Consider the following 144,179-nt stretch of genomic DNA (forward strand, 5'->3'; position numbering starts at 1 on the left):
ATGACGATCTTGACTCCCTCAAGATGGACCACCTTTCTTGATTGCGTTGGCTCGATGAAGTCTAGATGATTGCTCCCCCATAGTCCACTATGGGTGAGCCACTCTTCGGCACATCTTCACAAGTCCATTGACACCATAATGGATGGAAAGATTCAATCACTTGATCTCTTCGTGATGCTCCACTTGAACTTGCACACGGCAATCTTGATGACGATCACCACTTGATGTCATCCTTTCCATGGGTTGTATGATATCTTCCTCTTGACGCAAGCCCATGGACGCGTACCTAACCCCACATATAACTCTCACATAGACCATGGGTTAGTACACAAAGTGCAATGGACAAAGCTTACCATACCATGGGATCACTTGATCCCTCTAGGTACATCTTTTATGCATTGTGAGTTGATCAACTTGATTCACTCTTGACTTAGTCTTGATCAACTTGATTCACTCTTGACTTAGTCTTGATGAACCTTGAATCTTTCCAACTCTCTTCATTTGGATGATGTCTTGAAGTTAAACATGAATGATCACACAATCTTCTTCTTCAAGACATGCTTGCAATAAGCTCAACACTCACATGACCAATATTTGGATAATTCCTTAATAGCACCTTGGTCAACTCATAAACTCGTTGAAACCAACACATGGACTTCAAGAAAAGCCTATGGACAAATCCTTCAAATATAACTCAAGACAACCATTAGTCCATAGAGATTGTCATCAATTACCAAAACCAAACATGGGGGCACCGCATGTTCTTTTAGAAGTGATGTCGAGGGTAATGGTCATCTTGCCTGAGATCCGGCAAGGAAGAAGAACGAGTCCATGAAGAAGACAAATGAATGTAGTCGAACGAATCCTCACAACTCCGGAACGAAACCCAAGCTAACAAGAGAAGCAAACCGGAAAGAAGCAAACAACATGGTAAATGCACAAGCATAAACATGGCATGATGCACAAACAAGTATGATGCATGTCCGGTTTAAAGAGGCATGGCATGGCCAAGTGCAACAAACAATACTACAAGTTAAGTGGAGCTCAATATGCAGCGAGTTGCATATTGACGAAACACCACATCCAATTATTTAGTTCGCTCTCGTTTATGCTACTCATCAATATCAAATGTTGTTAAAAATGGCAAGGGGTGAAGCATAATGAAACTACCTATCTAGGCAAGTTTAAATGAGGCCGGAACACCAAACAATAATTCCGGAAAATCCTCATATGCGTATTTTGGAATTGGTACTGTTCTGCCCTAAACCATATTTTAGAGTTGTTAAACATGCAAAGTAATGCCACCATGTTAAACTATGCATTTTTCCACCCCATTTACATATAAAGTTTATTAATATAGGAGCTATGGTTATTTAGTTATGAAATAAATCATTTTAACATGGCATTTACACAAATTTGAAAAAACAACATTTTAAACATTTCAAACGTGGTTAAAAGTGGCAAATTATTAAACTAAATGAAATTCTAAGCATTTTACATGTTTGAATCATTTTAATCCAATGCACCATTTGTGAGTTATTATATGCATGATGTGCAAGGACTTTTCTGCAAATCTGTAATTCCCTTGTTAATTAACAAATTCGTAGATCTCGGAAAAAAACATACGCGGGCCGAATCTGGCTAGCCCGATAGTGCACAGGAGAGGCTGGGGGCTGCTCACCCTGGGCCAAGGCCCGGCTGGAGAGGAGGAGGCACACGCGGCGCAGATCTGGGCTTCGGGCGTGCTTGCGGCCCAGGAGGCTGGCCACGCTGGCACGATCGAGGGCGGGGTCAACACGGGCGAGGCGCTTGTCTCCTCGTTCATGAAACAGGGGATCGAGCAGCAGGAGGAAGGAAGCGGCAGCGCTGGAGGGTTCGTGGCGATGGCAGGACGCGAAGGAAGGCGCGAGGCTAGACCGGGGGCCCTTGGGCAAGGAAGCAGCGGTCAGCTCCTGGTGGTGGTGGTCGACGCCTTGGTTCTTGCAGGTTGTCGCGCGAGCCGGCGAGGAACTCCGGCGATGGGTGGCTGACAGTGACGCGAGCGCCAGCAACGGGCAGAGGGAGGTGGATCCGATGGAGCTCAACTCCGGCGAGCTACTGCTCTTTGTCGACCGGATGGAGAAGGGTCGAGGGCGGCGACGCTCCTGCTAGAATGAGGTGAGAGAGATAAAGGGGTGAGACGATGGAGAAGCGCGGGAGAAAAGGAAGGCACGGAGCGACAGGACTGGCCTGGTCGCTGCTGCTGGTTGGAACATCCGGCGGGGAATCACCGGCAAGGAGGAGGTCGTTGGGTGGCTCGGGGTCGAGCTCCTCTCGATCTGGATCGAGGAGGGAGCAGGAGGTGCAGCTGCGGTGGTGAAATCGAGGGAGAGTGGGTGGCGAGCATTGCTTGGCCCGGCGCTGAAGATGAGGGGCGTGGTCAGGTCGGCTTGGTGGAATGGATGGATTGGATTGGGGAATCCCGAGGAAGAGGGTGGCGGCGGTAGGGAATAGGTGGATGGGACAAGTTAGGACTAGAGTTAGGCTATTTATATAGCAGGTGGGATTAGGTTAGGGAAAAACGGGTCCCTTGATCAAGATCGAACGGTCGAGAAAAATAGACTAAGAGAGTCCAAATAAGAAAGAGGAGATGTTTTATAGATGTTTGGGGATGATCTGAACCCATCGGTAACGAAAGCCCGGGTCGGGTTCGGGGAAGTTTTCGGACGCACGGAAGAGGGGGTCGGTGGTTGTAGAGAGGTTAAGTGGTTTGACAAGAGGGAAACGGAAACACGATTGGACTCAGATCGGTCAATGAAGGCAAGGGGGGAACGCAACAACTACAAACGGATGCAAGCTTTATGAAAACATGCAGATGCAATGCACATGATGCTATGAGATGAGATGCATGACATGAACAAAATGCAAAACGAAAACAAAAACCCAACCACGGAGAAAATAATATATCACATCGCTGGAAATGGCAAGAGATGGAGTTGCAAATATGGAAAGTTACATCTGGGGCGTTACAACTCTCCACCACTATAAGAGGATCTCGTCCCGAGATCTAGGATGGAACTGGAGAGAAACAGAAGAGGAAGAGAAGAGGTAAAACTAAGTTGCTTCTTCGACCAATGAGTGAAACCACGAACCTTGGGAGGTTGAGCAATTTAAAAGAAAGAGCACAATAGAGATGAACGAGATTGCAAACAATCCATTAGAAAAGAGGAACAAGGAACATTACGAGAACTTGAAGGTTGCAAAGACATGAATCAAGAGTTTAATGGACAAGATAGAATTCGGAACCACTCCGGTTAAAACAAGATGAGAGAGGAAGAATTCGGGCAACACTCCGGTTGAACATGGAAGGAATAGAACATGAACTTGAGAAGATGGGATGATACTTGATGAAATCAAAAACACACTGCCTCCAGAACTATTGAAGGAATGGCACAATGGGTAAGAAGGATTTCAGATAGCACTCGGGTTGAAAAGAGAGGCAAAACTTGGTAAGATGAAAGAACTTGAATGAGAACACAACACTCCGGTTAAATGGATAAGCAAGAAAAGAACATGATCCTCACAATTCGAGATGATGAGTGAAAAGAGCAACATCACAATGCCTCCGTAAGAAAGAATAGAAGATAGATCATTGGAATAACAGAATGAAGAAGAAAATGCCAACTTCTGCCACAAATGAGCTTGGAAAGCACCCTTCCAAGAAGGTTACAACGGGGTTGTTGGGAAAAACCAACAACGAAATGAATAAGCTTGTAGTGGGCTTATGGAAAACATCTCAAAATTATGAGGTGACAACCGGCCACTAACGGAAACAATTGCTTGCTTGAGATCAACGAAGAGATGAAAACTGCTTTCGCCAAGAGGATAGGAGAAAACTTGGATCATTGATAAGCACCACAAATAGCAACATTCCTTAGGGAGGCTTTAGGTGAAATCTATACCAAGATGACTCCAATGAAGAGATTGATGGATTGAGAAGAACTCATGCTCGAAGGAGTTGATGGGTTTAACTATCTCATTCTTGACAACTGTTTAATCATGACACACGAAGGGAAATTGTCAAGAGTGACATAACACCACCTCAAAAGATAAGGTAGAAAGAATTGCACTTTGGAATGCAAGATGAAGAATGCTTGAACTTTTTTGAAAAGAATCTCGATGAACACTTCGAGAAGGAATTAAATCCTTGATGAACCATCATGTAGAGCCTCCATGGAGAACTCCGGTAATCAAAGGATGATAGGAGAAAGAGAAGTTGAAAACAGAAGGTGAAGCCTTGTAATGATTTAGATGGAACTTCGCAGCGATATAACCGAGAAAACTTGGAACTCCGGAAAAGGAAAAGATGAAACACTAGAACCGAGAATTACTTCATCATGAGCAATATCCAGAAGAAAATAATTGAATCACCTCGAGGAAATAAGAATAATAATTATTGTATGCTTATCCTTCATCAAATTAAATTGATGACAAGCAATGGATTTTGCATACTACTTATTCCCGTAGAAAGGATTAAAACAGATATAGCGCAAGCTTGAGAAGGTATAGATGGAACCACCGGTAGGATTGAAACGACGAATAAATTAATATGAGAACATAGGAAGAGGAATCTTGAACAAACCACCGTAAGAATTGAAAATGAAAGTAGCAAAGGCACAATTCACTGGGAAGAATTGGAAAATGAATGAAGATACTTGAGGGGATTTAGATACATGAGAACAAAGAGATCATGAGCTGACTGAAGAGTATACTTGGACGATCCACCGGTAAGATTTGGATAACAAGAGCTGAAGGCTGAGAATGAGTAATATTCAGAAATGATGGCCTTCGGATGATCGAGAAAGGATGCAACTCCTGAAATGCGTCGGATGGTTGAAAACAATTCTCACAATCGAAAATAATTATGAGAGGATGGCATGAAGCTAGAACCATGAATCTTCAAGAGAATGGACCAAGATTTTTGGAGATATCTCTTCCTCGGTCTTCAAATGTTGAGAACGATGATGAGAACCACCATGAATTGTTGAGGCACTCCATAATGAAGAATAGAAAGTTTGAACCAACGATCAAAAGAATTTGAAAGTGATCTTGAAGAAGACACTGACTGATGGAAATTCATTCTTACGTCAAACTTGGAAATGAATTTGAGAATCGCTCCTGATACTTAGAAGAGTCAGGTAAGATCTTGGGAAAAGGCCTGTGGGTTAGGGCCCACTCCAAAGAAAACACCGTTGAACGATTTTGAATAAAGATTGCACCAGTTGAATTAAATGACTTGAATGAGATAATAATCTCCAAATAGCTTGAACAGATTAAGAATGGAAAGCACGAATCTTCTGAGATATCTTGAGCACTCCAGGACAAATCAATAGCGAGAAGTGAATGATTGAGAGGTGCAATAGCATGGGAAACATTTGAAACGAGGAAAGGATATGATCGACAAAGCTTGAATTGAATCCACCGGAGAAGAAAAGAGAACAAAGAATAATAAACTTGAAGCTCCGTTAGTATCTTCCTGAGAATCACCGGATACGAACATTGACGAAAAAGAATGGATAGACTTCTCATCAATAAAAGGATACTTGATTAAGAAATCTGAGTCTTTGAAGAAAAGGGTGGGAGGGCGGGAAAACAAAGACAACTTGGGACGGATGAAACAAACACCGTTGAGAAAACTTAGAATTGAACTTGCAAATGTTGAAATGATCGGAACCACTTGAAGAGAAGCACGTTGGTTGGAAAAGGATTAACATGACGACCTCGATGATCAAGAAGGATTAGCACTCCCATAGAAATATGAGAACACCATTTAGGGAAGGTATGGATCAACACTTGACATCAAAGCAACTCGAATACCATAAATCAAAACAAAATAAAGGATTTGGCTTGCAGAATAAGCCGGAACAAACATATGACAGAGATTTCGTCCGAAGTTTTCGTGGTGGGGCCCACACGGGCTAGATCGTACAGCACGATCATGTACAAGGCAGTGCACATGACATACGAAGCGTCCCCGAATCGGCATAGCCAAGGATTCTTTAAGACACAACGATACCACTGTAAAAACGACCGTGGATAGGCGGACCACTAGACGTCGAACCCCAATCTCATATCATGCATGTGTCGGAAAGATATTCTAGGAGCTACTTGAATTCCCACATATAAAACTCCCGAAACTTTCTGGTTATGCAATCTGATGTTGGGAATACAGGGGAAGCAATATATATATATATCACCCAAAACTAACAATCCCTACATCCAAGCTGTATCCATCCGTCAACACATAACCAAGAAACCTTCGGAAATCGTGTACCTCAACCTTCGAAAAGCATCTGTTATACAAGCTATGGCAATACTCCCGAACTCCCGCCCCAGTACTGGGTGGCGTCGAGGATATCTCACCAACAACTGCATAAAAGAGATTTTCGATGTCGGCAAAACTCAGGTATTCCAGAACTGCAACGATAAAATTGTGACGACAACACCTCGAAGCTCAACTCCCTTGGACACTGCCACAACCCCTAAATGTCAGGAGGCACCAAGAACAAGTATCTCGTCACAAGAATATCAGAATGATCCCAAGATACCCGCGTGAACCTAATTTTTTTTAGTGAAATCTAGGGCGAGGAAAGACAAAACATCTACGCCAGGAGGCCTCACCAGAGCGACGAAGGGACTGAGGAGTAAAAAGAATCCTACTCTCCGATATATATAATCCTAAGACTGGATTTTTTTTGTTCTAGACTCAACAACACCAGCGATTCGATCAAGCAGGGGGCTCCTAAGTCGGGGATGGCTCTGATTACCAACTTGTAACACCCACGATGCGGCTATATCTCCCACGTGTCGAGGCACGGCTTAGAGGCATAACTGCATGGTGGTTTTGTTGCAAGAAGGGTCATCTTCACACAATCCCATGTAATGAACAAGAATGGGATAAAGAGTTGGCTTACAATCGCCACTTCACACAATGAACATATAATTCATACATCATTCAAAGCACACACATAGTATGACCACGGACGAAGCTAAAAGAAAAGAAGATAACCCAACTGCTAGATCCCCAATCGTCCCAACTGGGCTCCACTACTGATCAACATGAAACGAAACATAGAAACGACCAAGTTCTTCGTTGAGCTCCCATCTGAGCTCGGTTGCATCACCTGCACTGGTATCATTGGCACCTGCAACTGTTGTGATAGTATCTGGTGAGTCACGAGGACTCAGCAATCTCAAAACCCGCGAGATCAAGACTATTTAAGCTTATGGGTAGGAAGTGGTAATGAGGTGGGGTTGCAGCAAGCACTAAGCAAATATGGTGGCTAACATACGCAAATAAGAGCGAGAAGAGAAGCAACGAAACGGTCGAGAAGCTAGAAGTGATCAAGAAGTGACCCTGAAACTACTTACGCATAATCATAACACAAAGGCCGTGTTCACTTCCCGGACTCCGCCGAAAAGAGACCATCACGGCTACGCACGCGGTTGATGCGTTTTAATTAAGTCAAGTGTCAAGTTCTCTACAACCGGATGTTAACAAATTCCCGTCTGCCACATAACCGCGGGAACGGCTTTCGAAAGATAATACCCTGCAGGGGTGTCCCAACATATCCCATCACAAGCTCTCACGGTCAACGAAGGATATTCCTTCTCCCAGGAAGACCCGATCAGTCTCGGAATCCCGGTTTACAAGACATTTCGACAATGGTAAAACAAGACCAGCAAGACCACCGGACTGTGCCGACAAATACCGATAGGAGCTGCACACATCTCATTCTCAGGGCACACCGGATAAGCGATGCGTACATGTACCAACGTAACCCAAGTCACCAAGGGACGGTCCCGCACGGTGCTCTAGTTTGGACCAACACTCGGAGGAGCACTGGCCCGGGGGGTAAATAAAGATGACCCTTGAGTCAGCAGAACCCAAGGGAAAAGGCTTAGGTGGCAAATGTTAAAACCAAGGATGGGCCTTGCTGGAGGAGTTTTATTCAAAGCAAACTGTCAAGGGGGTCCCATAAATCACCCAACCGCGCCAGGAACGCAAAATCAAGGAACACAACACCGGTATGACGGAAACTAGGGCGGCAAGATTGGAACAATACACCAGGCATAAGGCCGAGCCTTCCACCCTTTACCAAGTATATAGATGCATTAATTTAATAAGAGATATTGTGATATCCAAGAAATATCCATGTTCAAACATGGAACCAACTTCATCTTCACCTGCAACTAGCAACGCAATAAGAGGGGCTGAGCAAAAGGGGTGACATAAGCAAACAACGGTTTGCTAGGAAAGGATGGTTAGAGGCTTGACATGGCAATATGGGAGGCATGATAAACAAGTGGTTGGTAGAGCAAACATAGCGATAGAGCAAACAACTAGCAAAGCAAAGATAGAAGTGATGTCGATGGTAATGGTCATCTTGCCTGAGATCTCGCAAGGAAGAATAACGAGTCCATGAAGAAGACAAACGAATGTAGTCGAAGAATCCTCACAACTCCGGAACGAAACCGAAGCTAACGAGAGAAGCAAACCAGAAAGAAGCAAACAACATGGTAAATGCACAAGCATAAACATGGCATGATGCACAAACAAGTATGATGCATGTCCGGTTTAAAGAGGCATGGCATGGCAAAGTGCAACAAACAATACTACAAGTTAAGTGGAGCTCAATATGCAATGAGTTGCATATTGACGAAACACCACATCCAATTATTTAGTTCGCTCTCCTTTATGCTACTCATCAATATCAAATGTTTTTAAACATGGCAAGGGGTGAAGCATAATGAAACTACCTATCTAGGCAAGTTTAAATGAGGCCGGAACACCAAACAATAATTCCGGAAAATCCTCATATGCATATTTTGGAATTGGTACTCTTCTGCCCTAAACCATATTTTAGATTTGTTAAACATGCAAAGTAATGCCACCATGTTAAACTATGCATTTTTCCACCCCATTTACATATAAAGTTTATTAAAATTGGAGCTACGGTTATTTAGTTATGAAACAAATCATTTTAACATGGCATTTACGCAAATTTAAAAAAACGACATTTTAAACATTTCAAACATGGTTGAAAGTGGCAAATTATGAAACTAGATGAAATTCTAAGCATTTTACATGTTTGAATCATTTTAATCCGATGCACCATTTGTGAGTTATTATATGAATGATGTGCAAGGACTTATCTGCAAATCTGTAATTCCCTGGTTAATTAACAAATTCGTAGATCTCGGAAAAAAATGTACGCAGGCCGAATCTGGCTAGCCCGATAGTGCACAGGAGAGGGTGGGGGCTGCTCACCCTAGGCCAAGGCCCGGCTGGAGAGGAGGAGGCCCAAGCGGCGCAGATCTGGGCTTCGGGCGTGCTTGCAGCCCAGGAGGCTGGCCACGCTGGCGCGGTCGAGGACGGGGTCAACGCGGGTGAGGCGCTCGTCTCCTCATTCGTGAAATAGGGGATCGAGCAGCAGGAGGAAGGAAGCAATGGCGCTGGAGGGTTCGTGGCGAAGGCAGGACGCGAAGGAAGGCACGAGGCAGGACCGGGGGCCCTTGGGCAAGGAAGCAGCGGCCAGCTCCTGGTGGTGGTGATCGACGCCTTGGTTCTTGCAGGTTGTCGCGCGAGTCGGTGAGGAAGTCCGGCAACGGGTGACTGACAGTGACACGAGCGCCAGCAACTGGCAGACGGAGGCGGATCCGGTGGAGCTCAACTCCGGCGAGCTACTACTCGTTGTCGGCCGGACGGAGACAGGTCGAGGGCGGCGGCGCTCCTGCTAGAACGAGGTGAGAGAGACAGAGGGGTGAGACGATGGAGAAGCGCGGGAGAAAAGGAAGGCACGGAGTGACGGGACTGGCCTGGTCGCTGCTGCTGCTGGTTGGAATCTCCGGCGGGGAATGACCGGCAAGGAAGAGGTCGTTGGGAGGCTCGGGGTCGAGCTCCTGTCGATCTGGATCGAGGAGGGAGCGGGAGGTGCGACTACAGTGGTGAAATCGAGGGAGAGTGGGTGGCGAGTGCTGCTTGGCCCGGCGCTGAAGACGAGGGGTGTGGTCGGGTCGTCTTCGTGGAATGGATGGATTGGATCGGGGAATCCCGAGGAAGAGGGCGGCGGCAGCAGGGAATAGGTGGAAGGGACAGGTTAGGACTAGGGTTAGGCTATTTATATAGCAGGTGGGATTAGGTTAGGGCAAAATGGATCCCTTGATCAAGATCGAATGGTAGAGAAAAACAGACTAGGAGAGTCCAAATAAGAAAACGGAGATGTTTTATAGATGTTTGGGGATGATCTGAACCCATCGGTAACAAACGCCTGGGTCGGGTTCAGGGAAGTTTTCGGACAGACGGAAGAGGGGGTCAGTGGTTGTAGAGAGGTTAAGTGGTTTGACAAGAGGGAAACAAAAACACGGTTGGACTCGGAACAAAATGAAAAACGAAAACAAAAACCCAACCACGGAGAAAATAATATATCACATAGCCAGAAATGGCAAGAGTTGGAGTTGCAAATATGGAAAGTTACATCCGGGGCGTTACAGATGGCGAGGCCTAGGAAGGGGATGACGCGGAACTGGGGAAGATGCAGCAGTGGATGCCCACGCGAAGAGGAGGACGAGGGTTCACTGGTTTGGCTGTGGTGTGAGGCTGCCATCGCGGTAGAATAATAGGGCTTGTGGTGGTGTAGAGGGATGGCCTGGCCAGCGGTGGGAGTAGTAGGGGGCGGTGAGGCCTCCGCGGCATCACAGCCGGCCACGGGAGGCAGGAGCATGCGGCACGACCGGCGCTGCTTTGGGCGGCTGGAGCACGGAGACCGGAGGTTAAAGAAGCACTACAGCCGTTGGATGGACATCTTACGGTCACTAGAGCTAGAATCGTTCATATTGACTAAGTTGACAAAGGCCTCCGTCCCCGTAAACTTAGTAGGCCCACAAGTCAACCTCCCACCAAGGTGAGTCCCAGCTAGCAGGGGGAGTATTCATTTTTTTGCGCATAATAAGGAGGGTATTTTCGGTGGGTCCGAGCTGACAGCAAGGGGAACGTTTTTTTAGTGAAATACAGAGGCCCTTCCGGTGGGTCCCAGCTATCAGGTGGAGGAATCATTATTTTGCGCGTAATAAGGAGGCATTTCCCTGCGTGGGCCCCTACTGTCAGCCTTTTTCGATGGCTGTTGTTTGTTGACCATGTTGACCTCGCCGCACCGAGAGAACAAACGCGGTGGACGAGGGCGAGGCCCAGGAAGAGAACCACCCGGAGCCGGTGAAGCCACCACAGCGGATGCCCACGCTGAGGGGAGAACGAGCGCTGACTGGTCGGCTGCTGGGTGAGGCTGACGTCGCCGGAAAATAACAGGATGTGTGGGTGGTTAGAGGGATGGCCTGGCGGCAGCACAGCCAGCCACGGCAGGAGGGAGCAGGCAGTCCCGCGGGCGCTAGTTTGGGCGGATGGAGCAGGAAGATCAGAGATTGAAGAGGCACGGCAGCCTCCAAATCTGTGCAAAACAGCATACAGCCCATTAGCCACTATTTTCAATAATTTACAGCCCATTTGCTAATTCTTAAGGATATTTGAAGCCCATATTCTTTTTATTAGCATTACAGACCATATTTTCTGGGCACTGCTAAAAAATTCAACCAAATTTTGCATATTTCGGTCGGATCCAAACTCTTTTAATCACGAAATTTCAAGTCACGTTAAAAATAATTTTCAAAAAATTATATCAAAATAAAATTCAAAAAACAATTCTCTGCAAAAAAATGAATGAAATTTAGAATATTAACTAGCAAGATGCCCATTCGTTGCACGGAACATGAAGATGCATTTGTATGAGTAGTTTATCTTGTGGGAGAAAAGATGATATTTTAATGTAATTGCCAGTTGGCTTTGCTTTTTATAAGAGTAGAGAGTAGAGAAATCCTGAAAAAAAATGATATTTTAATGCAATTGCCGGTTGGCTTTGGTTTAAAAATTTACAGCCCATTTCTTACAACTTATAGCCCGTTTTCTGGGGAAGCCCATTTCTTACTACTTACATCCCTCCTCATCTTGAAAGATTTGCAGCCCAGCAGGGCTGAGAAAAGCAAGTAGGCCTCGGTTTTGGTATTCTCCAAAAAAAGAACTGGGCTAGCCAATTTTAGAAAGAAAAAATATATCAACTGGGCTCGTCATGTGCTTAATAAAAGTGTAAGCGTGGTATAGACGGGCCACAGCCCCCGCACAGCGCGCAGTTGAGCTCCGTCTCTGAAACTGAAAAACAACTGGGCAAGCTGCTGGGTCCTTGGTGTTATCCACTCGTTGTGTAATTTTCTCGTTTACTGACTACATTGACAATGGTGTGGAACCTAGTTGTCAAACAATTAGGAGGAAGTATTTTTTTTGGCTTGTAATAACAAGGCACCTGCTTGCGAAATGTAATGACCCTGGTGGGTCCCTACTGTCACCCTCTCCACGTACAGTCATCTCCTGATTCCTCTTGGTTGTTGACCATGTTGACAACGCCAGACGGCGGCGGGCACAGCGAGCGAACCAAGGCGGAGAACGATGGCAATGCCTCGGACGGGAACGAACAACAGCCATGGAAGATGCGACAGTGTAGTGGCAGGTGGAGGGGAGTACGAGGGCAACAACATGCAATTCAAGCATACAAATGGTACAAAAAGCCCAAGGATTAATTGTTCATCAAATTTTTAGACAAAACCCAGATTGAACATGACAGAAACATCTAACCCAACCACTCTTTTTTGCAGTCACAAACAAATGGATCGGTTTGATCCATAAAATCAACATCCCGTGCAAAAAAAATTATTTCAGGATGTCTACAACTTATTGTAAATAGAAGGAGAGCACGTTAGAAGCTCATTTGTCCACCTAAAACTTCTTTTTTTTTGTTCAACATGTTCGTCCATGAGAATTCTCTTGCTGTAAAAATTAAGCCTCATGGACAATAGTGACCTCGCATTCAACAAGAAGAATGTGACAAAGCTTCTGTTTGCCTTGTTGGATGCATATCGTTCCATCGTTATTGTCCTCAAACGAATGTCATGAGAACTGAGAAAATCCTTGTGCTTATTACGCCAACGATTGGTTATATGTTTTTCTCCATGTGGTTCTGCGTAAGTAGACATGAAGATTGAAAACAGTTAAGGTCTGAAAAAAGAGTATGTCGAAAGAACGACAGCTGAACAGTTAATTCTAGTACAATATATACGGGCTTTCAATATGCATGAAATCATCACCTCTATGTATAAATTTTCTAGAGATCGAAAACATCGCAGCAAGCCAATAATTATGTTCAGATCAAAACTATATATTCTGATATATATGATCTTGATAGAATCCAGCAGCATTGATAGGCTATCAATGGACGAACTCTTCATTGAGCATATAACATAGTATTAGTACCCAAAGTGTACTCCAAGATGATATAAAACTTATGCGCACAAATGAAAAATGCAGCATATGATTACAAATGTGTAGATGATAATATACGGTACCTGAAAAAGTGAGGAGCCAAACACCAACTCCTTGTGATTATTAAACGGGTCACGAATTACACCCATGGCCTCCAGTTTGGGCACAGAGACGACAATTATTTCTGAAGGTGTATAAAAATTATGACGGAGCAACCTTTTAAGTGAAGGGGCATCTTCAATGATGAGCTGATGTCCTTTAAAACAAATTCCAATGCTTTTAAGGTGAGGCGACTTTATTTGGAGACAACTGATACCGATTTCTATTCCCAAAACAATCAGCAAGCGCTCCAGGGCAGGGCAACTTGAGTGGATGATGCTGTGCAGTGAGGCCTCCGACAGATAAACCACCACAAGCGAAAGTTTTTTTAGCAGTGGGAGTTGAAGCATTTGTACCAGATCGTCTGGTAGATGGCACCGGGCGAAGGTGGCGGTGTGGAGAGAGGAGGAAAACCGCGAGATGGACAACGGTGGTGTGGGCATGAATTCTTGGTATGTTCGTGGTATGAAACTTCTATGGTAATGGTAGAACTCAAACTGCTAGAGTTTTCCGAATTCATGGGATGTCAGCCAAGCGTCCACCTTGCCGGGTATGGACAGCAGGTAGCTTGTCAGGATGCAGAGGCATTGAACGGGGCCCTGCTGGTGAGAAGAGACGATGGCTCTGAGGAGATCAAATTCAGGAAGGATAGATATCTGACGACAGTCGAGATTGAAGGGCGTGGTGCGCCATAGAGGGCGCCATCGAGTTGAGAGGACTTGTGTGCGGCAGCAATCCTTGGTGGGGAGAAGCGAGATGATCTCCTCAAGGATCACGCCCGGGAGATCACTGATGCGGTCCACCGGAGATTCTATCGGTTCCTCAGATCAAGGTGGGGGGGGGGGGGCTCGCCGCTTCTCCCCGCGCTACCGCGTGCGGGATCTACAACCGGCGTTGCCACTAGCGGGAGCCTCATCTTCTTGGCGCTGGGGCCAGCCGACTCCATTTTCCTTGTGGGCGTCGCACCGAGCTCACGGATTTGAGCAGACTAGCCAGAGACGAGCGTTGTGGCAGTGCGAGTGGGGAAGAAGGAGGGTTGGGGATTTCTGTAGGAGTGGAAGAAGAGGAGCAGGCATTTTCTGTATGAGTGAGGAAGAAGGTGAGCGGGGTTTTCTGGACGAGTGAGGGAGATTGGGGAGCGGGGGGAATTTGGGGGGGGGGGAGACGGAAGCGGGAGAGCGAGTTGTTCGTGTTTATAAGGCCCGCTGCACTAACTACTCGCTTTTTCCCAAGAACCGCCCTCTTCTTTTGCGTTGCTGCATTAGAGCTGGCGCATGGACTTGGCTGAATGGCCTTGCATGTAGGATGCATGTGCCCGCCGGCCACTGCATGCGCCTGGTTTGTTACTAGGCCTATTTAATAGGGTGCTTATGGAGTAAATTAAGGAGAGTTATTTTCTCTGTGTGCATCCACCAAATTAGAGGATGCGGTACTGGATGCAGACACTCACATTAAACTAACATTCAGAAGAACAAAAGTTCAGCATGTCTATGCATCTCAATGATTCACCATACTATAACCAATACAAAGCTGTGAGAAGGCGTGGAAATAAAGAAAATCGGTTGATGCTTCTCTGAGCAAAGGGCCTCCCCGCGCACGCATTAGTTTCCTGGGCATGCTTGTTTCTTCTCAATGTTGCGAGCACTTTGAGCATGTTGGCAACTCCACAGCTAGCTAGCTGCCTCATCTTGCAATTGATGCTGACACATTTGTAGCAAACACATGAGACAATAGAGATGACTCAACATGGGTCCATATTGTGCAGTTCCCCTGAAATCATATTCATTGTCCTGAATCTGAAAAGATAGGAAAACAGTAGCTATACTTAAACAGTGTTGCAAAACAGTAGCACATATCAATAGCTCTGGCATGACAAAACACGATCATCTGGACAAAGGGGATACTGACCTGCCTGAGGAAGATTATATATAATTTCAAAAGTCCTTGGTTGATTTCCACCTTCGGCTGCACTGCTTGTTTGCTCCTCCACACATGACAGGATCGTTCCGCACTGCATTCAGCAAGTCAACGTATGAATAAGGTAATTTTATCTTGCGGTGGTCATTGTACCTAGTTACGAATGTAGGAATACCTGGAGCACCATGAGGTTAGCTGACAGCAGGTAGATGCAGCCATATAAATTTTGTGCGGTGCTACCAAAATTGAGGTTTGTATCCCTTCCCGTTATGATAATTCTTCTTGAACTTGGTAGAATGTGATGGCTTGTTCTTTCCATCAAACTTTCCTTTCCCGTGAGATTTGTTCTTGTTGTTTTGGGGCTGGTTGGGCTAGAAGTTCTTCTCGTGTACCATGTGGGCACTAGAAGCTCCCTCAACGACCCGAGCACGTGTGTCTTTTGCTCTCGCCTTCTACTCAAAACCAAGAGTGCTAATGAGATCCAAAACAGAAAACTCGTGTCTCTTGTTTTTCAGAGAAGTAGCAAAATCGTTCCACGAAGGTGGAAGGTTGGCAATGCTGGTCCCAACAACAAATTTGTCCGGCAACACACACTTAAAGTACTCAAGTTCATTAGAGAGTGACTGTATCTCATGAGTCTGCTGAACAGCAGAGTGCTCATCAGTCATCTTGTAGTCACAGAATTGCTCCATGACGTACAACTCGTTGCCAGCGCCCGAGGGCCCAAACGTGGCCTTGAGCGCAGCCCACATGTCTTTGCCGCTGTCAAACGACATATATGAATCCACAATGGAATCGTCAAGAACACTCAACAGGGCGGCTTTGAAGAGGGTATCCATGTTCTGAAAAGCTTGCTACTATGTAGGATTAAGATCGTCCTCAGGCTTACCCTTAGTGGCGTCATAGCAGTACATGATCTGAAACCAATATACTGCTCTTGTGCGCCACCTTTTATATTGCACCCCCTTAAAAGTAGGTGGCTTCAAAAGCGCAGCAAAACCACTCAGATTAAATTGCCTGTAATCAGGTTTTTGGATTGAATTGTTGAATATATGAGCAATTTAGTATGAGATTTAATCCGAATCAGTAGTAAATAGATCATGACAACAATTGCAAACATCAAAGTAATGATGCAGACTAAACCAGGAGGACAGAATCAGATATTGTACAGCAGGAGCAGAACCGATGTGGTTGATGTTGTCACTCATGTCATTGATGAAGAGGTTACCGAGGTCAGGGGAAGAAGGTTGTCGTTGAGGAAGTCGTCGCTGGCAGCATTCACAGGAGTGTGCTCCCCAAAAACCTGATTGCCCCTCTCCCGTACAGGATCACGAAAGGCGGGGTTCGGAGGACTGATGTCCCTTCTCGCGGTGCACGCCGGAAGGAGGGCTGGAGAAGAATTGCGTGGCGGCGCTAAGATCTGGAACGGTGCGAAACCATATGATACAGCGGTGGCTAGGGTAGAGCATGTCAGGTCGGTCATGTGAGTATAAAGGGCTGTTTGGTTCTAGGCCTAGCATTGCCACACTTTGCCACACATTTTTGCCAAGCTTGCCTAAGGTTAGTTCATCAAAATGAAAGCCACAAGTTGGCAAGCCTAAGGGAATCTTGCCACACTTTTTGTGTGTATGCCATGTGGGACCCAAGTGTGGCTTGCCAAAGGTGTGGCTAGAACCAAACACTTGCCTAAGTTGGTCAAACGTGGCTAACCTTAGGTGTGGCAATCTTTGACAAAGTTAGTCACAAACCAAACAACCCCTAATAGTAGGCCTTTGGCCCCCAAACCCCATGTCCAAGTCAATAATAGCTCAAAAAAAGTCAATAATAGCCCCACCAAGGTTTGTCTAAAAAAATGGAGTCATTAAGGCGTCCGTTAGTCCCTTTAGTATAAATACTATATCATTAATAATGGCCCCACCTTTTGTCTCACAAAGTATGTTGGAGTACAACCGGCTACACGTTTACAATCCGCTTCTCTTCTCTCTCCTCTTCTCTCTCCTTCAACTAAGAACAAATACTATATTTAAATCCTTATAGCCTGCTTATGCCATCTAATTGTAGTACTTGCTCTAAAGTTACTCTCCACTTTAGAGTCTGAAATGCCGGGCATGCAGCGGGCGGTGTCCTCGGTCAGCGCGCCACTTCAACGGAGGAAGCAGTGAGAGGCCGCGTCGCCCTGACTTGCCATCAATGTGGAGAGGCGGGCTCAGCTGGCGTCGGGCGGGAAGCGCGCGCGGGAGGGGGGAGGGGTTTTTGTTGGGCCAAGAAGGTGAGAAGCCAACTTGGGATCGGTCCGGACGGAGAAATATCATGTGCTCCCATACTCTGCATATGACACTAGTATATGTTACTACTCCCTCCTTTCTGGTTTATAGAGATGTTTAGAGTAACATAGTAATATGTTACAGTATAAGTTACTCCCACTATGACCAGCCTTGGCCTCTCCCAGTGCTCCACCATGTATAGCTGCTAAGCCTGCCACGTAGGCATAAAATATGATGTGGCACCAATAAACTAAGCACCTATGCATTGAAGACTTGAGTTACTAAGCCATTTAATGCACTTAGCACCTCATCTAAAGAGCATGGTTAATAGTATAGCCAGCTGCTGGCTATAAGCCAGTGCCATGTCATCTACAACCCATCTTATAGTCAACATGTACAATAGTAGATCAAATGAGTGTACTACTTTTTTATTATGTGGCCCACCTTTCATTCTCACAAAGTGCCTAGGAGCACGTGCTAGAGCTGGCTCTTCACGAAGAGCACGGCTACCTTCTCTCCCCTCTTCTCTTTCCTCCAACTAAGCAGAAATATACTAGTTTATTCCTTATAGCCCGCTGACTCAACTCTATTGTACTTGCTCTAAGCACATCTAAGCACTTACTGGCACCCCCTTGACCGTGGACCTTTACGGTGTACGTCATCTTGTGTCTCATAATTTTCCTCGTCATCATTTGAGTCCTAGAAGATCTCACCCACATCATCATTAGCATGCAACCGCCTTGATAGACAACGTGCGCAAAAGGAGTAGATGCGACTGGGGACACACCACCACCACTTCGTGGGCACTCCGTATGTGCTCGTGTGCATGCAGCGTGTGTGTTTTCCATCGGTGCTAGCTCTAAGGCCGAAGCTGTGGTCGTCTTCATCTCCGACTAGTAGTTGAGCAACGACGGCAAAGAGGTGATGCAAGAGATGTGTATGTGCCGTTGCGTGCGAGCTTCGCCGTAGCATGACGAACCGGATGTCGGAGTAAATGACCACGTGTAGCCAAGCCGGCTCCCCCTGGCTCTTGAAAAAATAATTGGCCGATCAAGCCTTCAAGCACCCAAGACACGAGGCCGCCTTCCCCTGGCCGGCTACCCCATCAGCCGACTACCGGAAGGCGGCCCGGCCCTAGAATCCTCCTAAAGATAGCCGCAGGAGGGCCGACTCCAGAAAGCCAGCCACCAGATGGCCAACTCCAAGAAGCCGACCACAACATGACCGACTCCAAGAAGCCCGCCCTCAACAAGTAGCCCAGATCGAGCCCTCAAAGTTTGCACCAACGTAATAGCGATGGGACGGGGCGTGGCAACAGTGAAACATGCTGCCCCCGAATCCCGGAATGCGCATGGCTACAGTACGCCGTACGGGGCAACCATGACCCGTCCGGCGTGGCACTGTTGCCATGCTGACCATGACATCACCCACGGCAGGCTGTCGGTACGGCCCGTAGGCGGCGGGCCCCTTCAGTCAGGAGACACCCGAAGGCGGCCCCGCTTCCCCTAGTCGGCCGGGGACGTAGCCGGCTCTCCCCAGCCGGCTCACTTCCTCCCTCGAAGAGTGTGCACCATTAAGGAGACAAGATGAGGTAAGGCTACAGTGAGCGCCCGCAAGGCGGCGACACTGCACGCTTACCTCGACAAAGCCCTCGTCATCAAGAGTGAGGCAATAGTAACCAGCCCCCGACAGGACCCCCAAGTGATGGGGCCTACCTGTCTACCAGGAGGCCGGCAGCCGGCGGGACCCACCAGTCGGCGGGCCCCAACGGTCGGCAGAGAAGCCGGCGAACGTAGACGCTGACGGCTGGCCCCGCGCCCAGCCGAATTACCATTGTACCCCTGGGGGGTAGGCCTATATAAACCCCCCAGGGCACCCATGCAAAGGGTTGGACTTCGATAGTTTTAGACACAACTTTGAGAGGAGAAGAGAGCTAGCCTTGCCCCTTCTTCCTCCTCTTGCCAAACAGCTCAAGGAGCCTCTTGTAGCTACTTGTTGATCTAGTGATCATGCGGAGACCCCGCAGAGCAGGACTAGGGGTGTTATCTCCACGGAGAGCCCCGAACCTGGGTAAGATCTGCCGGCGTGCAGGTCTTCGCCTTATCCCGTTTCCAGGCACCGGCGACGTCTTATTGGCTCCCACAATGATAAGGCACCCGTTGGCATATGTCGTACCCACCACCCGACATTTGGCGCCCACCGTGGGGCCAGGTGCACCGTCGTCCAGAGACCTATTCTTGATGGGAACCCTCTTCCTCCCCCGCGAGCGTAGCCAGCCCGGCATGCCCGATGGCACTTGCCCCGACGCGCTACAAGGCGTCGACGACGCTTGCGCAGCAAGCTGCCTCGCCGATCTTCTTGGCCAGGCTCGCATCTCCGACGAGCCCGCGTCAGACACGGGCACCGGCTGCCTCGAGAGCCGCCTCATCAGCCTCCCCGACCAACTCCACGTCTCCAACGAGCTCGCTGTGGACTTGGAGTCGGTTGGCTCCACCGACCCGATGCTTGTCGACTCCGACACCGCATCGCTCGACGCTTTCCCACCAACATGGTGGTCTTCGACGATCCTCTCCCTCGAGCCGACAGTGGCGGCAGCACCGTCACGAGGTGCTGGTCATCAGCCATGGAGTCGCCTCTGGCGAGAACACCCATGATGCCCTGCAAGCGGCGCTACACCACTTGTCCGCCCCCATCCCGGCCAACGCCGACGCCGAGGCGCTGGAGGCACGACGCCTTGCCCTCATTGCGGAGGGCCAGAAGCTAGCCACCATGAGACGCCTCATCGAGGCTCACCAGCGCGAAGTCGACCACGCCGCCTTTGGCACGCCGCGTCCCGATGGGCCAAGCCGGGTCGGCGTCGTCCAGAAACGGGGCGCAGCCATCGCCGACATGCTAGGAGCAGAACGCCCAGTCTACGCCACGACTCTCGAGAACCTACGCGCCGCCCAGCCAGTCGTAGACGAGCTGAACAGAGTAGGGGCCAACGAGCTCCCCTACATGACCAGGCGAATCCAGCAGCTAATCGACGCGACCACAAAGCGGCACGAAGCCAGCGTCCGCGCCGAAAGCCCTCCCCCACGCCGAAAGCACGGTGCAACATCATGAACGCCGACTGCGGGCGGAGCCCGCACAAGGCAAGAAAAGGAGCCGGCTGCCAGTCGCAGTCGGACTCGATTCACCATCGAGCGCGACACTGAAGGCCGCCCTCGAGCTGTGGAGCGACGAGGCGATCCGCCTCCTCCTCCGCCTCGTGGGGAGAGATATCCCACCCCGCCGCATGTCACGCATCCGACTCTCAGCGGCCGACTAGGTCGCCGCGAAGGAGTTGGCGAAAACGATGCCCGCCATCGAATCGACCGCCTTGCGCGATCCCTGGCGTTGAAAGAAGAAGATGATGTCGGCCCGCCTTGCTTCGGCCCCCGCATCTGTGATGAGCCCTTCCCCAAAGGGTTCTCGCTCCCAAGAGACACGCCCAAGTACAACGGCTCGGTGAAGCCGGAAGATTGGTTGATCGACTACTCCACCGCAGTCCGCATAGCAAACAGCAACAGGGCGGCGCACCTGGCTCAACAGCCTCAAGCCTTACAGCATCAACAGCTGGCTAGACTTCACGGAAGCTTTCATCCACAACTTCACCAGCACCTACAAACAGGGTCCCAAGCCCCGCCAGCTCTCCTTGTGCATTCAAGGGCCCAACGAGTCAACCCGCAATTATCTTACGCGTTGGGCCGAGCTCTGAAACTCCTGCGAAGGGGTGCATGAGGTTCAAGCTATAGAGTACTTCACGGCCGGGTGCCAAGAAGGCACCCTCCTCAAGCACCGACTCCTCTGCAACGAGCCGACTACCCTCAACAAGCTACTGGTCATCATGGACAAGTAAGCCACGGCCGACTCCTCCATGAAGACCAAGCTCTAAGTAGACGCCTCCGGGAAGGTGCTCGTGCTTGCTCCCAAGACGTCGGCGGGAGACTCCAACCGACGCCCGTACCAGAATTACAACAAGCGCAAGGCTCCTATGCCGGCTTCCACCAGTCGGCAAGTGGCCACAGTCGAAGACGAACAACCCGAAGGGCAGCCCGCGGCCAAGAAGCAGAAGGGCGGTAGGCCGGCTTGGCAGCCGGCTTTCTCCTACGAGCAAGCCCTTGAAGCCCCCTGCAAGTTCCACAGCGACGCGAAGGCCTCCAACCACACTACTTGGAAATGCCATTGGCTCACGCTAATCTCCAAGGGCGAAGGGTTGGTGCTGCCTCCACCTGCTGGTCAGCCGCCTTCGTCTCCTCAGTAGCTGGCCGCTCGGCCAGCAGTCAGAGCTGTTCAAGACGAGTTCCCTGATGAGCATGCCGCCTATGTCGTATTCACAAGCCAGCTTGAAGACCGTCGAAGCCGGCACCGACAACACCAAGAAGTCAATGTGGTCGCCTCTAACAAGCCCGAGTTCATGCACTGGTCGGAGAAGCCTATCAGTTGGAGCCGGGCTGATCACCCCAGAGGTGATGCCGTCGCCCGGCTCTTATGCGTTGGTTTTGGATGCCACCCTCGCGACAGACATGCGAGCTGCCCGATTCTCCCATGTGATGATAGACGGCGAAAGCACCATCAACATACAGTATCGTGAGACCATGGAGAAGCTGAATATCAAGACAAAGCAGCTCATGCCGAGTCGGACTTTGTTCCATGGCATCGTACCCGGCCTGTCCTGTGCACCAATCGGCAAGATCAGGATAGATGTTCTCTTTGGAGACAAAGATCATTTCCACCGAGAAGCAATATGGTTTGAGGTAGTGGATCTGGAGAGCCCTTACCACGCACAACTTGGCCGACCTGCTTTGGCCAAGTTCATGGCTGTGCCCCACTACGCCTACCTCAAGATGAAGATGCCGAGTTCCGAGGGCGTTATCACCATATCCGGAGACTACAAGAAGTCCGTTGTGTGTGCGGCTGCCAGCAGCCGGCTGGCCAAGTCCCTCGTGATTGCTGAAGAGAAGAAGATGCTGGACCGAGTCATGGCCATGGCCGGCAAGCAGCCAGCCTTGTCCCCCGACCCCAAGGAATATGAGGCTCAGTGTTCTTTCCAGCCGACCAAAGAAACAAAGAAGATACCTCTGGACCCGGAGCACCCGGAGAGGTACGCTGTCATGGGAACCTGCCTTGACAGCAAATAGGAAAGCAAGCTCGTCGATTTCCTCCGTGAGAATCGGGACATCTTCGCATGGTCTCCCAAAGACATGCCGGGTGTTCCAACTGATTTCGCCGAGCACAAGCTACACGTCCGATTAGATGCCAAGCCGATCAAGCAGCCCTTGCGCCGCCTGTCAGAAGAGAAGAGAAGAGTAGTCGGAGAAGAAATAGCCCGACTTCTGGCAGCCGGCTTCATTATGGAAGTTTTCTTCCCTGAGTGGCTTGCCAACCCGGTCCTGGTGTTGAAGAAGAACAAACAGTGGCGCATGTGCATTGACTACACCAGCCTCAACAAAGCCTGCCCCAAGGATCCTTTTGCCCTGCCAAGGATCGATCAAGTGATAGATTCCACAGCCGGATGCAAGCTGTTGAGTTTTTTGGATGCTTACTCGGGCTACCACCAGATAAAATTGGACCCAGCTGACCGTCTGAAGACCGCCTTCATCACACCATTCAGAGCTTTCTGCTACCTGACTATGACATTCGGCTTGAGAAATGCCGGTGCCACTTTTCAGCATTGCATGCAGAAATGCCTCCTCAAGCAACTCGGCCGAAATGCACACATCTATGTAGACGATATTGTGGTGAAGACGAAGAAGCAAGGCACCTTGTTGGAAGATCTCAAGGAGACATTTGAAAACCTGCACCGATTTTAGATCAAGCTCAATCCTGAGAAATGCGTGTTCGGAGTACTAGACGGCCAGCTCCTAGGCTTCCCGGTCTCCGAACGCGGCATCGAATGCAACCCAGTGAAGATCAAGGCCATAGAGAGAATGGAGATTCCTACCAAGCTGAGAGACGTCCAAAAATTTACTCGATGCTTGGCCTCCCTCAACCACTTCATCAGCCGGATCGGAGAGAAGGCTCTCCCCCTCTACCGACTCATGAAGAAATCCACTCACTTTCAGTGGAATGACCAAGCAGACCAAGCTTACCACGAGTTAAATAAGATGTTATCCACGCCGCCTGTCTTGGCCGCACCGAATGAGTAAGAGCCCATGCTCCTATACATTGTCGCCACTAGCCGGGTGGTCAGCACCGTTATCGTGGTTCAGCGCCCAGAAGAAGGCCGAGCTCAGCTAGTCCAGAGGCCGGTATATTATCTGAGTGAAGTGTTGTCCACCTCGAAGCAGAACTACCCACACTATCAGAAGATGTGCTATGGTGTGTACTTCGCCGCAAAGAAGCTCAAGCCCTATTTTCAAGAGCACCCGATCACGGTCGTATGCACTGCCCCGCTGGCCGAGATTATAGGCAGCCGGGATGCACCCGGCCGGGTGGCAAAATAGGCCATTGCGCTGGCTCCTTACACGATCTTCTACCAACCCCGTGCCGCCATTAAGTCCCAGGCATTGGCTGACTTCCTCGTCGACTGGGCCGAGACCCAGTACCTGCCGCCTGTGCCCGACTCCACTCATTGGCGGATGCACTTCGATGGATCCAAGATGCGCACCGGCTTGGGAGCCGGCATCGTCCTCACCTCTCCCAAAGGCGACAGGCTCAGATACACATTGCAAATTCATTTTTCCATCTCCAACAATGTGGCCGAGTACGAGGCGCTCATACACAGACTCCAGCTAGCCAAAGAACTCGGCATCTGCCGGATCCCGTGCTTTGGCGATTCGTACTTGGTAGTCCCGCAATCATCCGGCGACTGGGACGCCAAGGATGCAAACATGGAGAGCTACCACTTCCTCGTTTAGCAACTCAGCGGATATTTTGAAGGGTGCGAGTTCCTCCATGTGCCACGGGCCGACAACGAGCAAGCAGATGCCCTGGCACGAATAGGCTCCACCCGACAAGCCATACCAACCGGCGTCTCCCTCCAACGCCTCCTCAAGCCGTCTGTCAAGCCGTCTCTAGAGTCTGATTCCATCTTCGTGCCGCCTGACCCCGACGCGGTCGGATCCGGCTTGGGGAGCCAAGCAGGCGGCTCGGGGACTTCGGAAGGCGGCTCGAGGACTGCTGTAGTTGCACCCGGCCCGAGGACTTCAGAACCCAGCCCGGGGACTACTAGAGCCGGCCCGGGGACTACATCGACACAACAGGCGGTGGCCGACTCCAACTATTCACCACCCAGCCCACCCTCCCTGGTCGCAGTAGCCGTTTTGACAACAGAAGAAGTCACAGCTCCATCGTGGGCCCAGCCCATCCTCAATTTCCTGGTTAACAGAGAGCTGCCGACTGACGAGATCTTGGCAAGACAAGTCCAACGCCGAGCCGGAGCATACACAATAGTGAACCAAGATCTTGTTAGGCGCAGTGTCACTTGAGTCTTCCAACGCTGCGTCGAGCCAAAGAAGGGCATAGCAATCCTCAGGGATATACACCAAGGCAAATGCGGCCATGACACAGCCTCAAGATCACTCATCGCCAAAGCTTTCCGCCATGGATTCTTCTGGACGACTGCTTTGGATGACGCCAAGGAATTAGTCAAACACTGCAAAGGGTGCCAAGTCTTCAGCTCCAAGCAACACCTGCCGGCTTCTGCACTCAAGACCATTCCCTCACTTGGCCCTTGGCCGTCTAGGGATTGGACATGGTGGGCCCATTCAAGACAGCATGCGGCGGCATGACACATTTGCTTGTCGCCGTGGACAAGTTTACCAAGTGGACTGAAGCGAAGCCGATCAAGAAGCTGAATGGGCCGACTGCCGTGACATTCATTGCAGATATCACAACCCAGTATGGCATACCACATAGCATCATCACCGACAACGACACGAATTTTGCCAAGGGAGCACTGGCACGTTTCTGCGCGACACAGGGCATCCGACTGGACTTAGCGTCCGTTGCCCACCCGTAGTCAAACAGCCAAGTCGAGCAAGCAAACAGCCTCATCCTCTCTGGCATCAAGCCCGGATTGGTTGTGCCACTGGAGCGTTCGGCCAGTTGTTGGCTCGACGAGCTGTCGGCCGTCCTCTAGAGCATGCGCACTACTCCAAACAAGTCAACCGGCTTCACCCCTTTATTCCTTGTATATGGTGCCGAGGCTGTCATACCAACTGACATTGAGTTCGACTCACCTCGGGTCACCATGTACACGAAGGCGGAGGCAAAGGAAGCACGAGAAGACGGCGTCGATCTGCTGGAAGAGGGTCGACTGTTAGCCCTCAGCCGGTCCGCCATCTACCAGCAGGGTCTACGCCGTTACCACAGCCGGAAGGTCAAGCCAAGATCCTTCCAGGAGGGCGACCTTGTGCTCCGGCTGATCCAGTGAACAGCTGGCCAGGACAAGCTCTCGGCCCCTTGGGAAGGCACATTCATCATCAGCCGAGCTCCAGGCAACGACTCCTACTACCTGATCGACGCACAGAAGCTGAAGGCACGCAAGAGGGATTACTCCGGCAAGGAGTCAGAACGACCATGGAATGCCAATCTAATCCGAAGATTTTACAGTTAAAGTGCAGTATGTACCACGCTACCTTTTGTACTAAGTATGAGACAACGGGCCCCCCGAGGAGTACTCGGGGACTACCCCTTTTAACTATGAATGATGAGTATCATGCCCATGTTTATGTTATCACATTCATTTTCTCGTCCAGCACCGGGTTCGATCAGTCGGCCCGGGGACTTGCCGCCTTGGGTTATATTTAAGTTCTACCTGCAATCAGACAAGTAGTGTGCCGGCACCCAAGCCCTCTCTTGTTGAAAGTCGCAGCTCAAAGAATCGACTGTCTGACTAACAAGAGTCAAAGGCAGGAAAGGATGCCCACATGAAAAACGGCTAAGGACTAAACGAACTTATATAACACAAGCCGGCTTCCCCCCCCCCCCCCCCGCCAACCGGCTGTAAGAGCAGCCGGCTGGCCGGCTTCCCTTCTTACTTTGCTACAATCTAAGAGAGCTCGAGTACTTGCCCTCCCAGATGGCCAAGTCCATACCCGGCCACAGACTGCAGAGCAGCTGTCCGGCTGGGAAGGCGGCGACCAAGGGAGGGCGTCAAAGGAAAACAGCCAAAGATGAAAAGCAATTAGGAGGGGAAGCCAAGCACATGCATAATTATATTTACACAAAAGGCCTTTGAAAGGCCAGCATTCAACAAAGTTTGAATACACCCCCAGTGGGTGGAACTGCGCAAAATTAACAAAAATTGTTCAGGAAGTAATGGGCAGGAAAGCTAGGACGACAAGTCAAGCCAGGGGAGCAACAGGCATGTCGGGAAGGTTGGTGGAGAGGGCAGTGTCGGCTGGAGGAGTGGCCGGCTGGCAAGTCTCGGCTTGATCGCCGCCTACCACAGGCGGCGTGCTCGCACGCGCCTCATTGGTAGAGGCACGATCAGGCTGAGGCTGGCCGGTCGCCCCACTGTCCAGCGCGGCGTCTTCACCATCCTCCTCCTCCTCCTCTTCGCCCTCGTCGCTGGAGTCGATCTCCTCTACCGAGTCTTCTCCTTCTGCCGGGTTCAGCCCGAACCACTCCTCCGGCTAAGCGACGCCGTCTTTGTTCACCTCAGGGACAAAGCCGCTGGTGTCAGTGAAGTCGGCGATCGCCGAGGCGCGCAGGATGATAGCCGGCCGTACCGCCTCCAACTCCTCGTCAGCCTCCTGCCGCCGCGTGCGTAGCTGGTCCAAGCTCAGCCCAGGTACCAGGCCCGGACGAACTCTAGCGCACGCCGAGCCCCGCACCAAGCTGCAGAAGCCTTCCAGGCCTCGAAGCGGCCGACTGCTACCTCCAGCCAGTCGGCAGTCCGACCGGGGGTGCGGGGAATCACCTCGCCGTGCCAGAGGGCGGCCAGCACTTGCGCTCCGGCACGCTGAAGACGGCGGAGCATGCGGTAAGCCGGCTGGAGCCGGGCTTGAATCGCCAGAAGCTGCTCTTCAAGCGTCCGGTTGGCACCCGGTGCAATCTCGGCCCCAGCCTGCCGTCGGGCTTCATGGTGAGCTTCGATGGCTTGGTTGGCGGCAACGAAGTAGCCGGGGAAGTATTCTGCACAAAGAAGAAAGAAGTAGAACAAGTCAGAAGAAAGGTCAGATGACGGGGGCGAGCAAAGGGACGAAGAACAAGGCGGCCTACCGCCGATCAAATCCTCAACCCGGCTGTAGCCCTCGCTCAGCGCCTGCCTCGCCTCGGCCCAGGCCTCGGTCTCGTACTCGGCTTTCAGGGCGGCCTCACTGTCCTTCACCGTCTTCAGGGCCGCCTTGTGGCTCTCCTCCTGGTCGGCCACTTTCTTGGCCAGGCGATCACGTTCCTGGGCCAAGGCGCTGCACTCGGTCTCCTTGGCGCGAAGGGAGGTCTAAGCTATGCCGAGCTGCTCCCTCAAGTCGGCACTGGCCCCTACAGACATGAAGAAGAAGAAAATAAGGAAGGAGTCGTCAGGAAAGATCCGACCCGACTGCTCAGCAGTCAGCCCGAATCTTGGGGACTACACCCAGTGGGTGCGCTAACGCGCCCCCACATGAGATAAAAACTAAAACACTTACTTCGGCTCTCCGTTAGATCGGCGGCCTTCTGGCTCATCTCCCGGGCCTGGGAGTTGAAGGTAGAAGCATGGAGGTTGTGATAGTCCTGCGAATAGGACGAAGGTTCAAACAAGAACAAATCATTAAATCAAAGTCTTTTGAGAAGTTCCAAGCCGCCTGCTTAGCAGCCGACTCGGAACTCGGGGACTACACCCAATGGGTGCGCTGACGCGCCCCCACGGAAGAAATCAAGAGCAAGAAAACTTACTCGAATGGCCGACCGCGTCGCAAGAAACTCTTGGGTGCACTGCTTCAGCGCGGCGGCCTGGGACTGAAGCCGGCTCCGGATGTCCTGCGCTGCCACATTCAGCACAGCCGTCCCACCGCCCAGCGTCCATCCCGGCAAGCTGACGCAGGCCGAATCAAGGTCATGGGACAATGAGCTGGAGCCCGCGGCCCTTTGTGGCTCCAGCTCGGAATTCGCCTGCCCTGCACGCCGACGAGTCGGTGAGAGGACCACGAGATCCGCCCCCACATCTGGCTCGCCTCCAGCCGGATGCACAGGCGGCGCCTCAGGCAGGCCGCCTTGGCCCGTCCCGGCCAACGGCGGCAGTACCCCTCGCCCTCCGGGACGACTATGTCGCCCCCTCCCTCGCCATCGCCGGTTGGTCGCGGTCGGCTTCCTCTGGCGGGGCACCGGGATATCGGGGGCCACAGTGCGGAGGGGGATGATGAGTTGCGGAGGCTGGTTACGCAGGGCCTCCGCTGCTCTCTCTGCGGCCGCGGCCTCCGCCTGAGCCTTGGCCGCCGTGTCGGCCTGCGTCTCCGCCGACTCCGCCGTCATGTCCTGGGCCACCCTGGTGGCGGCCACCCTCTGCTCCTCCGCCTCCCGCTCCTCCCGCGTGTTCCGCTCCGCCGCCGCCTGGAGCTCGGCGCGGGGGTCCACGCGGCGGGAACTCGAAGATCCTCCCGCCCATCCGACTATGGTGGCGGCTGTAGTCCGCTCGAGAGAGAGCGGAGCCCTGTTTAGTAAATCAAGAAAAGGTTTAGAAGGATGCCGGCTGAAGAGAAGAAAGAAAGGCATGCAGAAATTAACACCTACGCCGAAACCGCCTGCGTCTGCTTCACCGCCTTGCGGAAGCAGGCTGCCTTCGCGGCTGCCTCGTCCCGCTTGGTCGCCACCATGGTACCCTTGGGCTTCTTCGGCCGACTTCCGAAGAGGGTCGGCGCTGCCCGGCACTTCCGAGCGCCGCCTCAGGCAGCCGGCCCGGCGGATGAACCCGCGCCTTGATGATCGGACGCCGGCCGGCGGCGCGGAATCGGCTCGGCCTCGTCGTCGTCCGGCTTGTCCTTGAAGGTGGCCAAGAGCCCGGAGCCGCTTGCCTTGCCGCCTCCCCTCACGGCATCGTCGTCCAAGGCGGCCGCCCCCAAGTCGGGGTCGTCAAAGTCATCCGCCGCGCGGTCGGTAGCGAACTCGCGTTCCGCCCCCGCGGTTCCGACCGACGGATGAAGGAGGGGGTTCTGGTTAAAGGAAAAAATAAGCCGACTAGTCGGAAGCCGGCCAGAGAGAACTCGACAACAAGAAAAGAAGGAAAGAAAGAAGGCTTACCACAGGAGGGGGATCGACGCGAGAATACGGCTCCTTGCCGTAACGCCACTCCTCGGTGAGCTTGCAGTTGGCGATGTAGTTCACCATGTAAGATACCTCATCGTGAGGCATCTCCTTCGTGCTCAGCCGGCTTGGGTCGAAGCGGCAGCTCATCTGGTAAATCAGATGAGGCCGGCCTTGGATCTGGAGCACCCGGCGCTCCACGAAGGCGGCAATCAGATCGGGCCTAGTCAGGCCCTCCGACTGGATCAGCACCCGAAGCCGGGCGACGGCGCCGGCCCGAGCCGGCGTCAGCGACCTGGCCCGGTAGGACCACGAAGGCTGCCTCCCCGCCGGTGGGCCGGCTATGTAAGCCGGCAGGTTGACGTAGTCGCCCTACGGGGCGACGTTCTTCACATAGAAGTAGGATTTCTACCAAAGATTCACCGACTGGATCAGCGCGATGGTTGGGAACGGGTTGTCGGCCGTCGTTCCCCGCATGGCGATGAAGGCGCCACATGGAGCCGGCACACCCGCGACGACGGTGCCGAGATTGGACTGGAAGAACTCCCCCTACAGCTCGAGCGTGGGGAGGACGCCGAGGAAGCCTTCGCACAGGGTGACGAAGGCCGACAACAGCACCACCGTGTTTGGAGTGAGGTGGTGCGGCTGGAGATGGTAAAACTCGAGAAACCAGCGGAAGAAGCCGCTCGCGGGAAGGACGACGCCGCGCAGGCAGCGCGAGCGGAAGATTACCCGATCGCCCTCCTCCGGCGCCGGCGAGATCTCCCCCTCCGGCGCGAGCCGGACCTCCACGTAGTCCTTGCCCGGCAGCCACCGCGTCTTGCGGAGGAAATTGATGTGGTCCTCGGGAATGTTGGAGCCGTCCCAGTAGCTCGATGTCGGAGCCATGACGACGGGAAGGCGACAGGGAACATGCGGCGGCGGAGAGCGCTAGATTCGGCGGCAGCAAGGCTGCGGCGCACCAAGAAGAATGGCGGAGCGGTGGCGCGGCGAAGAGCTGCTGCGGCGACAGAGAGAAAGAGGAAGAAGAAAGTGGTGGAGCGAGGGTGAGCGTGCGAGCACTTGCCGCTCTCCCTCCTCCCCCTACTTATAGCCTCACGCGGCAAAGCCGAGGAGGCGAGGCATGGGGGACGTGGGTTAACTGCGCCCACTCCCCCACGTCCCGCGATTATCGCGCCTTAACAGCGTGCGGAAACCGCCGCTCGAAGGCGAGCAGCCAGTTCGGGCCACAAAGGATCCGCGCCTGGGCCGAGGCGTGGTAGTGGCGGGACCCGGCCTATAGCGGCATCCCGTCACGTGCGTGGGCTGGCAGGCCCTCCAGCCGAAGGGTGCCACATGGCGCGTAGGCGGCGGGCGGCCAGCCCGCGTCCTGGCTAGCGCGCCAGCTGGTTCCCGCCTTCAGATTTCGAAGAGACTTCGCCGAGAAGGCAAGCATAAAGTGATGCCGGCTCCTAGCTGCCGGCTCTTCGGCATAGGAAGCTGATTGAGCTTCTAGTTCCCTTCTCAGCCATGAAGCACAACCAGCTTCGGGGACTACTATCGGAGTAAATGACCACGGGTAGCCAAGCTGGCTCCCCCTGGCTCTTCAAAAAATAATGGGCCGATCAAGCCTTCAAGCACCCAAGACACGGGGCCGCCTTCCCCTGGCCGGCTACCCCATCAGCCGACTATCGGAAGGCGGCCCGGCCCTAGAATCCTCCTAAAGAAAGCCGCAGGATGGCCGACTCCAGAAAGCCGGCCACCACATGACCGACTCCAAGAAGCCGGCCACAACATGACCGACTCCAAGAAGCCGGCCCGCAACAAGCGGCCCAGATCGAGCCCTCAAAGTTTGCACCAACATAATAGCGATGGGACGGGGCGTGGCAATAGTGAAACATGCCGCCCCCGAATCATGGAATGTGCATGGCTGCAGTACGTTGTACGGGGCGGCCATGACCCGTCCGGCGTGGCACTATTGCCATGCTGACCATGACATCACCCACGACAGGTTGTCAGTACGCCCGTAGGCGGCGGGCCCCTTCAGTCAGAGAGACACCCAAAGGCAGCCCCGCTTCCCCTAGTCGGCCGGGGACGTAGCCGGCTCTCCCCAGCCGGCTCGCTTCCTCCCTCGAAGAGTGTGCACCATTAAGGAGACAAGATGGGGTAAGGCTACAGTGAGTGCCCGCAAGGCGGCGGCACTGTAGCCACGCTTACCGCGGCAAAGCCCTCGTCATCAAGGGTGAGGCAACAGTAACCAGCCCCCGACAAGACCCCCAAGTGATGGGGCCTACCTGTCTACCAGGAGGCCGGCAGCCGGCGGGACCCACCAGTCAGCGGGCCCCAGCGGTCGGCAGAGAAGCCGGCGAATGTAGACGCTGACGGCTCGGCCCGCGCCCAGTCGGATAACCATTGTACCCCTAGGGGGTATGCCTATATAAACCCTCCAGGGCACCCATGCAAAGGGTTGGACTTTGATAGTTTTAGACGCAACTTTGAGAGGAGAAGAGAGCTAGCCTTGCCCCTTCTTCGTCCTCTCACCAAACAGCTCAAGGAGCCTCTTGTAGCTACTTGTTGATCTAGTGATCATGCGGAGACCGCGCAGAGCAGCACTAGGGGTATTATCTCCATGGAGAGCCCCGAACCTGGGTAAGATCCGGCGGCGTGCATGTCTTCGCCTTATCCCGTTTCCAGGCACCAGCAACGTCTTATTGGCTCCCACAATGATAAGCCACCCGTTGGCATATGTAGTACCCACCACCCGACACCGGACGTCGCCGCGGATGGCGCATGCCTCCATGCAGCCAAGTGTGTGCGCATGCAAGTGTTATTCATGTGCATTCTGCGGCTGAGCGTGTGTGCATGCACGTCTTGTGTACGTGCGTTGTGTGCTCCATGTTTTGCGTGTATGTGCATGAGTTGGATCAGATGGAGTTAGTGCGTTGGCTTGTGTACATGCGTGGCTGCATGCGTCCTGTACATGCGTGGCTTGTTGCGTGGTTATCAATAATTCAATATAAACTACTCCCTCCGTTCCTAAATATAAGTCTTTCTAGCCATTTCAAATAGACTACAACATACGGATGTATGTAGACATATTTTAGAGTATAGATTCACTAATTTTGTTTCGTATGTAGTCCCTTATTGAAATCTCTAAAAAGACTTACATTTGGGAACGGAGGGAGTATAAAACATCTTCAACTTAGCATCCTGATGTACCGTTTCTAGTGGTTAGCGAAAAGTTCATGTCCTTTTATTTGCTTATAGGTGGGAAGGCGGCAAAAAACAGGGGAAAACACGCAAGGTTCCTTGCAGACGCTCCACCGTGAGGTTCCTTGCTCCTTCTCGGTCATCGGAATCTATGCTCTTCAACTCTTTTCTTTTACGTGAGCTTTGTTCATCCTTTTCCCAACATGTGAGACACCTAGCATCAAGGTGCACGTGTCATGCAAGAAAATGGAGATAATCAGATAAGCAGTGCATAAGTGAGTCGTGCGGGGGAAAAGCGGGGGGAAACCCTTTTTCGTAAGTGAGTCGTGCACTTCGATGGCACCTACGCAATATTTTTTTTCTCCTCGATGGCACGTGAATAGTGCACGTACTCAACGACGGAGCACGGGATGGTAGCAATGACATGGTCAGCCCTTTTTTGGAGTACGTACTACTAGTAAATAACTTTGATGTGTCCCGTCAACTCGCAGAATGACGAGAAGCTTGATTACGTCTTCTCCCTCGCCAACGCGTGCGTGGTGGCTCACAGCACGAGGAGAAACTTTTGCTTACAAGCGGTGGACGTGCAGCAGTTCATTTGGTGTCAGATTGCTACAAGCACTACTGTAGAACCATTGACTTTCGGAAGAGGCGAAGAGCCAAGCACAAGGTCACCTACTAACCTTAGGCTAGGCATAGTGGGAGTAACATAAGTAGGGGTACCTCCTTTTTTTATTCTAGAAACAACCACACGTGAATATCAAGGTGCTGGTTACGTAGAGTAAATTTCCTGGAGTCCGTGCTCAGTCCTCTTCTATCTCTCTTCTCAGCCAGCCAGCGGACGCGCGGAGCCCATTGTCTGTTTGCGCACATGCGGTCCCACATGTCAGTGAAAACGCAAGAGGACCCACTGGACCTGCACATCTTTCACCTCGACGTGCTGGTGATGAAAACCAAATCCAATAAACATCTTCGGTGGCCGCTTTTGGAGTTACTCAAGAGTAGTAAGATTCTATTTACAGTTTAACCCAAGATGCACATCACGTGGCTTCAACTACCACTCTAATTTCTTGCATGACACGACCTGGATGCTGGATGTCCCACGTGTCAGCAAAAGGAGGAAGAACCCGACCAAATCTTCGGTTGTGCTCTCGGATTAGACTAGTTGTGCTAACTTAAAAAATTTATTGTGTACTCCCTCCATTCCAAAATACTTGACTTCCATTTGTCCAAAAATGGATGTAGCTATATACTAAAACATGTCTAGATACATATATATTTTGACAAATAGAAGGCATGTATTATGCAATGGAGGGAGTAGAATGGATGCAAGTCTTGGTATTGGGAAGAAGAGTACGTCCATATATTGATACAACGCAATTTAGTAGATGTTCTAGCACTTTGAGCTAGCATAGAGGCTAGAGATGAGACTAGTGCACTTGTTGATACTCCTACTAGAATAGAGGCTGGACATGAGACTAGATGCGAGGAAGCAACCTCTACTTCTTTACACTCGAAGAAGAAAGAAGCACGCAAGATCGAGCCTCCGCAGATCAACAATGAATGCATCAAGAAGGCACTAATCCAACTTACAGGAGTAGTAAAATGTATTCTTGTGGTTCTTGTTTTCTTTGGTCTTGCTTTTCTAGTCAAAATTATCGTTGGAGTTTGTGCAAAACGGAGGTCCGTTTGGGGTCGTGTGTTGGAGTTGTCCTTACAAGTGGGACCGCAGTTGAGGAAACCAATTATCAGCAAACCCCCACCTCGCCCGCCGCGCGATGGCTAAAGTTAGAGAAACGATGAGGTTGAAGAGATTTCTCTAGCACGGAGTCCAAGAAATAATATGGCGTCAGATGGATGTCGTGGTGGTGGTGTGTGCCGTACTCCTGGACGTGAATGCTTGTTCTAGCCCATGCCACCCTACTACTCCTACTACTTACTATATAGTACTAGTATCGAGGATTCGAGGTGCTGGTTACGTACAGCGAACACATATTTACATATGGCTACAGTAAAAACACCCGCCCGACGCGCGAAGCATGTGAAGCTAGTACAAATAGTGTGAAGCATGTGAAGCTAGTAGTACTATTGTTGATTGGCCTCATCCGATAACCTGTTGCAATGCACGTACAATTATGTATTCGGAAAATATTGTTTTGCTTTATCGCACCACTCACTCAGAGAAGCGACTCAAAAGCCATTCATAAATTTAGTAAGTTTATCACAGGCATATCATTTTATTACATACAACAGGTCATCAACCCACATCGACAACAAGGATACATTATACATACTAAAGTTTTCACCACACAACAAATAACAAGCAATGAAATGAACTTCAACTCAACCATTCCTCGGCATTGGAAACGCTTGCTTTGAACCACAAGTGATTCTCTGGGACGGGCCATCTATTGTCGATCTCAATACCAACGCATGACTGATCATCCAGGCTAAAGCGGCCTACTATATTAGTACCAGGATAGGGAACCACCCAAAAGCGAGGTATAGACATAGTTGCTTCTCATAAATGGTACTAGTAACATTGTGTCAATAGCAGTTGGATCGCCTTTCACCATCATCGGATAGGTTTGTCCAAGGAAGAGCGAGTTTTCTCCAAGACTATCAATTCTGTACCAGGGAGAAGGTGTTGGCGCTAGCACACTAGTATCCATCCCGGATACCATGCAACGAGTGTTGGAATAGGTCCGGAGAGTGCGACCATGGGAGACAACACGTGCTCCCTCAGTAGTAACAAACTCAGTGCGCTGTATACAAACAAGAAGAGGTGATCCATCGGAATTAGTTGCCAGGTGCCACTGAGTATATACGTTCTTCTCGTCCTCATGCTCGTGATCATCACCATCGTCATCTCCCCCTTGGTTATAAAAATTTTCAAGTATAGGTGGTGGAATGTTCACAGGACCTTGGAAACACAAGAAGAAGGTTAATTAGTAAAGGGAAACTTGCTAACCAGCATGCTGTGGATGAAACAATTATAATTACGGTGGAAGACAAACGTACAAAAATAGTGCCACGAGTGGTGGTAGAAAACACAAGGCCCTCGTATTGAATTGCATCACAGTACACATCCGTGTATAGAAACTGATTTTTAAGCAATATCCATCCAGTCGAACCACGAAGGACGGCAACAAGCTTGTCGAAGATAGCAACAAATTCATAGTTGTTGTAATTCCAAGAGCGGTTGGGAACTCGACAAATTGCTATCTTCCGTAGAATATAGTCACCATGATCGTATTTGAACGTGCGTACAATACCGGCGTGCTCATCCTCTGGGCAGTCTGCTGAGATTTTTGGAAGTGGAACCCGGTAACGAGTTTAGACATTCACAAGTTCCCACTCGCAGTTGGACCCGATGTAAACAACCCAATATCCATTTGTGCCTACCCAATCCTTGCCCTCAAGCGATGGCATCTTAACATCATATGTATCATTATCAAGCGGCATCAACTTGCACAAGGCGAGGCCTCCGTCGTCCCCGCGCCAGTAGTCATCAGGGTCACGGCGAAGAAGATAGGGGAGATCAAGCCGCTCCTTGACTCTTGGGTTCCTTGTAATGATGTTATTAATTGAGTCAAGAATGGGCTTGAACGAACCTGCCATGCTAGCCGAGGTGATGACATCGCACCGATCAATGAGTTCCTCCACCACGTCATCTTTCAGATTGGGGCAAGAATAACGGGGTCATTTCCAGCCTGTTCCCTCCATGGAGAAGACGATCGAACAATGGCAGAAGAAAGGGTGAAGGGCTAAAGGAAAATGGAGGAGGGAGAGGAAGAGCGTGCGACAGCAGTTCCAAATCGAGAGGGAAAGGCGAAGAGTCGGCGGACGGTTGCCAGTTTGCCACGGTTCATGAAGAGGCGCCCTGGCCTACAGGTCCGTTCGGAAATACTACTAGTAGAAAAGGACTCGTCGTAGTCTCACTGATATGTTGGAACGGGACCACATGTCAATGAAACATGGTGTGTAATTTCTCATGCAAAATGCGATCTGGCCGCGTTGGCCCGAGGTGCCTCATTAGTTTTTTTTGAAAGTTTGCCGCATTAGTTATCGACCTTTACTTTTTTTAACATGCAATCTAAATGGATAGCTCCTATGGCCATCACACATGAGCGGATTCGCCCGAGCAACTTATTACTGTGGGAATATGGGAGTAGCAGCGGATTCAAGGAACAGAGAAATGATGGTTGCTTCGTCCGAGCAACTTACTATGGTGAAGGTGGGGCTCTGTGATTTGACTGCTCACTAGTCATTACTACTGCGGCGCAATGACCAGGATGAATCTTTCCCTAAAGTTGTGTTGTGCACTCAATATTGCTGCATGGCAGGTGGAGCCAGATGAAGGATGTCCAACATGTCGGCGAAACGAAGTTGAATTGTTTCTGGCATTGCTATCAATCCTTCAGGATTTGTATATATGTACGCATAATTTTGATGAAATTGTACTGTGATGCTATGAAGGTTTCAACTTTGGTTCCCGCAGGAAAAAAAAGGTTTCAACTTAGGATTCATGTGTCTTGCCTCGAGATTATCTCGTTACAACATTCCATCAAATACAAATGAAACTACCATGGCTAATGCATCTCAATGGTTCGCAGATCAGCGCCAATATTCACATGACAACTAAAGACAAAGTTGTGAGAGGGTGTACAAATAAAGAAAAAAATATAATTGATCGATGATATTCATAGGCATGGCTCCATTTCCTTGGCACAGTGTTCATTGCATGGAAGCTAGTTTCACCCAGCTCTGTAGCCAAAAGAGAGGTGTATGAAGGACACCACAATCCAATCATTTTGTGCAGCTCCACTAAAATCGAGCGCACCATCCCTGTTTGCAAAGATATCTAGTCAGTGTGATTACAATAATAGTGGAACTAGATGATGAAACATAATACACATAAATAGAAGCCGATCACCTCTATGATCCCTCTTTAGGACTAACTTCTTGTTAGAGAAGATTAGGCACGAAGTTGGATGAGGAGGATAGCAAAACCAATCTCCCTTTCCGCAGTCCCACAGAAATGTAAAAATGTTGCCCATGTGACATTTTGGCAGAACTGCACAAAACACTCTTCAGAAAAGTGATTTGTGCAGTTCACCAAAAGGTCGCAATAGTAACGAGGTGAAAATGGATAGCCCTGTTTGCAAAAGGAGGTCGAAAGGAAACAATTACTGCCCAATAACACGAGTTGAAGACACATACGCCGACAAAAAAGAAGCATGTTCCATGTAATAAGGGAAAGATAGCACATTGTGGTTTATTAAAAATTGTTTGAGGACGAGATTGCAAGATGGAAAGTACGCCTGCCGAGATACGATTTAAGCAAACAACTAAAGAAGATCCACATGCAGCAACGTGGGAAGATGGGAAGTGGAGCAAGACCGGAGGAAGCTATACCTGAGGGTCGTTGGGATGTTACTAGGAGGGCGCCGGCGGCCGGGATCTGCCCATACAGCGGCAGCGAGCAAGTGGCGGAGGCCCTACCGCGCCGGAGCTTGGTCAGAGAGAATGACGGGTACCGCAGATCGGGACGTGTTGCCTCAACGCCGTCGAACGGAGAGATGATGCACATCCTCCCTTTTCACCGACGGATGGGATGCAGTCGGATCACTGACCAACGCTGAGAGAGAGAGGCCATGGCGGCCTTGTGTGAGATGGTGTGACGAGGGACAAACCCATTTTTCCATTTTGCCCATGGCAATCATTTTATATTCTGTACGTGCCATTGAGGAATATATAACTTTATTTAATGCTAACACGTCAAGTCGAACTTTGTTCCGTCTAGGCGTGGTACCAAACCCTCCTTCGAGTAAACAACCACTACACGCTTCAAATTATCACATGGGCTGCCTTTTCATACAGAAACGAACTCCACCATGTACCCGAGCGGGTGTGGCCGGGAACGAGACGTGAGTACGTGCGTCCTGCGTGCACTTCTTCTTTAGGTGGAGGTACGTACATGGGTGGGTGTGAGAGAGATGGTTTGTGCAAAACAGAGGCAATGTGTTGATGATATCTCAGTCAAAAAAACGTAACATATGCAATGTGTGTGAAACGGAGTCATGGACGTGAGATATCGATAGAATTGAAAACAGGGATGAAGTGTGTGGCTGCACGATCAGTAAAGAGTGCCATCGAATTTGTGTTTGCCCATGTCAAAGATACAGGGCGGCTGGCCTACTGGAATTTGAGAGGGCAGAGGTGTAGTTTTTCTCCATGGCATGGATACCTACCTACAACGTTCGACTATCGGTGTGTGGGGGGGGGAGGGGGTGGAGACCGATCAACTAGTATATGTGTGGGGAAGGAGAGAGACCTAGCTATGTATTGAGGGAGATTGATTGACATCCATGGATATGTGTAGCAGAGGAATAAGGTTGGGAAAAAGACAAAGATAGAGCGTCGGGGGGTTGGTGGTGGAGTGGCGTCTCACAAATGGTGGGAGAGGCCTGCTAGACAAACAGAGGGTATGAGTCCAATATCAATAAGAGAGGGCGGGGGATGTCTGTCTGTCTATGCACGTGCGTGTGAGAGACGGGTCAGGGGGTATTCAAGGATGATGAGGGGATAAGATATGGCTGTGGTAAGCATACGTAACTACATAGGAAGATCAACCGTCGTGTGTCCGAGAAAAGAAGAGACATAACTAGCGAGGTAAGTGTATCGGTGCTTGGTGAAAACGAATTATATTCGACCTCGCTATATGTAGGGAGATCAGTTCATATACATGCCTGCATATGTTAGAAGCAAATAAGGTCCGGAGAGGCAGACAGGGGGAGAGGGTGTGGCTAGGAGGTGGTGCGAGAGGCCTACCATGTCGAGGGGGGAGGAGTGTGCGAGTATGTGATCATTGAGAAGAGGGGCGGGAGTGTGCACCTGCGTGGAATCGTATTGGACATAGGGGGCATGGACGGTGAGAAGAGAAGAGGGGAAGTATATATATGTGTTTGTTGTAGGCACACTTGGCTAGAGAGGTATATCGACCGGTGTGTGCCGGAAAGACGGAGCCGGGGGCCTACTCACACCACTGGTGGATGACCTAAAGAGAAATAATGAACGTGCGTGATGGAGGGGACGCTAAGGGTGGGTGAGAGGGGGGCGGACGTGTGCATGGATGATAGAAAGTTAGCGCTAGCTAGCTACAAATAGAAGAGGATCGTGAAGGTGTAAAAGACGAACAAAGATCATAATTCATTATAAAAAAAGTGGATATGGATACTTGAAGAAGATATCATAATGTACAACATTGATTATAATTTGGGCTAATGGGTGGCTTTTGCAGCTCAGGTCTAAATACTTGTCATAATGTAGGGGGCGGGGCACTATACTTTGTCTGATAAACACGGTGTACATATGGAACATGGTTTAGATTATGAATATATAGTTAGTACATCAAATGTACTATTATTTGGAATCAACATCAAGTGTATTCAAAAAATAGAATTCAAGTTCATGTAGTACACATTGTTCATATCTATCTCTATAGTAATCATGTGGTGTGTTATTAAGGTAATACACGAAAGATGATTGAAGTTGGCAACAATCATGATTGTAGATTCTTATTGAAATAGATAAACGAATTCAAATTTAGTTCGAATTGCAGCGGTAGTATAGACATTTGGAATGCACTAAAATGTTGGTATGAGTAGGTTACATGCATTATACAGTAAGCGAAAAATTTTAATCGGACATAACATGGATTCATACTCCCTCCTTCCATCTATATAGGGCGTAATGAGATTTTTAAGACCGCCTTTGACTATTGACAAGATTAATAGTACATGACATGCACAATGTGAAAATTATATCATTGAAAGAACCTTTCACAGACGAATTTAACGGTGTGCTTTGTGTAAGTTGCATCTCATTTATTACTCCCTCCTTTCCGGTTTATAGTGCTCAATTCAAAAATCTCACCAATCAAGGTAGATGGCGAGTGGTGGAATACTTTTTGTAGTTTTGCAAAAGCACCTGATTATTGCTCTTGTTATCCTCAAAAAATATGTTTATCAATGCATTAATTGCAATGCATGCATGCATAAAGTACATGCATTGGTCAACTTTCTGTTAATACTTGCATGCAATGATTTAATGCACCTTGGAATCTGAACATCTGATGGAAAACAACCAAATTGAGCCTTATAAAATGGAAAAACTAAAATTTTGAGATAAGCCCTATAAACCGGAAAGGAGGGAGTATTGCTCTAATATTTGGTCAAAGTTAGCATCGAAAAACGCATTAGGCCCTATATAGATGGAAGGAGGGAGTAGCTTTGAATAGCATTTGTATAGTAAAACGGGGCAAGACTCTCTCTTTGTGTGGTGTGAATATTTTTATTTTTTTGTTTTCTTTTTGGTTGAGGGAAGTGCGAATTTATTTGGTACGTACAAGTACAATATTACTACATGTTAGGCTTGTCCCTAAAATTCCACCCGTGTCTTGTTATATCCCGAAAATTCAGATATCGTGCTCCCAAAACTGGCGCCTTCATAACCCTCGCCTTGCTATCCCGAAATTACAATGCGCACGAAAACTCCCTCCAGCTGCCAAATCCCGACACGCGAAATCCCCCTTCTAACCCTGAGCCGAAAGGGTTAGTAGTTCAAATCGGTGGGGGGTACTTTTGTAACACACCCTACATTTTGGACAAGAGCGTCCCTAAGTCATGCTTCAGCCCCTCCCATCGCCCCCTTTTCGCCATTCGTAATCCCAGGCCGCCATAACCTCTCTGCTCCAGCCACGAAACCCCACCCTCCTCTGTTCGCCACGTCACCGCTGCCCAGCCGGAGCCTCTTCCCCGACGACGTCGTCCACCGCAACAGCTCAACGTCCCTCCTCCACCTCCCCGGATGAGGATCCATCGTCCGTCTCACCGTCCAGCCGGTTCAGCCGCCCCGTCCTCCACCTCCAAGGAGTTGCTCCGATGATCGCCTCGTCTATCGTGGCTGCTCCATCCCCACAGCGCTGCCTTAACCTGCTCCATCGGAACCGCAGCATCCTCACCGACTCCTTGGACGAAGTCGAGGCCTACTCAGCGCCACCAAAGAGGTTGTACACTTATCGCATGGCACCTTCTCCTTAACTCGACCTCCCGGCGCCAATGGTGCTCCATCCCGTACCCCCATGGAGCGGCTACCTAGAAGCCGGCACCGCGGGCGACATCTCCACGGGAGCTCTCCCTAGTGCGAGGCCCCTTCGGGGGCGGCGTCCATACCAGCCGGATTTGCTGCTGTTGCTCTGGCTCTCGCTCGATCGCTCGCTCGCCCAGCTGCTGCTGCTGCTCTCCCCCTCGCTTGTGCTGCTGCTCTACTCTGATTACGCCACACTTCTGTCAACTGAATCGACTTTTGGGTCAGTCGATTTTCAGGGGTGTGGGGGCTCGCCGGAGTTAAGGAAGAACCATCCGCAGCGGGGACGGGGGCTCGCCGGAGAGGTACCCAACTATCTATCTTAGGGTTCAGGGTTGGGGGCGGGGAGCCTAGAGGGCTGGCTGGGACGGTGGTGGGGAGTTGTTTCGAGGCGGCGAGGCGGCGCTTGGCCCGACGGTTCAGCCGGTGGTGGCTGGCGGCTCAGGGGGGTGCAGGTTGAAGATGAACTGCAGGCCCTCCCTAAACTACATGTCAAGTGCCTCTCTGCTACCATTGTGTTCAGTTTCGACAGTAGCATTCAGATTCCACAGTAAATTTCAGTTTCGGTAGTTAAGTTCAGAGTCAACAGTTTTTACCTCATCTGTTGTAGTTAGGTAGTTTTCGGTGATGTAAATTTTCCATCCATTTTACATCATCTATTGGAGATGCTATTATTATCCCACTTGAGATTGAAGACTACCCCAGATCCAAGTTTCTGTATCCCTTTCCGCGCCTAGTCTGGGAATCTCGGGGACGAGATTCTTGTAAGGGGGGTAGGTCTATCACACCCTGATTTTCATGCCACAACACTTAAGTCAATAAATCATGCTAAAATGTGGTTTGGCAAAAACTTTTGAGTGTTTTGTCTTTGCTTTGATTGAATGTTTGTCTGTTGTTTGCAAGTGCTCTAAAAATCAAATAAATCCTCCAACTCCTATACTTCATCTCCTTGCTCCAAACTCTGGAACCAATGATCATGCCATGTGTATAGGACATAAAAATATTTTCTTACAAAAATGATTTGGCCAAATAGTATTTTTAAAAATTAGTTTCTCAAAAACCCCTGAATTGAGGTTTGCACTGCAAGTACTTAATTAAGGGCAGTAAAAATCTTTCCAAAAATATATTTGACTCCTATTAGATATAGGATACCCAGAAACCATAAAAATATAATTTTAAAAGTTATTTTCCTATTTTATTTAAAGACTTTTTCTTAAGGACAGAAATGGTCTTTAATAGGGAAAAATTATTTTAATGCTTTAAAAATATTTGGGAAAAATCTAGGGAAACTCAGTGGACATATATTGTCCATATATAAGAGTTTCAACACATGGTCATGTTCAAAATATTGGTCAAATCCCTCATAAACCCTTTCTGGATATTTCAAGCTTTTGAAATATTTACAAAGGAAATATTCTCCAAAAATTCCAAGCAAATTCTATCATGCCACATATGACATATTTGGTGATCTTGCCAAGTATCATGTCTTGGAGAACAAGATAACATCATCAAATCCCCTCAAAACCATTTCTGTCCATTTTGAAGTTTGAGCAACTTTACATTGCCAAACAATTCCAAATGTTCTCAAACCCTGTTAACTTTCTCAAATGGTCTATTTATTCATCTAGACCAAATGTCACAAGTTGAAGAACAAGTTAACTTTGTCAAAGTGCCCCAAAACCCTTCCTGTCCAGAACCAAATTTGAACAACTCTACATTGGCAACTTTCTCCTTTTGATCTCAACTTTTGTGGACATGTTCAGAATCTCAAATGATGACACTACACCAAGTGGTGCATCAAGGAGAATATATTTGCATGACTAAATCTTGGCAAAGCCATTTCTGCTGATTTCTAGGGTTTACCAAAGTTGCATTGGCTACTTTGCCCAAATGAGCTCAAACTTGGTGGAACACCCTACTTCCATGTGCCATTCCATCCTGTTAATTCTCATGGCAAGTGGAATTAATTTTCTTGCCCAAACCAACAGCAAACACCTTCTGCCATTTTTCCAAAATCATCATTTTGACCACTTCCACTCTTCTCCATGACCTCAACTTCTTACCACAGCCCCTCCTAGACCTCTTCTACCTCCAGTAGCAATGGCTGCATCTCAGATCAATTATTTGGGGGTGAAACCCTCACTTTCTCTCTCTAGACAGCCCATTTCCCTCTCTCTCTCAACCTCTCTCCTCTCCTACTGGCTGTCCAGGGCATCCAAGGCCCTCTTCCCTTTGTTTACTCCTCCCTAAACAACCTAGACACAAGTGGCCACGCCCTAGAAGCCAAAGACATGCTCTGGCATGCAATTGGCGTGCTCTAGAGCGCGCTACAGTGCACACCCGCACTGTAGCCGCCCCCTACCAAGCACCTCCGGCCACCTCGGGCCTCCCCAGCACGCCCGACGAGGTGCCTCGGTGTCTGCGACACGCCACGCCTCTGTCCCCCTCCTTCCTCTCTCCCTCCTGCCCGTGCTCACGCGTGCCCGATAACCGCCCAGCTCCGCCAGTGCGCGCACGCGCTCGGGACCCGCAGGAGCTCGCCCCAGTCCTTCTTCCCTTCCCACTCGACCTGGTCCACGCCCACGAACACCCCGGACACGGCCGTCTGTGCCAATTCGGCCTCTGTCATCGCCTCGGACGTGGTCGTGGACGGCGCCCACGGTGCACCAACGCCCCGCCATATGAGGATCTCCCCAGGCCTCCCCCTCGTCTCCATCCACCCTCTATTCTCCCCAGCTATCTCTTGGACCACTCTCTCCTCCCCGGAGCTGCTCCATCGCCTCCCCATGGCCGGAGCCGAGCCATCGGCCTCCGCTCAAATTACCACGAGCAAGGCCCCCCTCCTCCCCTCCTTTCTCCACTCGGAAACCCCCTGGCCACGAAAAAAAACTTTCCCCCTCTTCTTCCCCTAGACCCATGCCCCGTAGCACCGGTGCCGCCATCGCCGTCCTCCTCGTCCGCCGCGGCTGACGCCCTGCCTGACCCGGCACTCCTCGGCGACGGTGCCACCCACGGATGGATGCGTACAGGTCCCCTGAGCACTCCGGTGGGCCGAGCGCCGCGGGAGGTGGTCGGGGTCGCCGGCAATCGTCGCCGGAGTCGTGAGCCGCGCCAGCCGCTCGAGGTTGAAGATGACCACGGCGGTGTGCGGGCGGGCCCTGCACGTCAGCGAGTCAACGCCCGGGCCCGCGGGGTTTAAGTGGAGACGGATTCTGCGCCTACCGCTTCCCCGCGGTGAAGACGCTCTGGTGCGAGTATGCCTCCGACGTGGCCCCTGCGCGCGTGCCGCCGAGCCGTTTGGTCGGCCCATGGTCTATCTGACGCCCCGTGCGCAGGATAAGGTTAAAGCCTGATTCCCTTTTTCTTTTACCAGTCAACTACAAAAATCCATAAACAATTCAAATGGACATCAAATTTGATGATTCAAATTTCTAGTGACTCTATAAATCAGGATCTATCTGGTGATGCAACATGCACATTTTTCCAGAGACCTTTTCTTCACAAATATTTATCAAATCCCCATTTTCCTATTTCTATGATGAACTTTAGAAAATCACAGAGAGCCCATTTTTTATCCAAATTCCATGATTCAAAATCCTAGATGTTTCTAAGTTCATGACTTAGTTTATGAACATTTTTATTAATACTTTCTGTAGCACATAAAATAATGGTCTATTTCTTCATATATAACCAACTTTGCAAATTCATAGGAAATCCATTTGAACTCGAAATCTAGTGAAACCAATTCCTAGGTGCTTCTAAAATCATCCTTTGTTAAATGGGTGCCTTTGCTCATTTTTCAAAATAATTCTTCTGTACACTTCTTGCAAACCCATTAATCCCTTGATTCCATCATATTGAAATATTCAGAGATGTCCATTGATCAAATCCTAATGAAACCACTTTGGTCATCCCTCATATGACCAGAGGTATCCCAGAAAAGTCCAACTCACATTTTTAGAGCACTTTTATTTCCTGCCTTGTTGTGTTGCTTATTGTGTTTGTTTCCGATGTTAGTTGACGAAGTAGACGGAGTACTTGGAGAAGGACCAGAAGATTTCAAGACTCTGATGAACCAGGCAAGCAGCCCTTTGACCATGTCTATGAAACCCTTTTTATGCATGTCATATAGCACCATATTGTTGTTGCAACGGAATCATGATGAGGTGGTAACCACTTTGATGGTTTGCCACCGTACTTTCTCGTAGATACTTGCATTGTGCATGACCCTACCTTCTTACGAGGGTTATGCCGGTGGGAGTAGATAGGATGCTAAGGTAGTGCTACACAAAAAGGGACGGGTATATGCATGGTGAAGGAGGCAAAGTATTTTCAAAAGACTTTTTCGAAAACCCCGTCGGGTGCCACTTATGCCCGAGGGAGATGATGAAATGGGTAACCACTTGATGACGAAGTGGTGTACCGAGGCAAGTGTGTGTGTTGTTTTCGAAAACGGATTAGATTTAAAATTTGTCGACTGTCCCAACCTTACATGTGCAACCACTCTACCCTTATATGGGAAAGGGCATTATTGATTACGTAGGCCGATACTAGCTTGGAGCCCGCATTACTAGTGACGGGGGAGAGTTGGTGCTCTCTCTCGGGACGGGGTCGTGCCAGGTAGGGCGGCCATGTCTGTTTTCACAGGGCACTAAACACACCGTTGGTACCCCGTGCTTGTGGTATATGATGAATATGGGAGCGAGGCTCCACAACTTTATGATGTGAAATGTTAGGCATGGCGGTTACTACCAATCGAGTGGACTCCATGTTAGTGTCGTCTAGGGAAAGGTAGTGATCGGGTGCTTACCCCGGGTACTTGAGGTACCGCGGGTCGTTGATGACACGGAAGTTCCCCAGATCTTGTGGGTACAGTGTGCAACCTCTGCAGAGTGTAAAACTATTCGAATAGCCGTGTCCACGGTCAAGGACAGTTGGGCGGTGCTTCTTAAACTACGTCCAGAGTTTTCAACCGTGTGTGTGTGTGTTGATAAAACTACTTGGGTCAAGTCAAGGGACTTGACATGATTGAGATGGGTTGGTGCCCACTCTATTTCTGTTGATATCTGTAACCTGTCCTCATGGTTACTTGAATTCTCTTGATGCATGCCTTACAAGTTGTTGAACATGTCAGTGCACTCAAAACTAGCTTTCTGCAAAAATTTACCTATATCATGCATTGTTGTATCTTGAACCAAAAACATGGGTTGCTTGCGAGTACATTCAAAGTACTCATTGGCTTGCCACTGGTTATCTTATTGGCCAGGCATGAAAGAACAGGATATGATGAGGAATACTTCGGTGACGAACATGCGAGCTAGGACGCTTCCCAGTCAGAATGCCTGTAGGGTTAAGGCAGATGGCATGGGTCCAAGTTATCGACGAAGATTTCCGCTGCGATGATATACTCAAGACTTGACCATAATGGTCCTACTTGTGTAATACGGTATGTATGGATGTAAGACTCTTGTTATTCAGCTTCTGTGTGTTCAGTGAGCATTGATCTCTGGGATCACTGTACACATGCATTCGGTGATCACGACTTATGAGTCGGGGTCCCCACAGAGCTGGTATCAGAGCCATCCTGACTGTAGGAAGCCTTAGTTAGCATGGTCGTTAGTTAGGGTAAAACTATTTCCAAAACTACTACTAGTTTTCAAAACTATCTATACTTCTCTTCCCTTCTTAGTTTTTCGAAAACTAAGGTATACTTTCCTTATTGATCTCCTCCCCTTCAAAACCTTTGGTCGCTAGAACCCTTATGCCCCTGACCACTGGATTCCTTGTAATCCTCGTGGATAATCTAGAAGGAAGATGCCTTGCCAGACATTCACCCACATCTCCTGAACACAAGATTGGCGACATCACAATAAGACGATACCAACAGAAGATGCATCCTCGAGGAATGAGGACCTGAAGACCCAGGAGATGGTGACACCCTTGACACTGCCCCAAGACGATGCAACCTTAGCCTTCGATGATCAGGGTATAGGATATGCAAGATCATGATATACATCGCTAATAGGGTAACCCTGTCACTACCGTTGTTGTATCGGCAACCACCGGTGGATGAGAACCTAGCCATTTGGTCCGCCTCACTATAGTGAGCAGGAAAATGGTTCTCTTCATCCCCCGCTCTCGGTGACGATATTGTCAACAATGTGTCTGACAGATTGGGCCTCTATTATGCCTTGTTAATGTCATTGCATAAAGGAGTGCCACCTGGAACCGCCAACACCTTAAAAAGGCAAAAGTGATCGTCATGATTAAGAAGACAACAGAAGATCAAGTCAATGCTAGTTACGAGGAGCCACCTTCACCCCATCACTTCAACAGGCAAGAAGTTGTCGAAGATTATTCAGGCCCAACCCAGATCGTTTCATCAAACAAGAGACGTAGCAACACCTGAGGAAAACTCAGAAGACTGCACGAGGCACAAGGCACGACTACCGAGTCCGAGAACCCATAGGGTAGGATGAGTCGTGTACCCCCTATGCGCAGTCAAGTTCGTATGATGGTTCGAATAGAACCATGATTGTGTGTTGCTTGTTTTTATTTGTTTATGTTTTGATATAGGTCGCAATTTTGCCCTAGGCGACAAGTATGCGACTATATCACCTTCCTTACCTTGCTTCTTCTGTTTGGCCCTTTTTGCACCTGTTTGTTTGCTCTTGCACTATAGAACCCCCTTTAGGCATTCCCATCCTCTATGCTACTTTTCCCTCTCATCTCTTTCCTCAACTGAAGACAAGCAAGACAAGATGCACCAAGAATTCCACCTCGGCAGCCAATTAGCACTGAAGACTTTTTGTTGCAGCCTCCTCGACCAAGTGAAACCCCGTAGAGTTATGTTTAACCCTCCAGACTAGAAACCCATTCCTAGACCCTTCGAGACTTCATGAGATACCCAGCTCGAGTCCTTAACCATGTGCTTAACCCACAGAATTGCAAGACAACCAGTTAAGCCTCTGTAGACCTTGCACAACACTAGGTTCATTATGGAACTAGTGGACATAGTGAATGAGCACACTATCATCCTAAGATAGCACCAAAGCTGACGATGCCATAGGGAAGACCAATTTGAGGATATAGGAATAGAGGGCAAATGACTTGGTGAGTTTGTATCAATGACTTGAGGAATTATATGAGACTACTTGGTGGATTATGAGGCTTTGATGTTGGTAGATGAACTTGGTGGGATCATGAGTATAGATTAGCATAGCTTTCATTACCCCTGAGTAAATTGGATTTAGTAGGATAATTGTAAGGATTTGGATTTAACTTAGCCATGGGATATTGATCGGAGATAGTTTATATTACGAAAATGATTTAGGGGAATATGTAGGAATTCTCGTTGGACAAGAGATTTGGATTTAAGTAGGTGATTCTAGTTGAATATAGATGCTGAGTATGTCTACATGGTTCGGAGTAAATTGGATTTAGACTGATGATCTCGATCATGATACCATGTTTCTCGGTGGACGATAAACTAGGAGATTGGACTAATTGTCGGAGTTTATTTAGGGAATCTGTATGAGCTTGACCTTGGAGTTTACATGACCATGATAATGGAAATTGGTGGACTGACTATAGTAAGGTAGCCTTCCCAGTATTTGTGGATTATAGGGTATTAGAAGATCGTGTGGAACACCATGGACATTGGATTTGCAGAATTAATAGATTAGGTAGTTGGTGATGGAAGATAATGGACTATTGGGGTTGATTCATAGGAAGGAAACAAGATCTTGGAGTGGCTTACGACGTGTTTCCTTAGGATAGAGATGCTTTATCTTAGACCTTGGAAGAATAGGATGAGCACTTGGATTGTCATGTTCAAGATTAGCAACTTATATGCTCTACCCATGGATTTTTAGGGGTAGCCATACATATGAGTTTGGGGATTGTAGACATATATGATTTTGTTAGACCTCCTCTCGGGGGCCATGAGGATATGAATCACATGAGTGATGATTGGAGTTGACCTATACGAAATGATGCTATCAGTGATATGATGTGATTTGTTTAAAGGACTAGATAGAATAATTGGCATCTCAGGAACCGTGCTTAAGGATAAAGATGATAAATGTTCACTCGCACACTAAAATCCTTGAAACCCTTAAGCCCTACCAAGCTACAACATGGTCAATCAGGACCTTAGGGCCTTCACACTAGATCTAGAACCACCTTGGCCCCCACTCAACAAGACCACCACTAATTCCCCAGCCCACTTTACGTACCCCATAGACTTCATGGAGTGCTTAGACAAGATAGTTGTCCTCATCATTTGGTGACCTACCTGTCCACCCGAAGACGGAAGAAGAGCCGTTCAGCTAGTCAAGGAACATTTGCAGACTGCCATGCCAAGGAGGAAGAACTACACCTACCACCATCATCAAGAAGTAAACCTCCGCATCGAAGACCAGGCATATCTGCAAGCCACTTCTCTCAAGGGAACCAAGCATTTCCAAGACAAGGAGACCTGCACCAAGATTCATCGGCCCCCTTCAAGATCACTCCTAGATTTAACAACCCCCTCTGAGATCACTACGAGATGAAGAGAAGAGAGTTACCAGCTGGAGTTGCCACCTGAGTTACCCAGTGTGCACAATGCTTTCCACGCATCACAACCCTGGAAGTGTTTCCAACTTCCTAGCTAGCCCGAGCACTGATAAGGACACTAACCACCAAGCCATCGACCCCTAGCCCAATCTAACCTACCACGAGCTACACATTACCAACCTGGATAAGGAAGAGCGTCAAACATGAAGCCACACCATCAAGTACTTCAATCTCAATGGAGCACTACACGGAAGCAGGAGCAACATGAGGACTTGAAGACTACCCCAGATCCAAGTTTCTGTATCCCTTTCCGCGCCTAGTCTAGGAATCTCGGCGACGAGATTCTTGTAAGGGGGTTAGGTCTGTCACACCCTGATTTTCATGCGACAACACTTAAGTCAATAAATCATGCTAAAATGTGGTTTGACAAAAACTTTTGAGTGTTTTGTCTTTGCTTTGATTGAATGTTTGTCTGCTGTTTGCAAGTGCTCTAAAAATCAAATAAATCCTCCAACTCCTATACTTCATCTCCTTGCTCCAAACTCTTGAACCAATGATCATGCCATGTGTATAGGACACAAAAATATTTTCTTACAAAAATGATTTGGCCAAATAGTATTTTTAAAAATTAGTTTCTCAAAAACCCCTGAATTGAGGTTTGCACTGCAAGTACTTAATTAAGGGCAGTAAAAATCTTTCCAAATATATATTTGACTCCTATTAGATATAGGATACCCAGAAACCATAAAAATTATTTTAATGCTTTAAAAATATTTGGGAAAAATCTAGGGAAACTCAGTGGACATATATTGTCCATATATAAGAGTTTCAACACATGGTCATGTTCAAAATATTGGTCAAATCCCTCATAAACCCTTTCTGGATATTTCAAGCTTTTGAAATATTTACAAAGGAAATATTCTCCAAAAATTCCAAGCAAATTCTATCATGTCACATATGACATATTTGGTGATCTTGCCAAGTATCATGTCTTGGACAACAAGATAACATCATCAAATCCCCTCAAAACCATTTCTGTCCATTTTGAAGTTTGAGCAACTTTACATTGCCAAACATTTCCAAATGTTCTCAAACCTTGTTAACTTTCTCAAATGGTATATTTATTCATCTAGACCAAATGTCACAAGTTGGAGAACAAGTTAACTTGGTCAAAGTGCCCCAAAACCCTTCCTGTCCAGAACCAAATTTGAACAACTCTACATTGGCAACTTTCTCCTTTTGATCTCAACTTTTGTGGACATGTTTAGAACCTCAAATGATGACACTACACCAAGTGGTGCATCAAGGAGAATAGATTTGCATGACTAAATCTTGGCAAAGCCATTTCTGCTGATTTCTAGGGTTTACCAAAGTTGCATTGGCTACTTTGCCCAAATGAGCTCAAACTTGGTGGAACACCCTACTTCCATGTGCCATTCCATCCTGTTAATTCTCATGGTAAGTGGAATTAATTTTCTTGCCCAAACCAATAACAAACACCTTCTGCCATTTTTCCAAAATCAACATTTTGACCACTTCCACTCTTCTCCATGACCTCAACTTCTTACCACAGCCCCTCCTAGACCTCTTCTACCTCCAGTAGCAATGGGTGCATCTCAGATCAATTATTTGGGGGTGAAACCCTCACTTTCTCTCTCTGGACAGCCCATTTCCTTCTCTCTCTCAACCTCTCTCCTCTCCTACTGGCTGTCCAGGGCATCCAAGGCCCTCTCCCCTTTGTTTACTCCTCCCTAAACAACCTAGACACAAGTGGCCACGCCCTACAAGCCAAAGACATGCCCTGGCATGCAATTGGCGTGCTCCAGAGCGCGCTACAGTGCACACCCGCGCTGTAGCCGCCCCCTGCCAAGCACCTCCGGCCACCTCGGGCCTCCCCAGCGCGCCCGACGAGGTGCCTCGGCGTCTGCGACACGCCACGCCTTTGTCCCCCTCCTTCCTCTCTCCCTCCTGCCCGTGCTCACGCGTGCCCAAGCACCGCCCAGCTCCGCCAGTGCGCGCACGCGCTCGGGACCCGCAGGAGCTCGCCCCACTCCTTCTTCCCTTCCCACTTGACCTGGTCCACGCCCACGAACACCCCGGACACGGCCGTCTGTGCCAATTCGGCCTCTGTCATCGCCTCGGACGTGGTCGTGGACGGCGCCCACGGTGCACCAACGCCCCGCCATATGAGGATCTCCCCGGGCCTCCCCCTCGTCTCCATCCACCCTCTATTCTCCCCAGCTATCTCCTTGACCACTCTCTCCTCCCCGGAGCTGCTCCATCGCCTCCCCATGGCTGAAGCCGAGCCATCGGCCTCCGCTCAAATTACCACGAGCAAGGCCCCCCTCCTCCCCTCCTTTCTCCACTCGGAAACCCCTTGGCCACGAAAAAAAAGTTTCCCCCTCTTCTTCCCCTAGACCCATGCCCCGTAGCACCGGTGCCGCCATCGCCGTCCTCCTCGTCCGCCGCAGCTGACGCCCTGCCTGACCCGGCACTCCTCGGCGATGGTGCCACCCACGGATGGATGCGTCCAGGTCCCCTGAGCACTCCGGTGGTCCGAGCGCCGCGGGAGGTGGTCGGGGTCGCCGGCAATCGTCGCCGGAGTCGTCGGCCGCGCCAGCCGCTCGGGGTTGAAGACGACCGCGGCGGTGTGCGGGCGGGCCCTGCACGTCAGCGAGTCAGCGCCCGGGCCCGCGGGGTTTAAGTGGAGACAGATTCTGCGCCTACCGCTTCCCCGCGGTGAAGACGCTCTGGCGTGAGTACGCCTCCGACGTGGCCCCTGCACGCGTGCCGCCGAGCCGTTGGGCCGGCCCATGGTCTATCTGCCGCCCCATGCGCAGGATAAGGTTAAAGCCTTATTCCCTTTTTCTTTTACCAGTCAACTACAAAAATCCATAAACAATTCAAATGGACATCAAATTTGATGATTCAAATTTCTATTGACTCTATAAATCAGGATCTATCTGGTGATGCAACATGCACATTTTTCTAGAGACCTTTTCTTCACAAATATTTATCAAATCCCCATTTTCCTATTTCTGTGATGAACTTTAGAAAATCACAGAGAGCCCATTTTTGATCCAAATTCCATGATTCAAAATCCTAGATGTTTCTAAGTTCATGACTTAGTTTATGAACATTTTTATTAATACTTTCTATAGCACATAAAATAATGGTCTATTTCTTCATATATAACCAACTTTGCAAATTCATAGGAAATCCATTTGAACTCCAAATCCAGTGAAACCAATTCCTAGATGCTTCTAAAATCATCCTTTGTTAAATGGGTGCCTTTGCTCATTTTTCAAAATAATTCTTCTGTACACTTCTTGCAAACCCATTAATCCCTTGATTCCATCATATTGAAATGTTCAGAGATGTCCATTGATCAAATCCTAATGAAACCACTTTGGTCACCCCTCATATGACCAGAGGTATCCCAGAAAAGTCCAACTCACATTTTTAGAGCAATTTTATTTCCTGCCTTGTTGTGTTGCTTATTGTGTTTGTTTCCGACGTTAGTTGACGAAGTAGACGGAGTACTTGGAGAAGGACCAGAAGATTTCAAGACTCTGATGAACCAGCCAAGGAGCGCTTTGACCATGCCTATGAAACCCTTTTTATGCATGTCATATAGCACCATATTGTTGTTGCAACGGAATCATGATGAGGTGGTAACCACTTTGATGGTTTGCCACCGTACTTTCTCGTAGATACTTGCATTGTGCATGACCCTACCTTCTTATGAGGGTTATGCCGGTGGGAGTAGATAGGATGCTAAGGTAGTGCTACGCAAAAAGGGACGGGTATATGCATGGTGAAAGAGGCAAAGTATTTTCAGAAGACTTTTTCGAAAACCCCGTCGGGTGCCACTTATGCCCGAGGGAGATGATGAAATGGGTAACCACTTGATGACGAAGTGGTGTACCGAGGCAAGTGTGCGTGTTGTTTTCGAAAACGGATTAGATTTAAGATTTGTCGACTGTCCCAACCTTACATGCGCAACCACTCTACCCTTATATGGGAAAGGGCATTATTGATTACCTAGGACGATACTAGCTTGGAGCCCGCATTACTAGTGACGGGGGAGAGTTGGTGCTCTCTCTAGGGACGGGGTCGTGCCAGGTAGGGCGGCCATGACTGTTTTCACAGGGCACCGAACACACCGTTGGTACCCTGTGCTTGTGGTATATGATGAATATGGGAGCGAGGCTCCACAACTTTATGATGTGAAATGTTAGGCATGGGGATTACTACCAATCGAGTGGACTCCATGTTAGTGTCGTCTAGGGAAAGGTAGTGATCGGGTGCTTACCCCGGGTACTTGAGGTACCGCGGGTCGTGGATGACACGGAAGTTCCCCGGATCTTGTGGGTACAGTGTGCAACCTCTGCAGAGTGTAAAACTATTCGAATAGCCGTGTCCACGGTCAAGGACAGTTGGGCGGTGCTGCTTAAACTACGTCCAGAGTTTTCAACCGTGTGTGTGTGTGTGTTGATAAAACTACTTGGGTCAAGTCAAGGGACTTGACATGATTGAGATGGGTTGGTGCCCACTCTATTTATGTTGATATTTGTAACCTGTCCTCATGGTTACTTGAATTCTCTTGATGCATGCCTTACAAGTTGTTGAACATGTCATTGCACTCAAAACTAGCTTTCTGCAAAAATTTACCTATATCATGCATTGTTGTATCTTGAACCAAAAACATGGGTTGCTTGCGAGTACATTCAAAGTACTCATTGGCTTGCCACTGGTTATTTTATTGGCCAGGCATGAAAGAACATGATATGATGAGGAATACTTCGGTGACGAACATGCGAGCTAGGACGCTTCCCAGTCAGAATGCCTGTAGGGTTAAGGTAGATGGCATGGGTCCAAGTTATCGACGAAGATTTCCACTGCGATGATATACTCAAGACTTGACCATAATGGTCCTACTTGTGTAATACGGTATGTATGGATGTAAGACTCTTGTTATTCAGCTTCTGTGTGTTCAGTGAGCATTGATCTCTGGGATCACTGTACACATGCATTCGGTGATCACGACTTATGAGTCGGGGTCCCCACACATGAAAACAAGACCAAGTGCATTAGTGCCAAAATAACATTCTAAGTGTACACGCTTTCATATGGTTTCACTTTATTGTGGCCATGTTTCTTTGCATTCCTCTGCTCTTCCAATTCCTGTAAACCAAACACCCAAGTTGATAGAAATCATGTGTTTACAAATGCTCTGTTTACCATGTGCATTTTCCTATCCTATTCCGGTGTTTTTCCTATCCCTGCGTTTTAAGAATCATGCAAGCAAAATGATCCCTTACAGAATTACTTCAGTTACAGGTACGTGTCGAAGGGAACTTTGTGTGGTTTGTCCTGCACCTGCGCGACGTCGGCCACCTCATCTGAGCTGCTCCATCGACAAAAGCATCCACCAAACCAGACATCACGACTCATGACCGTCTTTCGCCGCCTCAGATCTCCTTCCCTGCCGCCGGCACCCACCGCAACGGCATCACCATCATCGACTCAACAGATGAACCTGAGGAGTACACGGGTCCACAAGAGAGGTCGCACTCTTTTGTTTCTGCTTATGTTATGCATTGCTTAAACTTACCTGCTACTTTATCATCTTGTTCAGCTCTTGGACTCCCAAGTCAAGTCCAAATTAATGTTCAAACTTGAGTTCTAAATTAGTTGTGGGGCACATATCGAGGCAGCAATGAATAGTATGTCTGTCTAATATCTGGTTCACCTAGGGTATGCCTATGTTGTTCATGTTGGGTGGGAAACAAATAGTAAAGCAATCATCATCTGTCTTTTTATTAATTTAAAGCAATCATCAGCCTGCTATCATTATTTTTGGATCCATCCACTGGTTGTTACCATCACTCTAAATTTCTGCATGCTCTCCTTACATAATCTCACCATATTTTTTTCGTATGCATGTCAGATATTGTACATAGTCATGCTGAACATGTAGAGAAAAACAGAAGAGTTCTGAGGCGGTGATATCCAGAGGAAGATATCCGTTCTGAGGCGGATTCAGACGCCGCTGACCACTCCTATTTACCCCCCAAGGTGTTTGCTCTACCTTGGCATGATGATGTTAGTCATATCATGCATATGTTGCCTTGCAGTGCCTACTTTTGACACCATATATGTCATCTGCTTAGTTTAGACATGTTCTATAATGCCACCTGTTTAGTTTCTATATCATATATGGGAATTATGTAGTCTCATGTCTTTTAGCCAGCCATAATATATGTGAAATGTGCAATGCCATCCTATTTAACCAGGCATCATATATTTGAATGATATCTTGCCCATCCTTTTCTTCATTACATTTCCATTTGTCGACAATGTTTGTACATTAAACTACTCTTCCTGTGAATCAGCCATTTGGGTGGGAGATGGAAAATCTGGAGTGAAAACAAGGCCTTCAGAGCAGACAGTGCTACCTGTCGAAGCAGATCTCTTGTTGGGTCCTGATAGCTCCTCAGAGATGGATTTAGAGATAGATGACCAGTCCTATTCCCCCACTGAGGTGTATGCTCTAACTTGGCACGGTTATACTGCTCATATCATGCATATGATGTCTTGCATTGCATAGTTTAGACATCATATACACAATATTCAACACCATGTTCTTAGTTCAGACATCATATTGAATGCCCTCTATTTAGCATATAAATCACATATGTGAATTAAATGATGTGATCCTGATTACTTAGATAACATGTAGGTGAATTATGTCATGCGATCCTGTTTAGTTATTCATCATATCTTTGAATTATGTTATGCTATGCTATCCAGTTTAGTTAGACATCATATATGTGAAATTATGTCATGCTATCCATTTTAGTTAAACAATATACATGTCAACTATTTCATGCCCTCTTTTTCCCACACTATCTATTCCATCTGTCTCTCATACAGTGTCTGTACATTCAACTATGTTTCCTGTTTATCAGCCATTTGAATTGGAGCGGGTGATGCCAGTATCTAGCGGACTAGAAACACGGTCTTCAAATAAAATAATGCTACCTCTTGGTGGAGATATGACCTCGGTTTTACATGCACAAGAACCAGCCCTACCACACATAACCCAAACTCTTGCAGTTTGTACCCCTACTGCGATGGACAGAAAACCAGCTTCACCCAATCTAACCCCAACCCTAGCCGATAGTAACCCAGTTCCTATTGACACAATACCATCTCCACCATAGAGCTCCCAAACAAGAGAAGTTAGTAAGGCAGCTCCAGTGCCCAAAGGGACAGTACTATCACGGCGAACCCCAACTCCACCAGTTAGTACGCCTATTCCTGTGGAGGAAGCACAACTAGCTAGTCGTAGTTTAGCATCTATCACATTTGATGTTGTTAAATCGTATGTGCATATCTTCCCATCTTGGAAATATTATACTGAAGATGAAGGAAAATCCCAGTTGCAGGTGTTTGTCCAGGAGTTATGTGTAAGTAATGTTATTCATGGCAATTACTTTGCTTCGTCCCATACATCCTACCTCCATGATGGTTATAATACAGCAAATTTTCCCATTTTTGTCTATAGAGAAGGACCGATTTGGAAACTTAGGATGTGGTAACCTGTGCTAATACCTCTGCTATCTTCAAGAATGCTTGGTGGCAGTATTGGAATTACCTAAAGAAAACGTACTTCACCGGCAAAGAAACTCATCAAATTCCCTTACGTTCTCCTGAGACACATTTACTGGACGATGACTGGGAACGCCTTGTTCTATACTAGTCCCGAACCAAGAATGCGGTAAGGTCTATGAGCTCATTTTCTATTTTTAAGTATTATATTCTTGCATCCTACTGTACTCTGTTCATGTAGAACAAGTGCCTAAACCTGAAGAACAACTGTTCTAATTTAAGATTCCATTGCTATCATAGTTCCAAAAAGCGCTAGGCGTTAATTGTGTGTTTTGCCACCTCCTTGCGCTTTACTGACCAAAGCACATGCTTATGCGCAATTATGCATAGATTAAGCGTAGTTATGCGCAATGCGTTTTGCCAACACCTAGAGCCTAGGAGCGCTTAAGCGCTCGTTTAGGCGCGCCTTTTTTAACTATGATTGCTTTGCTCTTGTATCACTGTATTTACTCATACAAACTTATTTTTAAATTGAAGGATCCAACCGAAACTCCAATGGCACAGCAGGTATGTTCACGCATGTTTCTTTAATAGGTTTGCTCTTATCAATAGCTCTGTTGATTTCAATTTCAATTGTGTATACACATGACTTTCATATCATGCACATTACTAGCATCAAAATAGAGCCAATAGTGTTGTTGTACATGTAGACCTGTGGTACCCATCTGAAATCTTGTTGTGCCGTGTAGTTTCCCACGCTCTGTATTCTTTCACTCCTACTTTGTCTTGAACTGATATGTTTTGAACCGTGTCTCTATTTTGATTTGGCAAGACAATGCAGTGACCATAGGACATAGATATATGTTTGTTTGATGCTTTTATTATGTACTAGTACTTGGCAATAGAAGACTTGGTAGTTTAATCCTGTCCACCTTACTAATGAACTGGTTCACCGAAATGAGTTTCATATACTAGTACATGCTAAACTTGTCATGTGTCTGCTTGTTTCTTCTTTTAGAATGCTGACAGAATATTGGGGAATAGTGCCTTATTTAGCAGGTAAAGGAAGTAATGCAGATAAGGTTCAGGATAGTGACACATCCTTGTTGGTCTCCAACAAAGCTGATAAAATAGCTAAGCAAGACTATCTTGAAGACAGCGAGACAACCCCAAAGTCCTGTCTTGGTTTAGTGTTCGAGTTACTGGCCACTACCACTTACACAAGCTATTCAAACTCACTTTCTGAATCAGTTCGGTTTATTGAGTCTCAACTACAAGCTGAAAGACATCGATCAGCTGTGCTGCGACAAGAAGGGGAGGGACTACGAAAGTCCCTGAAGCATTCAGATGCATACTTTCTGGTGCAACAGCAAGCGTTGGAGGATTTTGGCGCCAAACAGGACAAAGCTAATAAGCTTGCTAAGCTTATTGCCAGCATGGTGGATACCCAGGATAACGTTTCTTGAGCTCTTCCGAAGTTGTTTCAGTTATGCTCTTGTTTTGCTGCCGCGTTTATTTGCACTGGTGGCCAATTTTGATGGCCAGTGTATGTAATTTGCTGCTTTGTTCCCTATATTTGCACTGGTGGCGAACTTTGATGCCCAGTGGATGTAAATTGTGTAATAGCGGTAATAGGCTAGCGTTAATTGCTTGCTTATTTATTTCCTTATTGTCTTGTTTAGTTGTTTTCTTGTAGTCACTACAGTTCTTTTTCTGTGTTTTTCTAGTGGCCACAATAACCTATTTTTGGTAACTAGGCCAAAATAATCATGGCAACACACGGACTGTTGTAACCATGGGCCTCCTGCAGGCCGTATTATCCATGGGCCTTCTTTCGGCCGTAGGATCCATTGGCCTTCTATACGGGCCATAGGATCCATTGGCCTTCTATACGGGTCGTAGGATCCATGGGCCTTCTACGGTTCGTAGGGTCCATGGGCCCTCTACGGGCCGTACGATCCATGGGCCTTCTATGGGCTGTACTATACATGGGCCTCATACGGGCCGTAGGATCCATGGGCCTTCTACGGGGCGTATCATCATTTCGCCAATCATGGGCCGTACTATTCGTGGACTATAACGGGCCGTTAATAGTCCGTATTGGATAACTCTATGAAAACAGCCCAACGGGTTTTTTTGACATGAAAATGGCCAACGTATTAACGGTCCGCAAACGGGCCGACTGTAACGACGGGCTGAGTTTGGCCCACAAGCAGAAAATGACAGTAACGGGCCGTATGTAACCGAATGCTGCAAATGAGCCCAAGAATCAATGGGCCTTGAGATGGCCGAAAGATAACTTGGGTTGGAAACGGCCCAATGGAATAACGGGCCGTTAATGGGTAAAAAGTGATACACTGTTCATTACGGGCCAGTTTCACCACGTGCCGTTAATGGGCCAAGAGTTACAAAGGGCCTCATATGGGCCGAAAGAAGTCATGAGCCACACATGGGCCGGAAGTTAAAACGGGCTGGAATCATATTGGACGGCCTAGATGACGCTACTGGGCCTAATCGGAGAGGTCGTAACGGGCCCTGGGTTAGCGGACTGTAAATGGCTATATGCGAACAGGCCGTTAAGAGGCTTTCCGTGGGCTAGCCCACCACCTTTTGACCAAGTCAAACGGGTTGGCCTTTTCACAGGAATAGGCCTCTGTTGGGTCGTGCCACGTGTCGATGTATCATAGGCGCCTTCGGTCCAATGAGTGGATGATATCTGTCCCAATGGTGAGCAGACACGTGTTTCCTCTAGCCAATGATGATTTTACATGTGGAAAATCCCCATTGGTCGGGGCTGTTAACGGGTTATCGGATCCAAAACCGGACCCGATAGCTAAACAACGTTCCTCTACGATGGATGCCACATGTCAGTCACCCTTGACGAAAGCACTTCTGTGACGCGCGATTTATCGTCATGGAAGTGGACACTTCCATGATGATAATTTTAGTAATGTCATGGAACACTTCTACGACAGCACATGTATGACTATCTTGATTCTATCATAAAATCGTCATGGAAGTGTATTTTTTTGTAGTGTAGTCTTCATGCTTTCACTACATTGCTTACTTGACTATGGCTTGTCTAGTGTAGTCTACCTTCCGCTGCATATCAATAGGTTCATTTCTATTGTTTATATTCAAAGCACCAATGTTTTGAAGACTTTCACAAAAATCACCTATTCACCCCCCCTCTAGTCGAATACTAGCACTTCCAATTGGTACCAGAGCTAGGTGCTCCCTTGTTCTATGTGATTCGGTTTAACCACCTGGAGTTTAGCTATGTCGACTACAGGGCTAATCAAGGTCTCCGCTGCGTGCCCTGTGTTCAATGGCACTGATTACCCCTACTGGAAGAATAAGATGCGCATGCATCTTGAAGCCATTGACATTGATCTCTGGTATGTCGTCAAGAATGGCATTCCCAAGGCCGGCGAAGATGTTACTCCTGCTGATGTCAAGAAGTTCATCCAATTGTACTCAACTGCCAAGAATATCATCTGTGGTCATCTAACCAAAGGGCAGTATGGTCATGTGAGTGCTCTGGACACTGCGAAGCTAGTCTGGGACTGGCTCTCCAAGGTCAACGAAGGTGTCTCAACATAGAGAGATTCAAGGATCAGTATTCTTCGCAATCTCTTCAACCGCTTCAACAGAAATGACAATGAGAATGTCCAGCTCACATTTGATCGCCTCACTAATATCACAAATGAGCTTCATGCACTCAGCGCCACTGAGATCACCAAGCACGAAATCGTCAAGACACTGCTGAGATCACTTGACTGCTCATTTGACACCCTGGCCCTGATGATTCAAGAGCGCCTTGACTTCAAGACTCTCGATCAGTCTGACATACTTGAGAGGCTCAACACACAAGTTCCAGCTATCTGAGAAAAGAGATATATATGGTCCCAATTATGGCCGAACTTGCGCTTTGAAGGCAAAGGTTGTTTCCTCATCTGAAGAAGAATCTGACTGAAGTTCCGGTGATCCTGAAGATATTGGAAAGGAGCTTGCTATGCTTGTGAAGAAGTTCCAGAAGTTCGCCAAGAAGAAAGACTTCAGAAAGTCTTCAAGATCCAGCTCTAGAAATGATGAAGCTTCATCACGTGATCCCAAGAAGAGAACCTGCCACAAGTGCAAGAAACCTGGTCACTACATCACTGAGTGTCCACAGTGGGACAATGAGACAAAGAAGAAGAAGAAGAAGAAGAGCAAGGAATATGATTCTGATGACAAGAAGAAGAAGAAATCCCCAAAGTCTTCTTCCAAGTCTTTGTCGAAGTCTTCATCACACAAGAAGAGCTCATCAAGCAAGGGTCGTGCTTTTGTTGGCAAGGAGATGGATTCAGAGGAGGAGTCTGCATCTGAGGAGGCAGAGGTGGAGTCTGAAGAGGAATCTAATTCTAGAGTACCAAGCCTGACTCTAGCTTCTGCATATGTCACCAAGTCCATCTTCGACACTGAAGACAATGGCCTCGTCAACAATGCTGATGCCAAGAATGAGGATGACTCTGCTCCCACCTTCTGCTTCATGGAACGTGGTGCCAAGGTAAACTCACGTGATGCTTACTTTCAAACATCAAGTGAAGATGAATCTGAATGTGAATCTAAACCTAGCTACAAAACCTTTTCTGAAATTGCAACTGAACAACAGAATGCTATGGAACATATTCAAAATTTGTTAGACAAAAGTGATGACCTGTTGGACATGGAAATGACCCGAACTCAGTCCTTAATTGAAGACATTAAAAATCTTCATGTTAGGTACGAGGAACTTGAAAGTCGTCATGAAACGCTCTCAACTTCTCATGAGCAGCTCTCCTATGATTATCTTCAAAGGAAGCAAGAGCTTGAGAAATTGAGATCGGCTTAGGAAGATCTTCAAAAGGAGAACGAGTCACTCCGCGCTCAACAGATCAGTTCCGCTTAGGAAGGATTTGAACCACCATGTCTAAAATGTCTTGAGAGTGATAATGTTGTCTCTGTTGCTGAATGTTCAACTGATGCTACTGCTGCAATATCTTCAACTGCTAATGTGGTAACTAACCCCTCTACTGAGGATACCACTGCTATTGCTGATGAGAATGCCAGGTTGAAGACATTTCTTGAGACAGGAATGTACAAAAGTCTCAAAGGGCATCAGACACTATGTGATGTCCTCAAAAAGCAGATTCTGAACCGAAACCCTAGGAAAGAGGGTGTTGGGTTTGAGAGAAAAATGAATGTTGATGGTTCTTACTAGATGCCTGAGCAGTACCCCAAAACCACATGGGTTGCTGCTAAGGAAACTTCAGTGGACCGATCTACCTTATCTAGCTTCTCTTGTTCTAACCCAATTGTCATTGATGAATCCTTTGATGCAAACTCTAAACTATTTAGGAATCAGAATGGTGAAGTGTTTGCCAGGTACATTGGTACTAACGGCAGGAATGGACCGCCTCTTAAGAAGATTTGTGTACCAAAAAGCTGTCTTGAAAGTCTTCCCGTGAATGTCATCATGACACCACCCGGGAAGAAGACAAATCCCAGATCAAAGGCTTCATATGGTCCAAAGGCTTCATGCAGATAGAGGACTCACCTGAGTCACCCTAACGCCAATGTTTTGCAGGGAAACCATACTCAGTCTTTTGAATATGAGCATGTTTCGTCAAACCGCTATATTCATAAGACCAAGAACTTTTCTGCTTATTCTTATGGGTATTATTCACCTCCTGCAAGGCTATTTGCTAGGGCTCCAAAGCCGAAGTTCTCAGATGCTGCACTTAGACTCATTGCTTCTAAGCCACCCCTGAAGATGTGGGTGGTTAAGAAAACTTAACTCTCTTTTGCACGGAAAGGTCTCCAGCTGGAAATCAAAGCCGTCTGGTGCTTATGCTGGGGACCTTAAACATCTTGTGGGATGCAAGATAAAATGTCCAAATGGTCTTACTATGTATTTCGCCCCAGGATTCCTTGACAATCATCCTATTTATCCTAACCAAAATCTGAACTTTCATGTTCCACTAGTTCGTCAAATGTTTCTGCTTCACAACTCTTTTGGTGAAGCCTATCCCCCAAACTGTACTGTAGGATATGACACCAAAGGCTTTAGAATGGATTATGGATAGTGGCTGCACCAACCATATGACTGGTGATTGAAGTCTTCTGATGGATTCAACTCTATGCTCGTCTGACAAAAGTCACATCACATTTGCTGACACTGGTAAAAGTAAGTTATTGGGTCTGGGTAGAGTTGCAATCTCAAAATCCCTTGGTTTCAACTTAATGTCTGTCTCAATGCTTTGTGATTTGAACATGATTGTGATTTTTCGAAAAATATCGTTGCCTTGTGCTTATGGAATCTAACAATTCTGTAGTCTTTGAAGGGTATCGAAAAGATGATTTGTATATGGTAGATTTCTCAGCAGGACCACAGTTGGCTATATGTCTTCTAGCAAAAGCTTCAGAGTGTTGGCTCTGGCATCGAAGGCTAGGACATGCTGGCATGAGGAACTTGTACACTCTCGTGAAGAAGAAGCATGTTGTGGGGATCGAGGGCGTCAAGTTCAAGAAGGATCATCTGTGTGGTGCTTGTGAAGCTGGGAAGATGACTAGGGCCAAGCATCCATCGAAGACAATCATGACGACATCACAACCCTTCAAGCTGCTTCACATGGACTTATTCGGCCCTACTCATTAGTCTACACTTACTACCACTGCTTGTCTCTATGGCTTCGTCATTGTTGATGATTACTCAAGATATACATGGGTGCATATAATCCTCTACAAGACTGAAGTGCAAGATGTCTTCAAACGATTCGCCAACCATGCCATGACGAACTATGGCGTCAAGATCAAGCACATCAGAAGTGACAATGGCAAAGAATTCAAGAACACCGGCCTCGACACTTATCTTCATACACTGGGCATCACTCATGAGTTTTCAGCTCCTTACACACCTCAGCAGAATGGCATCATGGAGCGCAAGAACAGAACCCTCATTGAGATGGCTCGGACGATGCTTGATGAGTACAAGACTCCAAGGATGTTCTGGCCTGAAGGTATTGATACTGCATGCCATGTCATCAACCGTGTTTATCGTCACAAGCTTCTAAAGAAGACATCGTATGTGCTGCTAACTGGTAAGATGCGAAACGCCGGTTACTTCAGAGTATTTGGTGCTAGGTGCTAGATCAAGGATCCACATCACACTTCAAAATTTGCACCGAAAGCACATGAAGGTTTCATGCTTGGATACAGAAAGGATTCGCACTCCTACAGAGTCTTCAACCTCTTTCACTATAAAGTGGTTGAAACTGTGGATGTGCGGTTCTATTAGATTAACGGTTTGCAAAGAGAGCACCTACCAAATGTGTTAGATGAAGTCCCTCCTAGTGAATCTATCAAGCTCATGGGTACTGGAGAAATCATACCTTCAGAAGCTCAGGCTGAAGAAGAAATCATCATTGCACCAAATCAACCCAAAGACAATGCTTAGCCTGAAGTCAATGTTGAAAGTGAAGACAATGATCCGCAAGGGCAAAATCTTTGTCCAGTTCATCCCCTTGTTGCAAATGAAGTACAGATTGAGAAGATAATTGATAGCATCAATGCACCTGGTCCACTCACTCGTTCAAGAGCAACACAACTAGAAAATTTCTGTCGGCACTTTGCATTTGTCTCTATATCTGAACCCAATAAAGTTGCTGAAGCCTTTATGGAACCTGAATGGATTCAATCTATGCAAGAAGTGCTTCATCAGTTCGAGCTGAACAATGTATGGGAACTGGTCAAGCGTCCTGATCCTCGCAAGCACAATATCATTGGCACCAAATGGATCTATGGCAACAAACAAGATGAGCATGGGCAAGTTGTCAGAAACAAGGCTCGTCTTGTTTCTCAAGGCTACACTCAAGTAGAAGGAATTGACTTCGATGAAACATTTGCTCCTGTGGCAAGGCTTGAAGGCATTCGCATACTGCTAGCCTACGCCAACCATCACAACATTCTTCTGTACCAAATGGATGTGAAGAGTGCCTTCCTCAATGGCAAAATTGAAGAAGAAGTGTATGTTGCACAACCACCTGGGTTTGAAGATCCAAAACATCCTGATATGGTATACAAGCTCAACAAGGCACTGTATGGCCTCAAACAAGCTCCTGGCGCTTGGTATGACACACTCAAAGACTTCCTGAAGAGCAAAGGCTTCAAACCTGGCTCTCTAGATCCGAAACTCTTCACAAAGACATATGATGGTGAACTGTTTGTGTGTAAAATCTATGTGGATGACATTATCTTCGGCTGCACTGACAAAAGATACAATGATGAGTTTGGGCACATGATGCAAGAGCAATATCAGATGTCCATGATGGGTGAGCTGAAATTTTTCCTTGGTCTTCAAATCCGTCAGCAGAGCAATGGCATCTTCATATCACAAGAGAAATACCTCAAAGATTGCCTGAAGAAGTTTGGAATGCAAGACTGCAAAGGATATACGACACCAATGCCAACCAAAAGTCATCTGAGCTCCGACGACAATGGTAAAGAATTCGATCAAAAGGTATACCACTCCGTGATTGGTTCTTTACTTTACTTATGTGCATCTAGGCCAGATATATTGCTTAGCGTTTGCATGTGTGCCCGATTCCAAGAGGCACCAAAGGAGTCGCATCACCTAGCGGTGAAGCGAATACTTTGATATTTGTCTTACACCCCAATGATAGGATTATGGTATCCAAAGGGCTCAACGTTTGATCCGATTGCATATTCTGATGTTGATTATGATGGTGACAAGGTTGATCACAAGTCCACTTCAGGAACATGTCACTTTCTCGGACAATCTCTTGTCTGTTGGTCTTCAAAGAAGCAGAACTGTGTATCACTCTCCACTGTTGAATCTGAATACATTGTTGTTGGATCATGTTGTGCTCATCTTCTATGGATGAAGCAAACTCTCAAGGACTATGGCATCAACATGAAGAATGTACCACTCTTCTGCGACAATGAAAGCACCATCAAGCTTTCCAAGAATCCAGTTCATCACTCGAAGACAAAGCACATTCAGATCCGTCATCACTTTCTCATAGATCATGTCAAGAAAGAAGATATTGATATCATTCACGTCAACACTGAAGAGCAATTGGCAGATATCTTCACAAAGCCCTTGGATGAGAAAAGGTTTTGCAGGTTGCGGTGTGAGCTAAATATCTTAGAATCCTCAAATGTCCTGTAATTGGACACACATCCTAACGCATATGCATGTTGACGACTTAGATGTGCAACACACGAAGTAACGTATATCTTCAATCAATGAAGACTTACCCTCTGAGTGTGAATACATTAATGTGGAATTTGACTGTGGAGCTCCACGATAAATGTGCGTCGTGTCTGGGTCTAATACTTCCTATACGGTGGGTGACGCAACCACCAAATTCTTATTGAAATGTTTCTCTTGGCGTTATGGTTTCATAGTCTTCGCATTTGGTTTGTCTTCAACATTGATTTGTATTCATGTTTTATCTTCACAATGTTGAGTTGGTCTTCATATATGTGTGTTCTGTCCTCTACAACATTCACTTATAGCTACGTTTTCACTCTTGAATCTTTATTGATCTAAGTGAATGTGATCGGACCCTAACCTATTCTGTGCTTCTGCCTCAACTCTATCTGTCCAAATCATATGCATTCTATTGAAAACTGTCAATTGTCTTCTCTGAGTCCTTGTCGCAGAGGACAAACTGACAAACATTTAAATCTGTTTTAATGTTGTATCCTTATTGCCTAGAAAATGGAGAAGCCAGAACGACCACCCGACAATCCAGGCATGCGTGGGAACATGGAACATCTTTCAATGAGTTGCATGCATGCCACGTGTCTCTCAGATGTGAACCGCCAGTGTGTCGGTGTGGAACGACACCTATGGGATCAAAGGGATCCCTTCTATGGTTGTGGGTGGTGGAAGTGGCGAGGAGAGCAGGATCAACAGTCAGTGCAAAGACGAGGGTCGTTTACCCAGGTTCGGGCCGCAAAAATGCATAATACCCTAGTCCTGCTTTGGTGGTTGTATATCTCTGTCCTTGAGGAGCTCAAACTAGCTACGGGGAGCGTAACTTGTCCAAGGGTCCGAACCCTTCTCCTGGATGCCTTGGGTCTCCTTTTATAGTCAAAGGGATCACCACAGTGTCACCAGGAGGTGGCATCAAAGTATTGTGGCTAAGCTTATCGCTAGCCATTTCGGGACAAAATGCATTAAATGCGGCCCCGACGTGTCCCCCTAGCTTTACTGCCGCTTCGCCTCGTCTTGACACGCGCCTGGGCCAGCGAGGCGGTGGTGCCATGTAGACAGGGAAGTAGCTGAGGTGGTGCGGTGGTGGAGCCTTCAGGAAGATCTGCATGCCTCCACGTAGGCATGTGCTGAGTTAGCAGAGGAACCCCGTGTTGACACGCAGGTGCCTACCCGGCTGGTGGGCTGGCAGCTGCATGGATTTGGTGGTGGAAAGCTTGACGGGTGCGGGCCTGGCTGTGGCCTCGCGGATGCTCCCGGCAAGGGTCTTGCCGTGGCGTTGCGGTCGTCCCTGGCAAGGATCTTGCCGGGGGTCTCGTGGGCTTCCTCGGCAAGGATCTTGCCAAGGCTCGTCGTATCTTACTCTTCTGATCAAGAGTGTGTTTGTTCCTTGTCTTCACAAAGATCTGCATACCACCATGGAGGTGCCTCCCGAGCCCTGGCCCAACGCAGTTGGCGGTGTCGGAAAACGTGGGCTCAAGGGTGGCTCGCTCCGTTGGTGTTGGGGCGGGCTGCCCCGACAAGGGTCTTGCCGGGGCCGCAGAAGCCGCCCCGGCAAGGACCTTGCCGGGGGAACCTGCTTCGTCCCTCTGCTCTCTACGTCTTGGCCTTGGAGTTGCTTTGCTTCGTCTTGTGATTCTGGTTCCACCTTGGTTCACCTCCCTTCACTTGCCAAGTGTGGCTGCGGCGCGCGGCTTCGACTGCACGTGCACAAGTAAAGGGGTAGAAAAGGAGAGCCCCTACTTTTGTACACCGACATAGGGACACCTGCGTAATTGCACTGCGTCGCCCTCCTCCTTATAAATATTCACCCATGCGGTCAATATCTGTTCTTCCAACGCCACCTCGCACTAACCCTAGTGCCTCCGCTGGCTTGCGTCGACGCCTGAGATGAAGCGCTTCGTTGCCGTGACATCTTCGACGCCGTCCTCACACCAGCCGCGGACCTCGTCCTCTCCACCACCACCATAGGTGTCTTCCTCCGCCAAGTTAGGGCGCAGGAGATTGAACTGCTCGGCCTCTTTTCAATATCGTCTAGCAGTTCATCCGTGGTAATTAAATCCTTTTTTATTGCCTTTTTGATCCGTCAAATCCATCCACTTCAACCAAAAGTGGTTTCTTCACTTCCAAATCTGGATTTATTCTCTTTTGCATCTCATATCATGCCAAGTATATTCACTTATGCTTCATAACTAGTTAGATTCCTCACTTGTACTTATTCATGGATTCGTACAAATCTGGAACCAACTCTCTCCAAATAAGTGAATGTCTTCGCACTATGAGGTCAATGTCTTCTAAACTGATTTATCTTCAAAATCTTCTGAGAATGCATATGAACTCTTCCCCTTCCCTCGCATCTCTAATGCTATCACAGGTACATGTCCGTGGGAGAATCCCTTGGTTCTCATAGTCTGCATTCATTTGCAGAATTCCTACAGCGTCACATTGAATCACCTGAAGCCAGTTCTTGTCTGACTAGCAGACGGAAGCCATTCACTGTGTTGAAGCCAATCAATCTGAATATCATGGCTTCAGACAAGTCTGCACGCAAGGGTGGCAGGCAACGTTGTGGCAACACTGCACTCGATCTGCCTCCTGATCTATATGAACAATACAAGTCAGATCGCGAGGAGAGTTACAACCAGCGCAAAAAACGGATTTAGTGGATCCGAAGATATTGGGCTGAGGAATGGTTCAAGTACAGTTTTGTGACGCCTGAATATGCTGAAAAGAACGCCATCAAGCGCCCATGGGGTGACTGTCTGTACCGCGTCTTGGTGCTGAAGACTAAGGCTGAAGCTATTGAACGGGAGTTCTATCCCTGTATGGTCAGAGGACCACAACCTGAAAATGCCGACCCATCTTCTTTGCTATGGTGTCGTGAAGACAATCTCTTCAAGCGCAACTATCAGTTTGCAAAAGATTCAGCTGTCAATAATAAAAATGAGTTTGGCTTCAACTTCAACCCTGGTCCCTCCTCTCCAAGATCTGATGGGACACGTGAAGCTAATGAGAACAAAATTGGACCATTTCCCAATTTTGATGGGCTTCTGTCTCACATTGTGTAACGCCCCAGATGTAACTTTCCATATTTGTATCCAACTCTTGCCGTCTCCGGCGCTAAGTTATATTCATTTCTCGGGTTTGGGTCTTTGTCTCCGTGTGTTGTTTTCTTTTTCGTGCATCTCTTATCATGTCATCACGTGCATTGCATTTGCATACATGTTCATCTCATGCATTCGAGCATTTTCCCCGTGGTCCGTTTTGCATTCCGGCGTTTCGTTCTCCTCCGGTGGTCATTTCTACCTTTCTTTCTTGTGTGGGGTTTAAACATTTCCGGATTGGACCGAGTCTTGCCAAGCGGCCTTGGTTTACTACCGGTAGACCGCCTGTCAAGTTTCGGGTCATTTGGACTTCGTTTGATACTCCAACGGTTAACCGAGGGACCGAAAAGGCCTCGTGTGTGTTGCAGCCCAACACCCCCCAAATTTGGCCCAAAACCCACCAAACTCTGCTCCATGTCCTAGAGCGTTCGATCACGATCGTGTGGGCGAAAACCGCACCTCATTTGGACTCTCCTAGCTCCCTCTATGCCTATATATACACCCCTCCGTTTTCGGATCTCTCCCTCTCCCCGAAACCCTAAAAAAAAACATCCCCGCCAGATCCGCGCCGACGGACGTGTCCGCCCCGGCCGGACATTGTCCGCCCGCCGCCGCCATCCAACCCGCCGCCGCCACGTGTCCCCGCGGGACCGCATCGCCGCCGCCGTCCCGGCCCGGGAGGCCCAGGAGGGGCCCCCGCGAGCCCGCGCCCCCGCGCCTCCTCCTTCCCCGAGCGCCGCCGCCTTCCGCGCCTCCGGCGACCGGCGCCGCCGCGGGACGCCGTCGCCGCCACCGCACCGGCCGCCGCCGTGCCGGACCCCGCCGCCCGTCCGCTCCTCGCCGCGCGCCCGCGCCTCCGGGCCGCGCCCTCGCCCACGGTCCACCTCGCCGGACCACCTCGCCGCCGTCTCGCCGGCCTCCCCCTCCTCCACCGGCTCCGGCGAGCTCGAGCTCCGCCGCCGGCGCCGCCTCGGCTTCCGCGCCGCGATCCCGATCTGGATCCGGTCGCGTGAACAGTAAACCCTAACCCCGATTTTTTTTGCTAAGTCTTAAAAATTTTTGATCCATGTTGCTCTGTTCGAGGTCCCGTAACTTTGCAACCGTAGCTCCGTTTTGGGCGTATGATATATCAAAATGTTCGTCTCGACATGTGCATCATTTCGTTCCATTGCATTTGAGGTCATCTTGATACCCAAAATGCTGCTAGAAGGAGGCTTCGTGAGTTAAATTGCAGATCCGTTAGTTCATCATGCACTTTTGTCATTTTTGCTATATTTAATCCGTGCATGATATGCCTGTGCCCCTTTGGGATGTATTGTGAAGCATTTTGTCTTCTTTCCAGAGGTGCCACCCATGCATTTTTAGGATGTGTGTGTTGTCTTGTGCAAGCTTGCGAAGTAGGGTACCTGAGATTGCAGATTTAGGGACTTAGTGATTTTCGCTAAGTCTGGGATATTTTAGTTCATGATGCTATATGTCCAGCTTGTTTCCTAATGATCCGTGCCTCTTTTGAGGATGATCAGTAAGGGAGTTTTGATATTTATGTTATGCTCTATCCATCCATGTCTTTGTTGGCATTTTTGGAGTGCTCTAGGTTGACTCAATCGAGCTCAACTTTTGCTTCGTTGTTAATCGGGGCAGATCGTCAACTTGTTTGCGATTTCGCCGATGCTACCGTTAGTGTTCCATGCATGCTATGCCTTCGTTCTTGCCATGTGTAGCTAGCACTTTGTGCCTTCTTTCTGGTTATATGCTTTCCTTGCCATGACTTGCACCGTAGTGAGTGCATCGTGCTCGTTTACATGCCTTCGTGAGTTAAATTTCAGCATGTCTCAGTTTTCACTAAGTCTGAAAACTGATTGTGTTCGAGCGATGTTCGTGAGCTCGGTAGAGTGTTTTGCGAACCCTTTTGGCCCCAGGTCACTTTGGGTGTTTTATTAAGCTTGTTGAGTAGCTCCATGCCATGTTCTTACTTGTCATGTTCAGGTTCTCTATCATGTTGTTTTGCTGCTCCGAAGAGAGCTTCGTGATCTGAAATTTCAGACTAGTGTTAATTTCACTAAGTCTGAAATCTGTTTTGCATTTGCATTTTAGCCATGCTTGTTTGAACCTCTTAATGGATGAATTTGCCTATGGCTCAGTGCTAGTGTTTTGTCAACCATCTTGTGTACATCACTTCCATGTATTTTGTTTTCATGTTTGGTGGGTGTAGCATGTTCATTTCGTTGCATTTAGATGCCTACTTGCTGTAAATCGCAGACCGGTGTCATATCTTTAAACGCTCGCCATTTCCAAACCGTAGCTCCGATTCCAATGATCTTTATATCGTTTTCAAGCGATTTCATCCCCTCTATCCAGTGGCACACTTGGTTTTCCAAGTTGAGGCCAGGTTCATGCTTTTCCTGTCATATCTTGCATTTTGCATCCCGCATCGCATCCCGCATAGCATATCGTCATTTCATCATATTGCTTGGACTTGCCCGTGGTTGATTGTATCCTTGTTGCTTGTTTGTCTTGTTGGGTAGAGCCGGGAGACGAGTTCGCTACCGAGGAGCCCGTTGAGTTTGCTTGTGAGGATCCAGTCAACTCTGACAACTGTGCAGGCAAGATGATCATACCCTCGAAATCACTACTATCTTTGCTATGCTAGTTTGCTCGCTCTTTTGCTTTGCCAATGCTACGATGCCTACCATTTGCTTGTCAGCCTCCCAATTGCCATGTTGAACCTCTAACGCCCCTTTGTCCTAGCAAACCGTTGATTGGCTATGTTACCGTTTTGCTCAGCCCTTCTTATAGCGTTGTTAGTTGCAGGTGAAGATTGGAGCCGTTCCTTGTTGGAACATTTATTTACTTGTAGGGATATCATTATATTGCTATGTTATCTTAATGCATCTATATACTTGGTAAAGGGTGGAAGGCTCGGCCTCTCGCCTAGTGTTTTGTTCCACTCTTGCCGCCCTAGTTTCCGTCATATCGGTGTTATGTTCCCGGATTGTTGCGTCCCTTACACGGTTGGGCTATAATGGGAACCCCTTGATAGTTCGCCTTGATTAAAGCTTTTCCAGCAATGCCCAACATTGGTTTTACCTTTTGCTACCTAGCCTCTTTTCCCTTGGGTTTTCCGGAGCCCGAGGGTCATCGTATTTTAGCCCCCCTTGGGCCAGTGCTCCCTCTGAGTGTTGGTCCGAACTGAGCTGCCTGCGGGGCCACCTCGGGGAAACTTGAGGGTTGGTTTTACTCGTAGCTAGTCTCATCTGAGTGTGCCCTGAGAAAGAGATATGTGCAGCTCCTATCGGTATTTGTCGGCACATTCGGGCGGTGTTGCTGGACTTGTTTTAACCTGTCGAATCATCTTGTTGTACCGAGATACCGAGTCTGATCGGTGTGTCTTGGGTGGAGGTCTATTCCTTCGTTGACGTGAGAGCTTGTCATGGGCTAAGTTGGGACTCCCCTGCAGGGATTGATCTTTCGAAAGCCGTGCCCGCGGTCATGGGCAGATGGGAATTTGTTAATGTCCGGTTGTAGATGACTTGAACTAAACTTAATTAAAATGATTCAACCGTGTGTGTTACCGTGATGGCCCCTTCTCGGCGGAGTCCGGGAAGTGGACACGGTGTTGGAGTTATGCTTGCGCAGGATGTTCCTTCAGCTTCTCGCTCGTGCTTCGCCTTCTCTTCTCGCTCTCTATTGCGTATAAGTTAGCCACCACATATGCTAGTCGCTTGCTGCAGCTCCACATATTTTTGCCTTATCCATTCCTATGAGCTTAAATAGTCTTGATCGCGTGGGTGTGAGATTGCTGAGTCCCTGTGACTCACAGATACTACAACTCCAGATGCAGGTTCAGGTGTTTCTGCTCCAGTTGGCGATTATGAGCTTCAGTGGGAGTTCGACGAGGACTCTCAGCGTTACTACGTATCTTTTCCGGATGATCAGTAGTGGTGCCTAGTTGGGGTTATCGATTCAGGACCTTGTCGCATGTTGGGGGTCTTTTCCATTTTGGCGCCGTAGTCGGGCCATGAGTGCTTGTTTGATGGATGTTATTTATGTACTCTGATGTGACGTGGCGAGTGTAAGCCAACTATGTTATCTCCCCCTTTTATTATATATTACATGGGATGTTGTAATGATTGCCTAACTTGCGACATTGCTTTCAATGCGGTTATGCCTCTAAGTCGTGCCTCGACACGTGGGAGTTATAGCCGCATCGAGGGCGTTACACATTGCTTCTCGAAGAGCAGATGTGGAGCAATCTACTGGAGAAGCTGATTCTGATGAAGCTCCCCCACCTCCAAAGGAAAAAAAGAAGAAGAAGACAAAAGATGCCAAGCCATCTTCTTCACCAAATCTTCAACAAGGAAGACTCTGAAGACTGCACCGCCTAAATCTAGTGTGCAGTCTGAAGACTTATCTTGCATGTCCAAGAGGACCAAGAAGCCATTGCCCAAGAAGGCCATTGGCAACCCCTGACTCCATTTGTTGTTCTGCGCAATGAAGATGAAGCCATTGATTTGTCAAGCGATGAATATCTTGGTGATGATGCTCTTGAGATGCTGATCAACAGTAAGCAAGAGGCTGAAATCTTCAATGATCTACCCCTCTTTGATGTTGACATTCTGAATAACTTCATCTATGAGTGGTTCGACAACCAGAGCATCAGTATTGATGATCTTCAGCTTCCTGTGGACATCAGCGTCACATTCCATGGAGCCATTGCATGCGAGTTGGCCTTGGCTTAGAAAATTGTCGAGATAAAGAACAAAATCGATTATGAGAAGGCTCACTTCAAGAAGAACATGGCCAAGCTCAGCGTGGCAGATATTCAAATCTTCAAGAAGATGATGCATGACCTCAAGGAGGAATTTCACAAGAAGCACACTGAAGCTAAAGGATCACAAGTGCGCATGAAGTACCTTGCTGAGAAATGTGTTCAAGCACACAATGAAGCTGAAAAGCGCAAAGCTCTTGGGCGCCCTCGCATTGCTCCCAGGATGGCTGCCAAACCAAAGAAGCCTACTGGGACCCAAACTGAAGCACCAAGGCGGGAAGAACCACGCATTGTCTTCCCTGCCAGCATGACAGGCTCGAAGCCTAAGGTCCCCTCAACAGCCTCAGAGTTGAAGAAAACAAGGGCAGCTGAAGCTGAAGCCAAGAAGCGCAAGCACAAGGACGCATCTGATGATGCCCCTTCTAAGAAGAGGTTGAAGACTAAGGGAACTAAGTCTTCAAAGAAAGAGCATGTTGCGGCCTCTCAGCCTCTCATTGTTGAACCCATATCTTTTGCTCCTCCAGCTTCCACCAACAAAGATCGACGTATTGTGATCCACCAGCCTGCTTCCACAGAGGCTCATGTAGAAGAACAAGTTCCAGATGTTGTACCCAATGCAGCTGAAGACATTGGTCGTGAAGACAATGATGATGATGAAGTCCTTCCTCAACTCGAGAACCACTTGGTATCATCACCTGCTCCAACAAGCAGCGAATACATCAGCATTGGTCGTCCTTTGACGCCAATGGCTCAAGATGATTCATGGGCTGAGCGCCCTCAAGAAGAAACCCCAGTTCATGATGAAACACCTCATACTCCACCAACACCAATTACCAATCAAGTGCTGAATGACGACAACTACATGGAGACCACACCGTCGCCAAAGCCGTCGCCCGTGTTCCAACGGCTTCGCAAAGGTCTCAGGCCATCGGTCTCCATGTCAACCATCCCAGAAGAAGATTCACAACAATCCAGCTCAGTGGCACGTCAAGTGTTCCCTGAAGAGAATCCTTCTGTGACGGTTCTTGTGTCTGAAGCCAAAGCTCCTGAAGACATTCCGGCTGCATCAGCCGATGAAGAAGAAGAAGAGAGAAGAGAGAGTTGCCACACCCCCTGCCCCAGATCAAGTCATTCTCGAGGAGAATGTGATTGTGCAAGACCCTCCAGTTGTTGACCAAATGGAGGTTGAGAACAATGGAGGCTGCCACAAACACTGCTGAGGCCAATGACCCTGTCTTGGCTGAAGATCATGTGGAGCCTGAAGCTAATGTTGTGGCTGAAGCTAATGTGAATCCTGAAGATTCTGTGATGCCGGTCCCCACTGATGGTGCTATTCCTCCCCAAAGGCCTCACACTATGGAAACGGCTTACAATCTTGAGCAGGAGTTTGTCGGATTACGGGTTCCGCAAACCCTTGAGAGGTTCGAACTCTGGGGTGCATGCAGAGATCTCAACCTACCCAGCCTGCCTACTCGCGATCCTCCTAAGCCTAGCGCGTCAAGCTCGAAGAGACAAAGAGACACAACAATTTATATTGGTTTTGGCCACCGTTGTGGTGTAATACCCTAATCCAGTGTGGTGTGGTGGATTGCCTCGGAGGGCTAAGGATGAACTAGTACAGTGGATGAACTAGCCTCAGGAGGTGAGGTGCTCTTGAGCTCGAGGGAGCTGGTGTGGTGTGAGCTAGATCGACCTTCCTTTTTCCTCTATGGCGGTGGCTAGTCCTATTTATAGTGGCATTGGTCCTCTTCCCAAATGTTGGCGGGAAGGGATCCCACAACAGCCGGATTTGAAAGGGGACAAGTAGTACACCTTATCCTGACAAAAGTAGTCTTCACCTACAAAAGCCTCTGGTCGTGACGTTGCGGTGGGCTCGTCGATGACCTCCGTCCTGCCGTCCTGGCGGTCTTGGTCTTGTTGCACCAGAATGGAAACCTTTGGCTAATTCCTCGGGACTCCGCGCCTGTGGCTTGCCTCCTTTGCACCGAAGAGGAAACCTATGCTCTGCGCCCACCTGGCGCCCTCCTGGCCTTGGTCGTCATGGCTCACGTCAGCTGAGCCTCATGAGGTAAACCTTGCATGGAACTCTCTGCCCCTCGGGAGCCAGCCTGAGGATGCCGATCCCTTCGAGGGTCTTGGCGTCGTTCGCCTCGCGAGGATTGGTCCCTAGCGAGGGTCTTGAGTTGTTGATGTTGAAGCTGGGCCGTACCAGGCCGCCGATGGAGCCATGCGGTGTGCCACAAGCAGGCAGGGCTGGATACCCCCATATCCAGGACGCAGACAGTAGCCCCCAAGCCCAATCCATGCTCGGACTTGGCTTCGAGGCGAATCCAAAGGGCAAGGGTGGAGCGCCGAGGGCCCTAACCGCCTGCGGCCTTGATGACGTGTGGCCATTGATGGGACGTGGGCGACTCCGCTTCCCCATGCTGCCTCGGCAACCATTCGACTTGACGGGACAATGCGGCATGCAGATGGCCATGATGGCGCGAGGTCATGGAGGCCCGCGGTTGGCCTCCCTTGGCTATAAATGCGAGGGAGGGGCAGAGCCGCTCGCCCATCTCTCCTTCGTCTTGCTCTCGTCTGCTTCTCTCTTCTACATCTTGCTTCCATGGCGTCGCTGAGGAGGTTTTCAGCGGCCGAGAAGGGGAAGGCTTCCAAGTACGGGTCAGCCTCTCCGCCTCCTAAGAGGGGCCACGGCCATTCCCGCAAGCACCCAGCGGCTCCTGCGGTGGCTTCTAGGGGGCACGGGCTGCTATGTCTTGAGCTTGCGTTGGTTTTCCTTAAAGAGGAAAGGGTGATGCAGCAATAGTAGCGTAAGTATTTCCCTTAGTTTTTGAGAACCAAGGTATCTATCTAGTAGGAGGCTCCTCAAAAGTCCCACGCACCTACACAAACAAGAACTCGCAACCAACGCAATAAAGGGTTGTCAATCCCTTCATGGCCACTTGCGAAAGTGAGATCTGATAGAGATAATATGATAAGATAAATATTTTTGGTATTTTTATGATATAGATTGGAAAAGTAAAGATGCAAATAAATGTAGATTGGAAGCTTATATGATAAAAGATAGACCCGGGGGCTATAGGTTTCACTAGTGGCTTCTCTCAAGATAGCATAACTATTACGGTGGGTGAACAAATTACTGTCGAGCAATTGATAAAAAAGCGAATAATTATGAGATTATCTAGGCATGATCATGTATATAGGCATCACGTCCGTGACAAGTAGACTGATTCCTGCCTGCATCTACTACTATTAGTCTACACATAGATCGCTATCCAGCATGCATCTGGAGTATTAAGTTCATAAAGAACAGAGTAACACATTAAAAAAATATGACATGATGTAGAGGGATAAACTCATGCAATATGATTGTTGACACCAGATTTTGGCACAGTCAAGAACTTATTTAAAATGGCCTCAAATGGAGAAGTGTTCTACATGAAAAAGTTGCGTATTGTCGATACGAACATCTTTGACGTTTGGGCCATCGCCATCTGCTCTCATCTCGAAGGCCGACGTTGTGTTCGAAATACTGAGATTTTGTATTCAGAACACTATTCGGCACATTACGCCCCCAAGACTGCCTCGTATGGAAAAATGATCTATGTGGATTGTCTTCGTCTCGTCGAAATGATCGATTTTGATATAAGAACCGTTCCAATCCGAGTTCGTATGAAAAAGTTAGAGCCATCCGAATACAGAACTATCACGAGCCAAAACTGGCGCGCCCCACCAGACACCATGTCTGATGGGTAGCGCGAATAACAGCCTGTGTTGCATGAGCGATTTGACCCTCAAGATGAACTCTAATCAAAAAACGTTAAACAAAAAAGTTGTTCGTCTCGTCGAAACGGTCAAGATTGCTTTTGGGATCGTTTCCATCTGAGGTCGTTTACCACCTCAAAAGTTACCCGCAAGGTGCAGCCAGTTTAAACCGAACAGTTTTGGAAAGTTCGGACAAAACCAATCCGAATTTGACTAGGGTTTTGGACGTGAATCCAAGCCTTTTCGTTGCATGGGAAGTCCAGCCGCCTCTTATATACCTGAGGGGTGATGGACGATTGAACAACACACAATCAATCAATCAATCTACTACTTTTCCGTGTTCATCTACTTTTATCTCTCCCCTTGTATCTTTCTTCTCGTTCTTCGTCGTTCTTCAAGATTTGAGGCTGCGAATCCACGAGGCTCTAGGGGTGGTAAGACCGACCTCGAGCAGCCAATCATCGCCGCGAGCCCTGACGGGGTCCCTCCCGGGCGAGCGGGGCGTCTGGTCCCAAAAGCGCAGGCTTGCTGTCTTGCGTATCGCGCTGGAAGTCGGCCTCCCGCGGTGTGAGTTGCGGAGCATCTCCCTCGGCGCCGCGGGTACACATCGACGTGTTCGTGTGACGCGTTCCAGCGTCAACACACTTTTTGGTGACTCCGCTGGGGACGAAGCTTCGAACGGTCTCCAGCCCGTTCTTGCTACGAAGAGATCGTCATCAAGTTGCTGCAATCTACAAAGGTAATATGAATACCCAATTCCCCTTTGTAGATGCAAATAATCCATATGTTGTTGCTGGATCACCTATTGAGCATAATGTATCGGCTAGCCCTAGTTTTATCAATCATGCATCTAGTTATGTGCAAGGGCCGATGCAAAACAATCTTCATGTTTCAAATTCTTATAAATTTAGCAACATGCAACATATGTATCCCAACTCCCATGCATCGGCAACCCCACAAATTCATATGCCGATGAGCAACATGATGAGTTCGATTAATCAATTTGAAACACCCCAAGTTAGAATTTCCAATGCCATACAAGAAAGTGTTTCACCCTTTTATTCATCGGTAGCTAATGTGCAATATAGTAATCCAACCATGCCGATGAATGAGAGAATTGGCCATGCTACTAATGGCTATTTGGCTAGTTACTCTCAACTGTCATATGCTACACCTCATGTTAGTAATTCTTCGGCACCATACACAACTGTAGATGCTCATAATTCGGCTTCACACCTTCCTGGTTATAGCCGAATGATTGTAAATTTTACAGGAGCGGTTGTGCCCAACATTGTAGAAGATGAGGTAGTGGTGGCTGCATTGAAGAGTTTAGCCAAAAATAAGAGAATTAGTGCTCTTTGCCTTGAACAACATGAAAAGGGGCTATTTCCTGATTATGCCGCAATAAAAGCTAGAGTTTTGCAAGAAGATGAATCTTTGCCAATTGATAAAATTGGCGAGCAAAAGTATGGTCTTACAACACTGCATATGCCTTCACCTAGCACTACATCATATTATACACCCCCTACACAATTGCAAAATTTCGGCAACACCCGTGCGACATTGCCGAAAGAATCTAAAAGCATTGGGGGGCAATCGTATCCAGAGTGGGCTGAAATTGAGAAAAAGCTTAAAGCCAATTTTGCCGCTCGCCGTCAGAAACAAATAGAAAAAGAATTGGCTCAGATAAAAGAAGCATTGCCAGTTGGTACTATCAATGAAAAGAAGGATGATTCGGAACATGAAAGTGCTTCGGTTGAAAAAGCCGAATCAAGTAGTATATATTCTGAATCCATCAAATCCAACGAGGCAAGCATTATTGAGAAAGGGCATGGCAAGCATAGGAAAACAACGGTGCTTGATTTTTCTAAAGTTAATGGAACCTACTTCCTGCCCTATGAGTTCCGTGCCGTAGAAATTGACAAGCTTCAAGGACAAGAACAAGTAGCCGAACAAAGTTCGGCCGACAAAAATCTTCAAAGCAATGATGCACGGATTGAGGAAAAAGATGATGACAAGGTGTTGGGGAGCCATCCAAAGACGGAGCAAGATGTTCTTCAAATGGCACCACTATCATGCTCTCCCAACATATTTGAAGAGGTATGCATAGCGAGTAATTTACCTATTTTCAGATTTGGTCGGAACTTCATTATTGATGCATCTATAAGAAATGTTCTCATAAGTAATTTTGAAAGACCAATGAGGAGGGGTAATTTACTTGTTAGCAGTAAAATTGTTATAGAACATATCGGTCAACCCATTGCACCATTTATAAAGACTGATAATGACTTATTGTTACAGCCAAAGCTTTTCCCGTTGCTTTCTCTAAAGTTCGTATCTAGTTGGGTAGCTTTGCTTATTTCTTACTTGGCTTACACTTGGTCTCAACTGAGACATGTATGTTCTAAATATCTTCGTTTCAGAAATTTAAAGCCAAGGTTAAATTCTATTGAGAAAACCGATGCTAATATAATATCATATCCAAAGACATCGGAGATAGAGTGGAAAACACAATGCATAGCCGAATGGGGAGATTCCAAATCTGAACCATTTGTTTGCTTATCTCCAAAGCCGTTCAAACAGCAAGATCGGCTAGGAAACAAGAAGTATACTTTCAATTCAAGCATGTGTGATAAAATATTTGATTTATTGCTGAAAAATAATTACATTACAATTCTTGATCACCATGTTAAGCCATCAATCCAAGGACGAATGTATTGTAAGTTGCATGATTCGTCCAAGCATAATTGTGAGGATTGCAACATGTTTCGTCAAATAGTTAAATCGGTCATTGAAAAAGGACGATTGAAGTTTATTGAAACACCAAGAGATGACCAGTCTATTCCGATTGGTCCCGATGGCAAAAAGTTTTTACATCGGCTGCTTCAAGCCGATCCATTTAAAAAGAATGTAAAAGCTGTAGGTGATGGGATCAAGCTTTCAAGTAAAGAAGTTGGTGAAGAGCATAACGAGCATAATCTTGAGGGCGGGAGTTCCATCGAAGCTACAATGAAGACGCCAAGGACTAGGGGGCAGCAAGCAAATCTAATGATCGATGAAAGCAAACCAAAAGAAAACAAAGGTCGGAATAAGCGCAAGTGTAAGAGATCAAAAATCACCTTTGCTGAACTATTGGATAAATATCAAAAGAAGAGTGAAGAGAAGAATGCTTATCGGCCAAATCATGCAAAGAAACCAAGATCACCCCCAAGGCGCAAATATGAGGATTGATATTGGCAAAGTGATAATTTTAATGCAACATATTCATATCCTTATTTTGGGCCGCTGATGCCAATGCCGTGGATACCTCACTATGCTCATATAGATACATATTCATCATGGGACAGGTATGATACAAGGGTACATTCTCCATCTTATTCTAGACCATCTCACCAATACTATGCAGCTCCAAGGAGATCAACATTTGAACAATCACGCGTCAAAGACCGTTTCAATCATAAGGAATTGGTCCAGAGCTCAAGAGAGAAGAAAGAGGTGGTAAAGCAAGTTTACCGCGTGAAAAGAGATGGTCGTAAGTGTGCTGCTTCAGATTTGATCTCAAATAACGAAGAGCCAATTAAAGTGTTGACATTGGCTACAAAAGGCAAAGAAGTGAAGCAATCAACTGATAAAAATCAGAGTGCCAAATCAGAAGAAAAGAAGTTGAGGGTGCACAAGGCCCAAAAAGAGTTGCCATTGGTTGAAACAAAATCATAGCCGAGATGCCCACTCGGTTTATCGTATTGGCAAAAGAAAAAATTACAAAATCTTAGTGCACAAGAGCTGAAAAACAAGAAGATGGCATGGGTTCCCAAGAAGATCAATCAACACAAAAATGATGTGCATGCTTCTGTTGCAACAAGTACAATAAAAGTGAAGAAGGGAAATAATGAAAGCAACAAACAATTAAGCCAAAGGTGCGCATCACAACATCAAAATCTTCGGTTAGCACATCATCCATTTTCTTCAACCATGTCGTTGATGCCTTTGCCATGGAATTCATCCCTAGGTATGATCAAGTACCCTCCATTGATTTATTTTGATCCATGGATGCAACATAATTTTCTATATCATGAGAGAGTATTACCAAATTACCATACATTTGGTTAGTTACATTGTTGCTAATACAAAGGGGCCGAAATATTTTATTCCTATTTTATTTGTTTATTTCGGCTATACATACTTTGGTGGGTGAATTCTACATGGACCTCATGTTAATGGCTGATATTTATCTATTGCCCTAAGAATATGTCAAAGCATGGCCGGTGTAGTATCCTAACATCGTCATTAGTTCAATTGGAGACCAAAACAAGCCTTATGCCACTTAAAATATTTTTACACAATAATCAAAGCCAAATATAAAATTTCTTCGGTTTGGAGCTTTTGGTTGCTATAGGTGCTATACAGATTGAGGCTTTCAGTGATTCGTTATAAGTAGTACAAAAAATATCCAAGGGTTATCAATGTTTTGACGAGTCACTTATAGTTTATCTTAAGGTATGTCTAGATGCAAAATTACCTTGGGTTGCTATAAAATTGTTCATATTTCTAGACATGACAATTTGAAAGAGTTGGCACAGCAAGCATCCGGCTACTATGTTAATCATGGTGTGTTGCATTTATATCAATAGCCGATGCTTAGTCTCGTCAGAATAGGTAAGGCCGAACCGAAGTCCACCGCTTCGGCCACTAATGAATTTTTCTTATACAAGCGAAAATAAGGATTGGAGAAAGTTTATTATTGATTATCAGCAAAATCCTAGCAAAAGGGTGAATAATATGGTTCCGAGGATGACCTTGAAATACATATCTATGGGACTTTATCATCGGATTGTTAAGGAAGTTGAGAAAGTTTCACCCAAGCTTGCGTCAAAATATTCACACAAGCAATGGCCGATATAAACTTATCGTCCTAAGAATATGCCAAAATGGCCGATGGAGTGTTGACATCGTCCTTAGAGCAAGCTATATGCAAGTTATTTTTCGGCACACAGGCTTTGCCGAAAAACAGGGGGGCATGTGTTGACACCAGATTTTGGCACAGTCAAGAACTTATTTAAAATGGCCTCAAATGGAGAAGTGTTCTACATGAAAAAGTTTCGTATTGTCGATACAAACATATTTGATGTTTGGGCCATCACCATCTGATCTCATCTCGAAGGCCGAAGTTGTGTTCGAAATACTGAGATTTTGTATTCAGAACACTATTCGGCACATTACGCCCCCAAGACTGCCTCGTATGGAAAAATGATCTACGTGGATTGTCTTTGTCTCGTCGAAACGATCAGTTTTGATATAAGAACCGTTCCAATCCGAGTTTGTATGCGAAAGTTAGAGCCATCCGAATACGGAACTATCACGAGCCAAAACTAGCGCGCCCCACCAGACACCCTGTCTGATGGGTAGCGCGAATAATAGCCTGTATTGCACGAGCGATTTGACCCTCAAGATGAACTCTAATCAAAAAACATTAAACATAAAAGTTGTTCTTCTCGTCGAAATGGTGAAGATTCCTTTTGGGCTCGTTTCCATCTGAGATCGTTTACCACCTCAAAAGTTACCCGCAAGGTGCAGCCAGTTTAAACCGAATAGTTTTGGAAAGTTCGGACAAAACCAATCCGAATTTGACTAGGGTTTTGGACGTGAATCCAAGCCTTTTCCTTGCATGGGAAGTCCAGCCGCCTCTTATATACCTGAGGGGTGATGGCCGATTGAACAACACACAATCGATCAATAAATCTATTACTTTTCCGTGTTCATCTACTTTTATCTCTCCCCTTGTATCTTTCTTCTCGTTCTTTGTCGTTCTTCAAGATTTGAGGCTGCGAATCCACAAGGCTCTAGGCGCGGTAAGACCGACCTCGAGCAGCCAATCGTTGCCGCGAGCCCTGACGGGGTCCCTCCCGGGCGAGCGGGGCGTCTGGTCCCAAAAGTGCCGGCTTGCTGTCTTGCGTATCGCGCTGGAAGTCGGCCTCCCGCGGTGTGAGTTGCGGAGCATCTCCCTCGGCGCCGCGGGTACACATCGACATGTTCGTGTGACGCGTTCCAATGTCAACAATGATATAAACCCCATCTTTTTATCCTCGATGGCAACAATACAATACATGCCTTGCTGCCCCTGCTATCACTGGGAAAGGACACCGCAAGATTGAACCCAAAGCTAAGCACTTCTCCCATTGCAAGAAAGATCAATCTAGTAGGCCAAACCAAACTAATAATTCGAAGAGACTTGCAAATATAACTTAATCACCCGTAAAAGAATTCAGAGGAGATTGAAATATTTCTCATAGATAAACTTGATCATAAACCCACAATTCATCGGATCTCGACAAACAGACCACAAAAAGAGTTACATTCAATAGATCTCCAAGAAGATCGAGGAGAACTTTGTATTGAGAATCAAAGACAGAGAAGAAGCCATCTAGCTAATAACTATGGACCCGAAGGTCTGTGGTAAACTACTCACAACTCATCGGAAGGGCCTTGGAGATGATGTAGAGGCCCTTCGTGATCGATTCCCCTTCCGGCGGAGCACCGGCGAAGGCTCCAAGATGGGATCTCGCGGATATAGAAGGTTACAGCGGTGAATATAGTTTTTCGTGGTGATCCTCGATGGTTTTGGGGTACATGGGTATATATAGGAGGAAGAAGTAGGTCGGTGGATGCTCGAGGGGCCCACGAGGGTGGGGGGAGCGCCCACCTGTAGGGGGCGCGTCAAGCACCCTCATGGCCGCCTCCTCTGTTGCTTGACGTCCACTCCAAGTCCCCTGGATCACGTTTGTTCCAAAAAGATCGCTCCCGAAGGTTTCATTCCATTTGGACTCCGTTTGATATTCGTTTTCTTCGAAACACTAAAATAGGCAAAAAAACAACAATTCGGGTTGAGCCTCCGGTTAGTAGGTTAGTCCCAAAAATGATATAAAAGTGCAAAGTAAAGCCGATAAACATCCAAAACGGGTAATATAATAGCATTGAACAATCAAAAATTATAGATACGTTGGAGACGTATCAAGCATCCCCAAGCTTAATTCCTGCTCGTCCTCGAGTAGGTAAATGATAAAAACAGAATTTTTGATGTGGAATGCTACCTAGCATAATTCTCAATTGAATTTTCTTTATAGTGGCATGAATGTTCATATCCAAATGATTCAAAATAAAAGTTCATATTGACATAAGAAATAGTAATACTTCAAGCATACTAATCAAAGCAATCATGTCTTCTCAAAATAACATGGCTAAAGAAAGTTCATCCCTACAAAATCATATAGTTAGGCTATGCTTCATTTTCGTCACACAAAAATGCTCCCATCTTGCACAACCCCGATGACAAGCCAAGCAATTGTTTCATACTTAAATAATGTCAAACTTCTTTCAACTTTCATGCAATAAATGTGTGTGAGCCATGGATATAGCACTATGGGTGGAATAGAATATGATGATGGAGGTTGTGTGGAGAAGACAAAAAAAGGAGAAAGTCTCACATTGACGAGGATAATCAACGGGCTATGGAGATGCCCATCAATTTATGTCAACATGAGGAGTAGGGATTGCCATGCAACGAATGCACTAGAGCTATAAATAGATGAAAGCTCAACAAAAGAAACTAGTGGGTGTGCATCCAAATTGCTTGCTCATGAAGACCTAGGGCATTTTGAGGAAGCACATCGTAGGAATATACAAGCCAAGTTCTATAATAAAAAATTCCCACTAGTATATGAAAGTGACAACATGAAAGACTTTCTATATGAAGAACATGGTGCCACTTTGAAGCACAAGTGTGGAAAAGGATAGTAACATTGCCCCCTTTTTTGGCCTTTCTTTTTTTGGCCTTTCTTTTTTTGGGGTGGGGGGGACAATGCTCTAATAATGGTGATCATCACACTTCTATTTATTTACAACTCATGAATTACAACTCAATACTAGAACAAGATATGACTCTATATGAATGCCTCCGGCGGTGTACCGGGATGGGCAATGAATCAAGAGTGACATGTATGAAAAATTATGCATGGTGGCTTTGCCACGAATACGATGTCAACTACATGATCATGCAGGGCAATATGTCAATGATGATGTGTGTCATGATGATGAACGGAATGGTGGAAAGTTGCATGGAAATATATCTCGGAATGGCTATGGAAATGCCATAATAGGTAGGTATGGTGGCTGTTTTGAGGAAGATATAAGGAGGTTTATGTGTGATAGAGCGTATCGTATCACAGGGTATGGATGCACCGGCGAAGTTTGCACCAACTCTCATGGTGAGAAAGGGCAATGCACGGTACCTAAGAGGCTAGCAATGATGGAAGGGTGAGAGTGCGTATAATCCATGGACTCAACATTAGTCATAAAGAACTCATATACTAATTTCAAAAATCTACAAGTCATCAAAAACCAAGCACTACGCGCATGCTCCTAGGGGGATAGATTGGTAGGAAAAGACCATCGCTCGTCCCCGACCGCCACTCATAAGGATGACAATCTAAGAACACCACATGTTTCAAATTTGTTACACAACTTTTACCATACGTGCATGCTACGGGACTTGCCAACTTCAACACAAGCATTCTTTAAATTCATTATCACCCAACTAGCATGACTCTACTATCGCCACCTCCATGTCTCAAAACAATTATCAAGTATCAAATTGATCATAGCATCCAATTCACTTCCTATGATAGTTTTTATTATACCCAACTTGGATGCCCATCATTCTAGGACCAATTTTATAACCATAGCAAATACCATGATGTTCGAAGAGACTCTCAAAATAATATAAGTGAAGGATGAGAGATTAACAATTTCTACAAATTAAGCCACCGCCGTGCTCTAAAAGATATAAGTGAAGTAATAGAGCAAAAACTATCTAGCTCAAGAGATATAAGTGAAGCACGTAGAGCATTCTAATAAATTCCAATCAAGTGGGTTTCTCCCAAAAGGTGTGTACAGCAAGGATGATTGTGGTAAACTAAAAAGCAAAGACTAATATCATACAAGACGCTCCAAGCAAAACACATATCATGTGGCGAATAAAAATATAGCTCCAAGTAAAGTTACCGATAGACGAAGACGAAAGAGGGGATGCCTTACGGGGCATCCCAAAGCTTAGGCTTTTGGTTATCCTTGAATATCTTGGGGTGCCATGGGCATCCCCAAGCTTAGCCTCTTGCCACTCCTTATTCCATATTCCATCAAATCTTTACCCAAAACATGAAAACTTCACAACACAAAACTCAACAGGAAATCTCATAAGCTCCGTTAGTACAAGAAAGAAAAACCACCACATAAGGTACTGTAATGAACTCATTCTTTATTTATATTGGTGTTAAACCTACTGTATTCCAACTTCTCTATGGTTCATATCCCTACATACTAGGCATAGATGCATCAAAATAAGCAAACAACACACGAAAAACAGAATCTGTCAAAAACAGAACAGTCTGTACCAATCTGTAACTCTCGAATCCTTCTGGAACTCTAAAAATCCTACCAAAATAGGAAGTCCTGGGCAATTTTTCTATTGATCTACAGAAAAATGACTCAACACAAAACCACGTTTCTGTGAATTACTAAAATTATTTTTGTGCGTGCAAACTTTCTGTTTTTTAGCAGAATCAAATTAACTATCACCATAGGTTATCCTATAGGTTCTACTTGGCACAAACACTAATTAAAACATGAAAACACATCTAAACAGAAGGTAGATGAAAAATTTATTACTAAACAGAAGCAAAAACAAGAAACTAAAATAAAATTGGGTTGCCTCCCAACTAGCGCTATTGTTTGACACCCCTAGCTAGGCATAAAAGCGAGGATAGATCTAAGTAGTGCCATCTTTGGCACTCAATTCATAAGTAGCTCGCATGATAGATTCATAAGGTAATTTGACTTTCTTTCTTGGAAAGTGCTCCATGCCTTACCTTAATGGAAATTGGAATCTAATATTCCCTTCCTTCATATCAGTAATTACACCAATCGTTCTAAGGAAAGGTCTACGAAGAATAATAGGACAAGAAAGATTGCAATCTATGTCAAGAACGATAAAATCTACGGGCACACAGTTCCTATTTGCAACAATAAGAACATCATTGATTCTTCCTATAGGCTTCTTAATGGCGGAATCCGCAAGGTGCAAACTTAAAGAGCAATCATCAAAATCATGGAAACCTAGACTATCACATAAAGTTTTCGGAATCATGGAAACACTAGCACCCAAATCACACAAAGCATAACACTCATGATCTTTAATTTAAATCTTTATAGTAGGTTCCCACACATCATTAAGTTTTCTAGGTATAGATGAAGGAAATATGCCCTAGAGGCAATAATAAAGTTATTATTTATTTCCTTATTTCATGATAAATGTTTATTATTCATGCTAGAATTGTATTAACCGAAAACTTAGTACATGTGTGAATACATAGACAAACCTAATGTCACTGGTTTGCCTCTACTTGACTAGCTCGTTGAATCAAAGATGGTTAAGTTTCCTAGCCATAGACATGAGTTGTCATTTGATTAACGGGATCACATCATTGGAGAATGATGTGATTGACTTGACCCATTCTGTTAGCTTAGCACTTGATCGTTTAGTATATTGCTATTGCTTTGTTCATGAATTATACATGTTCCTATGACTATGAGATTATGCAACTCCCGTTTACCGGAGGAACACTTTGTGTGCTATCAAACGTCACAACGTAACTGGGTGATTATAAAGGTGCTATATAGGTGTCTCCAAAGGTACTTGTTGAGTTGGCGTATTTCGAGATTAGGATTTGTCACTCCGATTGTCGGAGAGGTATCTCTGGGCCCTCTCGGTAATGCACATCACTATAAGCCTTGCAAGCATTGTGACTAATGAGTTAGTTGCAGGATGATGCATTACGGAACGAGTAAAGAGACTTGCCAGTAATGAGACCGAACTAGGTATTGAGATACCGATGATCAAATCTTAGGCAAGTAACATACCGATGACAAAGGGAACAACGTATGTTGTTATGCGGTTTAACCGATAAAGATCTGCATAGAATATGTAGGAGCCAATATGAGCATCCAGGTTTCGCTATTGGTTATTGACCGGAGATGTGTCTCGGTGATGTCTACATAGTTCTCGAACCCGTAGGGTCCGCATGCTTAACGTTCGGTGACGATTTATATTATGAGTTATGTTTTTTGATGTACCGAAGGTAGTTCGGAGTCCCGGATGAGATCGGGGACATGACGAGGAGTCTCGAAATGGTCAAGACGTAAAGATTGATATATTGGGAGACTATATTTGGACATCGGAAAGGTTCCGAGTGATTCAGTTATTTATCAGAGTACCGAAGAGTTACAGGAATTCGCCGGAGAGTATATGGGCCTTATTGGGCTTTAAGGGAAAGAGAGAGGGGAGGTTGCGCACCCCCCAAGGCCTAGTCCGAATTGGACTAGGGGGAGGGGTTGGGCCCCCTCCTTCCTTCCCTTCTCTTTTCCCTTTCCTTGACTCCTACTCCTACTACATGGAAAGGGGGACTCCCCAGGGCGCGCCATAGAGAGGGCGTCCCCTCCCCTCCTCTACTCCTTTATATACGGGGGAGGGGGCACCCCATGGATAGACAAGTTGATCTGTTGATCTCTCCCAGCCACGTGCGGTGTCCCCCTCCACAATATTCCACCTCGGTCATATCGTAGCGGTGCTTGGGCGAAGCCCTGTGTCGTTGCAACATCATCACCATCATCACGCCGTCGTGCTGACGGAACTCTCTCGTGAAGCTCTATTGGATCGGAGTTCGCGGGACGTCATTGAGCTGAACATGTGCTGAACTCGGAGGTGCCGTACGTTCGGTACTTGGATCGGTCGGATCGTGAAGATGTACGACTACATCAACTGTGTTGTGCTAATGCTTCCTCTTTTGGTCTACGAGGGTACGTAGACAACAATCTCCCTTCTCGTTGCTATGCATCACCATGATCTTGCATGTGCATAGGAATTTTTTTGAAATTACTACATTCCCTAACAGTGGTATCAGAGCCAGGTTTATGCGTAGATGTTATATGCACGAGTAGAACACAAGTGAGTTGTGGGCGATACAAGTCATGTTGCTTACCAGCATGTCATACTTTGGTTCAGCGGTATTGTTGGATGAAGCGGCCTGGACCGACATTACGTGTACGCTTATACGAGACTGTTTCTACCGACGTGCTTTGCACACAGGTAGTTGGCGGGTGTCAGTTTCTCCAACTTTAGTTGAACCAAGTGTGTCTACGCCCGGTCCTTGCAAAGGTTAAAACATCACTAACTTGACGAAATATCATTGTGGTTTTGATGTGTAGGTAAGAACGGTTCTTGCTAGCCCATAGCAGCCACGTAAAACTTGCAACAACAAAGTAGAGGACCTCTAACTTGTTTTTGCAGGGCATGTTGTGATGTGATATGGTCGAGACGTGATGAGATGTAAATTGTTGTATGGGATGATCATGTTTTGTTAAAAGTTATCGGTAGTTGGCAGTAGCCTTATGGTTGTCTCTTTATTGCATAAGATGCAAGCACCATATAATTGTTTTACTTTATCGCTATGCGATAGCAATAGTTGCAAAAGCAATAGTTGGTGAGACGACCATGTGACGACACGTTGATGGAGATCAAGATGATGGAGATCATGGTGTCATGCCGATGACGATGGAGATCATGACGGTACTTTGGAGATGGAGATGAAAGGCATAAGATGATGATGGCCATATCATGTCACATATTTTGATTGCATATGATGTTTATCTTTTATACATCTTATTTTGCTTAGTTCGACGGTAGCTTTATAAGATGATCCCTTACTAAAATTTCAAGGTATAAGTGTTCTCCCTGAGTATGCACCGTTGTGACAGTTCTTTGCTGAGACACCACGTGATGATCGGGTGTGATAAGCTCTACGTTCAAATACAACGGGTGTAAGACAGTTTTGCACACGCAGAATAGTCGGGTTAAACTTGGCGAGCCTAGCATATGCAGATATGGCCTCGGAACACTGAGACCGAAAGGTCGAGCATGAATCATATAGTAGATATGATCAACATAGTGATGTTCACCACTGAAAACTACTCCATCTCACGTGATGATAGGACATGTTTTAGTTGATTTGGATCACGTGATCACTTAGATGATTAGAGGGATGTCTATATAAGTGGGAGTTCTTAAGTAATTTAATTAATTGAACTTTAATTTATCATGAACTTAGTCTTGATAGTATTTTGCAAATTATATTGTAGATCAATAGCTCGCGTTGTTGCTTCCCTATGTTTATTTTGATATGTTCCCAGAGAAAAACTATGTTGAAAGATGTTAGTAGCAATGATGCGGATTGGATCCGTGATCTGAGGATTATCCTCATTGCTACACAGAAGAATTATGTCCTTGATGCACCGCTAGGTGACAGACCTATTGCAGGAGCAGATGCAGACGTTATGAACGTTTGACAAAGCTCGGTATGATGACTACTTGATAGTTTAGTGCACCATGCTTTACGGCTTAGAACCGGGACTTCAAAAATGTTTTGAACGCCACGGAGCATATAAGATGTTCCAAGAGTTGAAATTGGTATCTCATACTCATTCCCGTGTCGAAAGGTATGAGACCTTTCACAAGTACTTTGCCTACAAGATGGAGGAGAATAGCTCAGCTAGTGAGTATGCGCTCAGAATGTCTAAGTACTACAATCACTTGAATCAAGTGGGAGTTAATCTTCCAGATAAGATAGGGATTGATAGAATTCTCTAGTCACTATCACCAAGTTACTAGAACTTCGTGATAAACTACAATATGCGAGGGATAACGAAAAAAATTCCTGAGCTCTTCGCAATACTGAAATTGGCGAAGGTAGAAATCAATAAAAGCATCAAGTGTTGATGGTTGAAAAGACCACTAGTTTCAAGTAAAAGGGCAAAGGGAAAGAAAGGGAACTTCAAGAAGAATAGCAAGCAAGTTGCTGCTCCAATGAAGAAGCCCAAAGCTACACCCAAGCATGGAACTGAGTGCTTCTACTGCAAAGGGAATGGTCACTGGAAGCGGAACTACCCCAAACATTTGGCGGGTAAGAAGAATGGCAAAGTAAACAAAGGTATATTTGATATATAGATTATTGATGTGTACTTTACTAGTGTTCATAGCAACCCCTTGGCATTTGATACTAGTTCAGTTGCTAAGAGTAGTAACTCGAAACGGGAGTTGCAGAATAAACATAGACTATTAAGGGTGAAGTGACGATGTGTGTTGGAAGTGGTTCCAAGATTGATATGATCATCATCGCACACTCCCTATACTTTCAGGATTAGTGTTGAACCTAAATAAGTGTTATTTGGTGTTTGCGTTGTGTATGAATATGATTTCATCATGTTTATTGCAATACGGTTATTCATTTAAGTTAGAGAATAATTGTTGTTCTGTTTACATGAATAAAACCTTCTATGGTCATACACCCAATGAAAATGGTTTGTTGGATCTCGATCATAGTGATACACATATTCATAATATTGAAGCCAAAAGATGCAAAGTTAATAATGATAGTGCAACTTATTTGTGGTACTTCCATTTAGGTCATATTGGTGTAAAGCGCATGAAGAAACTCCATGCTGATGGGATTTTGGAATCACTTGATTATGAATCACTTGATGCATGCGAACCATGCCTTATGGGAAAGATGACTAAGACTCCATTCTCTGGAACAATGGAGCGAGCAACTGACTTATTGGAAACAATACACACTGATGTATGCGATCCGATGACTGTTGAGGCTCGCGGCGGGTATCGTTATTTTCTGACCTTCGCAGATGATTTGAGAAGATATGGGTATACCTACTTGATGAAACATAAGCCTGAAACATTTGAAAAGTTGAAAGAATTTCAGAGTGAGTGGAAAATCATTGTAACAAGAAAATAAAGTTTCTATGATCTTATCGTGGAGGAGAATATTTGAGTTACGAGTTTGGTCTTCATTTGAAACAATGTGGAATAGTTTCGCAACTAACGCCACCCGGAACACCACAGCATAATGGTGTGCCCGAACGTCATAATCGTACTTTACTAGATATGGTGCGATCTATGATGTCTCTTACCTATTTACCGCTATCGTTTTGGGGTAATGCATTAGAGACAGCTGCATTCATGTTAAAAAAGGGCACCATATAAATCCATTGAGACGACACCGTATGAACTATGGTTTAGCAAGAAAACTAAGCTGTCGTTTCTTAAAGTTTGGGGTTGCGATGCTTATGTGAAAAAATTTCATCCGGATAAGCTCAAACCCAATTCAGAGAAATGTGTCTTCATAGGATACCCAAAGGAGACAGTTGGGTACACCTTCTATCACAGATCCAAAGGCAAGACATTCATTGCTAAGAATGGATCCTTTCTAGAGAAGGAGTTTCTCTCGAAAGAAGTGAGTGGGAGGAAAGTAGAACTTGATAAGGTAACTGTACCTGCTCCCTTATTGGAAAGTAGTTCATCACAGAAATCAGTTCCAGTGATGCCCACACCGATTAGTGAGGAAGTTAATGATGATGATCATGAAACTTCGGATCAAGTTACTACCGAACCTCGTAGGTTAACCAGAGTAAGATCCGCACCAGAGTGGTACGGTAATCCTGTTCTGGAGGTCATGTTACTTGACCATGATGAACCTACGAACTATGAGGAAGCGGTGATGAGCCCAGACTCCGCGAAATGGCTTGAGGTCATGAAATCTGAGATGGGATCCATGTATGAGAACGAAGTGTGGACTTTGATTGACTTGCCCGATGATCGGTGAGCCATTGAGATTAATTGGAACTTCAAGAGGAAGACGGACGCTGATAGTAGTGTTACTATCTACAAAGCTCAAATTGTCACAAAAGGTTTTCGACAAGTTCAAGGTGTTGACTACGATGAGTTTTTTTTCTCACTCGTAGCGATGCTTAAGTTTGTCCGAATCATGTTAGCAATTGCTGCATTTTATGAAATCTAGCAAATGGATAAACAAACTACATTCCTTAATGGATTTCTTAAGAAGAGTTGGATATGATGCAACCAGAAGGTTTGTCGATCCTAAAGGTGCTAACAAAATGTGCAAGCTCCAGCGATCCATCTATGGACTAGTGCAAGCATCTCAGAGTTGGAATATACACTTTGATGAGTTGATCAAAGCATATAGTTTTATACAGACTTGCGGTGAAGCCTGTATTTACAGGAAAGTGAGTGGGAGCACTACAGCCTTTCCGATAAGTATATGTGAATGACATATTGTTGATCAGAAATAATGTAGAATTTTATGGAAAGCATAAAGGAGTGTTTGAAAGGAGTTCTTCAAAAGAAAGAACTCAGTAAAGCTACTTACATATTGAGCATCAAGATCTATTGAGATAGATCAAGATGCTTGATAAGATTTTAAATGAGTACATACCTTGACAAGATTTTGAAGTAGTTCAAAATGGAACAGTCAAAGGAAGAGTTCTTGCCTGTGTTGCAAAGGTGTGAAATTGAGTAAAACTCAAATCCTGACCCCAGCAGAAAATAGAAAGAGAATGAAAGTCATTCCCTATGCCTCAGTCATAGGTTCTACAAAGTATGCTATGCTATGTACCAGACCTATTGTATACCTTGCTCTGAGTTTTGCAAGGGAGTACAATTTTGATCTAGGAGTAGATCACTGGACAGCGGTCAAGAATATCCTTAGTGAGGACTAAGGAGATGTTTCTCAATTATGGAGGTGATAAAAGAGTTCGTCGTAAAGAGTTACATCAATGCAAGCTTTTACACTGATCCAGATGACTCTAAGTCTCAATCTGGATACATATGAAAATGGGAACAATTAGCTAGAGTAGCTCCGTGCAGAGCATTGTAGACATAGAATATTTGCAAAATACATACGGCTCTTAATGTGACAGACCCGTTGATTAAACTTCTCTCACAAGCAAAACATGATCACACCTTAGTACTCTTTGGGTGTTAATCACATAGCAATGTGAACTAGATTATTGACTCTATTAAACCCTTTGGGTGTTGGTCACATGACGATGTGAACTATGGGTGTTAATCACAGACAAATGTGAATATTGGTGTTAAATCACATGGCGATGTGAACTAGATTATTGACTCTAGTGCAAGTGGGAGACTGAAGGAAATATGCCCTAGAGGCAATAATAAAGTTATTATTTATTTCCTTGCTTCATGATAAATGTTTATTATTCATGCTAGAATTGTATTAACCGGAAACTTAGTACTTGTCACGCCCAATATGCGATCCTATCCTAAAGGAACTCGAAGGTCCCACCAAGGATAGAAGCGCATATTGAAGACGCTTTTGCAAGGTGGATATCATTACATCGTACCATTACATAATAGTTGGGGATACATACAAGAGGCAAACAATGCCACATGAATACAACATCACAATACATAAGAGAAAAATCCGACCACGGATGAAACACAAACAGAAACACAAACGACATCCAACCTACTAGCCCAGGCTGCCGACCTGGAACCTATCCCTTGAACGATGAAGCAGAAGAAGAACTCAAAACCAGCAAGCATCGCTCTCGCGTCATGCTCATCGCATAACCTGTACCTGCAAATGTTGTTGTAGTAATCTGTGAGCCACGAGGACTCAGCAATCCCATTACAATTGGGTATCAAGACTTGCAAAGCTTAATGAGTATGGAAAAGGATAAGTGGTGATGTTGCAGCAGCGTCTAAGCATATATGGTGGCTAACATACCCAAATAAGAGCGAGAAGAGACGCAAATGAAACGGTCGAGAAGCTAGAAGTGATCAAGAAATGATCCTGAAACTACTTACATTCATACATAACCCAAAACCGTGTTCACATCACGGACTCCACCGAAAAGAGACCATCACGACTACATACGCGGTTGATGCATTTTAATTCGAATCTGGTGTCAAGTACTCTACAACCGGACATTAACAAATTCCCATCTGCCACAGAACCGCGGGCTCGGCTCTCGAAAGTTTATACCTTGCAGGGGTGTCCCAACTTAGCCCATCACAAGCTCTCATGGACAATGAAGGATATTCCTTCTCCCAGGAAGACCCGATCAGTCTCGGAATCCCGGTTTACAAGACATTTCTACAATGATAAAACAAGACCAGCAAAGCCGCCGATGTGCCGACAAATCCCGATAGGAGCTGCACATATCTCGTTCTCAGGGCACACTAGATGGGACAAGCTACGAGTAAAACCAACCCTCAAGTTTCCCCGAGGTGGCCCCGCAGGCTGCCCAGTTCAGACCAACACTCAAAGGTGCACTGGCCCGGGGGGGTTAAATAAAGATGACCCTCGGGCTCTAGAAACCCAATGGAAAAAGGCTTAGGTAGGCAAATGGTAAAACCAAGGTTGGGCCTTTCTAGAGGAGTTTTATTCAAAGCGAACTATCAAGGTGGTCCCATAAATCACCCAACCGTGTAAGGAATGCAAAATTAAGGAACATAACACTGGTATGACAGAAACTAGGGCGACAAGAGTGGAAAACACCAGGCATAAGGCCGAGCCTTCCACCCTTTACCAAGTATATAGATGCATTAATTAAATAAGAGATATTGTGATATCTCAACATAATCATGTCCATCATGGAGCAATATTCGACTTCACCTGCAACTAACAACACTATAAGAGGGGCTAATCAAAGCAGTAACATAGCCAAGCAACGGTTTGCTAGGAAGGGTGAAAAAGGTTAGAGGCTGACATGGCAATATGGGAGGCTTGAAGAGCAAATGATAGGTAGCGCAAAATAGCGATAGACCGACACAACTAGCATAGCAATGATAGTAATGAGATCCAAGGTGACGGTCATTTTGCCTGAAATCCCGCTAGGAAGAAGAATGAGTCCATGAAGAAGACGAACGGATGAAGACGAGCAAGCGTAGTCGAACGAATCCTCACGGTCGCAACAAAACAAGAACTATCGAGAAGGAGCACAACCCGGAAAGAAGCAAACAACAAGGTAAACACACAACACATAAACATGACAAGATGCACAACCAAGCATGATGCTTGACAAAGGATAGATGGGTCTACTCATGGCAAGAAATGATGCAAACAAGAACAACACATCAAAGCATGTTTAAATGAGGACGGAAACAACATATAACAAATCTGGTAAGTCCTCATATGCAAATTTTGAAATTGGTCCAGATCTGAATAAACCTTATGTTCAAGTTGTTAAACAGCAAGTTAAGATGCACCAACATGATCTACACGAAATTCTAGTCAAGTTACATATAAAGTTCATTTAGTTCGGAGCTACGGCCTAGAATATATGAGCAAAACAAGTTAACCATGGCATTGATGCAAAATGTATACAAACATCAAGCAAACACATTCAAAACATGGATGCAACAAGGTAACATGAAACTATATGCAAAATAAGCAAGTTTCATATAGAGCACACTGAAAACGGAGCAACGGTTCAACACATACACATGAAACAAGTTTAAAGGACAAGTTGTCCAAAACAGCAACTAGGCATCTAGTGAGCATCAAAACAATATGCTACAGCACCTTAACATGAAAACAAAAGGCATGGACATGATTTACATGTAAAGCATGACAAAACCTGAACACTGAGATATCTCCAGAAATCACCATAACATGCTCAAAAGGACATCGCAAGATTGGAAATAATAAAGTCCACGGACTTAGTAGAAAATCACCGAGCATGACAGAAACAACATCAGGTTGCAATGTTTAGAGCTATCAAACAACATGCTACAAGAACTTATCATGTCAAACAAAGGCATGGCATGCTATCACTAAAAGCAGTCAACAAAACTCCCTTACTGAACTTATTCCGAAGATCAACAGAAAAGATGGTAGGATCCATGCAAACATGGCAAGTGATATGACAGATTCAGAATAACAGTACATGGCAGGAACAACGATAAGTAGGCATGTTGGTGAGCTCGTACCACTCTCCAAAGAGCATTTAATGGCATGTGAAGTCAACAAACATTAAAATGACATAATTATGAAGCTACACATGGCAAGAGAAAGTTCATAGGGTGCATGGATCACTAGCGAAACACATAGCAAAACTGAACTTAATGTTAACAGGCTGACAACAACATTATTTAGCAACTTGAGAGCAAGCTTACAACAGGCTATAGCAGGATATAAATGCAACCAAAGGCATTGATGGATAGAGCATGGCATGTGTAACAAAACAACCTTAGTAGACATCTCCAGATTATGCATAGAATGACTTGTAGTAGCAGATTTACATAGCATCATGATATAACAGATTTAGCCTAGCAAAACAGTAACAACAAGTACCCTACTTCACGATCTTGATTCACTCACCACAAGGCACACAAAAATACATGGATTTCACCACTGTAAAGATGGCATGAATATGCTCCTAAAACATGTGGACATCATGCTCAAAATATGCACACACAAAATGCAACGTAAATGACAAAACAGCAAGTTATAACAATCTCAGCAGGTTAACATCATTTAGCACTCTTGCAATGATGATTATGGCATCAAGATGGACACAAACAAGCATGGCACAATGGAACAAAATTAAGAGCATCTCACAATGAACGTTTTGACATATTATACATGTGAAACGGAGGTATATGCATGAAGTTATAAGCTGACAAAGATGCACACATAACATGGATTTTCAGGGACAGTCATTTTCATGAAAAAAATAGAGCGAGCGCCTAATAACTATTCTTCGCACTGGCAGAGGATAGGGGTTGCTCACCCATTGGGCTCAGCCCAGGACGGAGGTGAAAGTCAGGGAGGCTGGTTCTGGGCCGTGGGAGGCCGCGGGGCCCACGGGGCGATGGAGGCCCGGTTGTCCCTCTCCTCGATCCCGACTGGATTGAGGGGGGCAGGAGCAGGGTGGCGGCGCTTCATGGCTGCCGGCCGGAGGTCGCCGGCAGGTGCAGGACAAGGCGGATCCGGCCAGTTCCGGGCCGGAGGGACCCGTTTCTAGCGTCGACGAGCTGGGAGGCGACGGGTTGGAGGTGAGGAGGCCACCATGGCGCGGCTGCGGGATAGGAGAGTTGGTGCAGCTTCGCGAGGAGCAGCGGTGGCGGTTGGCGGTTGGCAGTCTAGGCGGAGGCGAGGTCGGGCACCGGCAGTGGTTGGGTCGAGGCGGCGGGAAAGGCGCGAGGCTCCGGCGAGCAGAGCGGGTGGCGGAGCTCTGGTGCGGGAGGCACTCGGGATCGGGCGGCGACGACGCATGCGGGCTCGCTCGGGCCCCGAATGGGCTCGGGCGGGCCCTGATCTGGGCCAGAAGGGCCGTCGGTGGGAGAGGGAGGCAGGGGCGCGCGGGAAGGCCACCTGGCGGCTCCCGAGTGGTTGGAGGAGGTGGCTGCGGTGGCGCAGGCCATTTGGGCGGCGACAAGTGGCGGTGGGGAAGAGGGCCGGTGCAGAATTCGAGGAGGAAGGTGGAAGGCTGCGGCTGGAGGTTAGGGGTAGGGTTAGGATGCCCAACAATGGACTAGGGTGTCCATATATAGCAGATTTGCTAGGGTTAGCGGGGTTTTAGGAGCTTTTCGGGGCCTCAAATCGCCATCGGCGGCTCCGGATCGGAGGAGGTTTAGCTGAGGGGGTAGATGGGCTGTGAAGAGAGGATTTGGGCTGAGAGGAGAGAAGAGTAGTGCAGCCCGGTGGTAGTTTCGGAGCCCAAAATGTCCGATGAATACACCGGCTATAATGCGGCTGTATGTTTAACTATTGGGCTATCAAACGAGCTCCGAATGCGACAAAACTTGGTGGGCGGTCTAAATACACTATCACAAGACCGGACGCCAACTTTCACCCCATTCCGAGAGCATTTTTATGCCACTTATAAAATAATATTTCGGAGGTATCGCGGGCGCATGCGAGTGTGGTTGGGCTCAGAACGGACAGCGGAAAGAACTGGGACGACCCGGACGAATGAGTGTTTTCAAAAACATGCAGATGAAATGCAGATGATGACATGGTAAAATGCAACACGCAAGCAAATGACATGGCAACAACGATGAATAGCTGGAGGACACCTGGCGCATCGGATCCGGGGCATTACAACTCTCCTCCACTAATAAGAGATCTCGTCCCGAGATCTTAGGAACGAGACAGAAGAGAAAGAGGAAGAGGTGAAGTAAGACCGCAAGAGAGAAGATGAACAAAGTCGAGAGCACTCAGTTAGAAAAGATGAACGGCGAAAATGACGAGAACCAAATGCTCATGGAAACAAGATAGACTCTGAAACCACTCCGGTTAGAACAAGATAAAAAAGGAATAAGAGAGAAAGAATTTAGGTAGCACTCCGACTGAAAATGGAAGGATTATAACATGAACTTCACCCAATGAGATGGCACTTGACGAGATGAACAATGCAATGCCTCTGGAATAATTGAAAGAATTGAATGAAAAGAACTTAGAAGGAAGGATTAAATGGAGTTGTTGAGAAAAATCAACAACGAAAGAATAAGCTTGTTGTGGACTTATAAAAAAAAGTCAAAACTTGAGGTGAAATTATACCACAACCAATGTCTGAAAAGCTGAGAAGAACGAAGAAATGCAAAACTCCACTTTAGGAGAAAACGGAGATTTATTTGCACTTCGAGACACGAGAAGAAAAGATACTTGAACTCCCCCAATAAGAATCTTGATGAACTCTTTAAGAATGAATTAAATCATGAATAGCCACCATGAAGAACTCCGGTGACAAAAGGATGATGAGATAGAATGAAGGAAGAAAGAATAAGATGAGCCTTGCGGTGATTTAGATGGAGGTTCCGACGAAATGGCCGAGGAAATTTGAACTCCGAAAAAGAAAAGATGAGAACACTTGGAACTAGAATTTATTCATCAAGAACAAACTCCGAAGGAAGGCATTACTCACTTGGATGAAATAAGAATAAGATTTATTGTATGCTTATCCTTCATCAAATTTAATTGATGATAAATGAATTTTCCATACTACTTATTCTTGTTGAAAAGGATTAATAGGGGTATAGCACAAAACTTGAGAAAGTCTTCATGAACCACCGGTAGGATTGGAAAGAACGAATGAATTAATATGATAATCAAAGAAAAAGAATCTTGAACGAACCACCGTAAGAATTATACAATGACTGATGAAAGAGAATGAACCACCGGGAAGAATTAGAAGAACAAATATGCTTGAGGGGATTTAGATGCAAAAGAACGGGAAGAACTCGAACTGATTAAAGATCATTGGAACGAAGCGCTAGGATAATTGGATAACGGTAGCTGAATTGTGAGGATGAAGAATTCTTCTGGAATGATGGCCTCCGGTGAAAAGAAACGGGAAAAACAACTTCTCACATACTCCGGATGGTTAAGAAAATAATATTTGATAATTGGAATAATTTGCGAGGATAACATGAAGCTAGAACCACGAATCTTCGAGAGAACGGGCAAGATTGAGAGGAAAACTCTTCTTCGATCTTCAAATGACGACGGAAAACACCACCAAAAATTATTAAGATACTCCGGGAGAATGAGAAGAGCAAAGGTTGAATCAATCATGAAAAGAATTGAAATCAATTTTGAAAAGGCATGTGACTGATGGATTCCATACTTACGTCATACGTTGAAAAGAATTTGAGAATGACTCCGGGAAAATTAGAAGAGTCAGGTAAGATCCTGGGAAAAGACATGTGGGTTAGGGCCCACTAAAAGAAAACACTGTTGAAAAGGATTGTTGAACAGATAAATGATGCACTGGAACAATTGAAATATTTGAAAGAGGTGACAACCTCAAATTAATTCAAGCACAGACGAATCTCCTGAGATGTCATCAGCACTCCGGAAGGATAAACTGGCGAGAGGCAGACGTGAAAGGAGAACACTTGATCCAAGGAAAAGAATGTGATCAACCCGAAAAACTTGAATTGAGTCCACCGGAAAAGAGATGAAGAATGTCAAACAAAAGAGAATTCACCTGTTGAAACAATTGACGAAAGACTGAAGAGGATCCACACGAATGAAATTGATGCTCAAAACAGACTCTGGCTCCGGGAAGAAGAGGGTGGGAGGGCGGGAAAACAAAGGCAACTTGGAAGGGGGAAAATCGATGAATAACTTCAAGAGGAAACAACGGTTGAAAGAATGCAAATGCTTCGCACGATTAGGGTGGATACTCGATTTCGGACTCCGGCTCCGAGAAGAAAAAAAAGGGGTGGGTGGGTGGAAAAAAGAAAACAACTAAGGATTGAACTTGGCAACGATGAAGAGGCTTGAGTCAACTTGACGAGAAATGCACCGGATGCAAATAGCTGAGGAACAACGATCGAATAACCAACTGCGTGACCCTAAAGAAAATTTGAAGGGGAAGAGGAGTAAGTCAAAACACCTACGTCAAGATTCCTCACCAGAGTGACGAAGGGGCCGAGGAGTAAAAAGAATTCCTACTCTCCAATATAACTAGACTCCGAAAAAACAATTTTCTTCTAGACTCGACAACGGCCAAACTACACGATCAAGGGGGCTCCTATAGTCGGTCGAGGCTCTGATACCAACTTGTCACGCCCAATATGCGACCCTATCCTAAAGGAACTCGAAGGTCCCACCAAGGATAGAAGCGCATATTGAAAACGCTTTTGCAAGGTGGATATCATTACATCGTACCATTACATAATAGTTGGGGATACATACAAGAGGCAAACAATGCCACATGAATACAACATCACAATACATAAGAGCAACATCCGACTACGGATGAAACCCAAATAGAAACTCAAACGACATCCACCCTGCTAGCCCAGGCTGCCGGCCTAGAACCTATCCCCTGAACGACGAAGCAGAAGAATAACTCAAAACTAGCAAGCATCGCTCTCGTGTAATGATCATCGCATAACCTGTACCTGCAACTGTTGTTGTAGTAATCCGCGAGCCACAAGGACTCAGCAATCCATTACCATGGTATCAAGACTAGCAAAGCTGAATGAGTATGGAAAAGGATAAGTGGTGAGGTTGCAGCAGCGTCTAAGCATATATGGTGGCTAACATACGAAAATAAGAGCGAGAAGAGAAGCAAACGGAACGGTCGAGAAGCTAGAAGTGTTCAAGAAGTGATCCTGAAACTACTTACGTTCATACATGCCCCAAAACCGTGTTCACTTCCCAGACTCCGCCGAAAAGAGACCATCATAGCTACACACGCGGTTGATGCGTTTTAATTTGAATCTAGTGTCAAGTACTCTACAGCCAGACATTAACAAATTCCCATCTGCCACATAACTGCGGGCACGGCTCTCGAAAGTTTATACCCTGCAGGGGTGACCCAACTTAGCCCATCACAAGCTCTCACGGTCAATGAAGGATATTCCTTCTCCCAGGAAGACCCGGTCAGTCTTGGAATCCCGGTTTACAAGACATTTCGACAATGGTAAAACAAGACCAGCAAAGCCACCCATTGTGCCGACAAATGCCGATAGGAGCTGCACATATCTCGTTCTCAGGGCACACCGGATGGCACAAGCTACGAGTAAAACCAACCCTCAAGTTTCCCCAAGGTGGCCCCGCAGGTTGCCTAGTTTGGACCAACACTCGAAGGAGCACTGGCCCGGGGGGGGGGGGGGGGGAAATAAAGATGACCCTCGGGCTCCGGAAACCCAAGGGAAAAAGGCTTAGGTAGGCAAATGGTAAAACCAAGGTTGGGCCTTGCTGGAGGAGTTTTATTCAAAGTGAACTGTCAAGGGGGTCCCATAAATCACCCAACCGCTTAACAAACGCAAAATCAAGGAACATAACACCGGTATGACGGAAACTAGGGCGGCAAGAGAGGAACAAAACACCAGGCATAAGGCAGAGCCTTCCACCCTTTACCAAGTATATAGATGCATTAATTAAATAAGAGATATTGTGATATCCCAACATAATCCTGTCCATCATGGAGCAATCTTCGATTTCACCTACAACTAAGAACGCTATAAGAGGGGCTGAGCAAAGCGGTAACATAGCCAAGCAACGGTTTGCTAGGAAGGGTGAAAAAGGTTAGAGGCTGACATGGCAATTTGGGAGGCTTGAAGAGCAAATGATAGGTAGCGCAGCATAGCGATAGACCGAAGAAACTAGCATAGCAATGATAGCAATGAGATCCAAGGTGATGGTCATCTTGCCTGAAATCCCGCTAGGAATAAGAACGAGTCCATGAAGAAGATGAACGGACGAAGGCGAGCCAAGCGTAGTTGAACGAATCCTCACGGTCGCAACGAAACAGGAACTATCGAGAAGGAGCACAACCCGGAAAGAAGCAAACAAAAAGGTAAACACACAACACATAAACATGACAAGATGCACAACCAAGCATGACGCGTGACAAAGGCTAGATGAGGCTACTCATGGAAAGAGATGATGCAAACAAGAACAACACATCAAAGCAAGTTTAAATGAGGCCAGAAACAACATATAACAAATCCGGATCTGAATAAAAGTTATGTTCAAGTTGTTAAGTAGCAAGTTAAGATGCACAAGATGATCTACACGAAATTCTAGTCAAGTTACATATAAAGTTCATTTAGTTCGGAGCTACGGCCTAGAAGATATGAGCAAAACAAGTTAACCATGGTATTGATGCAAAATACATACAAACATCAAGCAAACACATTCAAAACATGGATGCAACAAGGTAACATGAAACTATATGCAAAATTAAGCAAGTTTCATATAGAGCACACTCAAAACGGAGCAACGGTTCAACACATACACATGAAACAAGTTTAAAGGACAAGCTGTCCAAAGCAACAACTAGGCATCTAGCAAGCATCAAAATAATATGCTACAGCACCTCAACATAATAACAAAAGGCATGGGCATGAAGTACAGGTAAAGCATGACAAAACATGAACACTGAGCTATCTCTAGCAATCACTATAACATGCTCAAAAGGACATGGCAAGATTGCAAATAATAATAGTTCATAGACTCAGCAAAAATTTATTGAGCATGACAGAAATAACATCAGGTTGCAATGTTTAAAGCTATCAAACAACATGCTACAGGAACTTATCATGGCAAACAAAGGCATGTCATGCTATTACTAGAAGCAATCAACAAAACTCCCTTACTGAACTTATTCCGAAGATCAATAGAAAAGATGGTAGGAACCATGCAAACATGGCAAGTGATATGACAGATTCAGAATAACAGTACATGGCAGGAACAACGATAAGTAGGCATGTTGGTGAGCTTGTACCACTCTCCATAGAGCATTTCATGGCATGTGAAGTCAACCAAGAGTAAGATGACATAATTATGAAGCTACACATGACAAGATCAAGTTCATAGGGTGTATGGATCACTAGCAAAACACATGGCAAAACTGAACTTAATGTTAACAGGCTGACAGCATCATTATTTTGCAACTTGAAAGCAAGATTACAATAGGCTACAGCAGGCTATAAATGCAACCAAGGGCATTGATGTATAGAGCATGACATGAGTACCACAACATCCTTAGTAAACATCTCCAGATTATGCATAGAATGACTTGTAGCAGCAGGTTTACATAGCATCATGATATAACAGATTTAGCCTAGCAAAATAGTAACAACAAGTACCCTACTTCACGAGCTTGATGCACTTACAACAAGGCACAAAAAAATACATGGAGTGCACCACTGTAAAGATGGCATGAATATGCTCCTAAAACATGTAGACATCATGCTCAAAAGATGCACACACACAAAAGGCAACGAAAATGACAAAACAGCAAGTTATAACAGTCTCAGCAGGTTAACATCATTTAGCACTCTTGCAACAATGATTATGGCATCAAGATGGACACAAACAAGCATGACACAATGGAACAAAATTAAGAGCATCTCACAATGAACGTTTTGACATATTATACATGTGAAACGGAGGTATATGCATGAAGTTATAAGCTGACAAAGATGCACACATAACATGGATTTTCAGGGACAGTCATTTTCATAAAAAAATAGAGCGAGCGCGGGCGGGGGATAGGGGTTGCTCACCCGTTGGGCTCGGCCCAGGACAGAGGTGAAAGTCGGGCGGGCCGGTTCTGGGCCGTGGGAGGCCGCGGGGCCCACGGGGCGATGGAGGCCCGGTTGTCCCTCTCCTCGATCCCGACTGGATCGACGGAGGCAGGAGCGTCGGCGCTTCATGGCTGCCGGCCGGAGGTCGCCGGCGGGTGCGGGACAGGGCGGATCTGGCCGGATCCGGGCCGGAGCCTCACGCATTTCCCGCCGCCTTGACCCAACCGACCCAACCGCTCGGCTTGCAGGCGCTCGTCGGTGCGGTTGGGTCAAGGCGGCGGGAAATGCGCGAGGTTCCGGCGAGCAGAGCGGGCGAAGGAGCTCTGGTGCAGGAGGCACTCGAGATCGGGCGGCGGTGGCGCATGCGGGCTCGCTCGGGCCCTGAATGGGCTTGGGCGGGCCCCGATCTGGGCCTGAAGGGCCGGCGGCGGGAGAGGGAGGCAGTGCGCGCGGGAAGGCCACCTGGCGGCTCCTGAGTGGTTGGAGGAGGTGGATGCGGTGGTGCAGGCCATTTTGGCGGTGACAAGTGACGGCAGGGGAGAGGGCCGGTGCAGAAATCGAGGAGGAGGGTGGGAGGTTGGGGCTGGAGGTTAGGGGTAGGGTTAGGATGCCCAAAAATGGACTAGGGTGTCCATATATAGCAGATTTCCTAGGGTTAGGGGGGTTTTAGTAGCATTTCGGGGCCTCAAATCGCCATCGGATGGCTCCGGATCGGAGGGGGTTTAGCTGAGGGGGTAGATGGGCTGTGAAGAGAGGATTTGGGCTGAGAGGAGAGAAGAGTAGTGCAGCCCGGTGGCAGTTTCGGATCCCGGAACGTCCGATGAATACACCGGCTATAATGTGGTTGTATGTTTAACGATTAGGCTATCAAACGAGCTCCGAATGCGGCGAAACTTGGCGGGCGGTCTACCTACACTATCACAAGACTGCACGCCAACTTTCACCATATTCCGAGAAAATTTTATGCCACTTATAAAATAATATTTCGGAGGTGCCGCGAGCGCGTGTGAGTGTGGTTGGGCTCAGAACGGACAAAGGAAAGAACTGGGAGGACCCGGACGAATGCAAGTTTTGAAAAACATGCAGATGAAATGCATATGATGACATGGCAAAATGCAACATGCAAGCAAATGACATGGCAACAACGAAGAATAGTTGTAGGACACCTGGCACATCGGATCCGGGGTGTTACAATACATGTGTGAATACATAGACAAACATAATGTCACTAGTATGCCTCTACTTGACTAGCTCGTTGAATCAAAGATGGTTAAGTTTCCTAGCCATAGACATGAGTTGTCATTTGATTAACGGGATCACATCATTGGAGAATGATGTGATTGACTTGACCCATTCCGTTAGCTTCGCACTTGATCGTTTAGTATATTGCTATTGCTTTCTTCATGACTTATACATGTTCCTATGACTATGAGATTATGCAACTCCCGTTTACCGGAGGAACACTTTGTGTGCTACCAAACTTCACAACGTAACTGGTTGATTATGAAGGTGCTCTCAGGTGTCTCCGAAGGTACTTGTTGAGTTGGCATATTTCAAGATTAGGATTTGTCACTCCGATTGTCGGAGAGGTATCTCTGGGCCCTCTCGGTAATGCACATCTGTCGGAGTAATGGGCCACATGTAGGCTCACCCGAGTCCCTGAATTTATCAAGACTTTAGGCTAGCTCCGCCTAGCTGGGCCCCAAGCTGAAGCTCCGCCCTCTAGGGCTGGCTGGCTCAACGGCCGGCTACCATAGGGCGGCCAACTCTAGCCTACGACACTACGAGTGCCCGGCTCCAGCCGGCCGGCCTCCAGAGAGAGCGGCGTCAGGCAGGTGGCCACCTCACGGCCTCAGAACAACCGAGCCCCCATCAACAGTACAAGCTAGAGCATGGCTATAGTGGAGCACGTCATCCCTGACGTACGGGACAGTCATGGCTACAGGGCTCCGTACAGGTGGATATCTCCACACGGCGAGGCACTGTACCATGTCTCCCTGACGTCGCTCCAAGCAGGCGGAACCCTTTTCCCCACGATGGCCTGTCGGTACGGCCTGCCAGCCGCATGCCCTACTAGGCAGAGACACCGCCGAAGGCGGCGGACGCCCGATCAGTCGGGCTTGGGAAGGGCCGGCCTCCAGCAGGCAGCCGTCCCTTGCCCCGATGCAAGCGCGCCATTAACCTTATGAGACCCGGTGTGGCTACAGTAACTGCCCGCTAGCTGGCGGGACTGTAGCCACGATAAGGTGACCAAGCCCTCGTCATGGACAGCACGGCTATAGTAGGCAGCCACCAACCATCCGGCGGGGCCCACTAGGCGGCGGGCCCCAGTAGTCAGCGGAGAAGCCGGAGGCTGAAGACGCTGACAGACGGGCCCCAGCAGCCGGCCCGACTACCATTGTACCCCTGGGGGCAGGCCTATATAAGCCCCCCAGGCCACCCGTGCAAAGGGTTCCATCTCTGATAGAACTAGCCAGTTACCTAGGGCAGGGAAAAGCTAGCCTTGCCTTCTCCTACCTCTAGACACAGCTCAAGGAGCACCTTGTATCACTAGTGCCTTAGTGATCATGCAGAGACCCCGCTGAGCGGGAGTAGGGGTATTATCTCCACGGAGAGCCCCCAACCTGGGTAAAGTTCGTCGGCGTACGTGTCTACGCCTTCTCCCGCTTCCAGGCAACGGCGACGTTCTACTCGCTCCCACCATGATAAGCCATCCTTTGGCATATGTCGCACCCAACCCCCAACAACATCACTATAAGCCTTGCAAGCATTGTCACTAATGAGTTAGTTGAAGGATGATGCATTACGGAATGAGTAAAGAGACTTGTCGGTAACGAGATTGAACTAGGTAATGAGATACCGACGATCAAATCTCAGGCAAGTAACATACCGATGACATACTCTGGACGGGAACCTTGTTCCTTCCTGGCGAGCGAAGCCAGCCCAGCACGCCCAACGGTGTCAGCCTCGACGCCTTGCGTGGTGCGGAGATCGCCTGTGCGGCCAGCTGCCTCGCTGATCTCGTTGGCGAGATTCACCTCTCCAACGAGCCGGCCTCCAACGCAGGCACCGACTGCCCCGAGAGCCGCCTCGTTAGCCTCCTCGATCAGCTCCATGTCACCAGCGAGCCTGCTGTGGACCTGGAGTCTGTTGGCTCCACCGACCCAATGATCGTCGACTCCGACACGGCGTCGCTTGACGCGTTTCCCACTAACATGGTGATCTATGACGAGCCGCCCCCTCGCAAGCACAGCGGCGGGAGCACCGTCATGGAGGTGCTCGTCATTAACAGTGGCGAGCGCTCGAACGGAGAAGCTTGAGACCCACTCGAAGCAGCACTGCGGGACTTGACAACGCCCAACCCAGAAGACGCAGATGCCGAGATGCTGGAGGCACGCCGCGTCCAGCTTCTCGAGAGCGCTGGCCGGCTTGCCAGCATGCGGCGCCTCTCGGACGCCTATAGGCGTGAGATGGACAGAGCGGTCGGTGGTATGCTGGCTCCTGGGGGGCCTAGCCGCATCGACCCTGTCCGACAGCGTGGCAGGACCATCGCCAGCATGTTCGGGGCAGAGCGCCCCGTATACGCTACGCTTGCGGAGAATATCCGGGCCGCCCAGGCGGTGACGGATGAGCTGGACAAATACGAGGGCGACGAGCGTCGCCACATGACAGAGCAAATCCAACAGCTCCTAGACGCGGCTGCCGTGCTAAAGAGCCGGCCCTGCGGAATGAAGAGCCGCCCCTTTGCCAAGAGCACGGAGCGACATCCCAGACGCCGACTGGTGGCGCCCGTGGAAAACGAGGCAACGAGACGGCGGCCGGCCGGAGCCGGACTCGCCTTTCAATCGAGCGTGACGAAGACGGCCGCCCTCGAGCGGTGGAGCGTCGAGGCGATGCTCCACCTCCTCCACCTCGCGGAGCAAGATATCCCACTCCGCCGCCTGTCACGCACCCGACACTCGGCGACCGCCTTGGCCGCCAAGAAGGAGTCGGAGAGAACGGCGCCCGCCATCGGATTGACCGCCTCAACCGATCCTTGGCACTAGAAGAAGAAGATGCGTTGGGTCCGCCTTGCTTCGGCCCACGAATTCGGGATGAGCCCTTTCCCAAAGGGTTCACCCTCCCTCGGGACACGCCCAAGTACACCGGCTCCATGAAGCCGTAAGACTGGCTGGTCGACTACTCGACAGCCGTCAGCATAGCAAACGGCAACAAGCGTGTTGCCGTGAAGTACGTCCCGCTCATGCTTCAGGGCACTGCCCGAACATGGCTCAACAACCTGAAGCCCTGCAGCATCAACAGCTAGGTTGATTTCACCGAGGCCTTCATTCGCAACTTCACCAGTACCTACAAGCGGGCTCCCAAGCTCCGACAGCTCTCCTTGTGCGACCAAGGGCTCACAGAGTCGACTCGCGACTACCTCATGCGCTGGACCAAGCTGCGCAATTCCTGCAAAGGCATGCACGAGGTGCAGGCAATCGAGTACTTCACCGCCGGGTGCCGAGAGGGCACCCTCCTCAAGCATCGACTCCTCTGCGACGAGCCCGAGATGCTCGACGAGCTGCTGGTCATCGTCGACAAGCATGCCACGGACGGCTCCTCCATGAAGGAGGAAATTCTGGTTGATGCATCCGGCAAGGTGGCACCTCATGCCCCTCGGACTCCGGCTGGTGACACCATTTGGCGACAGCAGCCAGGTGATAACAAGCGGAAGGCCACCCAGGCGGCTTCCACCAGCTGGCAGGTGGCAACGGTCGAGGATCAGCAGCCAGAAGGGCAGCCGGCACCCAAGCGGCAGAAGGGTGGCAAGTCCAATTGGTTGCCAGCCTTCTCTTATGAGCAAACCTTAGATGCACCCTGCAAGTTCTATAGTGGCGCGAATCCATCCAACTACTCCATTCGGAAGTGTCACTGGCTCGCCAGAATCGCTAAGGGAGGTGGACTCCTGCCTCCTCCGCCTGCCGGACCGCCGCCTCCTCAGCCCCAGCGGCCGGCAGCTCGACCAGTCGGCGCCATACAAGACGAGTACCCGGAGGAACACGGAGCCTATGTTGTGTTCACCAGCGTGGCCGATGACAGATGCAGCAGGCGGCAACAGCAACCAGAAGTGCAAGCAGTGGCCTCCAGCACTCCAGAATTCATACATTGGTCCGAGAAGCCTATCAGTTGGAGCAGGGCCGACCACCCAGAAGTGATGCCTTCCCCTGGTTCATACACCCTGGTCCTAGAAGCTACCCTTGCAAGGAAGAGGCGGGCATCACGTTTCTCCAGAGTCCTGATAGATGGCGGCAGCAGCATCAATATCCTGTACCGTGACACAATGGAGAAGTTGGGAATCAAGCAGAAGCAGCTCATCCCCAGTCGGACTGTATTCCATGGCATAGTCCCTGGACTTTCCTGATCACCAATCGGCAAGACCCAGATTGATGTCCTCTTTGGAGACAAGAACCATTTCCACCGTGAGCCAGTTTGGTTTGAAGTGGTGGACCTTGAAAGCCCCTACCATGCACTTCTTGGCCGGCCAGCTCTGGCCAAGTTCATGGCAGTCCCCCACTATGCCTACCTCAAGATGAAGATGCCTAGTGCCAAGGGGATCCTGACAGTAGTCGGAGACTATAAGAAGTCGGTCGCTTGCGCCGTAGATAGCAGCCGGATGGCCGAGTCCCTCGTGATCGCAGCCGAGAAGCGGCTCCTTGACCGGGTGGTGGTATTGGCAGGCAAGAAGCTGGAAATGTCACCCATCCCCCAGGAGTCGGAGGTTGAGGGCTCGTTCAAGCCGGCCAAGGAAACAAAGAAGATACCCCTAGAGCCGGAGCACCCGGAGGGGCACGCTGTCATAGGTGCAAACCTTGATAGCAAATAGGAAAGTGAGCTCGTCGATTTCCTCCTTGAGAATCAGGACATCTTCGCATGGTCTCCCAAAGACATGCCGGGTGTTCCGACGGATTTCGCCGAGCACAAGCTACATGTCCGACCTGACGCCAAGCCGGTCAGGCAGCCCTTGCGCCGCCTGTCGGAAGAGAAGAGAAGAGTTGTTGGAGAAGAAATAGCCCGGCTTCTAGCAGCCGGATTCATCATGCAAGTGTTCTTTCCAGAGTGGCTGGCCAACCCAATCCTAGTTGTAACGCCCCGGATTCGATGCGCCAGGTGTCTGCCAGTTATTCGCCATCGTTGCCATGTCATTTGCTTGCGTGTTGCATTTTGCCATGTCATCATGTGCATTTTATTTTGCATACGTGTTCGTCTCATGCATCTGAGCATTTTCCCCGTTGTCCGTTTTGCAATCCGGCACTCCTATGTCCCCCGACGTTCCCCTTTTGTCTCTCGTTGTGAGCGGGTGTTGAACTTTCTCGGAATGGGCCGAGGTTTGCCAAGCGGCCTTGGTATAGCACCGGTAGACTGCCTGTCAAGTTTCATGCCATTTGGAGGTCGTTTGATACTCCAACGGTTAACCGGGTAACCGTAAAAGCCTCTTTTGTTTGCAGCCCAACACCCCTCCAAAGTGGCCCATTAACCCATCCAAACCCCCTCCATGCTCTCGGTCGTTCGATCATGATCGCGTGGCCGAAAACCGCTCCTCATTTGGAGTCTCCTAGCTCCCTCTACCTATTTATAGACCCTCTCCCCCGAAATTCTCGGTCTAAACCCTAGCCTCCCTCTTCCTCGCGCCGCCGGACATGTCCATCCCACGCGGGACATGTCCATCGGCCACCTCGCTCCAGCCAGTCCAGAGCCGCCACGTCATCGCCGCCGCCGCCCCAACCAACCACAACGCGCCACCTCACCCCGTCGCTGTTCCTCCACCGCGCAGCCTGCGGGGCCTAGATCCGGCCCGCGCGAGCCCGCACGCCGCCGCCGCCTGGCCCAACCGCCGCCCTCCTGCGCGTCGCCCGAACCCGCCGCCATTGCGCCTCCACCGTCGTCCTCCTGCGCGCCGCCCCAACCCCGCCGCCGGCAGCCATCCCCGCCGCCTCGCCCGGAGCTCCTCCGCTCCTCCGCCGTCCTCCGCGAGGCCAGGCTCCGCCGCCCTGCCCTTCTCTTCCTTCCTCTCTCTCTCTCTCTCCATCTTACCCTCTCTCTCCCGCAGGGATCTCGCAGGAGCTCGCCGCCGCTGCTCGGTTCTCGTCGCCGGAGCCCCTCAGGCCTCCTCCCGCGGCGGATCTGGCAAAGCACCGGCCGGATCCCACAGCTCCGGCCTCCTCTTGGCCTCCCCGGTGCCGGACCTCGCCGGCGTCGTGCTGCAGCCGCCGCCCCCTGCCTTCCCCCGATCCGCTCTGGATCGAGGAGGACGACGTCTCCAGCGCCCCGCGTGGGCCAACGCCTCCCTACGACCCATCTCCTCCAGCCCGCTTCGTCCCCGCCTTCCTGGGCCAGGCTCGTGGTGAGCCGCCCCCTATCCCGCGCCTGGGCGTCTTTTAGCTTTTGGGCGCCCGCCTGTTTTTTTTTCAGAAACTGCTTAGTCCCCGAATTATTTGCATTCTGGTGCCATGTTCATCGCATCATAACTTGCTGCATACTGCTCTGTTTCATGCGTGTAATATGTCAAAATGTTCATTGTGAGATGCTCTACATTTCATTCCATTGTGTCATGTTCATTTGAGTTCATCTTGATGTTGGAATCATCGTTGCAAGAGTGCTATCTAATGTTATCTGCTGTCTGTTAACAGAACATGCTCATTTGTCATTTTTTCCTTGTTTGATGTGTGCGTCATATGATGTCGATGCCTACATGTGTTTTGAACTATGCCATGCCATATTTACAGTGGTGCAATCCATGTATTTTTGTGGGTCTTGTAGTGAGTGCATCGAGGTTGTTAAGTAGGGTACTTGCTGTTGCTGTTTTGCAATGCTGATTCTGTTATATTTTGTTGCTATGTAAACCTGCTGCTACAAGTCATTCTATGCATAATCTGGAGATGTTCACTAAGTATGTTTTGTTATAGATGTCTTGATCTATCCATTCATGCCCCTGATTGCATTTATAGCCTGCTTTAACATGTTGTTATCTTGCCCTCAAAACTGCTAAATAATGTTGCTGTCTGCCTGTTAACATTAAGTTCATTGTTGCCATGGTTGTTGCTAGTAATCCATGTACCCTATGAACTTGTTCTCGACATTCTTAGCTTCACAAACATGTCTTCTTACTGTTGGTTACCTTGCTATGCCATTTATTGCTCTGTGGTGAGTGGTTCAAGCTCACCAACATGCCTACTTATTGTTGTTCCTGCCATGTTTGAATCTGTCATATTATTTGCCATGTTTACGTGGGTGCCATCATATTTTCTGTGCCCTTTTGGCTCATGGTCAGTAAGGGACTTTTGTTATATGGGATTAATAGATTCATGCCATGCCTTTGTTTGCCATGATAAGTTCCTGTAACATGTTGTTTGATAGCTCTAAACATTGCAACCTGATGTTATTTCTGCTAAGCGTGAAACTGTTATTATTTGCAATCTTGCCATGTCCTTTTGAGCATGTTCTAGTGATTTCCGGAGATAGCTCAGTGTTCATGTTTTGTCGTGCTTTACCTGTACTTCATGCCCATGCCTTTTTTTATTATGTTGATGTGTTGTAGCTTACTGTTTTGATGCTTGCTAGATGTGTAGTTGCTGTTATGGACAGATTGTTATGACTTGTAGTGTATGTGTTGATCCGTTGCTCCGTTTTGAGTGTGCTTTATATGAAACTTGCTTGATTTTGCATGTAGTTTCATATTATCATGTCGCATCCTTGCTTTGAGGTGTTTGATTGATGTTTGGATGCATTTTGCATCAATTCCATGCTTAACTTGTTTTGCTCATATCTTTTAGGCCGTAGCTCCGAACTAAATGAACTTTATATGTAACTGGACTAGAATTTCGTGTAGATCATATTGGTGCATCTTAACTTGCTGTTTAACAACTTGAACATAAGGTTTGTTCAGTTCTGGACCAATTTCTAAATATGCATATGAGGACTTACCGGAATTGTTATATGTTGTTTCCGGCCTCATTTAAACTTGCCTTGATGTGTTGCTCTTGTTTGCTTCATCTCTTGCCATGAGTAGCTTCATGTAGCTTTGTCATGCATCATGCTTGTTGTGCATCATGTCTTGTCTATGTGTGGTGTGTTTACCATGATGTGTGCTTCTTCTCGATAGTTCCCGCTTTCGTTGCGATCGTGAGGATTCGTTCGTCTACGCTTGGTTTGTCTTCGTGGCTTCATCTTCTTCATGGACTCGTTCTTATTCCTAGCGGGATTTCAGGCAAGATGACTGCTACCCTGGATCTCACTACTATCATTGCTATGCTAGTTGTTTCGTTCTATCGCTATGCTATGCTTCCTATCACCTGTTCTTCGAGCCTCCCCCAATTGCCATGAACCTCTAACCTTTGACACCATTCCTAGCAAACCATTGCTTGGCTATGTTACCGCTTTGCTCAGCCCCTCTTATAGCGTTGTTAGTTGCAGGTGAAGTTGAAGATTGCTCCATGGTGGACAGGGTTATGTTGGGATATCACAATATCTCTTATTTAATTAATGCATCTATATACTTGGTAAAGGGTGGAAGGCTCGGCCTTATGCCTGGTGTTTTGTTCCACTCTTGCCGCCCTAGTTTCCGTCACACTGGTGTTATGTTCCCGGATTTTGCGTTCCTTACGCGGTCGGGTGATTTATGGGACCCCCTTGACAGTTTGGTTTGAATAAAACTCCTCCAGCAAGTTCCAACCTTGGTTTTACCATTTGCTTCACCACCACCTACTTTCCCCTTGGGAGTCGCTCTCTCGAGGGTCATCTTTATTTTACCCCCCCCCCTCCCCCGGGCGAGTGCTTCTCCAAGTGCTGGTCCAAACCGAGCGATATCCGGCGCCCCCTGGGCAACCAGGGTCTATGCCAACCTGATGTCTGGCTCATCCGGTGTGCCCTGAGAACGAGATATGTGCAGCTCCTATTGGGATTTGTCGGCATAGTGGGTGGTCTTGCTGGTCTTGTTTTACCATTGTCGAAATGTCTTGTAAACCGGGATTCCGAGACTGATCTGGTCTTCCTGGGAGAAGGAATATCCTTCGTTGATCACGAGAGCTTATCATGGGCTAAGTTGGGACACCCCTGCAGGGTATTATCTTTCGAAAGCCGTGCGCGCGGTTATGTGGCAGATGGGAATTTGTTAATGTCCGGTTGTAGATAACTTGACACCAGATCCGAATTAAAACGCATCAACTGCGTGTGTAGCCGTGATGGTCTCTTCTCGGCGGAGTCCGGGAAGTGAACACGGTTTTTGTGTTATGATTGACGTAAGTAGGAGCTCAGGATCACTTCTTGATCATTACTAGTTGACGACCGTTCCTTTGTTTCTCTTCTCGCTCTCATTTGCGTATGTTAGCCGCCATGTCATACTTAGTCGCTGCTGCAACCTCACCACTTTACCCCTTCCTTTCCCTTTAAGCTTTGCTAGTCTTGATACCCATGGTAATGGGATTGCTGAGTCCTCGTGGCTCACAGATTACTACAACAACAGTTGCAGGTACAGGTTATGCGATGATCTTGACGTTAGGGCGATGTTTGCTTGTTTGGAGTTCTTCTTCTGCTAATTCTTCGATCAGGGGATAGGTTCCAGGTCGGCAGCCTGGGCTAGCAGGGTGGATGTCGTTCGAGTTTCTGTTTGTGTTTCATCCGTAGTCGGATGGTGCTCTTATGTAAGATGATGTTGTATTCGTGTGGCATTGTATGCCTTATGTTTGTATCCCCATCTATTATGTAATGTTGATGTAATGATATCCACCTTGCAAAAGCATTTTCAAGATGCGCTTCTATCCTTAGTGGGACCTTCGAGTTCCTTTAGGATAGGGTCGCATCTTGGGCGTGACAAGTTGGTATCAGAGCCTCGACCTACCCTAGGAGCCCCTTGATTGATCGTGTAGTTTGGCCGTTGTCGAGTCTAGAAGAAAACTGATTTATGAGTCTAGTTATATCGGAGAGTAGGAATTCTTTTTACTCCTCAGTCCTTCGTCGCTCTGGTGAGGAATCTTGACGTAGGTGTTTTGAACTACTCCTCTTCCCCTTCAAATTTTTCTTTAGGATCACGCGGTTAGTTTTCGTTCGTTGTGTCCGGTGCATTTCTCGTCAAGTTGATTCGAGCCTCTTCTTCTTTGCCAAGTTCAATCCTCAGTTGTTTTATTTTCCCACCCGCCCTCCCCTTTTCTTCTTGGAACCAGAGTCTGTAATCGAGTATCCATCCTACTCGTGCGAAGTCTTTGTTTTCTTTCTTCAATGATTTCAATCGGTGTTTTCTCTTCAAGATATTCGTCAGTTTCCCCTTCCAAGTTGCCTTTGTTTTCCCGCCCTCCCACCCTTTCTTCTTCCCGGAGTCTGAGCATGTTTCGAGTATTAATTTCATTCGTGTGGAGCCTCTTCAGTCTTTCGTTAATTATCTCAACCGGTGAATTCTCGCCTCGTTCGTCATTCTTCATCTCTTTTTTCTTTTCCGGTGGACTCAATTCAAGTTCTCTTCGGGTTGATCTCATTCTTTTCCTTGGATCAAGTGTTCTCCTTGCTCGTTTGCCTCTCGCCATTCAATTATTCCGGAGTTCTAGACATCTCAGGAGATTCTTCTGTGTTTGAATTAATTCAAGGTTGTCACCTCATTCAAATATTTCAATCATTCCGGTGTATCATCTATCTCTTCAACAAACCTTTCCAACGGTGTTATCTCTTCAGTGGGCCCTAACCCACAGGTCTTTTCCCAGGATCTTACCTGACTCTCCTGATTTCCCGGAGCTATTCTCAAATTCTTTTCAAGTGTGACGTAAGAATGAATTTCATCAGTCAGATGCCATCTCCAAGATTGCTTTCAAATTCTTTCGTTGTTGGCTCAACCTCTCTGCTGTTCTTTCTCTCGGAGTATTTCAGTAATTTTGGTGCTGTTTCTCGTCGTCATTTGAAGACCGAAGAAGAGTTTCTCTAAATTTTGCCTGTTCTCTCCAAGTTTCGTGGTTCTAGCCTCATATTATCCTCTCAAATTATTCCATTTGTCAGATATTCTTTTCTTACCCATCCGGAGTATGTCAAGAGTTGTTTTCTCGTTTCTTTTCACTGGAGGCCAGCATTCCAGAAGAATTCTTCATCCTCACATTTCAGCTACCGTTATCCAATTATCTCGGTGCTTCGTTCAAGTGTTCTTTAATCAGCTCATGATCTCTTTGTTCTTTTGCATCTAAATCCCCTCAAGCATTTTTGCCTTCTAATTCTTCCCGGTGATTCATTCTCTTTCGCCAGTCATTTTCGAATTCTAACAGTGGTTCTTTAAGATTATTTTCTTTGGTTATCATATTAATCCATTCGATCTTTCCAATCCTACCGGTGGTTCATGAAGACTTTCTCAAGTTTTGTACCATACCCCCTTAATCCTTTTCAAGAAGAATAAGTAGTATGCTAAAATCCATTGCTTGTCATCAATTTAATTTGATGAAGGATAAGCATACAATAAATCTTATTCTTATTTCACAAAAGTGAGTAATACTTTCCTTCGGAGTTTGTTCTTGACGAATAAATTCTAGTTCCAAGTGTTTTCATATTTTCTTTTCCGGAGTTCAAATCGTCCTCGGCCATTTCGCCGGAACCTCCAGCTAAATCATCGCAAGGCTTAATCTTATTCTTTCATCCTTCATTCCTATCTCATAATCTTTTGTTATCAGAGTTCTTCATGGTGGTTCTTCATGACTTAATTCATTCTTCAAGAGTTCATCAAGATTCTTGTTGGTGGAATTCAAGCATCTTTTCTTCTCGCGTCTCGAAGTGTAATTAATTCTCCGTATTCTTTTGAAGTGGAGTTTTGCATTTCTTCGTTCTTCTCAGCTATCCAAACATTTCCGTTTGTGGCCGGTTATCACCTTATGATCTTGAGATGTTATCCATAAGTCCAGAACAAGCTTATTCTTTTCGTTGTTGAATTCTCTCAACAACTCCGTTCAATCCTTTCTTCTAAAGATGCTTTCAATTTCATTCGTGGCACAAGTTGTCATTTTATTCTCCGTTCTTTTCATTCTACTCTTTCAATTCTTTCCGGAGGTTTGGTGTCATGTCTTCATCAAGTATAAGTCCATCCTCTCAAGCTCGTGTTCTATTACTCCATGTTTCAGCCGGAGTGCTGCCTAAATTCTTTCGTGCTTATTCTTTTTCTATCTTGTTCTAACCGGAGTGGTTTCAGTGTCTATCTTGTTTTCCATGAGAATTGGATTCTCGTCATTCTCGTCGGTCCTCTCTTCTTCTCGAGTACTCTTGATTCTTTGCTTCTTCTCTTGAGTTCTTGTTTCACCTCATCCCTTTTCCCCTCCGTCTCGGTCCTAAGATCTCGGGACGAGATCTCTTGTTAGTGGAGGAGAGTTGTAATGCCCCGGATTCGATGCGCCAGGTGTCTGGCAGTTATTCGCTGTCGTTGCCATGTCATTTGCTTGCGTGTTGCATTTTTCCATGTCATCATGTGCATTTCATTTTGCATACATGTTCGTCTCATGCATCCGAGCATTTTCCCCGTTGTCCGTTTTGCAATCCGGCACTTCTATGTCCCCCGGCGTTCCCCTTTTGTCTCTCGTTGTGAGTGGGTGTTGAACTTTCTCGGAATGGATCGATGTTTGCCAAGCGGCCTTGGTATAGCACCGGTAGACCGCCTGTCAAGTTTCGTGCTATTTGGAGGTTGTTTGATACTCCAACGGTTAACCGGGTAACCGTAAAAGCCTCTTTTGTTTGCAGCCCAACACCCCTCCAAAGTGGCCCATTAACCCATCCAAACCCCCTCCATGCTCTCGGTCATTCGATCACGATCACGTGGCCGAAAACCGCTCCTCATTTGGAGTCTCCTAGCTCCCTCTACCTATTTATAGACCCTCTCCCCCGAAATTCTCGGTCTAAACCCTAGCCTCCCTCTTCCTCGCGCCGCCGGACATGTCCATCCCGCGCGGGACATGTCCACCAGCCACCTCGCTCCGGCCAGTCCAGAGCCGCCATGTCATCGCCGCCGCCGCCCCAACCAACCGCAACGCGCCACCTCACCCCGCCGCCGTTCCTCCACCGCGCGGCCCGTGGGGCCCAGATCCGGACCGCGCGAGCCCGCGCGCCGCCACCGCCTGGCCCGACCGCTGCCCTCCTGCGCGTCGCCGGAACCCGCCACCAGTGCGCCTCCGTCGTCGTCCTCCTGCGCGCCGCCCCAACCCCGCCGCCGGCAGCCATCCCCGCCGCCTCGCTCGGAGCTCCTCCGCTCCTCCGCCGTCCTCCGCGAGGCCAGGCTCCGCCGCCCTGCCCTTCTCTTCCTTCCTCTCTCTCTCTCTCCGTCTTACCCTCTCTCTCTCGCAGGGATCTCGCAGGATCTCGCCGCCGCTGCTCGGTTCTCGTCGCTGGAGCCCCTCCAGCCTCCTCCTGCGGCGGATCTGGCACAGCACCGGCCGGATCCTACAGCTCCGGCCTCCTCTTGGCCTCCCCAGCGCCGGACCTCGCCGGTGTCGCGCTGCGGCCGCCGCCCCTGCCTTCCCTCGATCCCCTCTGGATCGAGGAGGACGACATCTCCAGCGCCCCACGTGTAGGGATGGCAACGGGGCCCCATACCCGCCAAACCCGTGGGGATTTCATCTATTAGGGGGTGGGGATGGGCGAAAAACAACCCCATGGGGATATTTATCAAACTAATTTATTTCCCATAGGGTACAACGGGGATGGGGACGATATCCTATTCCCCAGAGCCAATACCCATCGGGGACCCGGTTAGTAACCGTGATAGTGCGGTCAATGTTAAAATATTCACAAACAAACTTCCAAAAACAAAAAAGCTCTGAAAAAACCTTAGACCTATCTCACATCCTCACCTCAGCTACCAAGAAGTCAATACGACCAAGATAGGCATTAGCAAGACGAGGACAACACCAAGTATGTATGTTGATCATAGGGTGTCATATTATGTATACGAGTATTTGTTTATGGGGATGGGGACCCTAATTGGGCCCCGTTCCCCAGTGGGGCATGGGTATGGGGAAATTTCATCTCCAGTCATGTAAACTGGGATGGGGATGGGATGATAGGGAATAGATGGGGATGGGGATGTTGTAGGTATCCCCATAGGGGATTGTCCCCATTGCCATCCCTACCCGCGTGGGCCAACGCCTCCCTGTGGCCCATCTCCTCCGGCCCACTTCGTCCCCGCCGTCCTGGGACAGGCCCGTGGTGAGCCGCCCCCTATCTCGCGCCTGGGCGTCTTTTAGCTTTTGGGCGCCCGCCTATTTTTTTTCCAGAAACTGCTTAGTTCCCGAATTATTTGCATTCTGGTGCCATGTTCATCGCATCATAACTTGCTGCATGCTGCTCCGTTTCGTGCGTGTAATATGTCAAAATGTTCGTTGTGAGATGCTCTACATTTCATTCCATTGTGTCATGTTCATTTGAGTTCATCTTGATGCCTGAATCATCATTGCAAGAGTGCTATCTAATGTTATCTGTTGTGTGTTAACAGAACATGCTCATTTGTCATTTTTGCCTTGTTTGATGTGTGCATCCTATGAGGTTGATGCCTACATGTGTTTTGAAATATGCCATGCCATATTTACAGTGGTGCAATCCATGTATTTTTGTGGGTCTTGTAGTGAGTGCATCGAGCTTGTTAAGTAGGGTACTTGTTGTTGCTGTTTTGCAAGGCTGATTCTGTTATATTTTGTTGCTATGTAAACCTGCTGCTACAAGTCATTCTATGCATAATCTGGAGATGTTCACTAAGGATGTTTTGTTATACATGTCTTGATCTATCCATTCATGCCCCTGGTTGCATTTATATCCTGCTGTAACATGTTGTTATCTTGCCCTCAAAACTGCTAAATAATGTCGATGTCTGCCTGTTAACATTAAGTTCAATGTTGCCATGGTTGTTGCTAGTGATCCATGTACCCTATGAACTTTTTCTTGCCATGCTTAGCTTCACAAACATGTCTTATTACTGTTGGTTACCTTGCCACACCATGTATTGCTCTGTGGTGAGTGGTTCAAGCTCACCAACATGCCTACTTATTGTTGTTCCTGCCATGTTTGAATCTGTCATATTATTTGCCATGTTTACGTGGGCGCCATCATATTTTCTGTGCCCTTTTGGCTCATGGTCAGTAAGGGACTTTTGTTATATGGTATTAGTAGATTCATGCCATGCCTTTGTTTGCCATGATAAGTTCCTGTGACATGTTGTTTGATAGCTCTAAACATTGCAACCTGATGTTATTTCTGCTAAGCCTGAAACTGTTATTATTTGCAATCTTTCCATGTCCTTTTGAGCAAGTTCTAGTGATTTCTGGAGATAGCTCAGTGTTCATGTTTTGTCATGCTTTACCTGTACTTCATGCCCATGCCTTTTGTTATTATGTTGAGGTGTCTTAGCCTACTTTTTTGATGCTTGCTAGATGTCTAGTTGCTGTTATGGACAGATTGTTGTTATGACTTGTAGAGTGTATGTGTTGATCCGTTGCTCCGTTTTGAGTGTGCTTTATACGAAACTTGCTTGATTTTGCATGTAGTTTCATATTATCATGTCGCATTCTTGCTTTGAGGTGTTTGCTTGATGTTTGGATGCATTTTGCATCAATGTCATGCTTAACTTGTTTTACTCATATCTTCTAGGCCGTAGCTCCGAACTAAATGAACTTTATATGTAACTTGACTAGAATTTCGTGTAGATCATCTTGGTGCATCTTAACTTGCTGTTTAACAACTTGAACATAAGGTTTATTCAGTTCTGGAACAATTTCCAAATATGCATATGAGGACTTACCGGAATTGTTATATGTTGTTTCCGGCCTCATTTAAACTTGCCTTGATGTGTTGCTCTTGTTTGCATCATCTCTTGCCATGAGTAGCTTCATGTAGCTTTGTCATGCATCATGCTTGTTGTGCATCATGTCTTGTCTATGTGTGGTGTGTTTACCATGTTGTGTGCTTCTTCTCGATAGTTCCCGTTTTCGTTGCGATTGTGAGGATCTGTTCGTCTACGCTTGGTTCGTCTTCGTGGCTTCATCTTCTTCATGGACTCGTTCTTATTCCTAGCGGGATTTCAGGCAAGATGACCGCTACCCTGGATCTCACTACTATCATTGCTATGCTAGTTTTTTCGTTCTATCGCTATGCTGCGCTTCCTATCACCTGTTCTTCAAGCCTCCCCAAATTGCCATGAACCTCTAACGTTTGACACCATTCCTAGCAAACCATTGCTTGGCTATGTTACCGCTTTGCTCAGCCCCTCTTATAGCATTGTTAGTTGCAGGTGAAGTTGAAGATTGCTCCATGGTGGACAGGGTTATATTGGGATATCACAATATCTCTTATTTAATTAATGCATCTATATACTTAGTAAAGGGTGGAAGGCTCGGCCTTATGCCTGGTGTTTTGTTCCACTCTTGCCGCCCTAGTTTCTGTCATACCGGTGTTATGTTCCCGGATTTTGCGTTCCTTACGCGGTCGGGTGATTTATGGGACCCCCTTGACAGTTCGCTTGGAATAAAACTCCTCCAGCAAGGCCCGACCTTGGTTTTACCATTTGCTTCACCACCACCTACTTTTCCCTTGGGAGTCGCTCTCTCGAGGGACATCTTTATTTTACCCCCCCCCCCCCCCCCGGGCGAGTGCTTCTCCAAGTGCTGGTCCAAACCGAGCAATGTCCGGCGCCCCCTGGGCAACCAGGGTCTATGCCAACCCGACGTCTGGCTCATCCGGTGTGCCCTAAGAACGAGATATGTGAAGCTCCTACCGGGATTTGTCGGCACAGCGGGCGGTCTTGCTGGTCTTGTTTTACCATTGTCGAAATGTCTTGTAAACCGGGATTCCGAGATTGATCGGGTCTTCCTGGGATAAGGAATATCCTTCGTTGATCGCGAGAGTTTATCATGGGCTAAGTTGGGATACCCCTGCAGGGTATTACCTTTCGAAAGTCGTGCCCGCGGTTATGTGGCAGATGGGAATTTGTTAATGTCCGGTTGTAGATAACTTGACACCAGATCCAAATTAAAATGCATCAACCGCGTGTGTAGCCGTGATGGTCTCTTCTCGGCGGAGTCCGGGAAGTGAACACTGTTTCTGTGTTATGGTTGACGTAAGTAGGAGCTCAGGATCACTTCTTGATCATTACTAGTTGACGATCGTTCCTTTGTTTCTCTTCTCGCTCTCATTTGCGTATGTTAGCCACCATATAATGCTTAGTCGCTGCTACAACCTCACCACTTTACCCCTTCCTTTCCCTTTAAGCTTTGCTAGTCTTGATACCCATGGTAATGGGATTGCTAAGTCCTCGTGGCTCACAGATTACTACAACAACAGTTGCAGGTACAGGTTATGTGATGATCTTGACGCGAGAGCGATGTTTGCTTGCTTGGAGTTCTTCTTCTGCTTCTTCTTCGATTAGGGAATAGGTTCCAGGTCAGCAGCCTGGGCTAGCAGGGTGGATGTCGTTCGAGTTTCTGTTTGTGTTTCATCCATAGTCAGATGGTGCTCTTATGTAAGATGATGTTGTATTCGTGTGGCATTGTATGCCTTTTGTTTGTATCCCCATCTATTATGTAATGTTGATGTAATGATATCCACCTTGCAAAAGCGTCTTCAAGATGCGCTTCTATCCTTGGTGGGACCTTCGAGTTCCTTTAGGATAGGGTCGCATCTTGGGCGTGACACTAGTGTTGAAGAAAACCAAGCAGTGGCGCATGTGCACTGACTACACCAGCCTCAACAAAAGCCTGCCCCAAAGATCCCTTTGCTCTGCCAAGGATTGATCAAGTGATAGACTCCACAGCCGGATGCAAGCTGTTGAGTTTTTTGGATGCATACTCGGGGTATCACCAGATAAAGCTGAACCCGGCCGACTGGCTGAAGACCGCCTTCATCACGCCATTCTGAGCCTTCTGCTACCTGACCATGACGTTCGGCTTGAGAAACGTCGGCGCCACGTTTCAGCGTTGCACGCAGAAGTGTCTCCTCAAGCAACTCGGCAGAAATGCCCATGTATATGTGGATGATGTGGTGGTGAAGACGGAGAAGCGTGGCACGCTGCTAGAAGACCTCAAGGAGACTTTTGAGAATTTGCGCTGATTCCAGATCAAGATCAACCCGGAGAAATGTGTCTTTGGAGTACCAGCCGACCAGCTCCTTGGCTTTCTGGTCTCAGAGCGTGGCATAGAGTGCAACCCGGTGAAGATCAAGGCCATTGAGAAGATGGTGGTGCCCACCCGACTACTGGACGTGCAGAAGTTCACCGGCTCCCTGGCATCAATTAGCCATTTCATCAGTCGGCTGGGCGAGAAGGCTCTCCCTCTGTACCAACTTATGAAGAAGACCACTTTTTTGAGTGGAACTACAAGGCGGACGAAGCCTTCTCCCAGCTCAAGAAGGTGTTGGCAACTCCGCCTGTTCTGGCAGCTCCGACTGAGAAGGAGCCCATGCTCCTCTACATTGCTGCCACCAGTCGGGTCGTCAGCACAGTCATTGTGGTGGAGCGCAAGGAGGAAGGCAGAGCATTGCCGGTCCAGAGACCGGTATATTACTTAAGTGAAGTACTGTTCGCCTCCAAGCAAAACTACCCGCATTATCAGAAGATGTGCTATGGCGTGCACTTTGCCGCCAAGAAGCTGAAGCCCTACTTTCAAGAGCACCCAGTAATAGTCGTCTGCATGGCTCCACTTGCTGAGATCCTGGGAAGCCGGGATGCTTCTGGCTGAGTGGCCAAGTGGGCCATCGATCTGGCACCTTACACCATCTACTACCAGCCTCGCACCGCCATCAACTCGCAAGTGTTGGCCGACATCCTCGTCGACTGGGCCGAGACCCAGTACCTACCACTGGCACCAGACTCCACCCATTGGCGGATGCATTTCGATGGCACGAAGATGCGCACCGGTCTGGGAGCTGGCATCGTCCTCACTTCTCCCAAAGGTGACAAGCTCAAATATGTGTTGCCAGTCCATTTTACCGCCTCCAACAACGTAGCAGAATATGTGGGACTCATACACGGACTCCGGCTTGCCAAGGAACTCGGCATTCGCCGGATCTTGTGCTATGGTGACTCTGACTTAGTGGTCCAGCAGTCGTCAGGCGACTGGGACGCCAAGGATGCAAATATGGCAAGCTACCGCTTCCTCGTGCAACAACTAAGTGGATACTTTGACGGGTGCGAGTTTCTCCATGTGCGAAGAAATGACAATGAACAAGCCGATGCCTTGGCACGGATTGGCTCCACCCGACAAGCAATACCAGCCGGCGTCGCCCTACGCCGCCTTCTCAAGCCGTCTGTCAAGCCGTCCCTAGAATCCGACTTGAGGGTCCTAGAAGCCGGCACAGGGACTTCGGCAGTCGGCCCGGGGACTGCTGCATTCGCACCCAGCTCGAGGACTCCAGAGCCCGGCCCGGGGACTTCAGCAGTTGACCCGGGGACTCCGACAACCCAGCAGGCGGAAGCAATTGCCAACCCGGCACCTCCCGGCCCAACCACCCTCATACAAGTTACAATTGTGGCAGCAGAAAAAAATAGCAGCACCATCCTGGGCTCAGCCAATCGTCAAATTTCTGGTGAACAAAGAACTGCCGACAGATGAGATCTCAGTCAGGCAGGTGCAACAGCGAGCAGCAGCATACACCATAGTCATCAGAGAGTTGGTTCGGCGCAGTGTCGCTGGTCTGTATCAGCGCTGTGTGGAGCCGGACCAGGGCCAAGCAATCCTCAGAGATATTCACCAGGGTGAATGTGGCCACCACACGTCCTCAAGAGCACTTGTTGCCAAAGCCTTTCGCCATGGTTTGTTCTGGCCGACTGCTCTCAAAGAGGCCAAAGAGTTGGTCCAGAAGTGCCAAGGGAGCAAGAGATTCCGATCCAAGCCTCATTTGCCAGCTTCTGCACTCAAGACTATTCCCATTGCTTGGCCATTTGCTGTTTGTGGTTTGGATATGGTGGGCCCATTCAAGACAGCCCGTGGCGGCATGACTCATCTGCTTATCGTTGTGGACAAGTTCACCAAGTGGATAGAGGCCAGGCCAATCAAGAAGCTGAATGGGCCGGCTGACGTGACCTTCATCGCCGACATCACCACTCGGTACGGCATACCACATAGCATCATCACCGACAATGGCACAAACTTTGCCAAAGGAGCCTTGGCTCGTTTCTGCGCGACACAGGGCATCCGACTAGACTTAGCGGCCGTTGCCCACCCGTAGTTAATGTCAGGACCGGATTTTTGGGATATCATTTCCCGGAAAATGACCCTTGTGCTCACCAGCCCCAGGATTACTGTTAGCTGATGAGGCACCAACTTGATACAGAAATTCCAAGCAAAATACAAAATGTGTAGTACAAGACCATTCTGGCCTATGAGTACATCAAATGGTTTCTAGTGGCTGATGGCGGAAGCAGTTTGTGGTCTTTCAGCGTCTATGGGACTCCATTACCCACAGGAACAGCTGACCAGGTTAACTCCTATCTTCGCGGGGTTGTCGCCACCATTGCATGGGTTCTGGGGCTGACATCGCAATGCTCCTCTCCAAGCAAGAAATCTGGCCAAGATAATAGCCAGGGACAAGCCAGTGAGTACTTTGAATGTACTCGCAAACATTATGAACACAGGTGTAATATAACAAACGATAATCATGCTCTGAAATATTCTATGATCACAACGTCAGTCATAAAAAAATCCCTGATGCATGCAAGCAGGGTATTTATATACAACATGGATATGCAATAACCGAGTAGTCATAAAGTGCACCGATCGGGTGTCTGAAGCGACGCCTCGAAGGGATAGTATATAACAAGCATGCCTCAGTCGGGTGTCTGAGCGACACCACATAAAGGGCTTATAAATAATGGAAATAACAAGCAAGCCACAGTCGGGCATCTCAGCGACACCACATAAAGGGCTTATAAAGTACGTAAATATCAAACATGCCACAGTCGGGCGTCTGTGCAACACCACAAAAAGGGCTTATAAATAATTTGAATGACAAGCAGGCCACAGTCGAGCGTCTGAGCGACACCACATAAAGGGCTTATAAGAGAATAATCACTATGAATATCCAGGAGGTAGGACCATCCCAGGGATACTCAATAATTCAAATAATATAAAGGGTTAGTCCATAATAATAATAATAACCATAATCATCACGAGTCACAAGTCATAGTCCATGTTCTGGTTTAGCAGTTTTTCCTCCGAAGACCGACACTAAGACCGACACTTAACCCAACCCAGACTATAGTCCTTAACCATGGACACGACTATTCGAATAGATATAATCTCTACAGAGGGTGTAGTCTTTACCCACGAGTAACGGATTCCTTCAGTCCATCTGGACTAATTCCGTCTATGGTCTTTTAATTGAAAACACACCTGACTCGCACACACCAGCTTAGATTACCGGTGTCTGGAATCATCCACGACACATGTCAAGCAAAACTCTAAGTGGGGAGGCTACAACCTCGATTAGCATGGGATCAAATTTATACCGCGCGCTACTAAGGGGTGCCCCCCTCTCGGTCCCAACTGGAAACACCCATGCCCCCGGACCAGGTGGCCTGCCTACCGGATGCATCTGGTATCTTCCACCGTGGCCTCTCTGTACGGTGTGTGCCAAGAAAGGGGTTGACAACTTACTGAACCGTACCCTACCTACTGCAGGGACAAGTGGTAGTACGAAACAAGTATGGGGGTTACTAGAACAAGACTCGATCTATGGTCGACTCAGGAGGTTTAAGTATTCCCTGCATGATTAGCATAACAAATATATTTCATCCAATAGACAGAATCACCACTCATCATACCACATCATGCCATACCGGACACACACGTCTCGACGAGGAACTAGGGACAAGCTCAGGTCTACCCAAGACAGAGACTTTCCTGGCTCCCTTCCGGCAGGCACAAAAAGCATACGAGGTTGATCACTATCACAAGCATGTCCATTTCCAACAGCAAAAATCTTCATTTTTGCACTCATGCGTATGGTGGTATCATCACCTAAAATATCAAATGTTCCATGTCAAAGTGGTGTGGTAACCGTATCAAACAACACAAGAAAATTTTATGCCAGGGTTCAGAATGCTTGCCTTCAAGAGTATGCATGTGGGGGTTGTATTTTGAAAGTTGCCTTCTTCAAAATCCTATTTTTGAAAATATTCAAATTAACACAAAGCTTCAAAACAGTACAAAAAAGTTGTCTAAATTTTTTTCAAATAAATACGAAAATAAACTAGACAAAATTTGAGGGATGTAGGAAAAAGAATCAACTCATTCGGAGTTTTATTTTAAAAGATATGTCCAGTCAAAGTTCTGATTTTTAAATAAAACAGAAAAGAGAAAAACGTTTTGAAATAAATACACGTCGAAGGCATACTCTGGGATTACGCCTCCACTTACGCCAGCGTGGACCGGCGCTGGGTCACTGACAGTGGGTCCAGTGGGCCCACTGGTCAGGTTTGATCGGTCGCCCCCGCCTCCTTCCTCCTCTGGCCGAACAGAGGCGGGGCTCCGGCGATCGACGCCGGCGAACGGCGGCTCCTCGCGGGCTCTAGAGGGCAGGGATGGATCCGCCAGTCTCGGGCGGTCCTCCCGGTGGTTGCTAGGTTGGTGGGGGTGGAGGGAGTCGCCAGCGGCGAGCTTCGCGGCGGAGGTGGCTTCGGGGGGATTTGGGGGTCCGCACTACGGTGGCTCCCCGTCGAAGCTGAGGGTCTGGGCGGCTCCGCAAGATCGAGGGGAAGAGGACGGTGGCTTGGATGGACGGGGGAGGCTCTAGGTGCGACGAGCGGGACCGGAACATGGCGGCGGCCAGAGAGGCCGGAGACGAGGAAGAAGACCTTCCCTGGTCGATTGCCGGCTATGGGAGTGCTAGGTGGGGTGGCTTGAGGTCGCCTGAGGGACTGGACGGACTTGGGGCACCTTATATAGGCGGTCGAGGTCGGTTCCGACAGCGGCCGTGGATAAGAACGGTGAACCACCGTTCTGTAGCCAGGGGCGCATGGCGATGGTTGGCAGGGTCGGGTAGGGTGAGCGGATGAGCTTGAGCGGCTCCAGGCGCGAGCTGGCGCGCTAGAGTGGCTCGGACGGTGCCGTCCATGGCAGAGACTGCTACGGCCGCCCGCTCGCTGCCATGGCCGACCTGACGACGGCACTGTAGGGCGCCAGGGGGGCTTGGATGGTTCTGGCGAGCGGATGAGGACGGGCGTGGCTCTGCGGGCGAGCAAAGGCCAGGGCGCGGGGCGAGCGAACGCGGCGGCTCGATTGCACGCGCGCGTGCAATACGTGCGCTCTGGGCACGCCCAAAGCACGCACGCCAGGCGTTCGGCAAAGTGCCAACACTTTCCAGGAGGCTCCAAACCACATGAGGGTTAGCAGGGTGGGGCTATAGGCTAGGGCAGAGCCATTAGACATGATGGTTAGGCAAAGCAAGCAGGTCCAATGTACAAACCAGAAACTATGTCAAAACTGACCATGCCCATAAGGTGTTTGACAAAATGCCAAGGGCATCTAGGTAACTCTTGGGGTGGCCAAAAACTCCAGATCCTAGTCACTTTAGATGTAGGTGATGGTGGCAAGGTTAGTTGGTCAAGACTAGAAACCTGATGGTGCAAGTTTTTGAGAAAATCATTTCTGGACAGAAAGTAAAGGCTATCATTGCATGCACCAAATATACTCCAATGGGTCCACTCTCCTGTACTTAAGGGTTTTGTATGGTGGTTAATAAGCAGGAGAAAGATCATGGGCATTAGAGCAACAAAAATTAGAGTTGCTGTAGAAAAAGCCAAACTGGACCAGAGAGCAAAAGAGGATGTTTTGCTCAAAATTTTCAAATAACACCAGTGGGTTTTTGCATAAAGTTCAATAATATACTCCTACTAACATCCCCTAATTTTGGTGGAAGTTTTAAAGGAATATTTAAATAGGTTGTAGTGCAAAAGTGCAATTGGACCAGATTTAAAAACTTGTGGTAAAACTCAAAATCTCCAAATGACTAAAGGATATTTTTGCATAAAAGTGATTTAGGGACATCATATGTCATCCCCAAATTTTTGTGGGATTTTCAAATGAATTTATCAAAGAGTTGCAGTGCAAATGGGACCCTAAAGCTTATGAAAAACCATTTTAGAGAAATAAAGCTCAGAAAAATAATAATTATATAAATAATCCCACTGATAAAAGAAATGTTTTATTGAGAGAGTATACAAGTCCAATCAAAATTTTGGGAAGTTTTTAGTTGGGGCAAAAACTCCACAATATCAAAGAAAAGAGAGGTTCTGAAATCAAAAGATAAACCCAGAAAATAAAATTTTAATTTCCTGGCAAAATTTTAATAAACAAAACATGGTTCAATTTTTGGGGTGTTACAGTCAAACGGCCAGGTTGAGTGAGCAAACGGCCTCATCTTGTCCGGCAACAAGCCCCGACTGGTCGAGCCTCTTGAGCGTTTGGCCGGCTACTGGCTCGACGAGCTGCCGACCATCCTCTGGAGCCTGCGCACAACTCCGAACAAGTCGACCGGCTTCACACCTTTCTTCCTTGTCTATGATGCTGAAGCCGTCATCCCGACGGACATAGAGTTCGACTCCCCGCGAGTCACCATGTACACTGTGGCGGATGCCAAGGAGGCGCGAGAAGACGGCGTCGACCTGTTGGAAGAAGGCCGGCTGTTGGCACTCAGCCGGTCCGCCATCAACCAGCAGAGTCTGCGCTGATACTACAATCGCAAGGTGAAGCCAAGATCCTTCCAAGAGGGAGGCCTTGTGCTATGGCTGATCCAGCGAATAACTGGCCAGCACAAGCTCTCGTCGCCTTGGGAAGGCCCCTTCATCATCAGCAAGGTGCTGGGCAACGACTCCTACTATCTGATCAACGCTCAGAAGCCCAGAGCATGCAAGAGAGATGATTCAGGCAAGGAGATGGAGAGGCCATGGAATGCAAACCTCCTCCGAAGATTTTACAGTTGAAAGCAGTATGTACCACGCTACCTTTTTGTATTGTGTACAAAGACTCTGGGTCCCCCGAGACGAACTCGGGGACTACCCTCCTTTATCTATGTGATAAGTATTATGCCATGAGCATGTATAGTTTTTCCGCCTGGCACCGGGTTCGACCAGTCGGCCCGGAGGCTCGCCGCCTTCTACTATATGCCGCCTCCTGCAGCCGGACAAGTAGTGTGTTGGCGCCAGACACATCCTTCGCCAGAAGCCGCAGCTCGCAGAGCGACTGTACGGCAAGCAGGAGTCCCAAACCGGCGCCCACACGAAAAACGACTAAGGACAAAACGCATATAGCGAAGGCCGGCATCTCACCTTTTTCATCCGGCTGCCGAGCAGCCGGCCGGCCGGCTCCTAGTTTCATTGCCAACACCCCGAACGGCTAAGTACTAGCCCTCCTCCAAATGACTAAGTACTCAACCTAGCCGCAGTCCGCAGAGTGGCTGCTTGGCTGGTAAGAGGGTACACAAGGGAGGGTGGCAAAGGAAAAAACCAAGGAGTAAAAGGCAAGGAAAGATAGAAGTCAGCAAAGCAAAGCATAAAGTTGTGATAGAGTATTTACATGGATAAAGGCCTTCTGGCCAGCAGTCAAACAAAGTTTTGATATACACCCCGCGGGTGGAATTGTGCGAATTTAATAAAAGTGTTTAGAATAGCAAGCAGAAAACAAATAAAATCCTAAGGAGCAGCAGAAGACTCCGGTTGAGCGGCGCCGGTTGGTGCAGCAGAAGACTCCGGCTGGGTGGTGCCGGTTGGCGCAGCAGAAGGCTCTGGCTGGGCAGTGCTGGTTGGCACGGTAGAAGGCTCCGGCTGGATGCTGGGGTCGACTGCACCGCCTGATGCGGCAGGTGGCTCCGTCTGGGCAGAAGAATCGCCAGCAGCAGTCGGGGCGACGGAGGCCTGGAAGACAGAGTCGGTGGCATCCATCAGAGGAACGGGTGGTTGGTCGATCCCCACCTGGCCGTCTCCAGTAGCAGTCGGCACCTTGGTGCGCGGCTCGTTGCTTGAGGCCTGGTCAGGTTGGGGCTGACCATCCGCCCCGACCTCTGGCAGGTCGGCATCGCTCTCCTCTTCCTCCTCCTCCTCCTCCTCCTCCTCTTCCTCCTCCCCGTCTTCCCCTTCATCGCTGGAGTCAATGACTTCAGCTGAATCTTCACTGTCCTCCGGGTTCAGCCCGAGCCACTCTTGCAGAGCTTCGCGGCCTTCCTCGACCACCTCCGGAACGAAGATGCTGGTGTCGGTGAAGTCGGCGATCGCAGCTTACCATCGACCAAGTCTTCAATGCTGCTGAAGAAGGCCGTCATCTGGGCCTCCCTTTCGGCCCAGGCGGAGCGCTCAACCTCAAACTAGGCGAGAAGGTCGGCCTCCTTCGTCTTCACCTCCAGCTGGGCCGCCTTGAGGGCCTCCGCCTATTCGGCAAGTTGAGCGACCAGCCGGTCTCGCTCCTCGGCTAGCTTGATGCACTCCGCCTCCTTGTCGTGCAGAGCAGTGTTGGCCTCGACCAGCTACTGTTGCAAGGCGGCGTTGGCCTCTGGAAAGAGGGAAAGAAGAAAAGAGCATCAGTCAAGCAGACAAGACAAAGAAGGAAACACTGAGGAGATTCGGCCCGACTGCTCAGAAGTCGGCACGAACCTCGGGGACTACAGCCCGCGGGTGCGCCATCGCGCCCCCGCAGAGAACAAGTAATTAATGAAGAAGGAAACACTAAGGAGATTCGTCCCGACTTCTCAGCAGTCGGCCCGAACCTCGAGGACTACAGCTCGCGGGTGCGCCATCGCTCCCTCACAGAGAATAAGTAATTAATGAAGAAAGAAACACTGAGGAGATTCGGCCCGACTGCTCAGCAGTCGACCCGAACCTCGGGGACTACAGCCCGCGTGTGCGCCATCGCGCCCCCGCGAAGAAAGAAAGATAGAGCTTACTCCGGCTCTCGGTCAGATGGGCGGTCTGCGTCTCCAGCTCCTGGACCCTGGAGTTGTAGGCAGTCGCGCGGATACTGTGGTAGTCCTGCAGAAGGAACACCAGACGAAGTCAGCAGTCGACGTTTGCAAGATAAAGTTCCGGCCAGCCTGCTCAGCAGCCGGCCCGGAAATTGGGGACTACACCCAGTGGGTGCGCTTGCGTGCCCCCACGCAAAGAAGAAAGCCGAAGATAACTTACGCGGATGGCGGTTCGAGAGTCAAGGAAGGCCTTGTTGCAGCACTTAAGGGCTTTCACTTCAGCTTGGAGTTTGGCCTGGACATCGAGGGACGCCTGATTCAGGGCGCCCATCCCACCCCCGCGTATCCAGCCTACGGGCGCGGCGTTGGTCGCCTCGGTGTCGGGGACCGACGAGCTCGTGGCGCCGACCTCCTGCGGCCGCGGCGCTGAGGCTGCCTTCTCAAGGCAGCGGCGCGTGGGTATGCGGACCTCAGGAATCAGGTCCGTCACCACCGTGTCCTCGACCGGTGGCACCGGCGGTGCAGCCGGCTGCTCGTCCTACGTCCCGATGGCTGGCGGCGGTGGTGGAGGCGGTGGCGGTGGCACAAAGACGTCCGACATAGCCACGTCGCCGCCCTCCCGCTCCCGGATCGGGTGATCGTCGCCGGCTCCTCCGGCCGTCGCCACGAACTCAGGCGGAGGCGACGCGGTGTTCAGGGGCGCCATGAGCAGCGGCACTTGGCGGCGTGTGGCCTCTGCGAGCCACTCCCTCTCCGCGGCTTGGGCTTCCGCCTGCGCTAGCGCTCTCTGAGCAGACGCGGCGGCCTTGTCCGCCTGCTCCTTGGCCAGACAGTCAACCTCTTCCTCACGCGCCTCCCGCACGTTCCACTCTGTCGCCTCCCGGAGGTCGGCGGCTGGGTCGATTTGCCGGCTGGTCGAGGAGGTCGCCGCTGACCTGATGACCGAGGCGGCGCTCGACTTCTCGAGGGTTAGCGGGGCCCTAAAATAAGAAGACAAGTCACAAGGCTCTCATGCCAGATTGGCAAGTAGACGAGAAACATGGAAAAGATACTTACGCCGACACCATGACGGGCACCTTTGGCTGCCTCTGATACTTGGCCACCCTGGCCGTGGCTTCTTTCCGCCTGGTCGCTGCGGCCGGGTTCTTGGGCTTCTTCGGGGCGCTGCCTAATAGGGTAGCGCCCTGCTTCCGCTTGCACTTGCTACCGCGGCGGGTGGCCCAGAAGAGGGGCCGGCGCCGGTATTGGCAGAGCTCCGGGTGGGGCGCGGTTCGTCTTCGTCGGCGTCGTCGTCGGGCCAAGTCCCCATGCCGCCGCCTTCCTTGGATCCGCCTGCTCTGCCGCCGCTGTCTGCTCTGCTGCCACCGCCTGTTGCGTCGTCCGCCAGGGCGGCCGCCACCAAGTCGGGGTCGTCCAGGTCGCTCACCGCCCTGTCCGGCTGGTAGTCATCGCCCGGCCCCAGGAGGGCGGCCGTCGCTGCGGACATGTAAATCTGCGACCAGAAAGGAGTTGCATCACAACAAGAACGAGGCTGAAGAAAACAGATCAGAAGGACAAGATGAAGAAACTTACGCCAAGCGGCGGATGATAACCCACAAGTATAGGGGATCGCAACAGTTTTCGAGGGTAGAGTATTCAACCCAAATTTATTGATTCGACACAAGGGGAGCCAGAGAATATTCTCAAGTATTAGCAGCTGAGTTGTCAATTCAACCACACCTGGAAACTTAGTATCTGCAGCAAAGTGTTTAGTAGCAAAGTAATATGATAGTGCTGGTAATGGTAACAAAAGTAAAGACAGGAAAAGTAATGTTTTTGGTATTTTGTAGTGATTGTAACAGTAGCAACAGAAAAGTAAATAAGCGAGAACCAGTATATGGAAAACTCGTAGGCACCGGATTAGTGATGGATAATTTTGCCGGATGCGGTTCGTCATGTAATAGTCATAACATAGGGTGACACAGAAATAGCTCCAATTCATCAATGTAATGTAGGCATGTATTCCATATATAGTCATACGTGCTTATGGAAAAGAACTTGCATGACATCTTTTGTCCTACCCTCCAGTGGCAGCGGGGTCCTATTGGAAACTAAGGGATATTAAGGCCTCCTTTTAATAGAGAACCGGAACAAAGCATTAGCACATAGTGAATACATGAACTCCTCAAACTATGGTCATCACTGGGAGTGGTCCCGATTATTGTCACTTCAAGGTTGCTGGATCATAACACATAGTAGGTGACTATAGACTTGCAGGATAGGATCAAGAACACACATATATATTCATGAAAACATAATAGGTTCAGATCTGAAATCATGGCACTCGGGCCCTAGTGACAAGCATTAAGCATAGCAAAGTCATAGCAACATCAATCTCAGAACATAGTGGATACTAGGGATCAAACCCTAACAAAACTAACTCGATTACATGATAAATCTCATCCAACCCATCACCGTCCAGCAAGCCTACGATGGAATTACTCACGCACAGTGGTGAGCATCATCAAATTGGTGATGGAGTTTGGTTGATGATGACGACGGCGACAAATCCCCCTCTCCGGAGCCCCGAACGGACTCCAGATCAGCCCTCCCGAGAGAGATTAGGGCTTGGCAGCGGCTCCGTATCGTAAAACATGATGATTTCTTCTCTCTGATTTTTTTCTCCCCAAAAGCCAATATATGTAGTTGGAGTTGGCGTCGGAGGGCCACCAGGGGGCCCACGAGGTAGGGGGCGCGCCCAGGGGGCGCCCCCCACCCTCATGGATAGGGTGTGGGCCCCCTGGTCTTCATCTTTGGCGAGGATTTTTTATTGTTTTTTCTAAGATGTTCCGTGGAGTTTCAGGTCATTCCGAGAACTTTTGTTTTCTGCACATAGAACAACACCATGGCAATTCTGCTGAAAACAATGCCAGTCCGGGTTAGTTCCATTCAAATCATACAAGTTAGAGTCCAAAACAAGGGCAAAAGTGTTTGGAAAAGTAGATACGACGGAGACGTATCAACTCCCCCAAGCTTAAACCCTTGCTTGTCCTCAAGCAATTCAGTTGACAAACTGAAAGAGAAAAATAAAAACTTTTACAAACTCTGTTTGCTCTTGTTGGTGTAAACATGAAAAGCCAGCATTCAAGTTTCAGCAAATATTATGAACTAACCATACTCACAATAACACGTAGGTCTCATAATTACTCATACCAATAGCATAATCAGCTAGCGAGCTATAATAACAAAATTCGGATGACAACACTTTCTCAAAATAATCATAACATGGTATAACAGAATGGTATCTCGCTAGCCCTTTCTGAGACCGCAAAACATAAATGCAGAGCACCTTTAAAGATCAAGGACTGACTAAACATTGTAATTCATGGTAAAAGAAATCCAGTCAAGTCATACCCAATATAAACCAATTATAATGAATGCAAATGACAGTATGCTCTCCAGCGGGTGCTTTTAATAAGAAGGGTGATGACTCAACATAAAAGTAAATGGATAGGCCCTTCGTAGAGGGAAGCAGGGATTTGTAGAGGTGCCAGAGCTCGGTTTTGAAATAGAGATAAATTATATTTTGAGCAGCATACTTTCATTGTCAACATAACAACTAAAAGATGATGATATCTTCCATGCTGAACAGATTATAGGCGGTTCCCAAACAGAATGGTAAAGTTTATACTCCCCCTCCTCCACAAGCATCAATCCATGGCTTCCTCGAAACAATGAGTGCCTCCAACATTCAACGGGTCCCAGGGGGAGTTTTGTTTGCAATTATTTTGATTTAGTTTGCATAAAGCATGGGATTGGGCATCCCGGTTACCAGCCATTTTCTCGTGAATGAGGAGCGGAGTCCACTCCTCTTGAGAATAACCCGCCTAACATGGAAGATAAGGGCACCTCTAGTTGACATATGAGCTATTCAAGCATGCAAAACAGAATGTTTATTTGAAGGTTTAGAGTTTGGCACATACAAATTTACTTGGAACGGCAGGTAGATACCACATATAGGTAGGTATAGTGGACTCGTATGGAACAACTTTGGGGTTTAAGGAGTTTGGATGCACAAGCAGTATTCCCGCTTAGTACAGGTGAAGGCTAGCAAAAGATTGGGAAGCGACCAACTGAGAGAGCGACAACAGTCATAAACATGCATTAAAATTAATTTACACCGAGTACCAGCATGAGTGGGATATAATCCACCATGAACATAAATATCATGAAGGCTATATTGATTTGATTCAACTACATGCGTGAACATGTGCCAAGTCGAGTCACTCAATTCATTCAAAGGCGGATACCATCCCATCATATCACATCATAATCATTCTAATAGCATGTTGGCACGCAAGGTAAACAATTATAACTCATAGCTAATTCAAGCACGGCACAAGCAACTATAATCTCTAAATGTCATTTCAAATATGTTACTTCATAAAAAGCTGAATCAGAAATGATGAACTCATCATATTTACAAAAACAAGAGAGGTCGAGTTCATACTAGCTTTTCTCATCCCAATAAGTCCATAATAAATTGTCATTATTGCCTTTCACTTGCACGACCAAACGATGTGTATAATATAAGAGTGCACGTGCATTGGACTAAGTTGGAATCTGCAATCATTCAACTCAAGAGAGAAGACAGGGTAATATGGGCTCTAAATTAAATAAACAATCATGCATATGAGAGCCACTAACATTTTCAATATGGTCTTCTCGACCCCCAAAGGAAAGAAAAGAAAATAAAACTATTTACATGGGAAAGCTCCCAACAAGTTAAGAAGAAGAAGAAGAAGAAATCTTTGGGGTTTTCATTTTAAATTTCTACTACAGGCATAGAAATTAAACTCACTAATTTTTTTTGTTTTTCTTAAGGGTTTATCAAGCACACAAGAAGAAAGCGAGAAAAAAGAAAATTTAAACTAGCATGGATAATAACAAATGAAAGAGTATGAGCACCGACGACTAGAATAATGTGTGAACATGAATGTAAAGTCAGTGAGAAATACGTACTTCCCCCAAGCTTAGGCTTTTGGCCTAAGTTGGTCTAGTACCAAGGGCCGCCTGGCTGATATCCGTAAGTGAAAACTGGGGTCGTACTGAGATGCAGCGGCAACCGCCTCTTGAGCTGCGGCGTGTTGGGGAGCTGCATCCGCTCTCCCCTCGTGTTCAGCTGCTTCCTCCCTGGTGACAACATATCTTCCTTTTGCCTGATAATCAAAAAGGTAGGGAGCAGGAAGAGCAATATGGACTACATGACGTTTGTTAAAGATTAGTCGATACTGGAGAGGTGGTTCAGTCCTCTCAACAAACTGGTGGGAAACCATAGAATCAAAATCTAAATAAGAAGGGGGTAACTCCATATCACCCTCATGAATGTCTATCTCAAGAAAATTAGCTAAGCGGGTTGCATAAATTCCTCCAAAGAAATCTCCGTTATGTCTATTCTGATGCAACCTGCGAGCTACAATGGCTCCCATATGATAAGATTGGTCTCCTAACACAGCACTCCTGAGAATGCTGAGATCAGGGACACACATGTGACATGCTTCATCCTTAGCATTTATGCATCTACCTATGAAGAGAGCAAAATAATGTATGCAGGAAAGTGAACGCTCCCTATAGTGGCTTGTGTTATATCTCTAGATTCCCCCACAGTTATTCTAGCAAGAAAGTCTCTATATTCAGATTTAGGGGGATCCCTGACATTACCCCAAGATGGAAGTTTGCAAGCAGTTGTAAAAATCTTCTAAGTCCATGGTATAAGATTTATCTAAATATCAAACAGGACACTCTGAGAATTACGCGGAGATTTATATTAAACCTTCTTACGAATGAACCGGTCAGTTGGTAGTACTGAGGACACTTATCTTGTAAGAAGTCCTCAAGATAGGCAATTACACACATATGCGTAAAATTCATCCTTAAAGCCTGCTTTGACCATAAACTCGTCTGATGGCCACTCACAAGCTCGCACTCGGCATCCCTTGTGGTTTCAATCGTCTTGCTCATGCATAGCAACGCCTAGTTCCTTTCTTTGTTGAGGAACCACCTTGGGTACATTCTCCTAGACATAATTTCTTTTCTGAAAAAATTCTGAAATTTTAGTAACTTCAAAATAAAGTGAATAAAACTAAACAAGATTTGTAGCAACTACTCCTACAAGTGCCTAGAGCCTATATCGTGCATCAAAATTGCTTGGGATCTCATAAATTTAACATGCAAGCTCAAGAACATGCTCACCTATGCAGCAAAAATTTGCAATGACTAAAGCGCTAGAACAAAAACTAATTGGACCAATGGAGGGGTCACATACCAAGCGACAATCTCCCAAAGCAGTTTTGTGAATGGAGCTTTGACAAGGAGATCAAAAATCTCAGCAAAATGAGCAAGAACTCGTGCTTGAGCTGGATGGGGATTTTTTTGGGAAGAAGATGGAGTGTGTGGCTGCAGGAATAAGTGGAGGGGGCCACCAGGAGCCCACGAGATAGGGGGGCGCGCCCAGGGGGTGCAGGCGCGCCCTTCACCCTCGTGGCCAGGTGCTTCCCCCCTGCAGTGTTTCAGTGCCTAAAATCCTCAAATATTCCATAAAAAATCATAATAATTTGCAGGGCATTTGGAGCACTTTTTTTTCGGGATATTTTTTATTGCACGGATAATTTAGAAAACAGACAGATAATACTATTTTTGCTTTATTTATTCTAAATAACAGAAAGTAAAAAGAGGGTACAGAAGGTTGTGCCTTCTAGTTTCATCCATCTCGTGATCATCAAAATGAATCCACTAACAAGGTTGATCAAGTCTTGTTAACAACTCATTCCGAATAACACGGAACCGGAGAAATTTCGAATAACACTAGTTACCTCAACGGGGATATGAAATCCCCAACAATAAGAATATCATACTTTTTCTTGACAGTAGGGAGAGGAATTCAAAACCTCCAAATAATGATAGTTGGAATTTTTCCAATAGAATTGATGCTATGAACTTGAGGTTGTTTCCTCGGAAAAGTGTACCGTATGCTCATTACCATTAACATGAAAAGTGACATTGCCTTTGTTGCAATCAATAACAACCCCTGCAGTATTAAGAAAGGTCTACCAAGGATAATAGACATACTATCATCCTCGGGAATATCAAGAATAACAAAGTCCGTTAAGATAGTGACATTTGCAACCACAACAGGCACATCCTCACAAATACCGACAGGTATAGCAGTTGATTTATCAGCCATTTGCAAAGATATTTCAGTAGGTGTCAACTTATTCAATTCAAGTCTACGATATAAAGAGAGAGGCATAACACTAACACCGGCTCCAAGATCACATAAAGCAGTTTTAACATAATTTCTTTTAATGGAGCATGGTATAGTTGGTACTCCTGGATCTCCAAGTTTCTTTGGTATTCCACCCTTAAAAGTATAATTAGCAAGCATGGTGGAAATTTCAGCTTTCGGTATCTTTCTTTTATTAGTAATGATATCCTTCATATACTTAGCATAAGGATTTATTTGAGCATATCAGTTAAGCGCATACGTAAAAAGATAGGTCTAATCATTTCAGCAAAGCGCTCAAAATCCTCATCATCCTTTTCTTGGATGGTTTAGGAGGAAAGGCATGGGTTTCTGAACCCATGGTTCTCTTTCTTTACCGTGCTTCCTAGCAACAAAATCTCTTTTATCATAACGTTGATTCTTTGATTGTGGGTTATCAAGATCAACAGCAGGTTCAACTCTACATCATTGTTTTTGCTAGGTTGAGCATCAACATGAACATTATCATTAACATTATCACTAGGTTCATGTTCATCACCTGATTGTGTTTCAGCATCTAGAAATAGAAATATCATTGGGATTCTCAGGTGTGTCTACATAGGTTCACTAGAAGCATGCAAAGTCTATCATTTTTCTTTTTCTTCTTTTTAGAAGAACTAGGTGCCTCTAAATTATTTCTCTGAGAATCTTGCTCGATTCTCTTAGGGTGGCCTTCAGGATACAAAGGTTCCTGAGTCATTCTACCAGTTCTAGTAGCCACTCTAACAGCAAAGTCATTTTTATTATTTAATTCATCAAGCAAATCATTTGAGCTTTAAGTACTTGCTCAGCTTGAGTAGCAACCATAGAAGCATATTTGCTAACGAGTTTAAGTTCATCTTTAACTCTAGCCATATAATCGCTCAAGCGTCCTATCTCGAAAGCATTATTCTTTAATTCTCTACCAACATAAGCATTAAAACTTTCTTGTCTAGCCATAAAGTCAATCAAATTCATCTAAGCATGGGCTATGAAATTTAGTAGAGGGGATTTCAACTTTATCATATCTATAGAGAGAATTTACCTTTACTACCTGTGTCGGGTTATCAAGACAATGTGGTTCTTCAACAGGCGGTATATTAAGACCATGTATTTCTTCAATAGGAGGTAAATTCTTAACATCTTCAGCTTTAATACCTTTTTCTTTCATTGATTTCTTTGCCTCTTGCATATCTTCAGGACTGAGAAATAAAACACCTCTCTTCTTCGGAGTGGTTTAGGAATAGGCTCAGGAGTTGGCTCAATTGGTTCAGGAATTGCCTCAGGAATTGGCTCAGGAAGAGTCCAATTATTTTCATTAGTCAACATATTATTCAATAATATTTCAGCTTCGTCGACTGTTCTTCCCTGAAAACACAACCAGCACAACTATCCAAGTAGTCCTTGGAAGCATCGGTTAGTCCATTATAAAAGATATCAAGTATTTCATTTTTCTTAAGAGGATGATCAGGCAAAGCATTAAGTAATCGGAGAAGCCTCCCCCAAGCTTGTGGGAGACTCTCTTCTTTGATTTGCACAAAATTATATATTTCCCTGCAAGGCAGCTTGTTTCTTATGAGCAGGGAAATATTTAGCAGAGAAGTAATAAATCATATCCTGGGGACTACGCACACAACCAGGAGCAAGAGAATTATACCAAGTCTTAGCATCACCCTTTAATGAGAACGGAAATATCTTAAGGA

Source organism: Triticum aestivum, chromosome 3B (genome assembly GCF_018294505.1).
Source record: "Triticum aestivum cultivar Chinese Spring chromosome 3B, IWGSC CS RefSeq v2.1, whole genome shotgun sequence".
NCBI classification, from domain to species: domain Eukaryota; kingdom Viridiplantae; phylum Streptophyta; class Magnoliopsida; order Poales; family Poaceae; genus Triticum; species Triticum aestivum.